At 47.2% G+C, this 127701-nt stretch overlaps 4 protein-coding genes, 2 long non-coding RNA genes and 1 pseudogene across 13 annotated transcripts; 4 read left to right on the top strand and 3 right to left on the bottom strand.

Annotated features, from left to right (window-relative positions):
• Positions 1 to 48090: 48090 nt before the first annotated feature.
• Positions 48091 to 48497, top strand: LOC144294767 (large ribosomal subunit protein eL31 pseudogene; annotated as a pseudogene).
• A 1293-nt stretch (positions 48498 to 49790) lies between these two features.
• SMPD1 (sphingomyelin phosphodiesterase 1) lies at positions 49791 to 54363 on the top strand. The gene is made up of 6 exons (XM_077866697.1): positions 49791 to 50271; positions 51176 to 51948; positions 52494 to 52665; positions 53016 to 53092; positions 53289 to 53434; positions 53599 to 54363. The coding sequence occupies exons 1-6, from the start codon at positions 49978 to 49980 to the stop codon at positions 54006 to 54008; spliced, it is 1872 nt and encodes a 623-aa protein (XP_077722823.1). The 5' UTR covers positions 49791 to 49977; the 3' UTR covers positions 54009 to 54363.
• A 352-nt stretch (positions 54364 to 54715) lies between these two features.
• On the bottom strand, positions 54716 to 77034 carry APBB1 (amyloid beta precursor protein binding family B member 1). Of its 7 annotated transcripts, none has more exons than XM_077866690.1 (14): positions 76876 to 77034; positions 68971 to 69705; positions 63263 to 63441; positions 63109 to 63165; positions 62944 to 63029; positions 62766 to 62829; positions 62174 to 62323; positions 61672 to 61799; positions 61146 to 61260; positions 60921 to 61005; positions 60559 to 60642; positions 55697 to 55812; positions 55375 to 55551; positions 54716 to 55290 (listed from the first exon to the last, which is right to left on the bottom strand). In XM_077866690.1, the coding sequence occupies exons 2-14, from the start codon at positions 69689 to 69691 to the stop codon at positions 55123 to 55125; spliced, it is 2130 nt and encodes a 709-aa protein (XP_077722816.1). In that variant the 5' UTR covers positions 69692 to 69705; positions 76876 to 77034; the 3' UTR covers positions 54716 to 55122. The 7 variants fall into 7 exon arrangements, with proteins under 7 accessions (XP_077722816.1, XP_077722818.1, XP_077722820.1 ...); XM_077866692.1 differs by having other exon boundaries at positions 63263 to 63438; XM_077866694.1 differs by lacking the exon at positions 62174 to 62323.
• LOC144294766 (uncharacterized) lies at positions 64892 to 67289 on the top strand. Its single transcript, XR_013362122.1, has 2 exons — positions 64892 to 65219; positions 67115 to 67289. It is a non-coding gene; the product is annotated as an uncharacterized LOC144294766 (long non-coding RNA).
• Positions 77035 to 77266: 232 nt separating the features above from the next.
• LOC144294765 (uncharacterized) lies at positions 77267 to 81430 on the top strand. Its single transcript, XR_013362121.1, has 3 exons — positions 77267 to 77422; positions 77632 to 77681; positions 80180 to 81430. It is a non-coding gene; the product is annotated as an uncharacterized LOC144294765 (long non-coding RNA).
• Positions 81431 to 85312: 3882 nt separating this feature from the next.
• HPX (hemopexin) lies at positions 85313 to 94519 on the bottom strand. Its single transcript, XM_077866698.1, has 10 exons — positions 94364 to 94519; positions 94153 to 94217; positions 93985 to 94056; positions 93685 to 93806; positions 91876 to 92029; positions 90963 to 91175; positions 90557 to 90688; positions 86041 to 86171; positions 85798 to 85960; positions 85313 to 85660 (listed from the first exon to the last, which is right to left on the bottom strand). Exons 1-10 carry the CDS (start codon positions 94426 to 94428, stop codon positions 85401 to 85403), a joined length of 1377 nt encoding a protein of 458 aa, XP_077722824.1. The 5' UTR covers positions 94429 to 94519; the 3' UTR covers positions 85313 to 85400.
• A 6950-nt stretch (positions 94520 to 101469) lies between these two features.
• Positions 101470 to 126413, bottom strand: TRIM3 (tripartite motif containing 3). Of its 2 annotated transcripts, none has more exons than XM_077866687.1 (12): positions 126282 to 126413; positions 117840 to 118005; positions 111390 to 111621; positions 111014 to 111165; positions 110621 to 110801; positions 109631 to 110363; positions 109393 to 109496; positions 104056 to 104223; positions 103698 to 103866; positions 103356 to 103426; positions 102175 to 102315; positions 101470 to 102046 (listed from the first exon to the last, which is right to left on the bottom strand). In XM_077866687.1, the coding sequence occupies exons 2-12, from the start codon at positions 117968 to 117970 to the stop codon at positions 101894 to 101896; spliced, it is 2235 nt and encodes a 744-aa protein (XP_077722813.1). In that variant the 5' UTR covers positions 117971 to 118005; positions 126282 to 126413; the 3' UTR covers positions 101470 to 101893. The 2 variants fall into 2 exon arrangements, with proteins under 2 accessions (XP_077722813.1, XP_077722814.1); XM_077866688.1 differs by lacking the exon at positions 126282 to 126413 and adding an exon at positions 126071 to 126189.
• Between the last annotated feature and the right edge of the window lie 1288 nt (positions 126414 to 127701).

Here is a 127701-nt window from a genome sequence, read left to right as displayed (position 1 = left end):
CCCTTGTCTTGTCTTTAGCAGTACTTGGTAAACTGATTGTAGGCTCAGGAGTCCAAGCAATCCTTTCATCCTGATCCCTCTCCTCACCCAATCTGTGAGGGCCACTTGATAACTGTGGAAGAAACTGTAACTCACTCTGCAAGTTACATGGGAAGGACCCACAGTCTGACACTTAAGTACCTCAGAGGATGGTAGCTATTGCCAGATTTCTGGGGATGCTAAGTTGATGATTGACTTCTACAAACATGAGGCTATGGAGCCTGAGCCCCCCTAACACAGAAGAAAGACTCCCTTGGGACCCTGTTGGAATCACTGTCTTCCATTGGTCTATTTGCTCAAAGAGACGCATCAGGATGTGCCAGATAAAATGCTTTCAAACCAAGGTAACAGAAAACCCAATTCAGTTCTTAAAACAAGAAATCCGGGATCTCTGGGTGGCGCAGCGGTTTGGCGCCTGCCTTTGGCCCAGGGCGCGATCCTGGAGACCCGGGATCGAATCCCACATCGGGCTCCCGGTGCATGGAGCCTGCTTCTCCCTCTGCCTGTGTGTCTGACCCTCTCTCTCTCTGTGTGTGTGACTATCATAAATTTAAAAAAAAAAAAAAAAACACACGCAAGAAATCCAACCTAAAAAAAGATTAAAAAATAATAATAAAATAAAATAAAGAAATCCAATCTAAAGGTAATTGTAAAAGACTATAGAGTGATGATAAATTGTGGGTCAGTCACAGCATCAAATCTAGTTCTTTATACTGCTCCAATTGTGCAGCTTCATCCCCAGGTGTCAGCTTCATTCCCAAACTAGGCACAAGGTGGCTAAAATACTTTCAGGCCTCATATCAACACACAAGGTCAAGAGGATAAAATGGACCATCTTTTTTTTTTTTTATAAAATTTTTTATTGCTGTTCAATTTGCCAACATACAGAATAACACCCAGTGCTCATCCCATCAGGTGCCCTCCTCAGTGCCCGCCACCCAGTCACCCCCACCCACCTCCCCTTCCACCACCCCTAGTTCATTTCCCAGAGTTAGGAGTCTCTCGTGTTCTGTCTACCTTTCTGATATTTCCCACTCATTTTTTCTCCTTTCCCCATTATTCCCTTTCACTATTGTTTTATATTCCCCAAATGAATGAGACCAAATAATGTTTGTCCTTCTCCGATTGACTTATTTCACTCAGCATAATACCCTCCAGTTCCATCCACATCGAAGCAAATGGTGGGTATTTGTCATTTCTAATGCCTGAGGAATATTCCATTGTATACATAGACCACGTCTTCTTTATCCATTCATCTTTCGATGGACACCGAGGCTCCTTCCACAGTCTGGCTATTGTGGACATTGCTGCTAGAAACATCGGGGTGCAGGTGTCCCGGCGTTTCATTGCATCTGTATCTTTGGGGTAAATCCCCAGCAGTGCAATGGCTGGGTCATAGGGCAGGTCTATTTTTAACTCTTTGAGGAACCTCTACACAGTTTTCCAGAGTGGCTGCACCAGTTCACATTCCCACCAACAGTGTAAGAGGGTTCCCTTTTCTCCACATCCTCTCCAACATTTGTTGTTTCCTGCCTTGTTAATTTTCCCCATTCTCACTGGTGTGAGGTGGTATCTCATTGTGTTTTTTTTTTGTTTTGTCTTGTTTTTTAATTTTTATTTATTTATGATATTCACACACACAGAGAGAGAGAGAGAGAGGCAGAGACATAGGTAGAGGGAGAAGCAGGCTCCATGCATCGGGAGCCCGATGTGGGACTCGATCCCGGGTCTCCAGGATCGCGCCCTGGGCCAAAGGCAGGCACTAAATCGCTGCGCCACCCAGGGATCCCGTGTGGTTTTGATTTGTATTTCCCTGATGGCAAGTGATGCGGAGCATTTTCTCATGTGCCTGTTGGCCATGTCTAGGTCTTCCTCTGTGAGATTTCTCTTCATGTCTTTTGCCCATTTCATGATCGGATTGTTTGTTTCTTTGGTGTTGAGTTTAAGAAGTTCTTTATAGATCTTGGAAACTAGCCCTTTATCTGATAGGTCATTTGCAAATATCTTCTCCCATTCTGTAGGTTGTCTTTGAGTTTTGTTGACTGTATCCTTTGCTGTGCAAAAGCTTCTTATCTTGATGAAGTCCCAATAGTTCATCTTTGCTTTTGTTTCTCTTGCCTTCATGGATGTATCTTGCAAGAAGTTACTGCCTGTGTTCTCCTCTAGGATTTTGATGGAATCTTGTCTCACATTAAGATCTTTCATCCATTTTGAGTTTATCTCAAAATGGTGCAAGAGAGTGGTCTAGTTTCATTCTTCTGCATGTGGATGTCCAATTTTCCCAGCACCATTTATTGAAGAGACTGTCTTTCTTCCAATGAATAGTCTTTCCTCCTTTATCGAATATTAGTTGACCATAAAGTTCAGGATCCACTTCTGGGTTCTCTATTCTGTTCCATTGATCTGTGTCTGTGTTTGTGCCAGTACCACACTGTCTTGATGACCACAGCTTTGTAGTACAACGTGAAATCTGGCATTGTGATGCCCCCAGCTATGGTTTTCTTTTTTAAAATTCCCCTGGCTATTCAGGGTCTTTTCTGATTCCACACAAATCTTAAGATGATTTGTTCCAACTCTCTGAAGAAAGTCCATGGTATTTTGATAGGGATTGCATTAAACATGTAAATTGCTCTGGGTAACATTGACATTTTCACAATATTAATTCTTCCAATCCATGAGCATGGAATAGTTTTCCATCTCTTTGTGTCTTCCTCAATTTCTTTCAGAAGTGTTCTGTAGTTTTTAGGGTATAGATCCTTTACCTCTAAAAGGGACCATCTTAAAATTTAGGACATTTCCCAGAAGCCCCCCAGAATCCACTTGCCTTCCACTGGGTTACATGACCTTTCCAGAACCAAATTCTTGTGCTCACTTCGGCAGCACATATACCAGAACCAAATTCTATGGCTAGAAAAGTGTTATGCATTGATAGGCTTTAGCTTCACCCGTCTGTGACAAGAGAGCTGATAATTACGTTTTGACAAATTAGGGCCACTTCTTAAGCTTCGCCAGAAACATGGATGGTATGGGAGGAAAAGTGAATATCTGTATTAAAAAAAAAAAATCTCAACACTGCTAGAATTAGTCAAAATATCTATTAGAGGAAGTGTATGAAAAAAATGACCAGCTTTGAGGAGTAATGCTAAGGGAGTCCAATGCGGTTGGAAGCAAGATGACATGGGTAGGTTCTCTTACAAGAAGAGAACATAAGGAGAATACCTTATCTCTAATGATAGAGGCAGAGATTGGAGCTAAGGTGCCAGAAGCCAAGGAATGCCTGAAGCACCAGAAGCTGAAAGAGGCATGGAAGGGTTCTTCCCTAGAAGCTTTAGAGGGAGCATGGCCCAGGAACACCTTGATTTCAGACTTCCAGCCTCCAGAACTCTGAGAGAATAAGTTTCTGTTGTTTTAAGCCATAGTTTGTTGGTAATTTACTTTGATAACTCTGGGAAACTAATATATCTATTAATTAATCACCATCATTATCATAGTATCCCTTTACATAGGTTGCCTCCTCAATGACATCACCAGGTAATTCTGTGGAAGTATGAAGTTCTCTGTAGGAAAAATTAATAGAGCTTGAAAACTCCTGGTAGCTCATAAACAATTAAATTAACATTTGCCCAAGTATAATGAATCTTGCAAAAAATAGTGGAATGCTATGGTGATGGAGCCAACACACCCTTTAAAAAACTAAAACAAAGGTATTGCCCACTCTACTTGTCAAGGTTTCCTTTTATACACTGGCCCATCCTCTTCCTAGAATTTCACATACTATGAGGAAAGGCTGGCTTTATTTAAAAGAAAAAAAAATCCACTACACCTTTCAACAGGGTTAAATCTGTGGAATATGTCTGCCTAACAAAAGATATGCTCACGGATGGCCCTCTGTCTCTGTTCCCTTTACTTTCAATGAGGGGAGGGTAAAGGAAACCTCTGAGAGAATAGACCAGGTTACAGTGCCTTAGGTGGTATAATTTGTAACCTTGTTTTCTTCCTTCTTTTCTCAGTGGTCAGGTGCCCCACTATATGATGTTGCAAAGATCCTCTGAAACAAAAGGGGCAGTACCGCTGCAGTTCTTAACAGCACACCTGAGGGGATGAGTATGCGCCATCAGTTCTGGGGACCAGTGACATGAATCCAGCAGACAGGAGTTAAGTAGTAGTGGTACTTAAGCCTGTGACAGGTAGTGAAGCATATGTAATACCTCCCACCAACAAAGAATAGCTGCAAATGGGGGTGTTTGGGTTTTAGAGTTGGCATATGCTCCACCCTGGGATTCTTACACATTCCATCTCTTGGATTATCCAGAAGGCCACATACTTTGAATAGGGTTTAGAGGAACCTCAGTGACTGGCCTTGGCCAGGTTATAAATCACATTCTGGTCAGCTCTACCTCTTGTGCCCTATACATCAGAAAGAAAGATATGCCTTGAGATCTCTGTGATTTCTGCCTCTCTCACAGATGATTTGGTGGGGAGGGGAGGAAGGGAAGGGAGCAGATCCCAGCAGAAGTATTCTGGGTTTTAGATTAGGGCAATACTTCCAGCCTTTGAGAATTATCCTGTTTTTGAAAAAAAAATTGATTGCTAGCTTACCACAAAAGCTAGTGGTGAGATTTCACCAGAGGTTGCAGGGTTGTTTTGCAAATTGGAATGCTCTGTCTCACATAGCAAAACAGACTAACAGTCTTTGATTATTAAATGGCGGGGGGGTGGGGGAGGGGTCCTAAGAAAACATGAGGTATGGCTATATGAGTTAATTGTACAAGAAGCATCCCTGGCCCTGAACCTCACCTTCAGCTGCCCAGACAAACTGGGGCATCCTCCAGGGACTTAACCCTTGAATCAAAAGTAACAATGTGCAACACAAGCAAAACCGTGCATTTAACAGGGAATAAGCCCCAGTGGACAGGCACTACCTTCCACCTTTTGTCATAGACATCCTGTCTACGGAAGGGGTAAGGCCATTCCACACAATGACAGAGCTCTGTGTCACTGGTGATTAAGAGAGCTGTAAATTTGGGGCAACAGGAAATAAGAATCTGAATTGACTCCAGAAATCAAAATCACCAAATGGATAGAAGATCCTGGAATGGTATGCTATAACCAAGAGGCCTGAGGATGCCTTTTTATAAAAATCAGGCATACTATTAAATCAAACCACTATCTTTTTATCTCATATTTTTAGTGAGTTGAATACTGTTCCCCAAAAAAGATATGTCCAAATTCTAACCCCTGATACCTGTGAATGTATCTTATCAGATATAATTAAGGTAGTAGCGTCTTATCAGATGTAATTCTGTTAAGGACAATGAGATGAGATCATCCTAGTTTAAAATGGGTCCTAAATCCAATGAATGGTGCCCATGTAATGGAGAAAACCAAGACACAGAAAAAGGTGATACACAGATTGAGACAGAGATCAGAGAGTAGCCACAAGACCAGTAATACAGAGGATCACCAGCAGCCTCCAGAAGCTAGGAGAGCAGCATGGAATGGATTCTCCTTCTGAATTTTCAATGCAGAAGTGCCTGAGTGGCTCAGTCGGTTAAGCATCTGCCTTTGGCTCAGGTCTTGATCTCAGGGTCCTTGGATTGAGCCCCTGAATTGGGCTTCCTGCTCAATGAGGAGCCTGCTTCTCCCTCTGCTGCTCCCCCTGCTTGTGGCCTCTTGTTTGGACTCTCTCTCAAATAAATAAAATAGTAAAAAACAAAAAAACAAACAAAAACCTTCCAATGGTGGGTGGCCCTACCAACAGTGACTTGTACTTCTGCCCTCCAGAACTGGAAGTGAATAAATCTCTATTGTTTTAAGCCACTAAATCTATGGCAATTTGTTATGGCAGCCCTAGGAAACCATTACACAGAAAGATACCTACCAAAAGGATTAGGGGGAGAAAAAACTATTTTGACAATGAAGTAAATTAATATTCCATGGATGGATGTTTTGGCTGAGGTACATGGGAGCATCATGTACCTGAGATGAGACCAAGGTTGGCAAGAGCCCACAATTTTGGAGCATGTAATTGTCCCTGGAGCTACCAGTCAAGACGTGGGAGCTGAGCTTTTCTTGCAAAAATGTCCTGGGACATTCCAAAAGGCAAAAAGCCTGGAACACTTACTGAATAGACTCTATTGAACCTCCTTCTGTAATCTGAGGAACTCAGTGGACTCTGACATGGAGGGCCTTAGCCTTGCCTGGATTTGAGCTTGCATTCTTGGGCAAATAACCAAGGAGCCACCATCAAAGCCGCTGCAGACCTCTACTGTGTGCTAATATGGCATTTCTCAACTACAGCCTCTGATCCAGGACCATATTTTGCCACCCACATAACAAAGGACAGGGCCAATCATTAGGAAATGGTGTGCCCTACCACTCATAGGGCAGCCCCCTGTACGGAGAGACAGAATGGGGCATGGAAGACAGACTTGACCAGGATGCCATGACTCCAGACCAGTGGTGACTAACGGGAAATTGTATATAGCTAGAGTCCTGCAGCTACATTCATCTTAGTACAAAGAGCCCCCTGTATATCTCAGGCTGGGCCCAAGGAAGGATAAGTCCTTATGAGCCACCCAGTATCTATCACAACTGGGAAATAATGTGACTTATAAGATTTAACACTACATTAGTTGGATGGTATTTAGTTGTAAGATTTTGTTTGAAAAATAACTCATTTGTTTGGTGTCTTAAAAAAAGAGATAGTTGCTAATCAATTCAACTAGAGAAGTGGGGGAAGTAAGCTCTACCCTGGCAGAGAAAAGCTTTGGCTCTGTCATCCCATCCCACTCTCAGGCAATTGGCATGGTTTAGCAATACTGCACAACACAAAGTACCGTATTAAATATTTCTTATTCTATTTGAATTCAGTGGATTTGGGAAGCAAAAGAGAAAGCTCTCAGAATCAGACCATATGAATAATCATTCACTAAGCCCGCCAGGTATGGCAGTTGAAAGGCTTTGAAAATGGTAACAATGTTTTAATAGGTCTGCAAGTTTACCCATTTAATCCAAGATTGAGAATGATCCCTATGACTGATGGAATGGTCCTTGAGGCTGGTACCCCAGCTTTTTAGTATCAGACCCTTTCCCGTCAAATGGGGTGGTATCACATTAATCCACTGAATCTCATGGAAGTAATATACTATAGAAAATCAGTCTACTGCAAGCTAGTTAATTTGCCTGTTTGTGGGAGCTGCAGATTAATCATGACTCCTCCTTATTGTGGGGAGTTGGATGAAGGAAGTATTAATTGAACACTCAAAACATAAGGTTTAAGACACCCTTGCTGTCACCAAGTTGCATCTAAGCCACACAATGATTGGGCCAGAGAGCAATAAACGAGGCACTCCTGCCCCATAGGAGTACACAGGGTTGTTTCCGTGCCTGGACCAAGGAGAAAGACCAGGGGGAGGAGGTGTTGCTGGTCCTGGAGGCATGAGATTCAGCCAAAGGTCAGTTTGCTTGGAAGCTAATGTAGATGGGGGAATGTAGGAGAGAGCTGGAGCCATCCTACTGATGTGGGCTAGAAATTTATGTTAAAAAAAAGAGAGAGAAAGAAGGGAAGAAGGAAGTCCATGGAGGGGAGGACAGGGAGGAAAGAAGGAAGGAAGGAAGGGAGGGAGGGAGGAAGAAAATAAAGAAAAAGGAAAAGATAGATATTTACTGATTTATATTTCCATGACTGGAAAATTTGTGCAATACGTTAAGGAAACCATGTACTTACATGGTTCCAATTAGAATATGAAAGTTTATAAAGATAGAAAATTATAATGTCCAGATGCTGCTGAATTTATAGAGGTTGTAAAATTACAACATAAATCCTCAAAGAATGGAAATTACTCTTTGCAATTAAGCTAGGGTCCTTGGGAAGTCAGATTACAGTGCTACCTGGTAAAGCCTAATACAAGCGGTGTGATCCCAAACCCAATTTCCTAAATTTGTCTGAGGATTTCTCTAGCCTGACACTGTCCAATAATCATAGCTACTAACTTGTGGCTATTTAAATTTAAATTACAATTAAAGGGGGCCCCTGGGCAGCTCAGTTGGTTGATAAGCATCCAACTCTTGATCTCAGCTCAGGTCTTTTTTTTTTTTTTTTCCTAAGATTTTATTTATTTATTTATTCACGAGAGACACAGAGAGGCAGAGATATAGGCAGAAAGCAGGCTCCTCATGGGGAGCCTGATACAGGACTTGATCCCAGGACCCTGGGATCACACCCTGAGCCGAAGGCAAGACACTCAACCACTAAACCACCCAGATGTCCCTCAACTCAGGTCTTGATCTCAGAGTGGTGAGTTCAAGCCCCACTCCCAGAGTGGAGCCTACTTAAAAATATATACAAAATAAATTATAATTACAATGAAATCCTCATTCACACAATCCACATTTCAAAAACTTAACAGTCACGTATGGCAAGTGGCTATCCTACTAACCCACACACCCCTAGTTAATTAACTACTCTAGTTAATACTACAGGGGTGAGCCACCCCAAATGTTAACAATAACACAGGTTTTTCTGAGAAATGAGACAAAGAAATCTTCCATTTCATCTGAAAGCCCATTTTGACAGGAAATGATCAGTATGAATGAAATCACAAGCAATTAATGAAGAAGTGATTTCTTCCATCAAATTTAAAATTTGTAGATAAGGATACAGGAAAATAGTTTCTAAAATGTTTTAGGACCGGGCAGCCTGGGTGGCTCAGCGGTTTGGCGCCTGCCTTCAGCCCAGGGCGCGATCCTGGAGACCCAGGATCAAGTCCCATATCAGGCTCCCTGCGTGGAGCCTGTGTCTCCCTCTGCCTGTGTCTCTGCCTCTCTCTCTCTCTCTCTTCCTTTCTGTGTCTCATGAATAAATAAAAAAAAATCTTTAAAAAAATAATAAAATAAAATGTTTTAGGACCTGGATCAGCACCCTCTAAAAAAATATATACCTTCCAACATGATTTACCTTGATTGTGGGAGTATTATTAGGGTTTTTTTAAGATTTATTTTTTTTTTTAAGATTTTATTTACTTATTCATGAAAGACGCAAAAAGAGGCAGAGACAGGCAGAGGGAGAAGCAGGTTCCCTGCAGGAAGTCTGATGTGGGACTTGATCCCAGGACCCCAGAATCACAACCTGAGCTGAAGGCAGACACTCAACCACTGAGCAACCCAAGTGCCCCCAAGATTGATTGATTGATTGATTGATTGATTGATTGATTTGAGAGAAAGAGAGAAAGAAAGAGCATGAGTGGGAGGGGCAGAGGGAGAGAGAACCTCAAGCTGACTCTAGACCTGAGTGTGGAGCCCAACTCAGGGCTTGATCTCATGACCGTGAGATCACGACCTGAGCTGAAACCAAGACTCGGACTTGTAACTTACTGCACCACTCAGGTACCCCTATTATTGTTGATTTTATCCTTTTGGGGGAAGTAATGAAGAACTGTCTGTTGAAGTTAGCAAGATCTCTTCTGTCTATATAGTAAAAATGATCGAGATGTTCACTGCAAGCCTGCCTCACCCTGAAAGAGGGATGTGAGGGTTATGAGAAGGATGAGCATGTTTAGATTGGAGCATATAGGGGCACCTGGATTCTCAGTGGTTGAGCATCTCCCTTTGGGTCGTGATCCCAGGGTTCTGAGATTGAGTCCCACATCGGGCTCCATGTGGGGAGCCTGCTTCTTCCTCTGCCTATGTTTTGCCTCTCTCTGTGTATTTCTCATGAATAAAGAAATAAAATCTTTAAAAAGAAATAAAATAAAATCTTTAAAAAAAAAGATTGAGCATGCAGTTTTGAGTAAAAAAGTAAGTATAACTTTTAACTTTACACCTACCTACAACAGATATTTTAGTTCTTAGTTTTAATGACAAATGTTAAGTACACAAGAGCCTAGAACATGAGGGCACCCAATACAAATTTGTTAATTGAAAAAACAAAAAATTTGCTTTGCTAAGCAAGGTAGATCATGCTTGCAATGACAGCCTTTGGAGTAAATGTGTTAATAAGAATTAAGCCCCTGCTTCTGATTGGCAACCTTGGGAGAGAGAGATAGCAAGGATGGGAGTAGGGGAAACACCACACATGAGCTGGATTTGGTCACGGGCCAGGACTACAATATTTGGAGTAGTGAACCCTGCTAGTGTCACTGAGGCTCCTTAGCTTTCCCTGAAGCCAGCTCACCTGTCAAAGAGGAGTCACCATTATATTCATTGCCAGATGTCCCCACCCTGAAGGAGATCCTGTAGACTATGGTGATATCTTGGCAACAAAAGTTGAGAAAGGAAAGGAAGGAATACACTGCTTTGCTTTGTGTCTATTCCCTTCCCTTAAATAACCCTCTGCTTAGGCTCTTCACAGGACTTGCTTTGTTTTAGCTACACAAATGAGTGAAGGGGAGGCAAAAATAAGCTTTTGTACAACTGAACAATTTAAGCCCCCCACCCCACCCCATGATCCCAGGCTCGATCTAGGACCTGAGCCTCTATGAGATGCCTCAAGAGGCCAACACATAGTGTATTGGTTGAAACTGAAAGCAATAGCCATAGGGAAACCCTTTGCTTACCTGTGTAGTGCACAAATCTTGTGGGACCTGGATCTTAGGGAAGAGGCTGCAGAAAGACCTGACACAACTCTCAGAAAGTGGCCTGCACTACAGAGTCCTTGACTGAAGCTTGTGTTTGCCAAGTCAAGGACTCTCTCTCTCACATCCTTCCAGTCAATCAGGGACCATTAGAATGAGAGGGCAAAATAAACTGGGAAGACTTTAAATGTCAAATACTATGAGAAAGAGGGAAAGAAAGAGAGAAGATGAAGTTGGTTAAGACTAGAGTTAAAAGTTCAGAAAACAGATTGAGTTAAACATATACAAGGGCACCTGGATGGCTCAGGTAAGCGTTAGACTCTTGGTTTTGGCTCAGGTCATGATCTCAGGGTCCTAGGATCGAGCCCAGCATCAGAAGATCATCAAGGGATATGTGGGTGGCTCAGTGGTTGAGCATCTGCCTTTGGTTCAGGTTGTGATCCCGGGGTCCTGGGTTCGAGTCCTGCATCAGGCTCCCCACAGGGAGCCTGCTTCTCCCTCTGCCCATGTGTCTGCCTTTCTCTGTGTGTCTCTCATGAATAAAAAAATAAAAATCTTTTTTAAAAAAAAGAAGATTATTGAGCCCAGCATCAGGAAATGAGCCGTGCCTCAGTGTCCATGTTCAGCGGGGAGTCTAGTTCCCTCTCTCTCCCTCTCTCTCTGCCCCTCCCCCTCTCATGCACACACACACATACACACACACACACACACTCTCTCTCTAAAATAAAAATTTTTTAAATCTTTAAAAAGTATATATAAAATAAAATAAATATAAGCTAAATATAAATTCAAATTAAAATCCATCCCAATTGGATGATAAACTGATGGTTGAATTTTAGAAGTAAAACTGATCTTTATTTTGTCCATCTTCTTCTACATTGCATCTCATGTTGCCTAGGCTCTTAACCAGTACCTACATTGGCTAGAGTTTCTTTACTAGGTGAATTCACCCAAACCTTCATACCAGAAGAGTCTGAACCCTTAATGAATTAGCCTAGAATTGTGCTAATATTTTAATTTGCTTTTACTACCAGACATGGCAGGATAAGAAGTCATGCTAGGTGTTCCTCACATTCTACCCATATTTCTCGACTTCTGTTGTATTGGATCCTATGCAGGCCTCACTTGTTTTTTTTGTTTGTTTTTTTTTGTTTTTTTTTTTTTTTTTCAATAAACAGAAGCCCACTCAAGCTGGCCAGGCTTCACCAAACTGCTCTTCTCAGGATGAAAGAACCTTTACCACTTGACAACTTGCAGCAATGCTGGAGACAGTATCCACATTGTTTTGAGGCTCTACCACTTGCAAACCTATTTGTCAGAACCCCCTTCTCTGGTTGCAAGGAACAGAAACTATCCTGGTTAATTTAAATGAAGGTGGGTTTATTATTAAAAAAAAAAAAATTGGCAGCTACCCCAGCTCCCAAAGCAGACTATTGAAACAATTTATTGAGTCTGGAGCCCTTCCTGAATTACCAAAAGGGAGGAGCCATTAAAGGATAATATAGCTTATTTATTCTTTCAATAGCTTCCCAGGCAGAGCAGGAAAGAAACCAGACCTCTTTTCTGAACAATAATGGGGCCCACTAACTCTGGGAAAAAGGCGAGATGTCCTTCTAATTGAGGAAATATATCCTTTTTCAATATGAGTCTAGATTGTACTCTCTAAAAATTAATGTCTGTTCCTGGGAGCAGTGGATGAGCTAATATAACAATTCTATTAATCAAATGAACTGACACAATTCCTGCTCACACATGTAGGAATATGGAAAAGGAAATCTGGTCAGGAAGATCTAAATCCACAACTAACTACAGACCCAGAAGCTCTTCTGCTCCCCTCCTTCCCCCCGCCCCCACCACCCTGCCACCTTCTCCTCCCCTATATGCACAAGTTCTGCAAGACCTGGGTGACAGCGCCCATTATTTTGAACTGGCTTAACATCCTAGGGGCTTACCTCAAATTGGCACATTGAGACTTGGGATGTTGGAGGTGGGGAAAGGATGGTGAATTTGGAGAAAGAAAAGATCCAAGAAGCAATTGGATTTTCCTATGATTGGTGTGGAAACTGGTGGGTTTTCAAATGGGACACATTTTAAAAGAAGACCCATGAAGAAGAAAAAGTTGTCCAGCTAAAATCCAGGGAGCCTGAAGGATCTAGATTTGTACATACCATCCCTCTGAGAACTAAAGAAAAAGTTTCATAAAAGGTTCGGAGCACTTTATCCTTCCCCTCTTTAACACTGCCTCTCCCTTCTGAAATTGCTTCAACTCTTCAGTGAAGAAACCTGCATTGAACTACTTATGCTGTTGGTAATTTGGGAGAGACAAGAGGAAGAGACCTGTGAGGGGAAAAATATCTGCCCCAAACACCTCTTCCTTTAATGTACTGGAAAGAGACCTAAAGTGGGCTGTAATGAGGAGCTCCTGGTAGTGACAGGCTATGCTGAGGGCAGGGGGAAATAACCATCATGATAGAATAGCCTGGCAGAAAGGACAAATTTGAGCAGCAATATGACCAAAGCTTTGGGGTCTTTGTGTAGATTAGAGGACTCTGCCCTCTAAAAGAAGTGAAGGAGGCTCACATTCCAAGAGACCCGATATCATCCAGTTACAATTGGTTCTAAACCTTGGTTTCAAGCCCAAAGTTCTATACACTCTGATCCACTTCTACCCCCCCCCCCCCCCCAGAGTCAGGGCTCCTACACTCCCTTGTGCTGCCTTGATTCTTCCAAATGACTCTGGGTGTCAAGTACAGCCTCTTCATCAATTTTCACTATGAACATTGAAAATTCCTATTTCAAAAGATCAGAACTCTGAAGTTTTGGAGGGTTGGTCATGGGAAGTGTCACATCAATGTCACAGACTACCCTCTCCCCCACCACACACATACATATGCACTCTTACTCTTTCCAGAGTAAGCAAATGTTTTTCCTAGCTCCAGCAAATGTTGTCCATACTGAGACTCCTTGCCTTCTGCCTCAAGTGAGTCTGTCCTGACAGTTCTTCCAGAAAACTACAGTGTTGTCTCTTCAGCAAATCCAATGAGTATAATTCCCTCCATCTCATCAACATAGGGTGAAGTGAACATCTCACAGACTCTAAGAAAAAAAAAAAAAAAAAAACTTCAGGACTAGAATCAGGAGGTCAGAGAGCCAGTCTTCTCCCTCTGATTCTCAAAGGTCTCCTGATCTCTTACCTCCAATCCTCTCTGTGTGCCTACTCCATGCTGCTTCCCTGAAGCTGACTCTCTGTGCCTACTCTCAGCAATGCACAGGGCCAGAAAATGGCTCTCCCAATCCAGCTCGAGTGCCTACTATCAAATTATTAAAGTCACTGTGTCTTAGTAGAATTTCCTGAAAGATAAAGAGAATGAGCATCTAACTGGTAGCTTTGGGTCTGATCCAATCAGTTATTGCCCAAGGGTGAGTAAGATGAATACAGTAAATATAGCCAACACTTATAGGACCTATGGGCAAGGCAGGCATAAAGCTTGTCTAACACAGGTAGCTAGTCTGTTTATCCCTGGTAGTGGTTGTAGATTCTAGAGGTTCCAATAAATAATACCCACCCTGTTCTCTGCCCGAGTTCTGAATCAGTTGAGAAATAATCCAAAAGAATAAGGTAAATGAGAGGTCAAAATAACAACACTACTGATAAAGTTGATACTGACAGATGTGGCTTTATCACTTAGTAATTGGGCTTCTTGGTCCTAAACCCCAGGATTAGAGAAACTAGCCCACTCATTCATAGATTGTGCAAGAAAACTATAGCTCTCCCTGCTCCCCACTCCATCCTCCACTCCATCTAAGGAAGACCCCTTTGAATTTCACTTCATGGAAGAGGACAGCAGAATGTATATATCCTGGGGGAGTCTGGCTAAAAAGAGCCAGAGGAGTTGTGTTGAGCATACCCAATTCATTCTTTCCAAATTTACCAGAGAAATGACCACTGTGCCCCAAGGGGTCAAATCAAAAATCAAATCTGAATCTCATCAAGTCTCTAGATCTAACTACTAATTCATCAGCAATACATGAGAGAAACATTGCCAATGATACTTAAGCAATTCATGCATACTGTGAGACATTATGCAGGATAAATGACTCATTCCTCAGCCAATAAATTTCAAAGAAAAGAAAGATGGAAGGTAAATACATAAATGAAAAGAGATCTAAGAAACTTATAAACTAATACTAATGATTGGATCTTATTTGGACTCTGATTCTAAAAAGAAGCTTAAAAAGATTATGACATAATCTGGGAAATTTGAACGCTAAATAAATTTTTTAATGCCGGCCAGCCCAGGTGGCTCAGCGGTTTAGCGCTGCCTTCAGCCAAGGGCGTGATCCTGGAGACCCAGGATAAAGTCCCGCGCCAGGCTCCTTGCATGGAGCCTGCTTCTCCCTCTGCCTGATTCTCTGCCTCTCTCCCTCTCTGTGTCTCTCATGAATAAATAAATAAATAAATAAATAAATAAATAAATAATCTTTAAATAAATAAAATTTTTAATGCTAACTGAACATTAAATAATATTAAAGAAATAAGTTTGAGTGCCATAATGGCATTGTGGTTATGCTGGTTTTTTGTTTCTTTAAAGTGTTTTGAATTCCCATGCATTTGAGGGTACTATAGTCAAAAACTCATGGAGGTGATTTGGAATGTTCTTGGCTACTAATCTCTAGATAAACTGATAAAGTCAATAGAATACTGCCAGCACACAAAAATAGTAAACTACAACTTTATAATTTGTTCAAACTATGATCTCTCTCATTCTGAGAAGATTCCTCTTAATGGTTTCCTAATTTTAGAATCCTTTTGAGGTAGTCCTTCCAGTCAGCTCTGAAATCTAGACTTTTTTCTCTTTCTAGATTTACTTAGGATCTAATCTAATCTAACTTCTGAGCTAATAAAAATTCAGACATCTTGCTCTGTTCTTATACCTTCTTTAATTAGACCTAGATGCATCCTCCTTTTCCCATTTTTATTCATCCATTCTGGTCTTCTCAACATGTGGTAAGAGGAGGTTCATCTCTCCTTGGTTCCCCTTCTTGGGTGAGACAAGTTCAAAACAGCATTGTTTCGGATCAAGTTTGGAACAGTCTGATAAATAACACAACCAGTAAACAATTGTTCTGCACCCTCCCCATGCCTAAAAGGCTCATATACAGAAGGCCTCCCCACAAATGAAGCTTTGCTTCAGCCACTTCTGTTAAAGCACTGCAACCCATGAGCATCTCTGCATGGCCCCTATATGGCCCATGCACAAATGCTAAGTCTAAAAGCTGTGTAGTTGAAGGGTAAACTGCAACCATTATACCCAAGGTTCTCACTTTTACTGTGGCCATGCCTTTTCTGAGAGCAATGTGGCCAGCACATACTTGCTAGATTAGATTCTGTGTAGCAGGCATCTGCTGAGGCTGGTGTCAGCTGAGCCATTCCCACCTGCCCCACTCCCCTAGCACCCTGGCCCAGGGTGGTGTCTGCCTCAATCTTACCCTTACAAATGTTGAGGCCCACCTACATGCACTGAGACAGAGGCATTTTGGCTGAAGGCAGGAAAGGCCTGCCCCTGTCCTAAAGCCAGCCCCCAGCCTTGCATTAATAAAAACAGATCCTCACTTGTGGATAAAGTCCCAAGAGTTGTGAAGATCCACCAAGGAGAAAATCTCCCATACCTAGCACCAAAAACCTGAAGTTGCCTATCCAGTTACAACTGATAAAAACCAATTCCCTCCATAAACAAGCCTGCTGCATGGCTCCATGTAAGCCACCACAAATCACGCAGTCACAAATACAAATACATGCTTACTAAGGTCCATACCTAAAGCTATGGATCCTGGCCTCACCAAAAGCCTCTTCACATGTTAGTTGGATCCCCAAATTCTACTCCCTGTTTTTTTTCTTTAGGCCTCTGATCCAGTGAATTGGATGTTGAGGTTCTGTGGATCCTAAGTAAATAGCCCCCTCTTTCCCTCTCCTCAGTTCAAAACCAGTTAAAAGGTAGAAGTCAATATACTATTTTTATTACAATATAAAGATATTGAAGAAGGTGATTTATATAATTGGATAAACTTTCTAATAGTGAACCCTAGAAATAGAGGCTTACCTACCCAGTGACAGACCATCCTGGAAAACTAAGGTCTCCCTGCTGGGGCAAGTCCCTTGAAAATATCCTACAGAATACACGAGACTGTGGTCAGTCTGATTGTCAAAGAGAAACATGGAGGAGCTGAACCAATGTGCCCAGTTTGTTTTTCTCACATTTTCAGATAAGTTATTGACTTATCTTCTGTGGAGAGAGACCAAGAGTGTTACTCCAAAGGAACTCCTTCCAGATGAAACAAATGCCTGAGAGGGAGGGAAAACCACTTTTTCTCCAATAGGTATGTTAAAAAGAAAACCATAGGCACACACCACTTGCCTGAGGATTTCTACCCCAGTCCACCTGCTCCTTCCACACTTTCATCAATACTTGTATATCGGGGAGTACCCTCTGCTCAGCCTCTAGCTCACCTTTCCTGCTGGCTGACCAACTGAGAATATTCTATATCTTGACATAAGTATAAAAAAAAAAAAGAAGTACAGGTTACATAGGTGTGTGCATTTGTCAGAATGCATTGAACTATACACTTTAGATCATTGTTCATGTGTGGATCCTGTTCAATCACCACTGTGTTGATGTTTACACAATCCTACGGATTTGCTAAAACCTATATAACTGTATACCATAAAGAGTTAATATTACTGTAAATTTGAAGGGAAAAATTAATACCTCAGGTAGTGAAGGGAATACAAATTAAATAAAATACAAACTGTAGCAAATGAACCTACCTGTTTAACAAATGAATATCATAACTACAATGAAAGAGATGTGAAAGAAACTAAATTTACTTTGGAAATCTCTATTTTGAACAGATACTGTAAGACTGAATACAAAAGTACTGTCCATAAATTATTCTATATTTTTTTAAAGATTTTATTTATTTATTTGAGAGAGGAAGAGAGAGCATGGGTGGGGGAAGGGTGGAGGGAGGGGGGAAAAGCAGACTCCCCGCTGAGCAGGGAGCCTGAAAATGACCAACCCTGGGGCTCAATCCGAGGACCCTGGGATCATGACCCAAGCTGGAGGCAGATACTCAACCAACTGAGCCACCCATGGGCCCTATTCTGTATTTCTAAGATGTGTTCCTCATAATGATATTGATTACCAGTTCTGAAATGCTGTGTATATTAAGGTTGATCAATTATGTATCTATAATGTGGATAACGAGAGCAGTTTCTCCTGTCAAAGAAATATGTTACAAACAGGGAAAAAGAGAAGGATGGATAGAATAAACACTGTGGCATTAGACTGGAGAAAAGAAGAGAAAAAAAAGAAAAAAGAAAAAAACCACAGGACCAAAATGGAGTCACTTAAGCCAAGTCACCAAATCAGGTCTTAACAGTAACCTAATTGTGTTAGCCAGGATGCAGTGAGAAGTTACTCAAATAAGAGGGCTGAAAGCTATCAGCAGAAGGGAGGAGGGGAAGGGAAAAAGCAGAGAAAGAACTATTTTGTTTTGCAGAACCTACAGTTTCAGCCAAGGAGATGCCCAACTAGCTGTTTCACCTGATAACCCCTTGCAAGGTGTGTCTCGCCTGGTATCTACTTTCTGAGCCAGTTTGAGCCGGATTGGAGCTGAGGACCTGTACCTGTACCTGTACAGCTGAGGACCCCCTGAGTTGTCCTGAGGTTGACCTCTAGTTCATTATAATACTAGGATCTCTTTCTACAGCAGTTTTCCACCATTTTTAAAATGTATGATGTATGATGTACGCACTAGAATGTTGCCACGCTAGGCATGTCCAATTGAACCAGAAGGGCCTAAGTTCTGTCCTACCCACTAACACGCTGAATAAAAACTTCCTGTGCTAACCCCACAGGGAGACAGTGCTCTAAGAGCTATCTCCCTGTCTCCGTACTTGTAACAAGTAATGAAAAGTTCTTTGCTTACATTTCCTTGGGTTATGTTCAGTTTGATGCCCCCCAACTGGCAAACCCCTGGAATTCAGTTATAATTGCAATTTCAATCTCCCATAGAAATGTAATTTTAACCAGCCAGCCAGAAATTTTCTGGTCAGCACCAAGGAAATATTGGTCACATGGATTCCCTCAATTCCCCCACATACACCCCCCATGCTCCCACACACAGGAAGACAGCTAATCCACAGGGTAAGACCCCCCTGCCATTCCCCCTAAGGGAAGGTGACTCTCCCTAAAACAATCCTTTCTTTTCTTTCTGCTGATAATGTCTTGCCACACCTTCTTTCTTATAAAAATCTTGTATTTTTGTACAACTTCTCAGAGCATCTCTCTAACACTTGCTAGATGGGGTACTATGGGATTCATGAATCACTTAATAAGGCCAATTAGATCTTCAGATTCACTCAGTTGAATTTTTGTTCTTTAATGGTCATCAAGATCAATCATCCTAGACAACACTAGGACGCTTTTTGTTCCCTTTCTGTTGTGTGTCATTAGAAATGTAAAATGACCAATTTCCAGTTTCCAATTTAGTGAAATTATTACTACAATTCCCTGGCGGAAATGTTCCTGACTTGGGTAGTAAAAGAATCTTGGTATCAGGAAGCCAACATTTTGAAAATGGTTATTAAAATATAATTATGAGTAAGGACACTCCCATCTTCCAAAGGACATCTGTGTCTTTTGCAGAGCTTTCTGCAAATCAGGCATTTTTGTTGTCACAAAAAAAGCTGCAATTAATTCCTGTTAGGGCCATCCTGTCAAAGAGCCTGAGGGTCTAGTGGAAGAGACTAATATTATATCAATAGTTATGAAAATAATTACTTAATTATCATTGTGATAAATGTTATGAAATGCTGGGACAGGACATTATGCAAGGTCCTAACCTCATGGGGTTGAGGGTGAGTCACAAAAGGCTAAGAAGTCACTAAGGAAGTGACATTTAAGCTGAGACTTGGAGGATAAGTAGGAGCTGGTCAGGCAACAGGGTAGAGATAGGTACAGATGAGGCAGAGGGTCAGTATACCTTAGGTTTCCATGTGAGGTGTGCACCCCCAACACACCACATATACAAGTGCATATAGGCAAGAGAGGTAGGCCCTTTAGGAAGTTAGTTACCAGCAGCGCAGTCTGCTTGATCCTTAGAATGGGTGTGGGAATGTTGATGGTGGCCGGGACTGGATAGACAAGGACTTTATATACAACTGTGAAGTGCTTTGTCTAATTTATCCTATACACAGTAGAGGGCTACCAGAGGGTTTTCAGGAAGGATTTTCTGAAGCTCTATCTTGTGGCAGTGTGAAGGGTGGTCTGTAGAGGGACAAGGCTGAAGATAGGAAAACCAGGCTGGGGACATAACCAGCTGTGACCTTCGGCAAATCACATAGCCTCACTGAGCTCATTTCTCCATTTGAAAATGCGGATAATTATTCCTACTTTATGAGCATTGTCATGATGGCTGAGATAGTGTTACATGCTCAGTAAATATTCACACTTATTATTTTCCTAATTCCTCATTCTTTCTAACTTTTCACATCTATTTTGGCACAAAATCTTATCCATCCTCCCCCCTAAATACCCTAAATCTGTTTTCTCCTCCCTATCTCCCTTCTTCACTTAACCCTCATAAATTCTAACTTGGTTGCCTACCTGGATTCCTGCACGCAGTCTTTTCCTCCTCTAAGCCACCCCACATCTTGACCACTAGGGAATTAAACAGAAACCTGAAATTCATCTGCCTACTTGAAAACTCTCCTGATTCTTCATGCATTGAACAGCCATAACCCATAACTAAATATAGGTTATAAGGTTCTTAATGATCCCCCCCCCCACCTATGTATCTGTCATCCCTACTATTTACCACCTTCTCTGCCCATCCTCACCCTGTTTTCTCTATTGTAGAAATTTGGAGTGCACTATGATCCTCAACATCCCATGGTCTTTCACACCTCACGTCTTTATTCACATGTTTGCTTCCCCCATTGGTGCCTCACAAACAAAAACACTGATCATACTTTGAGACCCTGGTTTAATGTCATTTCTTTCTTCCCTTACATTCACAAACTCCCCAAATTCTATATTCTTTCCTTCCCTGGACTTTTACAGCATTGGGTACATTCTTATTGCAGTCCTTATTATATGTATTATAATTTGTTTATATTAATGTTTCACCTCCAATATTATGGATTTCTCAACAAGAGTAATCTGCTTTAATCACCCTTGTATCCTCCCTCAGTGCCCAGCACAAACTCTATCAGGTACTAGACCTGCTGAACAAATGAATGTATAAATGAATCAAATGTAAAAAGTCACAGGGCATTTAGTTGGCCTGGTGATTAAGACGACTTGGCCTCTAGGTGGCCTATGTTTAGGGGATTGCTTGGGCCATCATAGCCTGGTTTCTCCCTGCCTCCAGGGAATGTGGTCAGAGGAGCAACTAATTCCCTCTCTCTTGTCTCACCTGCTTGCACCTGGACCCCACCTTGGGACTCCAGCCACAGCCCTGTCCTCGTGTGAAGCTGCAGTGCCATCTACTGGTCACTGGAAGATCTGCAGATCAAGCTGAAGGAGGAAGGGGAGGAGGAATTAAGGGCCACATTGGCTTAATCTGGCCATAGAAGCTGTTATTGGACCCCACACTGGGAAGTTTTCCCCTATACAAGTCCATACTTGATTGAGGCCTTATTTATATTTCCTATTGACCAAAGACACTCAGCTGTATCTCATTAATCAGAGCTCTTTCTTCAAACCTCTCAAAGCCAGGATGCCCAATCCACCATTGCCTCGAAGGCAGAAACCCTAATTTCATGACCCAAACATCCCCCTTGGTCCCCTCAGGGAGTAGAGATTCTCACTTAGGGCCCATGGACCACACTCAGGAATTTGTGACAGAAGACTCTCCTTTAGGCTCTGGTAACTAGATGCCTGCATCAAAAGCTTCAGTAAGCAGGGCTACTGACAGACACCTCAGAGATTAGGAACCTTTCCTCAGGTCTTCACTGACCAAGGCACTTTGTTACACCCCTCACTGACTAAAGCCCACCCCTGGCACTGTCAGGGACTGGGGACCCTCACTCAGGCCTCAGTGGCAACATCCCAGGCCAACCCCATGGGTGGCCAGAACCCTCAGAGACGCTTCACTCAGTCAAGCTTTTCCTTCCATGCCCTTAGCCCCTTGCTCAGCCTCTCAGTGACAGGCCTCTCTCCCTCACATTCCTCATCAGGGGTGATGTTACTGAAGTAGAACCACCAAAACACAGACAGCCTGGGTGGCTCAGCGGTTTAGCACTGCCTTTGGCCCAGGGCCTGATCCTGGAGACCCGGGATCGAGTCCCATGTCAGGATCCCTGCATGGGGCCTGCTTGTGTCTCTGCCTCTCTCTCTCTCATGAATAAATAAATAAAATATTTTTTAAAAAAGAACCACCAAAACAAAACTGAAAAAAGTTTTTAAAAAGAATTTCATATTTGCAGAAAAGCATCAATATGACCATCACAGGATAAACCTGACCTGTATTACTGAACTGAACTTATTTTATGATTTAACTGTATTACTGAACTGAACTTATTTTATGATTTAACTGTTTGAATGACATATGGAGACCAACCACAATCTTTAACGTGTTTAGACCTTTCACAGTCTTGATTCAGCCCCATTCCCTTAGGGGCCTGGTGCCCATCACTCAGGGCTCAGAGATCAAGGGGCCTTAATTAAAGTCTAGTAAGCATAGCAAGAGCTAGGCAGTCCCTTCAGACTGCCCATCTACTTTCCGCTTCCCTCTGGTCCCCAAAGAAGCTCTCAAAGCCCCTCGCCTCTAAGATTTCTGCCTCCTGCTCTGTCCCTGGATCCCTTGTCCAGACAGGGACCACAGCTGGACCAAGGTCTCATGAGGAAGTGTAAGCCTGCTGGGCTAATTGGTAAATCCCAGGTACAATCTCCCCAAAGGCCAACTGTGGCCACCTCTGCCCCAGCCCACATGTATCAGAAGTGATTAGCAATAACCCTCCTTGAAACACTGCCGCCAAACACTAATTCACATGAACAGTGTAACAAATAAACAAACCAACTTCTACTTTTACCCTAGATCTCCTGGGAACATAGTATGTGCTCCAAAGTAAATATGATCATGGAAGACACTGGTGAGATGGATGTAGGAAACTGTGACTCACCAATCCCACTCCCATTCCCAACCCTCCCAGAACCTTTTGTTCCCTCTATTTTGGCCCAAGCAGGCTCCCCAGCACTTGACCAAATTGCCCATGAAGTCACTTTAAGCATTCATCACTGCCCTCCGTCACCAACTGCCCCAAGGCCTGTTTTCCCCTTCCACAAACAGATCCTTCAACAAACATTAAGCCTTCTTTTCAAAGAAACAGAACCATCCCCCCTTTATCAAAGTCATTGTGGGTCAATTCAATTCACTCATTCATTCATTCCTATCATGCATCTTTTTTTTTTAAGATTATATTTATTTATTTGAGGGACACAGGCAGGGAGGAGAGGGAGAAGCAGGCTCCCCACAAGCAGGGAGCCTAGCACAGGTCTCAGTTGTAGGACCCCAGGATCATGACCTGAGTATCATGGCCTGATGTTTAACTGAATGAGCCACCCAGGCACCCCCTCTATCATACATCTTTATTGAACTCTACTATGTACTGGGCCTGTGCTAGATGTTCGGGATACAGCAGTGACTAGAACAGTCAGAATTTCTGTCCTTATGGATTTTACCTCCAAATAGGAGACAGAGATGTTAGATAAACTATACAGTTACTTATTTAATAAGCAGTATGATATATACTGCAAAGGGATGGGCCTAACATATATCTAGGCCTGTGCTACACGCTCTGGGTGATCATAAAAGAATTGGAAAAGGCATAAGTATACGGTCAGTGAGTTAAAATGTAGGTGGAGAGCCAACCTAGAGCTCCTGCTGGGGGAAGGAGAAGGTTAGAGAAATCTTGCACTCTAAATAAAGCCCCTAATAATATCTCCAGGGCTCCTGATGACTGGAAAAGACAAAATATGGGTAAAGGAGCCCAGGAAATAGGGTCAACAACTCAGGGCTGGAATGCAAGACTTGTGCCAACAGGCCAAACAAGAAAGCAAACTAAGTTTAGAAAATGTAGCCCGAGCTGCTGGTAGTACTGGCTGGGTGGGGAGAGAGGAACAAAGGGAAGGCTGGGTTTCTCAGAGTCAGGGCAAGAGGGCTTCACTTATCTGTTTAATCAGTGTGCACCGATCAATGTCTTTGTGCTGGGTACAAGGGATACAACAACTAACAAAAAAGTTTAATGAGGGAAATGCACACACAGTGCAACACAAGAATTGCTATAAAATATATGCATGAGGCTCAGTGGTAACCCACTATTAAGGCTAACCCTATAATAATGTCATCCTCACTAATTTGGGAGAAAAAGAGGTGGTGTCACAGCCAGTACCCAGGAATTTCTTCTCCAGGGCCTGTGCCAGATGCACAGTAGCCAGGAGTGGGCAGATTGCTAACATACCAACAGTCATGCCAATTTCAAGTCATCGTATTGCATTGAGATATAATAGTTATTTTTACCACCAACTTTCATTTCCTGCAAAAAATCCTGTCCAGGTTTCGATAAAATTGGGTTTAACCTTTGAGAGCGTGTATGAATATGGATGCCATCCATCACACGTGGTGGGTGGAGAAAAGATTGAGAATGGCTGATGCACATGGCTAAGAATGAGTCTAGTTCCTTAGACCGGGAAGACAGCTGAGTGGGAGGCCAGAGGGAAAGAGCTGCAAGTATGAATCAGGGTTTTGTGTCCTGGAGGAAACAATGACATCAGGAGACCCCTCCCATGTAAAGGAATGGAGGTGCCCAAAGCTAGGCAGGTCTGGAACTGGGAGGAGAGGAAGCCAGCCCAGGTGCCTGGAAAGCCTCGTGGCAGAGCAGCATCTCCTTACTGCGGGACCAGCATGCTGTCCTTGGAAATCTAACTGGTGGTGAACTATTTCTGTTTTCTATTTTCTCTTCCCCTTTATTCTTCAGAAGAACTCTCAGAAATGCCAGCTATATTTGTACTTTCTCAAATGAATATGTATTGCCTGCATAATTTTTTAAAATATATTTATTAAAAGTCATATAATGAAAAGACTCTAAAATTATAATGCTAGTTGAGCTATACTCAGAGGAATTAAAGAAAGTTTTGCCTACGTTTCCAGAAGAGTTGTAAAAAAACAAAACAAAACCAAAATATCCAAGCCGTTCAACCCCAGTTAGGAGCTGGGGTAGAGGTAAGCAAGCAGCTGGTTTTTAGGTCAGAAAGCTCCAAGACTGTAGAGAGGATAGGACAGGACAGAGTCCTTGGCCAGCTCCCTACCCTCATGGACACAGAATTCTCCTTCTAGAACACCCCTCTGCTAGACCTCCCCGAGGTTCCACCGTGGTCTGTCCCCATGAAGAAAGCTGTTTCCATTACAGATGGGTAATGGTGGCTGGAGAGACGCTAGGGAGATTATCCAGTTCTAGGTCTCAAAAGCCCTGCAAATTAAGAGGGAAGCCAGGATAGTCTAGTGAGCAGGAAATGCCACCCAAATGTGTGGCATCTCTTCCTTCCATCTCTGATAGTCCATATCTGTAAGAATAAACCCACACTCCACCTCACCTGTCAAGTTTTCCCAGACTCTTTTGGCCACTAAGGACCTCTCCTTCCTGGGGTTGGTGATCTTTAACTATGCAGATTAAGCACCACAGAATGGTGCTTAATCTATCTGCTATATACTCTGTTTATTCACTGGGGCCTCAGTATATTCTTATAAAATAAATTTATGGAAGTTCTTGTGGCAGCTGATTGCGAATATTTCCCTAGTTTGCCTTTTTATTTGGGTTGCCTTTTTTTTTTTTTTTAACATGCGAAAGTTTAAAATACTTCTATATCAAGCCAATTAACCTTTCCCTTGCTGTTTGCTTCTTTTGCTTCTAAGATGGAAATTTACTTCCTTCCAGAGATGTGATAAATAGTTTAGTGTTTCTGAGGTTTTTAAAGCTCTTCAGTTCATCTGGAAAGTTTTTGTTATACAATGTGAGGAAAAGGTGATTTTTCTTTGATGGTAGCCGGTTTTCCCAGAGCATGTATAGAATAAATCTGTTCCTTTAACTGTGATTCCTGATTCCACCTTTATCGTATATTGAACTCATATGTATCAGAGCCATCTTTTTTCCAGGCAACCTTTTCAATTCCAAGCAACAATTATTTTGACATTCAACAGTGCATTCTCTATTACTCCCTGTTAATTCCGCTTGAAATTGTTTAAAGAAAGAAATCACATATTTTCCTCACAATTATTCATTCAACAAATACTGGTTAAATGTTGACTATGGGCCAGCATTTGCTGGGTGCTGGAAACAGAGTGGATAAAAAGACAGGCAGGGTTTCTGCCACTGTTGTTCTCACAATCAAATAAGCAATGATGATAAAGTGTGGAAAGTGGTTAGCAGCAACCCGTGTATATTAGAGGTGATGGAGGGAAGGCATAGAGAGGGCACCTGGGGGCTTTCTCCTGACACCTGAGAGATGAGTGGTACTAATGCAAAGAGGAGGAGGTAGGAAGAATCTGGGATGTGATTGGAACTGGGCTAGACCACCCCTACTAGAACTTTGATTCCAACTCCTAGAGGAAAAGGAAAAGGTGAAGATAGGAAACTGATGACTCTAGCTGGCTGTGCTCCAGCTCCATGCAGGTGTCAAGACATTTCCATTTCCTCTAAGAACCATTTCTCATTTCCTTCTCAGAACCCTCCCAGAGGTTGCATTCTTTATTTACCTCACTGCCTATAAGGGGAGACAAACACGCTCAAGTGTTTACACTTGCTGGGGGCCCAGATCACAACATATTCAGGATGAACGGAGGCCCTGAAGCAAGGGGAAAGCCACTTTGTCCTGGTATCTTCCTTCCTCGGGGGAAATGCAGCCATCCCTGGACCTTTGAGCTTCTTGGTCTCCTGTCATATGATCCTACACCTGAGTCTTCCTAACCCTATACAGACTCACCAGAGTCCATAGACTGGCAGGGGCCTGGATCAGACCTTGGAATCCCTGGGACCATACACATCATTGTCTTTTCAAGTCCTACATTCTCTACCCAGACACATTTATAGCTCAGTGAGCTCACACGTAGTCATCAGGACCTGCTGCTTGCTGCAGACATTTACACTGAAGCTTCAGTGCAATGCACAGAAATGCAGAACCACAGCCTTACTGGGTATCTTTTGGGATTTCTTTCCCAAAAGCGTCCCATTCCCACCATCTTGTTCAAAGCAGGCCATGCGCAAGGCTCACCTATATGGCTGCCATCTTCCTTTGTACCCTCTGCTCTAACTTCATGCCAGTTGCCTCCTACCCTTCTCACTCCCCTGCTGTGCCACTGTAAATATAGTAACTATTCTTCATACTAGTGCTGTCAAGTGTGGCCTATGGACCAGTGCCATGCCACAGATTCTTTGTACCAGCCCATGAGGAGATAAGTTCAGAAATTAAGAGTAAGTGCTTAGAAACTTGTATAGCAATTTGACAGAATGATTATTGAATCCAATAATAAAACGTGCACTAAATGTAGTGTAGTAATATTGGCTTGGATCCTGAAACAGAGAAAGCAGGAAAACTGCTAAAATCTGAAGAGTCTATAGTTTAGTTAATTATACTATACTGATGTTAATTTGTTAATTTTGACAAATGTACCTGGGTTATCCAAGATGGTAGTTTAGCGGAAGCTGGGTGAAGGCTACATAGCATCTACACTCTCTTGGCAACTTTCTGCAAAACTAAAATTATTCCAAAATGAAACTTAGATTTTTTTTAAAGTGTGGGCTTACATTTTGTGTTTTTTTTTTCCAATTTCATTTTTTGAGCAATTTAACTCTATTTTACAAAAGTGTCTGTCAGTCCACAATAGATCCAAAGTGGAGATTTTAAAAAACAAAACTGGTCTTTCCCCACAGATAGCTGGAGGAGAACTACTTTATCTGTATCCCCCATAGCAATTGTCACCATGATCGCTATGAACGCTGGTCACGAATACTTGCTGATGATGGCCAAACTCAAAGGTGCAAGTCTGTGGCCTAGTTACCATACACCGTGGCTACGGTCACAGCCCAGGGCTCTGTATCACTCAAATTCAGGCACATTTCAGGGCTCAGTCACATACCCAGTACTGTCACAGCTCAAGGCCAAGCATGGGCTGTGACAGGACTGGCGAAGTGCTGACAGGACAGGCTCTGTGTTGTTAACAAGATCCTAGGATGTGCCCTTATTCAAAGATGACAAGCCCTGCTCTATGACTATATCTGAGATATAACAAAGCCCTGACATGTGACATGGTTCTGGAATGTGACTGGGTCCTGGAATATGCAGTACTGATGAGTTCTGGGCTGTGACAAGTCTGGCTATGGCAAGGAACAGACTCTAATTCTCTCTGGGTTTCACAAGGCACCGGATGTTCTGAGAAACAATAGCGCTAATGTTCAGGGTGGATTCTGGTGTGTCTTAGATCTGTGGACTGGGACAGCTGAGCCAATTCAGAGGTGAAAGTGCATCTGAGTGTGTTAGGCCAGATTTCAGATTTTTGTTCTGTACTCCAGAACTACTAACCAAGCTTGTCCTGGTTTCTGGGGTTTGGAACAGGCACAGCACGGAATTATTTGCCTCCAGGGGATCTGCCTTGGGCCATCACCCCAGGGAGTTTGGTTGGAGTCCACCTAATGCCCCCCGCCCCCAGGTCTTGCAGCTCCCAAAGCTGGTGGAGGCTGCCGCTGAGCCTGTCTCAGCTGAGCTTCACCCCAAGGACTGCTTGCCAGCTGCCCCTCTCCGAGTCCAGGCTGCATGGGGCCACAGTGCCATCTGCTGGCTACTGTGAGTCATGCTCGTCAGACCCAGAACATACAGAGTGCGCTGGGTAGATTGGGGGCATTAGGAAGCCTTCCCCAAGTACCTCAGCTCAAGGTTAATGGAGTGGCCTCCCCCTTAAGAACCCAGCTACCAAAGTCCTCACTAAGACTGCAGTAAGGACCCTTCTCATATCCCTTAATGGCCATGGCACCCCGGTCCCAGGGATCAAGCCCCTCACTCAACCCCTAATTCCAGTCCCCAGTAACCAGGGCCTTTCACTGGCCCCATAATGACCAGAAACCTTCACTTTGGCTTCAATGACCAGAACCTCTTGCTCAAGTCTCACAGTGACCATGGCATCTCACTTAGGTTCCCTCAGTGACCTGGCCTTACATTCAGGCTACTCAATGACCAGAACCTATAGCTTATGACTCCCAGAGACCAGGGCCCCTCAGTGACCCAGAACCCCCCATTCAGGACTCTCTGCATGTCATTATCTAGAGACCCTTACTCAGAGCCCACTGAACATATTGAGTGGCATTTTGGGGAGCTGCTGGCTCCCCAAAAGCCAGGCAGGTCCTATCTGCTTCCCTCATCTATCTTCCTTCCTTCTGCAGTCTCCAAAACAGAGGCTTCTGGTCACCAGGGCTTTCTATCTTTTTTTGCCATTGCTCCTGGCCCCTGCTTCAGATGTGGCCACAGCTATGCCCTGGTCTCATGAGGATATTGGAGGGGTAATGAATCCCATCCCAGACACTCAGGCCTGAGAAGACTAGATTCCATAGCAGGGCAGCCTATCCCTTACCACCTGAAGCTCACTTCTACTGGCCCCTCAACACCAGGCCACATATATATGTGTTGCTTCACACACACACACACACACACACACACACACACACACAGACCCATCATAGACAAGGCCCCTGTCACCTCTGTCACCTCATGGTTCTGCCATAGAGAGGCCAGCATCCCACCAGGCCTGACACCTACCCCAGGCTCTAGCACTGACTCTTCCATCCTCCCTTTCTTCCATTCTCCAACACGAGTCAGGCCCTTCCCTCCTTGGTCTTTATCCCAACTCAAGTTCATCTCTTCATTCAAACAAGCATTAAATGAGCCTCTACATGTGTTGGGAATCACCTAAAGGAGGGGTTGGGAGTTTTCATGCAGGAGACAGCAGCACAGAAGGGGCATTTGGGCTGAGGTGTGAAGGATAAATAGGAGTCTTCCAGAAGGTCAAAGGATAGGAAGGTATTTGAAAAAGGAACTGATGTATACAATGCACAGAGGGCCAGGCTATTGAGAGAACTCCATACCCATCTGGTGGGGCACAACACGAACAGTAGGCAAAGAGAGGGAGAAAATAGACTTGGACAGAGTTGGCTACAGAAAGTAGACTACGGGGTTGGAGGCAAGGGTGGATGAAGGGAAACCAGTTAGGAAAACTTAAAGTCATCTACACAACAGATGATACAGCTTTGGCTAAAACAGTAACTGCAGAGATGATTAGCAGCACAGCAGGATTTAGGATAGATTTTGGAAGAGAAATAGATGTGACTTGGTGACAGATAAAATTTAGAGATAAGAGAGATGAATGTCAAAGATGACTCCAAATCTCTGGTACAAATAATTACATAGATTGGGGCACCTAATCCCAAGTTGGGAAGACTGGAGCAGTACCAAATTCAGGAAGAAAGATCTCAAATTCCATTTTAGAGACAGTTAAGTCAGAGATACCTGTGCTTGGAGGTGAGAACTGGAGATATAAATCTGGAACTCATCCACACATAAGAAGTATGTGAGGCTGTGGGCATAGACAAGATCACCTGCCTCTCAGGAGAGGCAGAGATGCCTGGTTCTGGGTCAAGCTGACTCCCAAAATTCCCAGAATAGCCAGCAGATCTTCCTTATCACTTTGTAGACAGCTAGATTTCCCTTATCTTATTTTTTTCCTCCTTGGCGAGAAGTGAATCTCCACATTCCAGTAAGGCCTTCAGACTTCTATAAGCAAGGTCCCTGCTCTGACCCAACGATTCAGGGGATCAAAGTTTTCTGTGTCCTCTGGTGCCTGGGACTGGCTGGGGCCAGCAGTGCTGCCAGTGGGTCTGTGTCCAGATCCACGTGGCCATGGTTCCTACTTCCTCCCTTCAGAAAAAGAAAGCACAGAATTTTTGCAAAAAGGATCTTGGAGGATGGAAGATCTTTCTAGGTAGGTACCAAAATTCATAACCCATAAAAGAAAAGATCAAAATTTTAACAACAGAAAATTGAGATTCTGCATTTTTAAAAAACTACCAGGAAAGAAAAGACAAACTGGGGGGAAAAAAACATACTCATATTAATGACAAATGCCTAATTTCTCTAATATGTTAAAAAACTCCTAGAAATCTATCATAATAATACCAACAGAATAATAATCCAACAGAAAAATGGGCAAGGGAAAGGGTTCCAATAAAAGTATATATGGATGGCCCTAAATATGAAATGATCAACTTTATAAAAAGAAAAAACACAAACTAAAACAACTCCGAAATATCATTTTTTATCTGATCCTATTAGAAAATATAATGCTTTGCTATGGTAATATTGTTGGGAGACAGGCAATCCAAGTATTTATTTTTATATGCACAAAAGATCTCTGGAGAGACACCAAAGAAACTGGTAATAATGCTTGCCTCTGGGAAGGAGAGCTGATAGGGACAGGAAATAGTGATGGGACACAGATTTGTTTTCATTTTAATGTCCTTTTGAACTTTTTCAATTTTGTACCATGCAAATGTGTTACCTTTTTAAAAATTTAATAAAAATTATTTTAAACAATAAAAGGATATAAATTGAAATAAACGAATATGCTTATTGCCTGAGCCCAGATCTTTGTCTTCAAACTTGCTTAGAATGTACTGCCCCTCTACTCAGCCCATCCAAATCCTATATAAACTGTATGGCCCAGTTCAGGTACTACTTTCCTCTGGAGGCTTTCTTGATCACTTTAGCCCACATTGACCTCTCCCTTCCCTGAACAGTCACCTTCTATAATCTGAGTCAAGTAAATACAAGTGGTAAATAACACCAAACTAAAAATTAGAATCTTTGAATTCTTATCTAAGCTCTAGCACTAAGTCATTCAACAATTCCACATAGTCTCTGAGCTTCTATGGGGAAGACACTGAACAGGTGAAAGCAAGGAGGGAATGTCAAGATAAGTTTAAGCAGCCTGGGCAGCCCTGGTGGCTGAGCAGTTTAGCGCTGCCTCCAGCCCAGAGTGTGATCCTGGAGACCCTGGATCGAGTCCCAGGTCGGGCTCCCTGCATGGAGCCTACTTCTCCCTCTGCCTGTGTCTGTCTTTCTGTCTCTAATAAATAAAATCTTAAAAAAAAAAATAAGCAGCCCTGGCACTGAAGGTTTACATATTGTAACAGAGGCTATAATACTCTGCAAGATCCCTGTTTTCCTCTCCTTCTTTGGTCCACAGACTCCCTGGGCCTCCTCTTTGCCCCACTTTCTGCCAAGGGAATCTAAGCAGTAGCAGCAGGCACTCTTCCAGGCTGGTGCCTCATGAAAACTGCTTCCAAGCCTAGATCATCTGCATGATCATCTCTCTCTTTCTCTTCCTACTCCTACTACCCACATCCCCAGCTGCTGCCTGGATTTCAACATCCAGGCAATTCTAGGAGTCATGAGCTGAAAGTGATAGAAATTCTGTCTACCTATATCCCCCTCACCTCTCTTTCACTGCAGATCCACACTGGACAGTGACAAAAGCCAAAAGTAAATCCATATTGGGTTAAGTCGCTGGTATTTTAAGACTGTTTCTTAAAGCAGCTAATGTTACTTATCCTAATATATAAGTATGGAAATAGAATAATAGTCCTATAAATCCCAAATTGTCCCACATTATTAACTATATTTCTCTAATCGGCTTTTGTGCTGTCCATAGCACAACGTTCTCATTTTCCTCAAATCACCAACTGCCAACCACACTCTTCATGTATGTCTTCATACTACAGTGATAGGGATCTGTCTGAAAAACTGAAACTAAAGTTCCATTTTTAAGCTAAGTTTTCAGACTACCTCCTTAGTCATTTATTACAACTCCAGCTATCTTCTTACCCAGCCAAGGAGTAGAAAAAAGACCTTTTTTGCTTGCTTGTATTAATGTTACTCATTTTGTTCTTGGTAGACATTGGAATACCACATACATTTCCCATCTTTTCAATGATGTCCAGTCCCAGGGCACACTCTCTCAGAGGTTTACGTGGCATCCTGATATCTACAACTATTTTCTAAATGGGAGGAAAGCTTGACATTTTATGGCCTGTCTCTAGCTGGCAAGATTTTCACAATGGAATATGGACACAGAGAGGCATGCATTAGAACTTTGAGAGCATGGCCAGAGTTTGGACAACCTGGAAGCAAGTCCCAAGTTTTGATTCTACTGGTCAGTTTAAATCTCTCCAAGCCTAAGTTTCCTGGAAACTGGGGATGATAACACTACCTGCCTCAGGGTCGTGTTGTGATAATTTGATTAAATTCTCTACTTTGGGGGATCCCTGGGTGGCTCGGTGGTTTAGTGCCTACCTTTGGCCCACGGTGTGATCCTGGAGTCCCAGGATCGAGTCCCACATCAGGCTCCCTGCATGGAACCTGCTTGTGTCTTTGCCTCTCTCTCTCTCTCTCTCTCTCTCTCTCATAAATAAATAAAATCTTTAAAATAAATAAATAAATTCTCTACTTCAAGGCGTCTTCCTTCCATTCTTAGTTGCTAAGATAACTAGAGCTCAGCTCCAGAATCTGATTTTATTCCCCACTCCCTCCAAACTGTGTGCATTAAATTCTGACTGCAGTAAGTGAAAATAAGAATTTGAATATTTTCAATCCAAAGAAATGGCATAAGGGACAAAGAAGATTTCAACATAAAGGATATGACAGGCCTGGCAAATTCTAGACAGTCACCTGCCCTGCCCATACTGCACAGCTGTGCAGGACTTGGAAAGCAACCAACTTTCCAGTGAGGCGGGACATACTGACCTCAGCTCCAGTGATTTCCATGAGTCTTTGAGTAGTTGAAGTATCTACTTTAGCACACAAAAGTTAAAGCAGGAAAGTTAAAGCAGGAGGCTTGCCTTTAGCTGGAGCTCTGCAGCAGATAAAAAGCAAACGAAAGTCCATTACTGGCTACTGTTAACATTGCATACAGTGTCACAAGGAAGGAATAGATAAGAGGTATTAAAAAAAAAAAAAAACACCTTCTTTTAAAAAAGAAGAAAACTGTTGCAGAAAATAATATACTTGTATTGCCTCTTGGTGTAGATTTAAGCAAGACAAGAAAATAGGGGAAATAAGGGTCTGAGCCAGGCAGGCAGGAGGCCCAGTTATGGGATATATCCTTATGTTAGACAATGACTTCACATACTTTTAGGTGATAGAGGCTGAAATTAGCTGCCTTAGTTAAGAGGAAGCTCCCTCTTGCACCCCCACTAAGGGCAAAATGCGAGTATATTACAGGTTGCTTATGTGTTCTAAGGGGAAAGAGCATAAAGCCAGGAAGGCCATCCCAACAAAGGGCAATACTAGGAACTGAGTGTTCAGATAGGATCTAGAGTTTTTGATGCTATTTGAAGCTAAGAGCAGAACCATGATTTTGCTTTTCAGCCCAGATTACTTTCCTTGCATCTTTCCTCTACTGATTGTAGACTGGGTTACCAGGTGGCTTCTACAACCAAGCTTCTTCTATCTCTCAGTAATATCAGATAATGGGTGAAAAGCATATGTCACCACATCACCTCATGTTTGCAGCACCTAGAGGAAGTCAACATTGCAAGGGACTGAGAAGGAACAGAAAGAGGGAGGGGTGGGAAAGACCAGCTAAAACTGAAGTGTCAAAGAAGCAAAGAGAAGGGAATGCATGAAGACAGAGTAATCACGTAAGTCCAGATCGAGAAAAGAAAGACAGAAAAGTGTCCACTAGATCTATTAATGTGGAAGTCATAAGTGCCTTAGTTGTTCTGGTAGATTGGTGGGGTCAAGACGAGCTAGGAATGTTTTGAAGTACAAATAGGTGAGGAAGTGGAGACAGCACATGTGGAGAGCTCTTTTGAGATGCTCCCTGTTTAAGAGAGCAGAGAAATGGGGATAATTGGACATCAGTTTAGGTCCAGACAGGGGATTGCATTTGTTTTCTCTTGCTTATATTTGCTTCACTTTTAAAGAAGGAGTGTCAATTGGACTTTCAAGTTGAACAGGAGAGGTTGAAGATGCCAGAGAGGGAGAGAACACTAAGATTGTTAATGTCCTCAAATAGCCTTTCTCCCATTTTCCGTGCTAGTTGAATCTATGAATTTCAACTAGGTAAATGGCCTCCTGAGGATAGTAGGAGAGGCTGCTCAGCCACTTGATGCTGACCCTGACATAACAGTTCCCCCCCAGTCTTTCTCCTCCAGACTCCCAGTCCATCTTTTACCACCAACTGCTCACTATCAGAAGTCCCAAAGGTCCTTTTCTTGTTTCTCCAGAGCAAGAAGGGGGGAATTAAATTACCTGCCTTGTTCTGTTCTCTATGACTGTAATGACATAAAGTCTATGCCTTGATTTCCTTTTCCATTTTATTCTCAAAAACTTAATTGAAAATAAACATATATACCAGATACAAACATACCACTCTTAACAGCAGCCCTTTACTTCCATTTGCATTCCTACTATTACAACAACCCTAATTTTCCTTGAAATAATATGGCTATTCTCACTGTCTAGCACAGGGCTCAGCAAACATTTCCTGTAAAAGGCAAGATGGCAAATACTTTGGGTTTGAGGGTCATAGGGTTTCTGTTGTGATGACTCAGCTCTACCATTCTGTTGTAACATCAGCCACAGACAATAGATAAATAAGTAAGGGTAGCTGTTTCCCAATGAAACTTTATGGATATTGAAATTTGAATTTCCTATAATTTTCATATGTCCTAATATACCACTCTTCTGTTGGTTTTTCTTTAATCATTTAAAAATGTAAAAAATCATTCTTATCTCATAGTCTGTCCCAATAAAAGGCAACAAGTCAGATTTGCCCACCCCAGTCTAAAGCTGGAACACACAGAAAAGAAAAAAACACATACACAAAAATATTCCAAGATCGGTCACGATAGTGGATACTACACTAACTTTAAGTTTCAAAAGTTGCTTATTACTTCATTCTTTAAGTTTTCATGGAGAGGAAGGATTCTGCTCCATTCTCCAAGATAAAACTCTACCAGAAGAATACTTCTGGTCTCTTTCTCCCCTCACCGAACTCATAACTCAGTTGGTGAGATGTGGTGAAGTGTCTGCCAAACCACAGTCCAGTCTCTTCTCTCCTAGGACTTGCAGGCCCACATGGAGCACACTCTTTCTCCACTTCTGTTTTCAAGTCAGACCTAGATTCCTCTTCTAGGGTAGCAGAGTATACACATCACAGGCAATACTACATAAGCCAATCTATTGAGATAGAAGAATAAGATATTAGAACTGTTATTTATTTTTATTTCATTCTCAGATTTATATCTTAAGTTGTTAAAGAAAAACTGACTGTAAGTTATATGTAATTTGTAAATGAAGGAACATTTGAGGATGAGTAATCAAAAATCATTTATTCATAGGGATTTCTAAATAAAAAGCTTGGGTATTATGATTTTAGAGACAGTAATGAAAATGTGTAGATGGGCCTCATGCCAGGATGTGATCCTGGATGAGGACCCATCCCAGAGTCTAAATCTAACTGAAGGATGGCCAGGGGAGAAGATGCATAGGAAGTCTTGCTGTGGCCTCAGGCCCAAGCATCCTTCTCAGTACAGTACCAAGTTGAAGCAGATGGAGCACCTCAACCCTCATCTGCTTCTGGGCATTTACCCTCCATTCAGAATACAGTGAGAAGCCCATGTGACTCACTGGCTCCCTGGAACTCTCCAGAAGTTAGCTCTCTGCCTGTTGATATGAAAAGATACCTTACTAAGCAAAAGAAACAATGTACTGTTTTCTCCTTTGTGAATTTTGCACTATAGCCTATAAATACAGAAGTAATGGATGATTTACCTAATGAACTGAATTCAGTGGAGCACAAATATGCCTCAGCTTTCTTTCTGAACACAGCCTTCACACATGCTGTACTAAAACCGCTTCTCACACCACCCCTCCCATGATATCTTGAGCTAATCCCACAGACTGACAGTGTACTTTCAGATAGAAAAACACTTTTGAATTGATCATTACAACTAAGCTCACTTCCGTGTATTAAGATGATTCAGTCTTGCCTAAATCAAACAGAAAAACATTTCCAATTCAAAATTTCCCCCTGAGCCTTGCATATGCAGCTCAGGCCAGCACTGTGGCTTGGGAACTTTTAATAATGAAAGGAGGTGTGAACAGTGCTTCCATTTTCCATCCATCCTCCTTCACCTCTGGTAATTGGCTCCTCTGGAGTCCACATGGGGCGTCTGGGTGTGAGTTTATAGGAGTGGTGCTAGCCTGTTGTAACTGAGCTCTATACAGAAGGTATTCTGTATAGAGGTGTCTAAATTTGGCTCTCTCCTGGGGGCATGTGCAGATTGCCTCCAGCTAATCTCCTGAGTCCCCACCTCCCCACTGAAGTACACTCTATACTCTCTTTTTGCCACTACCAAGTACCCCCCCTTGGACAAGTTTCCTTCAGGTTCAGCTCTCTTCCTTGGTACTCACTTGACTCAGACACATCATACTCTGAGCACACAGACTTCTCTCCTTGCTCTAACACTGAAGCTACTCCAGCCAGCCTCCACCTGAAACTTATATAGGTAGAAAGGAGGCAGCAGGTTCCATGTTCCATATGAAGCTTTTCTCAAGAACTCTCTCTATCATACTTTGCTCTGGTAGCTATCCTGGGATTGTGTTGGGTACATGTATCTGCAACTCCCCAAGCCTTTCTCCCCAGGAAAGATACCAGATTCCCAATCACTCTTAGTGGTTTTCTTAGCAGCCTACCCCCTGTCCCCCCAAACATGTACACAAACATACACATACATAGAAAAATCATAGCACTTGCCCCTATTCTTTAAATGCCATAGAAGGGGATCCCTGGGTGGCTCAGCAGTTTAGCCCCTGCCTTTGACCCAGGGCATGATCCTGGAGTCCCGGGATCCAGTCCTGCATCGGGCTCCCCACATGGAGCCTGCTTCTCCCTCTGCCTGTGTCTCTGCCTCTCTTTCTATGTGTCTCTCATGAATAAATAAATAAAATATTTAAAAATAAACAAACAAATAAATAAATAAATGTCATAGAATTTTTAGACTTTTTTTATACAGACCAAAGGTGGATGTTAGGATGAGGGTCAAAGGATCCGTTCAGCCAACCCTTTTTTTTTAAAGTAGGCTCCACACCTATCATGGAGTCCAGTGTGGGGCTTGAACTCACAACCACAACCACGAGTTCAAGCCCTGAGCTAAGATCAAGAGTCAGACACGTAAATGACTGAGCCACCCAGGCACTCCTGTTCAGCCAACTTTTAAGTAATCTTTTGGGTATATATATTGTCTAACCTTAGAGCTTTGGTCAAAATATTAAGGCATCAGAAGTCCCATTCCATGTTCTATTATACACACACACACACACACACACACACACACACTTACTATACTAGAAACATTCTAGAAATATTCTAAAAACACACAAATAAAGAAGCTATGTTTCTCCAGAGAAAGGCTCAGGAGTTTGTAGTAGGAAGAAGCATTCTCTATTTAAAGCATACCTTTTAGGGGCATCTGGGTGGCTCTGTCAGTTGGGCATCTGACTTCTGCTGACTTCGCCTCAGGCCATGATCTCTGTCTGGGTCCTTGGATCCAACCCACATTTGGCTGCCTGCTAAGCAGGGAGCCTGCTTCTCCCTTTTCCTCCACCCCTCCCCCTGCTTGTGCCTTTCCTTTCTCTCTCACAAATAAATAAATAAAATACATACTTTTTAAGCATACCCTTTAAGTACTTGAAAAAAAATTTTAACATGTGCATATAGTACTCTTCTGGTTTTAAGAAAACTGGCTTTTTTTTTTAATTTATTCATGAGAGACACAGAGAGAGGCAGAGACATGGGCAGAGGGAGAAGCAGGCTTTTGCACGGAACCCGATTCAGGACTCGATCCCAGGACCCTGGGAACACACACTGGGGCAAAAGCAGATGCTCAACCACTGAGCCACGCAGGTGCCCCAGAAAATAGGCTTTTAAGATGAAATACCTTACTGGGGTGTGGTTCTCACACTGATGTAATAAAAAAGTGTGGGTGTTATTACTCACAAAGAAGCAAAGTAAGGGCTTTGTTAAAGCAACTTAGACAAGTTGATTTCAAACAAGGGTTAAAGTTTTATTTCAAACTTCCCCGCAAGGAAGCTAAGCTTCCAAGAAAAAATTTCTTTGGGGGAAAGAAGTTTTAAGGGGGGAGAAGGGGTTGTATATATAAAATTATTAGATTAGATACAAGAACACCACTCCTTTCTCTTTGAACAAATAAACAGTGACAGTGTGCCTTTACTATGCCCCAGATACTGTGCCAAGGACTGGGGATGAATGGAGACACTGAAGGTCTTGTCCCCTAGCCCCCAGCCCTATCACTCATAATCTGGTGGGGAAATCACTGAGTAATTGTGTAGTGTTAAATGCCAGATGAGTGTGCTGGGGGTGGAGCATGGGGAGGGCGCCCTGTGTGTGCTAGAGTGGCTGAGCTGAAACCTGATGGACAAGAAGTTAGCCAGATGGAAGAGGAAGCAGGTCATGAGGGCCCACATGACCTCGATTCCTGAAAGATCAACTGTCTTTGAAAACCTGTGGTCTTTTATCCTCCTCCTACCCCAACCCTCAGCCTCAGGGGAAGCTATATTCCTTTTCCTGTGCCAGTCCAGCTTTTAACACGTATGCTCCACTTCCTGTCAACTAAACCAGAGACCTTGGTGTCTTTAATTCAAGTGTTCCTTTTGTTCCTCTATTTACTTAGAGATGTGAGATGGCCACTTGGCAGGTATCAGGGTGGTTCTGTGGACGCTGGTTTTCTTGTATCTCTTCGATCTATTTCCACTGCTGGACACCCATCATCAATCCCACTTTTCAGAATTCATCTCTAACCTCACCTATTACAAGCTGACATCTCTGGCTCTCCTCACTGAAACTCCATAGCTGAGTCAGGACAAACTCCAATAAAATCCTTTAATGACTCAGTTAGCCAGATTTGCAACCAAATTCTTCAAGATCTGAGCCCTGCCTACCTCCCTGCATCTCTCCCCACAACAAGCCTTCATTTAAACTTTTGGAAATTCCCCCTTTTGCATAGTGTTTCATGCCTTTGGCCCTTTGCTTATACTCTCACTTCTAATTTATTCAAGTAGCCCATCTTATGGAGGCACTGGCAGACATTGTAGAGAGTACTGGGGACATGATGGGAACAAAACCAGACATGGTCCCCACCCTCATGAAGTATACAGTCTACTGGACAAGGCAAGCATTAATTAAATAAAGACAGAAACAAATACAAAATTATAACTGCAATGAAAAACTATGGTGGGAGATGAAGAAGAAGGAGGAGGAAGAGGATGGGGAGGAGAGGAGGGAAGAAAGATGAGGAGGTGGAGAAGGAGGGGAAAGAGGAAGAAAAAGAAAAAATAGATCAGGGAAAATGTCTCCAAGGAAATCACAACTGAGCTAAAGAATGAGTAGCAGTTAATTAAGTGCAAGGAGAGGGAAGATCTTTTTAGGCAGAAAGAACAGCAGGTGCATAGGCCCTGAGAAAGCCAGGAGCATGTTGTATAGGCTCTAAAAGAATGTTAGTGCATCTCAAGCATTGAAAATGGAGAAACCCCTTCCCAATCTTGTCTTCCAGGCAAATACTAACTCATATTTCAAGACTGGCCCCCTGGGAAAATTTTTCTTATCGCTACCAACCTCTACTCTCAGGCCAGTAGGAATCAACCACTTCTTTGACCCCTACAGTACCAAATAAACATGTCACCGAAAGCCCTTTCCTGTAGGTCTATGTTTCATGTCTGTTTTTTCCCGCAGGTCCATGAGTTGTCTTAGGGAGGTGCTGGCGCACAGTCATCTCTGTGCATCAGGGTCCCTAGCACAACACTTGGCACAGAATAGACTTCTCAGTGTGTGCCATCTGAATGGGTGGGTGGATGGATGGATAAATGAATAAAATTAATATTAAATGCATCCATTCCTTTGGAGATTAAGACTAAACACTGATATAATCCTCCTACTCTGGCCAGTGCCAGTCTCCAGTCTCAGCCTCATACACCATCCAACTCCTTCCCAGGGATTCAGGGGTCATATCATCTTCTCCCTCAGTCCTCAAACTTGCCAGCCCTTCCCTGCCACAGGATTATGTGTGTAGTGCCCTCTGTGGAGGCATTAATCTCACCCCACCTGGGCATTCTTCAAGCCTGGTACAGACATAACTCACTTCCTGGGGAACCTGTGCTAAGGCCCTCAGCAACAAGTGACATGACTTCTCTCTGCTCCCACAACTGCCCACACATCCCCCGTGGAAGTTCCTACTGGACTGATTAGAACTGCTCAGGTACTAGTATAACAAAATAGGGAAATTTCTAAATTATATTTCTCTTAGATGTAAAATTTCACTCTTTCCCCTCTAAAGGGAATTGTTGTTATTGAAAGAATCCTTTCATAGGGAATTTTGTGTAGGGAGATGAGGCTGCATGAATAACAGTAGATGACTATAAGGCTTTTCTAGGGACACTGAATTCTGTGAGGGTTTTGTTTAGACAAGTCAGTGTGTGTGTGTGTGTGTGTGTGTGTGTGTGTGTGTGTGTGTGTGTTGAGCAAATGAATGTATGAGTACTTGGCAATAAAAGGAGCCAAGTCGCTGTCTACTAAGTCAATTCTCCACATCTTCCATGGGTGATTAAGGGAGGTGGGTCAGGGAAAAAATTTTTCAGTTTCCCCACATTCTCTCCTTTGGCCCTCACCTCACTACAGTGAGTTTCTCTTCCCTGGCAATGGACGCTATGAATGGGGCCTGCGGAGCTGGGAGCCCTGGGAGCTGGACCTCATTAAATCAATGATGGCCAATATAGATGGGTGGTACATCTTAAAAGGATGGCATCAGATACTAAACACTTCCTCCGCACTACATACTGCCCTAAACATTCTGGATCTCACTGAATCCTCACGATAACCTTGTGCCATTGTTATCTCCATGTCATCTAGGAAGAAAATGAAGCTCAGAAAGTGATGTCTTGTCTAGGTCATGCAACTAGTAAGTGGCAGAGCCAGGATTCTAATACAGGAGGCTGAATCTAATGCCCAACCCCTTAGCCACTGTCCCTACCACTGAGGGTTTGGGACACACTGTTGGAATTGCTTCTCAGAAGATTCAATTTTTTCAGGGTCCATGCCCTTAAATTCAGATTCCTAGCTCTGGTACTCCCAAAAAAATCCACAAGAGGGGGACCTCTTCCTATCAGTTCTAGGCTGCTGCGGGGGAATTATGTATTTAGTTTGTGGTTCCACAGGCAGCTGGGGAGTTGGCTCATTACCTGTATAGAATTTGAACAAGTTTCCTGACAACGATGGAGCATAGGTACCCTAAGTGGGTGCCTGATCCAATCAGCCCAAATTAACTAGGAAGTTCTATGTCCCAACCAGGCAGCCCATATCATGGGCTCTGTCGATCACTCTCCAAGCGTGGCACTCAATATTGCTATTGACACAGGAGCTATGTGAGCCTTAGATCTTTAAACCCCAGGCTCCTCTCCCCTTCTCTAAGTTTTACCCATTGTCTAGTAGCCTAGGAGCCTCCAAAATAGGTTTCAGATATTCTAATATCCAGAGAAAATAAAGAATAAAGTTGTCTTTACCACTCTCCCTCCTAGCCCCACAGAGCTCTGCTCATCATAACTCTTAGGTCAGAGCATACCCAAGTTGTGTCTATGCCCTTTCTTAAGGACCCTAGGAATAGGAGTACAGTGGACACTGCTCTGGGTCACCCAGGTTCCCTTTAGGAATAAAAGACTTGGTCCCACAGCTACTAGGGGTGCTTCTGGAAAATAGCCCTTAATGATGAGCCCACATAGGAGCCTCTGCCTAAGAAAGCCACCTCTCCCAGGACCATACCCTCCTTCTCAGGCCTCCTGTGACTGATCAGTTTGGGAGTTAACAAAGGCCCAGTCCCCTTGATTCAGCCTTGAACACTTCTGAAAGGTCATCTCAGCTTCAGAACTCACTGTAGGGTCAGCTGAGGCCTCTGTGGAGACTGCATTAAAGTTCATCCTCTGCCTTTGCCCAATTCTACATGCTTCTTTTCCTTCACAGATAGCGATCCTGAGAGTACTCCCTAATAAACCTCAGACAAGTTCATCTCCATCTGAAGGTCTGCTTTTGGGTAATGCAAACTGCAGAAGTTGGTGCCAGGCTGCTCTAAGAAAGCAGATGGAAGAGGGTTTTAGAGCTGGATCCTGTGCCACCCAGTCGACAAGGACACCAGCACCAGTGAGGTAGAGTTGAGGAGTCCCTGGTGAACCGAGATGGTATGCTGGTGGAAAGAAATGCCCCGGCTGGGTCATTGCATAAGGCTTTTGAGAAACATGACAGAAATTGTAACTATAAGAATAAGGGAATTGAGTGATTGTATGAAGTTCAACTGATGCTCTAGAAAAAAGTAATGAAAATCTTTAAGTAATCAGAAATGAGAAGCATGGAAAAAGTGATGGCCTGCACCAAGTGAGGCAGAAAAGCCATAACTGGCAGGAAGGATAAAAAGGCTCAGAAAGTGGGTATCAAGAATGGATATATTATATAAGGCTAGAAAACTCATGAAATAACTGTGTTCCCTGGGATACACAATTTTCCAAAGCAATAAGGAATGTTTAGTAAGAGGAGCACCAGCAACACCAAGAAATTCCATAATGGCTCTCCTTTACATGCCAAGGTGATGGTAGGAAACACTACTGCTGAGCTGGGCTTACTGATAGTAATAGAAATAATAGGACTTTCCTCCCCAAATAGAGGCTAGGGGGCCAATAGTGTGGGCTCCATCTACCAAAGCTTGTATAGATTTCTGTCAAATATCAAATGTCTAACCTACTAGCAGCAAAAACAGAAGCCAAATCTCCAATATGGCACCACACCTTGATGAGACCAACTAGCCTCTTGATGGCAAGTTGACTACACTGGATTCCTTCCACTCCTAAAAATGAAGCAATTTGTTTTGTCAGGAATAAACACATACTTCAGGCATGGTTTTGCCTTTCCTGCCCACTGGGACTCAACCACCACCACCCTCCAAGAGCTTACTTACAGTGTTTGAACAACAGGCTTGGGATCCCATCACATCAGACCAAGGATCCAGTCCTTAGCAAAGGAGGTGTAAAGTGAGCACATGACTAGTCACTGGTCTAGCCACTGGTCACATTACATATCACATCACCCAGAAACTGCCAGCCTGATACAGTGATGGAATGGGCTGGTAAAGGCACCACTAAAGCATAAACTTGAAAGTGACACCTAGAGAACACAAGGTGCCTTCTTCCATCATGCAATGTCCACTTTAAAATATCAACCTTTATATGGTGCTATGTGCCCAACAGATAGAACTCATGAGTCCAGAAACAAAGGAGGAAGCAGGAATGGTCTTCTTACCATTACTTCTATGATATACCTGGAAAATCTGTGCTTTCTGCCCCTACAACTCTGGGCTCCCCAGGTTTAGAGGTCCTGATTCCTTAAAGGAAAATGTGTCCAACAGAGGACAGAGTATGGCTCCTGCCCAGGAACTTTGGGCTCCTTGTGTGAAAGGACAACTTGGCAAGAAGAGGCATCTTGGTTGGCCACAAAGTGGATCCTGATTACAAGAGCAGAAGAGGCAGGGCAGCTACCACACAAAAGAGATGAAGGGGAAATAGTCTGGCACCAGCTCATCCACTTGAGAGCCTCTTGATACCCTCCTCCTCTATTCCGATGGTAAAATAAAAAATGCAGTAGCAATGGCTTGAGGAAGGCATGGATACCAGGTGCCCCAGGTACCTCTAGAGTAAAAGTCTGGGTCACACCATGAGGTAAACCACTGAAATCAGCACAGGTGCTAGCTGAGCATGAAAGAAATCTAGAATGTGTAGTATAAAAGGAAAGTGATGGGTATCTGTTGCTGATACTGTCCTGATATCAGCTACAGTAACTGTAACTCTTCCCACTAGCTTTCCTTTCCTAAGTTTCCACCATGAAGGGAGACTCACCAGAATGCTGAAGGGGCTGCTCCCAGACCTTATATGAAGAAATGGATCCAAGTGGCACATGAGATAGATGGACTGTGGTGGATGCTGTCCTTGCCACCTGGTCTCCCTTCAGGAATGAAGGACTCATTTTCCCATTGTTAGGAGTGCTCTCAACAGAAAGCCCTCAGCTATCAGCCCCCTACAGTGATTTTCCAAATGAAGCAGGTCCCCTCATACCATTTCAGGACAACTCTAAAGGTCATCCCAGCTTCAGAACTCCCCGAGGGTCCACTGAGGCCTCCACTGAGACAGCATCAAAGCTCAGCTTGTCCCTCTGCCCAATCCTGCTACCTTTCCCTTCCTTCCACAGCTGTAGATTCTAAGATCACTTCCTAAGAAATCTCTTGCATGTTCATCTCTATCTCAGAATCTAATTCCTGGAGAACAACATCATCCACATAAGGGAAAGAGGGGCTTTTGATCACCCACCCAGAAGGATACGTGCGTGTGATATGCAGCATCAATGGTGCCACCAAAAGCAACTATATGGAACACTGTGAGAAAGAGAACTGGGCAAATGAGCAAGGAGGGAATGGCAAGAAAGATGTTGTGAAGGAGATGGGATGCAAGCAAAGGAAAGAACCTCCTGGGATAAGGTCTTGGAGAACAGATAGAATTTGGGCCCTGAGGATCATCAATGTCCTATTATATAGGAAGGACAGAGACAGAGAACAGTAATAGGGAGAAATGGGGCTATTTGAAATGCCCTTCTTAATAACCATCTAAAGATATCCGTCCTGCTGTCCATCAAGATGGATCTTGACTCTCCCCTTTGTGTCTCCCCATTCTTTTATTAATCTAATGTTTTTATTAGCAGCTATAAGGCCCATGAGGGGAAGCTAAGACAACAAATTTGATAAAGCTTCTTGGACTGTTGCTTGATTTTGCAGCAGAAAAAGTGCATGGGGGTGGGGGGTCATGTAAAAGTGGTCTGCTTGACCATAGTGCTTACCATGACTTGGGTAATGGGCATAGTCAGTGGGTGAATATAAAGCCAGGGTCATCATAAAACCAGCCCCACCTGGCTTGCATACGAAGCAGATCAGCTGCCTGATATAGGGCATTTCACTTGGCATTTTTAGGGATTGTATATAGTCTCCCTTGTCAGGGTAAACAGATCTCACAGTGGCTTTTATCCAATCCAGCAAGCTGGCCATTTTCTCAGGAATAATCCTCTGTCTCTCTGGATCATGTATAGCCATCTGTGGTTGTTCCATAGTAAGCTATGGGTCCTGTAACAACCCACGCTGAAGCAGGTAAAAACAAAGACACTGCCCCTAAATTAGTCATGCTCACAGTCCATTTCAGTAATAGTTCTTCAGGAAGTTGATGATACTGATCTACAAAATAAAACAATTCCCTCGCATTATATCTCCTGATTTCAGGAGTCTCTTGGTTTTGTCCTCTCCCCCATGTGTCCTATCTTCTTGTGACCAGAGTCTTAGAAATACTCTCAGTTTTCCCCACAGGGGTAGATTTGAGACTAGTGGCAAAAACTAAGACCAACCAAAATCTGAGCTTGGTCCAGAATCAAGGTCTCCCCCATCACTCTCCCCCCCTTTCGTTTTAGCTATTACAAATAACAATAACTAAAAGGTTATATAGTTTGCTTTTTTCATATTAGTTTCCATTGCCTTAAGCATCCAGTGAATCAATTCCCCAAGAGTTGGATCCACCTCTAAATTCCATTGGTAAATGTTACCTTTAGTAATTGATTATGGCACAACTACTATTCCATACTTTGAGTGACTCTGTGGCCATGGCTACCCTGGAAGCAAAGGTTCCTCATCCTCTCCTCTGCCCTTTCATCCTCTCTTTTCCCAAACTACATGTTTCCATGAGTTAGGGCCTGGCTAGCAAACCCTAATTCTTTTTTTTTTTTTTTAAGCAAATCCTATTTCTGACATGACTTCTGGTGACTTCAGGCAATTCTCCAATTCTCCAAAACAAACTGGCTATACAACAACTCATTTAAATTCTGACACTAGGGGCGCCTGGGTAGCTCAGTGGTTGAGCATCTGCCATTGGCTCAGGTCTTGATCCCGCGGTCCTGGGATCCCACCCCTCACCCCACCTCCACCCCCCCACACAAACACACGCATCCGGCTCCCTGTGGGGAGCTTCTTCCTCTGCCTATGCCTCTGCCTCTCTGTGTCTCTCATGAATAAATAAATGAAAAAATCTTTTTAAAAAATAAAATAAATTCTGACACTACCCGGAGTTAGCATCAGATCCCACAAATTAAAGGACTCAGTCCCACAAGATTGCCCAGCTTCAGATGCCATTTGAAAGCTCCAGGTTGCTTTCTGTGCTTCTGATCAACCAGCTACAAATTCTGGGGTTCCATGACACTCTCCTCAGGTTTGATATTAGAACACAGAACTTAGAAAATACCTTGCTTACATTTACCAGTTTATCATAAAAGGTACAAATCAGGGATCCTTGGGTGGCTCAGAGGTTTAGTGCCTGCCTTTGGCCCAGGGCGTGATCCTGCAGTCCCGGGATCAAGTCCCATGTCGGGCTCCCTGCATGGAGCCTGCTTCTCCCTCTGCCTGTGTCTCTGCCTCTCTCTCCCTCTCTCTGTGTATCTCATGAATGGATAAATAAAATCTTTAAAAAAAAAAAAAAAGGTACAAGACAAGAATAGCCAAATGGAGGAAGTACATGGGACAAGGCATAAAGGGGAGTGATGTCATGGAGCTGCCATGTGCTCTCCAGGTGTGCCACCTATTAGCAACTCAACAAACTCACCAACAGGAAACTCTCAAAGAGATAGAGAGTTCAATCTCTAGTCTTCCTCCCTTCCTTGTAGATTGAGGGTGGAGCTGAAATTTCTCACCCTGTAATCATTTAAGTCACCAGCCCCATCCAGAGGCTATCTTGGGGGCCCAGCAGATACCATCCCTCATTAGCATAAATTTAGGTGTGATTGAAAAGGGCTTGTATAAATAACAAGAAAATTTAAAAGATTTTAGGAGCTTTGTGCTGGGAATAGAAACTGGAGACAGAGGATCCCTGGGTGGCTCAGCGGTTTAGCGCCTGCCTTTGGCCCAGGGCGCCATCCTGGAGTCCTGGGATCAAGTCCTGCATCGGGCTCCCGGCAAGGAGCCTGCCTCTCCCTCCTCCTGTGTCTCTGCCTCTCTCTCTCTCTCTCTCTCTATGTCTATCATAAATAAATCTTTAAAAAAAAAAAGAAACTGGATACAAAGGACAAATATATTTCTTATTATACCACAATTACTCTTGAGGTAATGACCACAGAACCAAGGAAAAAGAGTCACTTGAAATTCTTAAAGAACTGACAAGACAAAAAAAAAAAAAAAGAACTGACAAGACTTCCAACTAGTGCCCGGCAGAATGGCTCCCGCAAAGAAGGGTGAGGAGAAGAAGAAGGGCCGTTCGGCCATCAACGAGGTAGTGACCAGAGAATACACCATCAACATTCACAAACGTATCCATGGAGTGGGTTTCAAGAAGCGTGCCCCTTGGGCACTCAAAGAGATCCGGAAATTTGCCATGAAGGAGATGGGAACTCCAGATGTGCGCATTGACACCAGGCTCAACAAAGCTGTCTGGGCCAAAGGAATAAGGAATGTTCCATACCGTATCCGTGTGCGGTTGTCCAGAAAACATAAAGAGGATGAAGATTCACCAAACAAGCTCTACACGCTGGTTACCTACGTACCTGTCACCACTTTCAAAAATCTAGACTGTTAATGTGGATGAGAACTAATCGCTGATTGTCAAATAAAGGTATACAACTGGAAAAAAAAAAAAAAAAAAGAACTGACAAGACTTAGTAGTTCTGCCCCCCCCCCCCCGCCCCCGGAGAAGCACTCTAGGAATTAAAGAGCTCAGGTTTTGTGTGTGTGTTTTTAAGATTTTATTTATTTATTCATGAGAGACACAGAGAGAGAGGCAGAGACACAGGCAGAGGGAGAAGCAGGCTCCTCATAGGGAGCCGGACGTCGGGTTCGATCCCTGGACCCTGGGATCAGGCCCTGAGTCAAAGGCAGACGCTCAACCGCTGGGCCACCCAGGCTGCCCCAAGGGACCTGGGTTTTTGTTGTTGTTGTTGTTGTTGTTGTTGTTTTATTCATGAGAGACACAGAGGCAGAGACACAGGCAGAGGGAGAAGCAGGCTCCATGCAGGGAGCCCGATGCGGGACTGGATTCCGGGTCTCCAGGATCAGGCCCTGGGCTGAAGGTGGCGCTAAACCGCTGGTCCACCCAGGGATCCCCAAGGACCTGGTTTTAATTGCTATTCTGCCACTTAATTTCCCCATGCTTCATTTTCCCCATCTACAAAATGGACTGTTAGTATTACATACTTCTTAGGGTTGTTCCAACTGAAGATAGTAATACAGTGTCTGGATCCGTGTGGGAACATGAACAGAGCTCAATAAATGTTAGTTTCCAGCATCATGGATCCACGGAGATGAGACACCCAAGTTCTAGTCCATGTTCCCGGCCTTCCTGGCTGTTTGCCTCTACCCCTCCTTAGTCACTTCACCATCTCTGAGCCAGTGTCCTTATCCGTAGAGTGAATGTGTGACTGTCCGCACAAGTTCAGGGTCCCTTCCATTAGGAAGAGTCCGCACCAAATGGGACCCAAAGACTCTCAGTCAGGGCGACTCGAGGGTGCCAGTGCCAGTGGCAGAGCGCGGGAGACGTAGGGGCCCAGGTAACACACGCAGAGACCTGCGGGGCCGTGCCCGCCCCCAGCCAAGTGGAGGGCCAGGTGGGCTTGGCAGTTTAGCTCTTCCAGGAATTGCATCCAGGTGTGGAGAGAGGGGGCGCCTGGGAGCCTCGGCGGGCCTCTCGCCAGCCGCACCAGGGCTGCACCACGACGGAGAGAGGGCGGCGGCAGCACGCGCCCCAGGCTCGCACTGCAGGCAACTTCTCCCCGCCGGGCGGGCGGCGCAGGCGCAGGCGCAGTCGCAGTCGGGGGGCGGGGCCCGGGCGGGGGCGGGGAGGGCCGGGGGCAGGGCCGGGGCGCCCCTCCCACTCCACCTCCCCCGCCCAGACAGGAGGACTCCTGACAGCAGCCGCGGCGATCAGCTGCTGGGGAACGGAGGAAGAGGAAGGGGCGGAGCAGTCAGGCGACGGCCGCGGGGGCTGGCCGGCTGTCCCCGGCGCTGTCCGGTCCCTGAGAGCCAGCTCCGAGACGGCGGGGTCCGGGCAGCCAAGCAGCCTGTCTAGGAGCTCGCGCAATGCCCCGCCACGCAGTATCGCCCGGCCAGGGCCACCCCAGGTCCGGACGGGAGCCGGAATCGGACCGGTCCCGGGGGTCCCCCAGACTGAGGCTCCTGTGGGTAGGCCTGGCGCTGGCCCTGCCGCACGCCCTGGTTCTCTGGGCCCCCGCCGGGGCACACCCGCTCCCCCCGCAAAGCCATCTCGCCAGGTTCGGGCGCTTAGTGCCCCAGCTCCGCAACACCTTTGGGTGGTGGAACCTCACCTGCCCAGTCTGCAAAGGCTTGTTCACCGCCATCGACTTCGGGCTGAAGGTGAGCGCTTACGGGGGCTGCCTTGGAGAAGCCAAGGGGAGCGCTGGCGGGGGCAGGGGCGAGAGAGGGGCTGGGCCTGGAGTCTGGGAGAGCAAACCTGACCGGGAGGCTGGCACCCGCTAGCCTTCACTGGGTTTGCTGTCCTACCTGTAGGGACACCCATGACTACAACTCCACCTCTACCTCCATCGTGACCTTGTGAAGAAAGGAGAGTTCAGATTGTTTGCCGGGCACTGTGCTAGCCATTTTATGCTGGTTAAATCAAACCCATGAGGTGTTTTCATTATGGTTGTTCTCTCCACTTTACGAATGACTAGAGGCTGGGAGAGGTGAAGTCGCTTGCCCAAGGGCAGACAGCTGGCGGCTAGGGGAAGGGCTGGGTCTCCTTTCCTTGTATATCTGACTCTGAACCCCCCTTTGCCTTAAACTTGGCATCTCTAGTCCAGAGCACCAGGCCTTGTACCAGGGACTTGAATTCAGAAGCATCCAAGGGTATGGGACTCGATAGGGGTGCCTTGACCCTGATGGATTATGATGAGTGCTAGTTGGTAGGTGAGATTTGCAGTGCTCTCCAGGGCCTGCCCCTGTGTGTGTCCCCAAACTATGGACAGCCAAACTTCCCAGCCCAAGTTTCAGGGCACTGTGCAGAAGCCAGCTGGACAAGCAAAAGACCTGAAATGCCACTGCCTACTGAGCTGAAGAAGTACTGGCCCGCTGCTGCCTGAGTCACTGGGCAATCTCTGTGGGAGGCAGGGAGTGCAGTGAGGTCTCTTCACCAGGGTGGCACTGAGTCCAGCCTGGCCCCCCAGTTTGGAGATAGAGGCACAAAGGGTGGTAGCCAGGGATTGACTTGGTCTCTGTGGCTATCTCCGACCTCTCTCATCACTGGTTCTTCTCACCACAGAAGGAGCCTAGTGTGGCCTGGGTGGGCTCTATGGCCACCAAGATCTGCAATGTGCTGAAAATAGCACCGCCCACTGTGTGCCAGTCAGCTGTCCAGCTCTTTGAAGGTGACATGGTGGAAGTGTGGACACGCTCGGTGCTGAGGCCATCTGAGGCCTGTGGTCTGCTCCTGGGCTCTACCTGTGGGCACTGGGACATCTTCTCATCTTGGAACATCTCTTTGCCAGCTGTACCAAAACCTTCCCCACAGCCACCCAAGCCCCCAGCCCCAGGTGCCCCCGTTAGTCGCATCCTCTTCCTCACTGACCTGCACTGGGATCATGACTACCTGGAGGGCACAGACCCTAACTGTGAGAACCCACTGTGTTGCCGCCGGGATTCTGGCCTGCCACCTGCCTCCCGCCCAGGTGCTGGATACTGGGGAGAGTACAGCAAGTGTGACCTGCCCCTGCGGACGCTGGAGAGCCTGTTGAGTGGGCTGGGCCCTGCTGGCCCCTTTGATATGGTGTACTGGACAGGAGACATCCCAGCCCACAACGTCTGGCATCAGTCACGTCAGGACCAGCTTCGGGCCCTGACCACCGTCACAGCCCTTGTGAAGAAGTTCTTGGGGCCAGTGCCTGTGTACCCTGCTGTGGGCAACCACGAGACCACCCCTGTCAATGGCTTCCCTCCTCCCTTCATAGAGGGCAATTTCTCTTCCAGATGGCTCTATGAAGCAATGGCCAAGGCATGGGAGTCCTGGCTGCCTGATGAAGCCCTTCACACCCTCAGGTAGTTGAGGTCCCTGGAAACTCAGGAAGAGAAAAGGTGTATGATAGTGAAGGGAGCAGGGGACCTGGGCATTACCTGTGACTGTGTTAGTATGAGTCAGCTCTCCTCACTGGCCCTTCCTGATCGACCCTAACTTCCACCTCTACCCTTATAGCCAGCCACTCTCTCTCACAGGGCTGACAGCATGTCTTCTCCATGCTGGTCTGTGTCTTTGCTCATGTTGGCCCTCTCTAAAATGCACCCCCCACTCTAACATCCCAGCTTTCCCAGACCCAGATCATATTCTTTGTGAAGGGCCTTTGCTTCCTGTTCTAGCTCACTTCTATCTTTCCCCTGAACTCCTAGAGCCCTTAGTCTTCTGAGCCATTCACCTCAGTCACACCGGCCCTATAATTAGTGCTGTTTGGTCTTCAGCTAGAATGTGAGTTCCTTGATAGGAGGATGTCCTGTATGCCTCTGCCTCCACCCAAATGCTTAGCCCAGGACTGGGCATGCAGGACCAGATTATGAATGAGTGGTGACCCTTCATGTTCACTTTGTTTCAGAATTGGGGGGTTCTATGCCCTCTCCCCACGCCCTGGCCTCCGTCTCATCTCTCTCAATATGAATTTTTGTTCTCGTGAGAACTTCTGGCTCTTGATCAACTCTACAGATCCCGCTGGACAGCTCCAGTGGCTAGTGGGGGAGCTTCAGGCTGCTGAGGATCGAGGAGACAAGGTGAGGGAAGGCAGTGAGAACATGATGGAGTATGCACTGACAGAGGTTGGAGGAGAAGCAGGCCTTTCATGACCAGACTCCTATCTGGAGCCAGAGAAACTTGGTCTTCTGGAGTTTCCAACAACAGTGTTCCCTGGTTGTTCGGCTCCTGGTTGTAGGAGATGAGTTCCACCTCTTCCTGGCCAGGCTGTCTGGACCCCTCCTTGTCCTGATACCCTTCCTCTTATTTCTTTTTAAAATTTGAAGCTCTAATTGGCTTTATTGAAAAATTCATGAATCAGGCAGCTTCCCATCTAGCAAATAGAAGGCGTTCTATTCTCCCTGATAACCTTCCTTAACTCTCCCTGCAGGTACATATAATTGGCCACATCCCCCCAGGGCACTGCCTGAAGAGCTGGAGCTGGAATTATTACCGGATTGTAGCCAGGTAGGAGGGAGGTGGGGAGAGGGGTAGATGAAAAGTCTGAAGGTTGGAAATTCCTTTGAGCATCTTATCATCGCTGCCACCCCATTGGGGTAGAGAGGCATTTACTTCAACATGTAGAGAAGGAAAGCATCCCATCTCTCCAGGTTGCCTCTCCCTTCCTAGAACCTTCTGAATAAAATTAGTGTCCTCCAACCAGGTATGAGAACACCTTGGCTGGTCAGTTCTTTGGCCACACCCACGTGGATGAGTTTGAGGTCTTCTATGACGAGGAGACCCTGAGCCGGCCGCTATCTGTAGCCTTCCTGGCGCCCAGTGCCACCACCTACATCGGCCTTAATCCTGGTGAGTGAGGTGGGAAGGAGTCATTGGGATAGAGGAAGCTGGTGGGATAGAGGAAGCAGAAACAGAGTCAGAGCCAAGGCTGGCAAGGGGCAGGTAGGGCATGTGACCCCTCCCTGGAGTTGCCTTGGCTCCTTCCCTCTCCAGTCAGCCCTCCTTTCTTGCAGGCTACCGTGTCTACGAGATAGATGGCAATTACCCGGAGAGCTCTCATGTGGTCCTGGATCATGAGACCTACATCCTGAACCTGACACAGGCTAATGAACCAGGAGCCGTGCCACGTTGGCAGCGTCTCTACAGGGCTCGAGAAACCTACGGACTGCCCAATGCACTGCCTGCCGCCTGGCATGACCTAGTGTACCGCATGCGGGGTGACACACAACTATTCCAGACCTTCTGGTTTCTCTACCATAAGGGCCACCCGCCCTCAGAGCCCTGTGGCATGCCCTGTCGCCTGACTATTCTATGCGCCCAGCTCTCAGCTCGCTCCGACAGCCCTGCTCTATGTCGCCATCTGGTGCCGGATGGAAGCTTCCCTGATGACCAGAGCCTGCAGCCAAGGCCACCTCTCTGCTAGGAGCCCCAGAGCCCACAGTTGGCAAAGTACAAATCTTCAGAAAGGAGCAAAAACCCCAGAGGATAGCTGTGGTAAGAAGAGTGGTGGAAGACCCCACCTCTGGGCCCCAAGAACACCAGGGAAATAGGACCTTCTTTCATGGAGCTCTGTCCGGGGCTCTGCCTCTGCCCAGCATCTAAGCTGCTCTAGGACTACTGTCTTTCATGGCTGTGGAGCAAAGGTCTAAGTTGGTATGCCCCAGCAGACCAGACAGAAGCTGTCACTTCAGGCCTGTGCTGGCCAGCCAGGAACCCTGTACTGCTGCTGTTGCCTGGTTGCCAGGCTGTTAGAATAAAGATAAGAGACTTGGACTCCAGACCCCTCTGTGACTGTCCCACTTTATTAAGCTGGGAGGGTGAGATGCCTGGGTGGCTCAGTTGGTTAAGCCTCTGACTCTTGATTTCAGCTGGAGTCACTGATCTCAGGGTCCTGGGATCAAGCCTCGGGTGGGGCTCTGTGCTCAGCTCAGAGTCTGCTTGAGATTCTCTTTCTGCCTGCCCCTGCTCTCTCTCGCTCTCGCTCTTTATCTCTCAAATAAATTAATAAAATATTTTTAAAATAATAATAAACAAATCAGGGAGGACAAGGTGGCTTTGGGAATATGATCTGAACGAGAGATCGGGGTACTACAGGTGATGGTGTGATGCAGGCACAGGAAGGCACACAGCTTAGCAGGGCAGACAGACTTTATTAGTGATATCAGTACAGCAGAGGTGCCCATGGAACGGGGGGAGGGGACCCATGCCTGAACCAGTCCCCTCCTACTGCCCCTGCCGGACCCTACCAAGATGGGGCCTGGCCTAGACCAGTTCCTCCTGCTCCACCTGAAACATGGGGGTGGAGAGCCCGGGGCTGGCCTTGCTTCTTGCTCCTCTTATCAATCCAGTATTGTCACTTCATTGCAGGGATGAGGTATCTCTCTCCCCAGCCCCTAGGCAGGGAACCCCAGCTACTGGAGTGGGGAAACTTTGGGGGGAACCTGAGGCCTAACGCTAGCCTCTAGGGCCCCTCCCTGCTCCACACCCTTGAGTTCCCTGGGGCTCAATGCAAGCAGGTGGAGGGAGGACTGAGGGCTTCAAGGGGTATGGGCCCCCAGGCGTTTGGGCTTGAGCGAACCCCACAGCGACTGAACGCCCCTGCGGACAGTCCACCCTACACGCCGGGCAACGGACTCAGCAGGGGGTGCTGGGAGGCAGGAGGTGGAGGCCTGGGAACGTGCATCCAGACACTTCTGATAGCGGAGCTGCAAAGAGGCAGGTGGGGCAGTCACTCTCCAGCCTGCCCCATGTGGAGTGGGCGTCATCACTCCACCACCCTACATGCTTACCATGCACGCAGCCTGCACAGCCTCTGAAAGGCTGGCAGCATTGGGCTCGCACCAGAACATGTGGCAGCAGAAGGAGGCTGGGCCGGCAGCCATGATGAATGCAAATGTGTGGACATCTCTGCCCACAGCCAGAAAGGAGAGGAAACGCACCCGACATTCCCCCAGCACTGCTTCCGTCTAGAGGGACAGAACCCAGTTAGGAAGGAACAGCCCAACCCTCTCTTCTACTGGCATATCCACTTACTGGCAGCTCTTCCTCAACCACCCCAGGCTCCCCTCCATGGCAAGGCATAGCCAAGCCTTCTCCCACCCTGGTCTTTACCTGCTGATGCAAGATGGTAAGAGTAGCAGGAGCCACGCTGACGTGACTTGGGGTCCACTGCTCACGGCTACTGGAGGACAGGACTGACTCCAGGGCCCCGTTTATCACATCTACCCCTGGAAGATATGGACACAAACATGACACCACTAGGGATGGGGAGAGGATGCCCCAGGGCCTTTGCTCCATGCCCACCTCACCAGTCAACAGCCCTGGATGATGCTGCACAGATACCCCTTCCTGGGTGCCCTCCTCCTTGGCTTCAGTGATTTAGCACTTTCCTGGTTTCTTCCATATTGAATCCTAGGCTCGGTTTTCCTTATTTGACTCTGCCTCTTCCTTCAGCCTCCAAAATGAACTGATTCCCCAAAGCTCTGACCTCTCCACGTCCTGGCTCTCAGTGTTTGCCCACATTCAGACATTATCCTGCATCATACAACAAGGACTCCCAAATCAGCCCCTATAAGCCACACCTCTCCCACGACCCAATCTTTGTTTTGTTTTCTATCCACTTAAGGTATGTTGACTTTTGTATCCCACTGTGCATGCCAGTCATTACAGTGCACAATTTCATTTACACCTTACAACAATCTCCCAACTGATTCTTTAACCACCATTTTAGATAAGGAAACCGAAGCTTACAGTTCCTCTGCTTCTTCTCTATATTTCTAGTTTTCAGAACTAGAAGGACTGTCAAATCTTAGTTGGGTTCAGTAATTTTGGTAATTTCTATAATGTATTAAGAGGACAAGGAACAGAAGGTTCCTAGCTTTTAGATCAATCAATCAATATCCCCCTGTAACACAGTGGTTCCCTCCACTCAAACTGCTATTAAACAGTTCACTCTTGCATCCCACTTTTGCTTGCACTCAGCAGAGATGCAAGGCAGAGGAAGCACACGGCACAGTGGAGGCATGGGTTCCAGTCCCACGCTTCTCATGAATGGGCTCTGATCTACCATGTCTTCACCTTCACAACTAAGAGGTTAAACAGTGCCAACATGAAAGCATGCAGCTCTGCGGCCCACTCCAGGGCCCTCTTGCCCCTTTCAGTGTCTCTGGGTTCCCACAGGAGCAGACCACATGGACCCTTTGTGGGCAGACAAGGAAGAGGACAAATGTCTTCCTTGAAAGTCTTCCCTCATCTTGGCCTTGTTCATCTTACCTTTGGCTGGATCAAGGCCTAATTCCTCTCCTAATTATGTAAGTCCTCCAAAAACTGGCCTCATCTTAGCTGTCAAGCCTCATATTTTACTACTCCCTGAGCTTCAAATGATTTATGTAGCATTTATTAACATCTAATCTTGGCAAATGCCCTGCTAGGCAGATTGGGAATACAAAGTAAGAGAAGAGGATGCCCTCAAGGGACACAGGATGTAACTGTGGAAAAGCCTCTGTCTAGAGTGCCCTTTCCCTCTTGATTGTTTGTATGAGAAACTCCTGATTCTCATCCTTCAAGGTTCACCCAAGACCCATCCCGGAAGCCTTCCCTGCTGCAGGGCAGAGTGAGGATGCTGCTGGGACAACTACTAGCACATCTTGTAACTCCTGGAAAACCTTTTTCCACCCTGGGCTTTGGCCATCTCAAGGAGGGAAGGCAAGTTTAATTCATCTCTGTGTCCCCAATCCTAGCACAGGGCTTATCTATTATCTACTTAAGGAATTCCAGATGCTTGAGCAAATCACCCTCAAGGCAACATGGGTAAATGCAACCAAACTGGTATAACCAAGTAACCTAGGAGCCCACAGAAGGGTGAAAACACAGGCAGTTCCTGAGTGGGTCAGGTCAATTGACAAGGGCTGTGGTGTTTTTGACGTTTATTCCAGTCTATGGAAAAATCTCGAACACCATGAGTGTGGACAAGATATCAAAGCTCATGGGGCCATGGGGATGGGGCCTGACCTTGGAATGTGGGGAGAATTGGTGTGGAGGTAGGGAAAATTGTGGAGCAATGTGGCCTACAAACAGTCTGCCATATTTGGTAACAACTCAGGATTAAAACCTATTCCCTGACCCCCAGCCCTGCACTCTCAATCCCCTTTATCCTACTGTGCATTTTTCCCCGTATCATGTTGCCTTCCAACATATTACATAATTTCATTATTGTCTGTCTCTCCTGACTAAATTGTCAGCTACCTGAAGGCAAGAATCTGTCAGTTTGGTTCATTAATGTGAACCAAAAACTGAGAATAGTGCCTCACACAGATAGGCATCCTACAGATACTTGTTAAATAAATGAATGATTTATGAATGAATGCTGCAGCTTTAGGAGGAGCCAATGTTAAACTCCTGGAGGTTAAAAAGGGAGCATAAGACAAAGCAGGAAGTGAGTTTAGAGAGTTTAGGGAGCTGACCATTGAAGTGACGGGCAGCAGAGGGGCAGTCAAGGATCGTAGACAGTTGCTTCATCATCGTGAGAACCTAAGTAAGGTGGATAGAGAGGGTGGGGGGTAGGAACTGTAACTGGAAGAAGCAACAAGGGTTTGGAAGTTGAGGGTGAAAAACAGAAAGAAATGAAAGCAAAGATGTAGGAGTCAGCCAAGCTTCCTTCCTGCTCCCCACACATTATTTTCTCACCTCTGGCTCCCTGTCTGTGGCACTGCCACTGAATCCAAGTGGAATACCAACTACCCTCTGTAAAGACAGGCCCCCTTTCAAACCCTAGCTCAATTTCCATTCTTTCTAAGAAGGGTTTCCTTATTGGATCTAAGGTGCTCATCATTAAAGTCAGTATGGTTTGAGGGAAAGAGCAGAAAATTGAAGATGACCAGGTTTGAGCCCTAGGCCTCCCACCTCCTGGCCATGTCATTTGAGGTAAGTCTCATTCATTGTTTCATGTGTTCATTTATCCATTCATCAAACAGTTGAGTTCTTCCTAAGTATCTTTTGATGTGACACTTGACCGCCTCTTGAAGCAGTCTTTTTGCCTCCCACTTCTCTTCTTCTGCTCCCACAATCCTTGTCAATTTCCTCCTCCTCTGTCCATTAAATGCTGAGGGTCTAAAAGCTAGGCCTAGCCTCATTTCTCTTTTCACTGTGGGCTGCTTATTTTCAGGGATCAGTCTCCTCTACACTCATGGCTTTGATTACCTCTATAACCCAATAATGCCACATTTGAATCTGCAACCCAGACCTCTCCTCTGTGAATCCAACTGCCAACCTGAGTTTGTCACTCAGCTTTCCCATCAAATTTGGCATATCTGAAACCGAACTCCAATCTCCATACCAAAACTGGCCTCTTCCAATGTCTACTACCTTTACAGAATGGCATTAGTTTCCAAAGCCAGGAAGCCAGGAGTCAGCCTGAATGCCTCTGTCCCTTGTCCTACATTGTCAATCATCAAGATCTGTTGATTCTAATTGTTTAAACGTCTCTTCAGGGATCCCTGGGTGGCGCAGCGGTTTGGCGCCTGCCTTTGGCCCAGGGCGCGATCCTGGAGACCCGGGATCGAATCCCACATCGGGCTCCCGGTGCATGGAGCCTGCTTCTCCCTCTGCCTGTGTCTCTGCCTCTCTCTCTCTCACTGTGTGCCTATCATAAATAAATAAAAAAAAAATTTAAAAAATAAATAAATAAATAAATAAACGTCTCTTCAATCTGCATACTCTTCTTCAGTTCCACCATAGCCCATGATACTCTTCTTACCAGCCATAACTACTCCAAGATCCTCCTAATTGATTCCTCACATCCACCTCCACCTGCTAAACATTTTATTCCATGGTATAACCAAAGCCAACTTTTACAGAATTCAAATTTGATTATGCAAAGTATTTTCCTGAAAATTCGACTATAGCTCCATACTGATTTTAGGATGAAGAACAAATCATTAATGTGGTCCATAATGTCTGACTTGCGACCCAACTCCCAAGCCTCATCTGGCACCAATGGCCTTCTCTCAATGCCTTTGAAGTACCAAAGTGCCCTCCACTGTGGATCCACTTCTACACTGTTTAACCTGCCTGGAATGATATTCCCCTGCTTTATTCCTAGCTCCATCCCACTTTACCACATTAGCCTCAATTCATTTTTTTGATCTCAGTTTAAGTGTCATTTTCTCAAGGAAGTCTTTTCTGACTAAATGAAGTTCCTCTCTCACATAGTTTTATAGCACCTTGCTACTTTCTTTCAACGAATGACTCAATTTGTAATTACACATTTATTATTAATATGATTATTTGACTACTTTCTGTTTTGTTTTGTTTTTCTCTGCTGCAACCTTCTGTAACCTCCATGAAAGCTATGATCATTGTTCTCCCAGGACCCAGCACATGGTAAGCTTCATAGGTATTTGTTAAATGAATGAAAAATAAATAACAAGTACTGTGAAAGCACTAGAAATATAAGACAGTATCAGATAGTCTCTACTCTCAGTTTCCTTATCTACACAATGGATATTAACATAATCCCAACCTCATAGGAACATCAAAACTTACACGACATATAAGGAAGTACTTCATAAGCAATAAAGCATGTCACAATTATGCTCACTGCTTCCTCTTTGGATGCTCACAGCTCATGGTTAGTGCTGTAATACCCAACCCAGCTCCCAGCTGCTACCTGGTATTTCTAGTCATCTAAGACCCACCTCCTAACCCAATCAAAGCTTCTCTGTGAGATGCAAGAGTGGGTCTCCTATGTGCCTAGTTCAATGGTTCAAACTCAGTGAAGGCAGGCCAACTGCTGGTATAAGGCAGGACACAGAATGCAGATAGGACAGAGGTACAGGAGGTGGGATGCATTTTAAAGAGCAGGGGGACATCAAGCATGAGGAAGGTCTGGTAAAAAAAGGTTTTAGAAGGCAGAGGGTGGGGGCATAGCTTTGGGATCAGGATGGTGGTCCCTGGGTGAAGAAGAACATACATACCAACAGGTTTAGCAACAGGCACATTCCCCAGGTAATAGACTTGGAACTTTTGTACCAACTCATTCTTAGGCGCTGGAAATTCCACTGTGGAAAAGAAAAGGAGGATCAGCCATGGTGGCAGACCTTGCTCACTCCCAGGCCCCACCACCAGGGCATAAGCTGGATATGCACCCATCCAAGGCCCTACCTCCAGCCCTTCCCCACCTCCCTTTAACCAAAGTCCCTCCACTTATTTGATCCAAAGAATTTAGTCTCTATGTGCCCATTTTTTATCATGTCCATGTAGTAGCTTATGCCTCTTCTTGGGTCACCTCACCTTTCTAACAAAGCTGAGCTGGATCTGGCAGGGTTGTGGCACTGACCTTGGAAAGGGACATCCACCAGTTTAGAGTGGTCCAGGGAGAGTCCATTTACCAAGCAGCGGGCATTACGCCTTTCGGCCATGATCTGAAGAGAGGAGGGGAGGAGCGAGAGAGAGTCCATTAGGGCTTCATTGCCCCAGAGTCCCCCACCCCCATTCAATGACCCCACCCACATCCTTGTAGAGCAAAGGTGCCAGCTAGTCCAGGGAGCAGAGGGGGCCGTGCCTTAGAGCAGATCTCATGCAGGCTGGTGGCGATGTTCTTGGCAGGTGCCTCACAGCGAAACACGTGGCACTTGAGCATCTGGGTCAGCTTATCGCGAGCTACGTAGGCAAAGTCCCTGTTGGGGGAGGGGTACCTCAGTGTCTCCCAGTGCCATCCAGTGCGAGGCATCATCCCTACCCCACCCATGCCCTCCCTGTCCATCACAGCTCCTTCAGGGCTTCTGCCCTCAGGATGGTGTCCTGTGGGTGCTGCCTTCTGGCTGGTGGGTAGACAGGCAAGCATGCCGAGGTAGGGGAAAATGGGCGAGCACAGCGGGCAAGAAGGGGCAGGGCGGAATAAGGGAACTTGGGTGCTTTGAGGTATCTGGTCCTAGTGTAGGAGGAGGAATGGTCAGGGTAAATTAGGTATAAGTACCTCTCTCTGGTTCCAGCAGCATAAGAGAGGCAAAGAGTAGAGTCAGGAAGGAGGGCCCCCACTCTGACTGCCAGATGAGCCCCCACCCTAGGGTCCCAGGCACAGCTCCCACCTTCCACTGTCCCGCCCGACGCCCCAAACTCGAATGCTGACGATGGGCTGGGCATGCAGTAGGGCCTGACTCTGCGGCTCCACCAGCTTTAGTGTCTCGTCCTCCAGTTGTAGCAGCAAGTCCTTTCCCTGTGGGCCCAGGAAGCAGGCACTCAGTGGAGCCCCAGCTGGGGAGGTGACTCATCTCTGCCACCTCCAGCTCAGGGGAGGTCAGCCACAGATGTGGGGTCCTGGCCTTGGTGGTGGATCACCCACCTTGCAGGCTTCACTCTAGTAGAGGTCACAACTGTCATCCCTTACGTGACTCCCTTTATCATCTGGTCATTGCTAGAAACCATCTCCCAAGGCCCCAACCTGGGATCACACAACAATCTCACTAGGCTGTCACTTGCAAGGGGTTGACACCTCCCTCCCCCAGCCACTGCTCAGGCAGCCCAGCTCTCCTCTCTCTCACAGCTCCCTTCCCTTCTCCACTGAACCATACCCACCAGCTCAGCCCTCACCTCCCCCCAACCCCCAGACATGGGGTCGTGCAGATTGTTTTTGTGGTAGGAAAGCTGACGGATGCAGTTGTTGACTGCCACACTGCTGCGTCCAGGGGCCAGCTCCTCCTCGGTCATCTCCACCCAGCCTAGGGAGCGCACGGCGAAACACTGCCAGATATAGAAGAGGGGGTGGGAGGTATAGGGTCTGAGCTAGAACCAGAGGACCCATAGGACACTCTCTGCTAAGAGCAGAGGAGTTCCTGACTCAGAACATGGCAGCTGGGAGGATGCTCTGAGCTAAGACTGAAAAGCTCTCCAACAGGATACAGTTGGCGGGAGGGGGATGGTCTCAGAGGAGACCCCTGCCAGCACAAGGAAGCATCTGAGTCAAGCCTGGATGGAGCCCCTGCCAAGCCACTGGGCTGCTTGAGTGAAACACTGATGTGCCTCTGGCTCAGAAACAGGGATCTATGCTAAGACTGGAAAAACTCCTAACTCAGGACCTGGAGAGCTTACTGAGACCAGAGATGCCCCCCAGAACATGACACAGGGGGTCTCCTGCACATAGAGGAGCCCCAGCCTGAGGAATAGGCATTGGTCTTAAACAAACCTTGATCCCTGGGTTGGCATTCCGTGGGGGCAGCTTCTCCTCCTCTTGGGGTAATGGCTCTGGGCTGGAGGAATATGGTAACATTTGGTACAGATGCTCAAACGTGGAGCTGTCCTAATGCCCCTCCCAGAGAGGTCTATCCCCCTGCCAGCCCACTGTATCATGCCTTCCCACTCACCTGAGGCTCTGAGCTGGGAAGGGCAATGCCCCCTCCTCAGTGTCCTTCAGTCCCAAATCCATAGGAGCCTCCTCACTGGGTTCATCCTTGGAAAGGGGAGAGAGGAGTCAGGACCAAAATGATGCCCCTTCTCCAGCTCCCCCATTGTAGAGCAGGTCCCCTCACCTTCCAAAATTCTCCATCCTCAAAGCCTTCTCTATGGGCAAAGCCTGTCCAAGTGAGCTATGAAGAGGGAGGAGCAATAAGTGGGTAGCTTATCTTGTTCTGGCAGCAACACCCCTCCACCCCTGTACAAAAAGCAACAGGCCTGTGAGCTTACCTGAGACTCCTCTTGGGGGCTGCTCCCCTGTGAGGGAGAGGCCCGGCCTGGGGGCTCCCACTGGGTGGTCCCTGTTGGGATGTGCCAGTAGTAGGTCCCTGAGGTATCCTGGACCCTCATCCATCCAGCTGGCAGGTCGGAATCCGTCTCGAAGGCGTTGGGGTTCCAGAAGGAATCTGCTGGGTGGGTTGGGGGGGACTGATGAGGGTCTACCCACCCAACAAGCATACAGTAGGTACTTATGCCAATCCCCTCGTGGAGATCCCATGGTGGACAGGAAGGGATGGGGGAAGGGTTCCAGCACAAAGTTCCTGCTTCCTCCGAGAGCTTGCAGTCGGGAGCCACAACATGGGGGACCACCAGCAGGGGACATGACTCAGGTCTCCTCCTGGACCCTGCTCCTGGCTAATGTGCCCACATAGAGGGAAGGAGGAAGACAGAGAGAGGAGAAGGAGGCTGGGTGACCCTAACTGACCTCCTATCATATATGCCCATATCTCAGGCACACACACACTTGTCAGCTCTTGCACACACACGTGCACTCAAACACACAACACATATAAGCCCTACTACACACCTGTGCAGCCACCACAAACACAAGGGTGTACACACACAGAAAATACCAGCAGAGACGGTGGGTATCACAGGTGCACACACATGTGCAGGGGCAAACACACATACAACCCAACTCCAGCCATACCTTAACGAAGTTACCATACAGAGGTATGCACACACACGGTTATATGTATCAGCTCCTACCACATGTGTGCAGAGACCACACCCACAACAACCCCCAACACATGTGTGGGTACCACACAGTGAATGCACACTCAGTCAACCTCTGCCTCGTGTGTGCAGATACCACACACACTCACACCTTGACCCCTGCCACACACAGATGCAGGCAAACGTCTTATGCACATGCACATATACCTGTGACATACACCCCTCTTCTTCCAGCAGAGCCACACCACTCCAGCCCTGTAACCCAGCTTATGCCTCCTCTGCCTCTCCTCCCTACCCAGCCCCACCTCATATTCTGCCCAGCCTCATGCTACCCCTCACCTGGGCTGCTGTCCTGAAGGATGATGGCCAGGAAAAAGTCCTGGGAGAACATGGCGCTGGTTCCCAGCCCCTCCTGCCTCCACCCTCCCTCCTCACAGCCCCTCCAGCCCAGCCAGCTGGGCTCACAGCCTGGTGCTGGGCTGCAGAGAAAAGCTCATCCCGCCCCCTTCTCACCAGGGCAGAGCGCCTGCCAGGCAAGATCCTCCCCCGCCTGGCGCTCACTAAGGAGGGGCCAGGACCACCATGGGACCTCCGTGGGGGGGGGGGGGAATAGAGGGTCCTCATAAGACCCTAGCCCTTCCTGCCCACATTTCTTCTTTCTAATCCTGACTCCCCTCCCCCAATTCTGAATCTCCATCCCACCCCGTAATGGGCATCAGAGTGCCACAGTCAAACCTAGTCTGGAGGACACCAGGAAACTCAGCCCCTCAGGAATACCTCAGCCACCTGGGGCCCTGCAAAGACTAGCTCTCAGCACAAAAAGGGTGTGGTTTCAGAGCTCCCGGGGATCCCTCCCCTGCCCAGGACCTGCCCTGCAGTTTGAGCCCAAAAGTGGGCCTTGAAGGCTGGGCCCCAGCAAGCTTGAGGCTGGGCTTGGGGCTTCCCTGCACAGCCCCCCTCACCTGCCAGGGCCCAGCTAGGCTGCAGCGTCTCCTCGGCAACCGCAGCACCAGGACGGTTGGGAGCGCCCAGACTGCTGACGTGCTTCCCGTTACCAGGGAAACCAGGAATCCTGACTGGTCCAAGAGGCAGCACTGAGGATACAGGCAGTCCCCAGACCCAGGCTGCTGGGCAACCAGGCACACAGAGGGGCTGGGAGCAGGTGTGGTCACCCAAGGTGGCCGCACACCTGATGCAAGCAAGATTCCTCACCACCCTGTTTGCAAATGAGGTAGGCCCATGGAGGAGGGGCTCTTGCCTGTTCAGCCTTCTAGGTAGCCATTATCACCTCTTCTCTCTCCACCCTGCCTTCATCTCAGACCCCAGGGAATTAAAATGTCTGCTCTTCCCCAGGGACCCTCCAGTGCCTTCCGGGCTCTCCTGTGGAACCTTTCAGGAGCACCAACAGCAAGAGCAACCGTGCCCTCCACAGACATACCCTTCTTCATGAAGGGTCACACACCTCTTGAATCTGGGGACCAATTCACCATCTTCTGACTGAGTCACACACCAATCCATCTGCCATCCCTGTTAGCCTGTACCTTCCTGCTTCAAAGAGCTTCATCCTTCCGATCTGTCCTGGAGGGGCGGGCTGCTCTCCCCCTCTGACCATCTGGGAGGCCCTTCTGGAGCCTGGCACATCTCCCTCCAAGCACAGCCCCACTAAGGCCTTTGCCACGCCACATGCACACATTTATTCAGGAATGTACATCTTCACTCCTGCATCGACTCATTCAGGCACTGACGCACGAATTCAAAGGTTTGTGCATCATTCATTCATCTGTGCATGCCGTCATGGTGAAACAGGTATAGCCATTTGCTCGGGAGTCAGTGAGTCACATAATGCTCTTTCCTCTTCTCCATCCCCATGTCACTACAGTAGTTCAAGCTTCTCCCTTTTATCTGGAATTCTTACCTGGATCACAGCAACAGCCTCACAGGTGGGCTCCCTCCTCCAGCCTAGTCTCCTCCAATGTGGACTGCACGCTACAGCCCACATGATTGTTTCAAAATGCTGAACTATTCTCTACCTTAGTAATCTTAATTATTTTCTCTTGCCCTCAGGATAGAACTCAAACTCCTCCCGGGGTGTGTGTGCTGTTATGAGCCTCTAACCTTCTGCCTTCGAGCCTTATTTCTGATCACCAGCCCCCACGCCCCTTGTCTCTCTCTCGCTGCTCTTCATGCCCCTCATCCTCTACAAGCCCAGCCTCCTTCCCTCAGGTTTCACCTAACTATCACCCACTCCTTCTTCAGGCCTGCATGTAAAGGTCACATATCAAAACTGACCCACCCCCTCACCCCCATGCACACAGGCTGAGTGCCCTCCTGCACATCTTCCATCCCAGTGCTCACCATGCGGATCAGAGCTGCCCGTCTCTCTCTGTACCCCCTAGACTGTGAGCGCCATGAGGACAGGAACCTCTGTCCCTTGTGCTATGCCTTCTCAGCATTTAGGACAAGGTCTGGCACTGAGTATGAACTCAACACAGGTAGTAAAGTTCATTCACTCTTCCATTCATTCATTTATTCAATCAACAACTCTGTGGAGATCCTAGGCTGGGAAGGACAAAATAACTTTTGCCCAATGCTACTCCATTCCTACAGGAACCCAGACCTCCTCCATGGCCTTCATGATCACAGCACCACAATTACAAAAGAGTAAGCAGTGACTCAACCCTTTCCGAGGCTGGCCCCACCCCACTCCCTCCACTTTCCATAGCCTCCACCAGAGCTTGATCCTTGGCTGTCCTCTCTCGCTGAGGTTGATGCCTGTGCCCAGCAGGCCCTTCCCACTTCTTTGGCAGTTCTGGTCTCCTTCTCCCAGACGGCTCACATGTGCAGCTACTACAGCGACCACCCCAGCAGCCCCTGGACCAATCAGGCTCTCCAGTATCTGGCCTCTGTCTCATACCCCACAGCTAGGGCAGAAGTTCCAAACTAGCAACCTACAGACAAATACAAGACTCAGATTTTGTGTGGCCTGCATGGTACTTTGTAAAAAAACAGAACTGGCTGCTAACATTTAGAAATTGGGCTATTTCACATCAATGTCCAGTTTTTGGTTTTCCTTGAAAAGTGGCATGAACTGACTGGATGACATTTCCCCCCCATGCAACCCTATAGATAACCAGCTGGAATGAAGTAGCAGCTGCTCCTTTAAAAGGAGGTCCAAACAATGACCATCGAAGGCTACTAACATCACAGAAAAGAGAAGCAACCAGACTTTGCCTTTGATAAAAGTACTCAATACCACCTATGAAACGTTCTTGCAAAAGCAACACACACACACACACACACACACACACACAAACCTCTCAAATCCAAATCTGATCAAGGCTCTAGAACTCACTACCAAATCTGCAGGAAATCTAGGGGAAGAGAAACCTGCTCAATGCCACCACAGGGAGAGTCTACAAATCCAGACTCTGGAAAACCCAAGATAAATAACACTGTGTCTCTAATTTAAAACAACACTCTGCAAGCAAAAATAAAGAGAGACAGACGGAGGAATGGAAGCATGACATACAGACCCAAAGAAACTTTAAGATACACATCCACCATGGAAAGGTCTCCAACTAACTGGTTATTGATCCAAATAATCAAAACTTTAAATAGCAGGATGTGTGTGTGTGGGGGGGGTGGGCGGTCATTTATTAAACAATTAGGAAATTATAAACATTGACTGGATATTTGATAATATTAAGAAGTTATTGCTGAATTTTTGTACTAATGATAATGGTTTTGTGAAAATTTTTAGAAGAATTTTGTTGTTTAGAAATGCATGAGTAAACAAACACTTATGGATTTGAGTGTCTGCTTTGAAATAGGCTAGGACCCAAGAGTAGTTCAGGGTATAGATGCAGCAAAATTAGTCATGTGTTGGTCACTATTAAAACGGAGTCATGGATAAATTGGGCTCATTATTCTATTCTCTCTACTTTTCTAGATATTTGAAAATATCCATGTTAAGTTTTTGGAAAGGGGATGCTGTACTGCCTTTGGCTCACCTGCATGAACTACATGCTCCCCTGCAAAGGCTCCACAGTTTGGGGTCTGGTATGGTGCCTGCTGCCAGGTGCCCACCCGAGTCTTTCCTAATCTTTACTTGTCTTCCAATCCAGAAAACTCTGGGCTTGTAGCTACAACCCATTATCTCTGTCCTCTGTTGCTCAGCTCTGTCTGCATCTCTATGTGACATCAGGAAATACGGAAATTCAATTTATTTAAATGGGACACATTTAATGATCAGTCCTTGGAGTCCAATACCTATTGTCCCCTCTTGCCCACCCCACAAAGATGGATATATTCATTCTTTCTTCTTTTATTTCCTAACTTTTAGTTAGTATTCTATTCCTGATACAAAGAATACAAAACGGTATCCTTACAAAGCCCAGAGTAGTGCTCTGCACACAACCGACCTCAGTCTTTCCAAGTAGACATCTGTGGGGAGGTGCTGCTGTTGCCTCCAGATCTGGCCTGTTAAAAGCTGACTTAAGTCAGCTCATCTGGCTCATCGTGCTGTGTGCATCAGTGGCAGGATAAGCAAGGACAAGAGCTCAGGTCTAGACTCAGTTCTACTATGATCCCAGACTGTCTGTGGCTTGGAAAAGCTACTTAACCTCTCCAGGCCTACTATGTATGATGTATGGGCATCATAATAGCATCTAACTCACAGTATGACTGTGAGGATGGAATACAATTAATAATAAGCATAGGGCAGTACCTGGTAAGTGCTCCATAAATGCACCTAAGTCCACCGTCCATCAGTGTGTGCATGATGGATGAACCTAGCAACTTGTGCAAACACTCTGAATATCAGGAATGGTTTCATCCAGGAAAACCTGGATATGGCCTGCTGAGGACTATTAGGACACCAGCTCTGTGGCTCATGTCTGGGCTGGCCCTGACATTGATTTGGAGAGGCCTGACCCCTGTCCACTTGCCCTCCCGGATCCCCCATGTCAAGCTCCATAAAGTACCTGTGTCCTCTGGGGAGCCGTAGGAGGGGCTGCCCTGGGATAAGGTAGCCCAGCTGGAGTCCTCGTCACTGGCTGCACTGTTCCGCATGCCAAACAGGAGGCTGGCACTCTTGCTGTGTTCTCGGGGACCGTCTGCAAGGGCCTGGGGTCTGGGGGGCACCTCCACACTCTCCGGGGGCTCGGGCAGCCCTTGGGGAGAAGACAAGTCCTCCTCCTCCTCCTCTTCGTCCTCTTCCTCATCATCCTCCTCAGCCTCCCCTGCCGCCTTCTCCTCTCCTTCATCTGGCCCGTGCTCTTGGGTGCTGATGATCAGGCCAGATCCTCGGAGCCCTCTGTTGGCTGCATTGTGGGCGGAGAGCTCCAGCTCAGAGTACAGGTGCATCAGGCCTTTGGGGCCCAAGGGTGCCATCTCAGGCTCCTGACTGGCCTCCTCTGCCAGGGTCAAGGTCACGTTGCGGTTCTGGTCACGATGGGCTGTGGCAGCCCGCCGGAGCTGGTTCTGGCCCTCTTTTAGCCATTTGGCATTGGCAGGGCCTGGCTCAGGCCCACCACCCTCCCCCATGGCACTGCGCAGGTCCTTGGGTCCCACAGCCGTAGCCTGCAGCTTGGAGTTGAGCAGCTGGTTGTGGGCAGTGTGCAGGGGCAGGGGTAGGCTCAGGGCAGGGCCTCCGTGGCTGTTGGCATTAATGGCCGACTGGCTCAGTGACGATGGAACAGACATGGCCTTGGCAGATCCTGTGGGGTGAGGATAGGAGACTGTGGTTGAGCCTCCAGGTCAAGACAGCAGCACCCCTGCTTCTGCCTGGGGCTGTGCTCCGTACCTCGTCATCTCCCTTATGCTCAGCAGACTAGCACCCACTGCTGTGTCCTGAGAGCTATTTTCCCATGACAATGACTAGGCTCAACTCCTGTCCCCCCACACCACCACCCACTCAACCACCATCTCCACCAAAGGCTAGGGCCAGGCCTACAATCCACCCCAGTCCCAAATCCCCAGCCCTGAGCTTTCTGAGACAGCACAGCCAGCCCCTGCTTTGCCCTCAATCCCAACAGCAGAGCTTCCACACAATGGCTCTCTGTGCATCCCCACCCCCACTTATCTGACCGGGGCTTACTGTGCCAGGGACCCAGCTGGTGTGGGACTGGCTCATGTGTTCTGGGACTGGACACTGACTGCCCTCTTCCTCTTGCCACGTTGCTATCCACAACTTCCTACTGTGAGCTCCCTAGGCAGTGTTCCTATCATCAACCAGCCCCGAAGCCCAGGCCTACTAGGGACTGTGAGAATAGGAGAGAATGAGCTGTAGACCATCAAGGGCGTGGACCTGGGAAGGAAGGTCACAAAGGAAAGACCTTCAGCCTCAATTTGTGAATTGAATTGGCCAGTTGAAGCTACATCTTGATGACTGTTACTATAAAGTATCTTACTTTGGACACCACTCCACCTGCCAGGCCCTATAATGCCTCATGCCTCAATCAACAGGAGCTTTTGACCTGTACTCTCCAGCCCTTTATGTCTTGATCTAAATGTCATCTTCTCAGTGAGGCTTTCCCTGACACCCTTTTAAAACTGCAAGCCACCATGCCCTCTCTCAGCAACACGCAAACCTTCCCTAGTGCCTAGCACCATCTGTCAAGCTATTTATCAATATTATTACCACTATTTGTTTAATCATTGTCTCCCCATGACTGCAATTTCAGTTCCATGGTGGAAGATTTTGTCTTTTTTTTTTCTTTTCAATACAATATGCCTAGACCGTAACAAACCCTGGCACAGAACAGGAATTCAATAAATATTTGTTGAATGAATGTGTAAGTCTGCTCTCCTATCTCCTCCAGGCCCGATTTTAGCATCTCCTCTGCCAGTTGCAGGAAACACATTTTGGTCATGTCACTGTGTCTCAACCACTACTCGTGGTGGCCCAAACAAATCCCATCTGCTGCAGGTGAGGGGATCTCCTGTTCCACAGTGACAGCCCTCCCCAACTTCCTGCCCCTTGGCCCCTCTCTCATTACAACCCCTTTGTGGAACACCTTCACTGCCTAAATATCCTTACCCAGTGATCCCATCAAGGCCTCCTTCCATCCTCACCTTCTACTGCTCTAGTGTCCTCCTTCCCTGACTGTCACTGTAAAGTGCTTACTCCCTGGACCCTCACTGTCACCACCTCACAGGCCATCCTCCCTGACCAAGTCTTCCTCATCCTGGCCCTCTTAGCTCCGTGTCGCCTTCCACTTGTCCCATCCCCTCTCTGAGTCCTCTCTTCCTCCTCAACCCTTCTCTTCAGCACACCACTCTTGTCTCACTGGCTGCCCCTCACTGCATACCTCTCTCTCTGACTCCCACCGTGTGGTTCTTTCTCCCCCATTTCTCACCTGAGCGTTCTCTCTCTCCCCTAGCCCCCACTGAAGAGTTCCATCTCCCCTGACCCCCTGTCCTGGTTCTCCCTGCACCTCGGGGTAGCTCTCAGCTCTGAGCACACATTGCCAGTGAGGTGCTTTAGGCTGTCTGACCAAGGCTCTGCTGTGCCTCAGGTACAGCACATGGTCCTGGGGCAGGAGCCATAGTTTGCTTTTCCATCATGCCTAGCTCCTCAAACCCTAGCACAACACTGTGCACACTTCCGTGACCTGGATGAAAAAATGTTCCTGTGTGTCTGCCTCATGTGGAACTGCAGATCTGCCTGGTGTGGCTCCACCTGGGTAATAAGCAAACTCATGGTCACTGGCATAAACAAGAAAAATAAACAGCTCTGCCACTACCTAGAACCACAGTAATCTTCCAAAAATGGAAACCAGATTGTGTCACTCCCCAGTTGGAAAATTTAGATGGCTCACTGCTACCTTCAGAATAAGATCTGTGCTCACTAGCAGGACACCGAGAGCCTCCTTGAGCCAATCCCTATGACCTCTCAGACCTCCTCCCCCTTCCCTGCCTCTTTCACACTTTACATTCCAGCTTCACAAAATATGGCAGATTCTAGAACATGTCACACCCTGACAGCCCTGGCTCTTTGTTTACAGTGCTCCCCCCGCTTGGAATCCTGTCTCCCTGAGTGAGAACCTCTGCTCATGTTTCAAAACTTGGCTCGGCAGGCACAGCTTCTGAGCAGTGAGGCTTTCCTGTTCCGTTCTCTCTCTTTTTTGCTCAGGGGACCATTCCCTCCTCCATGTCTCATGATACCCAATGCCCCATTCCCTCCAAACACCCGAGACTGTCTTATTCGACTTCACATTCCCATTACCAAGGAGTGTGCGTGGTGTGTGTGCCACACAGTGGAGCCTCGATGTGGACAGAAGGGAAGGATGGAGGGAACAGACAACGTGTGCCCAGAGCTGAGAGCTACCCTGAGGTGCTCTCAGGGGGTAAGAGGGATTTGGAGGCTGAGACTAGTGGGAGCAGACACTGAGACAAACCTGTGCGGCCCCATGGGCTGCAAGTGGGCAATAGGAGTATTAGAGAGGCTGCTGGAGAATGATGAAGGGTACCTGAGAAGGCAGGAGGTCCCAGAGCAGTAAGGACCAAGATCTGGGACAAAGGGAGGGAGGGAATTAGTGTACACTGACGTCTTGACTTGAAGGCTGTTCCACAGTGGCATCCCCATTGAGTTTCAGGATGTGAAGACCCTGTGACTATGGCAAGCTGAGAGGATCACAGAGACGATGAGTCCTTCTCTGAAGCAGCAGTGTATGGAGCCAGGTTTTTAAGAGGTCAGGATGGTATTGACCTCCTTAGCACTTGGAGGTGTGATCTGGGAAAGGCACATACACTGTGAGGCTGGGACAGTGAAGAGCCAGATCAACTCCAAGGCAGCCCTGTCCCTCTGGTCACCAGGGCAGAAAGTACTGGGGGAGAAATGCAGAAGCTCTGTTGTGAACAAGCACTGAAACCTAAGTTCCTGGTTCAAGGCATTGTATGGCACCATCACCTAACTTTTTGAGGTCAAAGGATAACCAGCGGCCCAGGATCCTCAAGAAGGGGCACTCATTTTGGGGTTAGGTGTACCTGAAGCCTCTCAAAGGACGGAAAGAGCCACATGGATTCTGGCTCAAGGCAAGGAGCTAAGAGTGGCCACTAAGTGTGAAGGGGCTCAGATTGACTGCAGGGATGGGGGTACATCCTACTCAAGATCAAGAGTCCTCTAACCTGACAGCTTACTATTTGCAAGGCACTGTGCTAGGCATGGGGAAGAGTGATGAATTATGAAGAAATGGTCCCTCCCGGAATATAAATAATAGTGAAAGGGAATATAGGGGAAGGGAGAAGAAATGTGTGGGAAATATCAGAAAGGGAGACAGAACATAAAGACTCCTAACTCTGGGAAACGAACTGGGGGTGGTGGAAGGGGAGGAGGGCAGGGGGTGGGGGTGAGTGGGTGATGGGCACTGAGGGGGGCACTTGACGGGATGAGCACTGGGTGTTACTCTGTATGTTGGTAAACTGAACACCAATAAAAATTATTTTATTAAAAATAAATAAATAAATAAATAAATAAAATCTCTAAATCTTGAGAAAAAAAAAAAGAAATGGTCCCTCCCCAGTGGAGTACACAGTATAGCAGGGAAACCACCCCTTACAATGCAGTGTAGTGCCAGGGTCTGGACGGTCCCTGGCACCGATAAGCACTCCCTATTTGTTGAATAAATGATGGAGTATGATGGGGGGAGGAACAGGGGGCACTACAGGAGTCTGAGTTGTACTCTAGCCCAGACATCAGCAAGGAGCTGCTCAAGGAAAGACTTTTAAGTTGAGACAAGAGCACAACTCTCCTTGGACCACCTGGTGCACCACCCCTCCCTCCCAGAGGAAGACCTCCCCCTCCTCCTTCCCAGAGGAAATGGAATGGATTGGGGAATGTCCACAAACACTAATTTGCTGACCTCGGCACCTATCCTTTTATCCTTCTTCCTAAGACCAACTGCTTCATCTCTTAATTGGTTCCTTCCTTTCATGCCTTTCCAGGAATTTTATACCACTGTTCACCCATTTTCTCTTCTAAATAATCAACCTCTCCTTCTCAATGGGATCTACTATCTACCAACTTAAAAGCAGAATGTGTCTTGACCAATGGTCCTCCAGTGCCACTAGCTGCTCTTTCTCTCTCCCCATCCAGCTCAAGCAAACCTCTTGAAAGAGCTGTCTCTACTCACTGTTATCATTTCCTCACCTCGCACTCAATGCTCAACCTCTCCAATCAATCCTGCTTTCACTCCCAGAATGTCTCAGCAACAGCTCTTGCCAAGGTCAGCAGGACCCTGTGTCATCTAATCCAACCCGCACATCATCTTGGTTCTACTCTCAGCACTACTTGAACCCTGCCTCCCATCCAACTTTCACTTGTGGCTTCCCTGTACTACATCTCCCGGTTTTCTTCCTACATACTCTAGTTCCAGTCCAGTGTCTTCTTAGACCCTTATGCTGGCTCACCTTCCTCTATCAGCTGTTACATGCTGATATTTCTCATGGCTTGTTCTTAGGCCCTTTTCTCTTTCTCATTGAATATTCAAGATAAATATTTATTTGTGCCCACAGCTTCCGGTGCATATTTCAAAATTTACATCTCCATTTCAGACCCCTCGTCCAAGCTCCAGACGTGTACATTCAACTTCCTATTCAGCATCTCCACCTGGATGTCTCAAAGGACTCTCAAACAAACATGCCTGCTTATGTTTCTCTCTGCCATACATTTACTGGTCCTCTTTCAGGATCCTGGTTTATGGAGTAATATAACCACCCATCCCGTTGTGCAAAACAGAAGCAGGGGGTAGCATCCTTAACGCTACTGCCTCCCTGCCTCCCTCACTCCCCACATTTAACCCCAGATACTGAAAATTTCCTCTCTGAGGAAAACGTCTGAACTTCATCTATTCTCCACATCCACTACCATCACAATCTTCACCAAGGACAAAGATCTTAAGATCAAAATTATTAACATGGCCTAAACTGTCATGCTCAGTGTGGCCTCTGCCAGCTTCAGCACTCTGCTCTCCAGCCTTACTGGCCTTCTGATTCCTAGAAGACATCATGCTCTCTCCTACCACAAGGCGTTTTGCAGGTGATTCTTTTCCCTTCTGCTAACCTGCAGCCTAAATAACTCGAACTTACCCTTTACATCTTCGTTCAAATGTCAGGTTCTCAGAGAAGCCTTCCTTGGCCCTCTCTCTCTACACCTCCCAGACCAATTTAGCTTGTGCTCTTATGTAGTCTCAAGGCACTATCCACCATCCGCTTCATGGTATTTATTACACTTGTCATTTTATTCTTATCTGATTCCCTCCTGGATTATAGGACAAGATCTCAGTCTATTTTGTTCATAGTTATATCTTCAGTGCCTAACACAGTATCTAATATATGAAAGGTGCTCAAAGTATATTTGTTGAATGAATAAATGATCAGATAGATGCATTGAAAAAAAAAAGATCACATTGTGTTGAGAGTATTTAAGGGGAGGTAGACAAGAGAGTATGATGTTAGAGCAATGAGGGAAAAAAAGAGTTTTGGCTTAGGTTAAATTTGATAGCAGTCAGGATGGAGCACAACGAATGGATTTGAAAAATATTTAGGTAGCGGATGTGACAAAATTTGGTGACATGAGATGGAGAGTGTGAGGGAGAGAGGTTAATCTAAAATGTTGCCCAGGATTCCAGCTTGGATAACTGATTGGAAAGTAGCCATTTCCGAGAGCTGAAGGAAGAACAGATTTGGAAGAAGGGTGGAGAGGGAACGCAGGGAAGGTAATTCAGCTTGGGATCTGTAGGTATGGAATTTCTGTCGAACTTCAATGGAGATGTCATGAGGGCAGCTGAATCTGGAGTTCAGAAAAGAGGTCTGAGCCAGATATATACATATATATATATATATATGTATGTGTATATATATATATATATATCTCTGAGAATCACTAACAGATATATATGAAATTTGAAGGCTTGGGAGTGAATAAAATACCAGAGGAGAAAGTACAGAACGAAAGAGCACAGCTCAGGATGGAAACAAGAGCTTTACCAACATCTAAAGGGAGGGGAAGGAGGTAGCAAATGAGACCACGAAGGAGCAGACAATGCCAATGCCGGACAAGAGAAACCAGAAAAAATGCTTCCAGGAGCGTTAACACACACCACTGAATACTACTAAAAGGAAAGGGGGATAACAGGAAGGTGTCCATTGGAGTCGGACACATGGAGGTCTCCGGTGACCTTGGCTCCAGCAGTGTCAGTGGGTGTCAGGGACAGAGACCAAATGAAGTGGTTTTAAGAATGAATGGGAAGTGAGGACATGACAGCAAGTGCAGGCAAGGTTTGGGCTTTGAAAGAGTAGAGGGAGATGGGACTATGCTGGAGAGGCTGGGAATGCGAGAAATGCACAGGCAGAGGCAAAACGGGATTCGGAATAACCTCTGAATTGGCGGTTGGAAAACTGCTCTCCGTGAGTGCTTCTGCTGGCGCGAGGCCTCCTGGCTAAGCCGGGGACGCGGTGGGCCCCAGGGCACACCCCTCGGTCGCCGAGGGCAACTGAATGCGGCTTGACAGACTCCAGGCCCGGGACCCTGCAGAAATCCGCGAGGGCCCTGCCTTCCTCGCCCCACGTCCCACGCCAGCCCCTTCCCCTCCCCCATCGCCCCTCGCTGCGTGGCCCCCAGACTCGCCCCCCTCCAGCCCCGAGGGGCAAGAGGTAAATAAAGGTCGGGGAGGGGGTCTTGTGAGGACCGAGGTGGCGCCTGCAAGGTGGGGGTGGGGGACTGGACGACGGTCCGAACGCGCGCGGCGGGGGTACCGCCCGCGGGGATGTGGCCTGACCAGGGCCCCCCAGGCCGCCGCGGGGAAGGGGCTGCGGGGTCCGCTGCCCGCAGAGGGGGGTCGGGATCCGGCGTCCGGGGCTAGGCCCGGGGCTGGGGCAGCTCCTACCTGCGCGGGGAGGCCCCAGGCCCAGGTGGCGGAGGTGGCTCAGGCTGCGGGGCTCCGGCTCCGCGGCGCCTTCTCCATCACAACATCCCCCGCCCTGGAGCGCGCGGGCCGCGGGGCCGCGCCCCGAGCAGCGGAGGCGCGCGCCGGGCGGCGTGGGGGGGAGGGGGGAGGGGGCGGGGGGCCGCCATCTTGGGCCGCGCGCGGGCGCGAGCGCGCGAGCCCGTCGCAGAGGGCGCTCGCCGCAGCTCCCCCGAGGGCCCCACCCTGCGGACCCCGGCCCTCAGCCCCCGGGGCCCAGAGCGCTGCCGCCGCCCGGCCCGGCCCCGCCCTCCGCCGCGAGGCCGCGGACTCAGCGAGCGCGCCCCGCAGGGCCCTGGGCCCGCACCCCGGCGCGCGCCGCAGCGGCGGGGCTGGAGGGAGCGCGAGCGGCTGTGGCGGTGGCCGGGCCGCGGCCGCGTGAGGAGGGGCTCTGAGGCGGCGGCCTGCTCCGGCCGGGCGGCCGCAGTCCCCGGGGGCCTGCTGGAGAGGCGAGGACGCAGCGAGGCTGGTAATAGTAGAGCTGTGCCCGGCTCCGTGTTAGACCGTTTGCAGGCACCGTCCTGCATCAGCCGTGTGGAGACACCACCGTTCCCTTTATTTATTTATTCATTCATTTATTTATTTATTATTTATTTATTTATTATTTATTTATTTATTATTTATTTATTCATTCATTCATTCATTCATTCATTTTTTCGTTCCCCTTATTTTTTTCAGAGACAGATGCTGAGATTCTGAAAGGTAAAGCGACTTGCCTGCAGTCACAAGTAAGTGGTGAAAGCAGAACCGAGACCCCGAGGTTTCGTAACCCTCCACCCCTGCCGCTGGAGGTAAAGCTGTGTGACTCCAGGGCCTCTCCTCCGTGCCTAGAATAAATCCTCCCCTGGTAGAAATCCACAAGACGGGAGGAAAAAGGGAAAGTGTGGAGGAAGAGTGTGAAGGAGGGAATGGAGGGGCGCCATGCTGCGCAGACCACTCCCCGGATGGTGTGTTAATTCCCAGGGGTCAGCTCAGTGGATGAGAGGCCATCAAGGATAGGACGGGAAATGTGTTCCCATCCAGAAACCTTCGAGTGGTTCACTCCTCTAAGACAGAGGTTTCAATTTATTGTAAATGCTAACCGTGGAGCAACTGACTGGAGAAGCCCTCAAAGTACCCAAAACTAAAGGTGTCCAAATCTAAATTCCTTATTTCATCTGTTTTATTTGGCCTCCTAAGGAGTTTCACTGGGATGAAAAAGAATCCTCCCAACACACACACACACACACACACACACACACACACACTACGCTGGATGCAAGTCCACTTTGTCCATGGCACTATCACCTACTGGATTACCCAAGCCAGAAGCCTCAAGCTCATCCTTGACTACACTTTCACTTAACTTGAGGTGAATATAAATGTTTTAAGTTTATTTATTATGGAAAACTTCAAATATATATAAAAGGACACTGACAGTATAATGAACCTTCATATACCCATCATTCATTTTCAATAATTATCAACTCCTGGCCAAGATTTTATTAGGATTTGACAAACATCTATGATGTGGGAACCATGTATGAGGTCCCAACCTAGAATCGAAGGAATCAAAGATAAATCAGATTTAACTGTAACCCAACCTGAAGGATATAACATCTGACCTTCATTCTTAAAAGATGAGTAATTACCCAAAAGTGGAAAGGTATCTTCATTCATCCATTTATTTTCTTTCAACAAATTGTTACTAAGTGTGAGGCACTGTCCTTGGTACTAGGAACAGGTAAAGAAACAAGATACAGTCCCTATCTTCATGAAACTTGAATAACAGGGGAGAGATATTAAACATGTGGTTAGAAATGTGGTGAGTATCTTGAGAGATGCTATGGGTGGACTAAAATTGACCTGGGAGGTTTGGAAAGGCTTTCATAAGGAAATGGCACTTATGTGAGGGGAAGGGGTACAGGAGGTGGAGGTCAGCCAGAAGAAGAGATTATTCCAACTCCAAGGAGAAGTACAAGAAGGCCGGTATGGATGTGATTATGGCAAATTATTCTTATTTGAAGTATTTTCATCATATTAGATGAGCTGGAAAGGTGGGTAAGTACCAAAACAAAGAGGGCCTTATGTATTACATTATTTTAAGGGGAATGGAAAATCACCAAAGTGTTTGAGGCAGAAGAGTGGCATGGTCCCCCTTGAGTTTTAGATCACTTCCAGCTGCTAATGGAGAATGGATAAGAGAAGAGCAAAATTGGTAGTGTGGGGGCCAGTTAGGAGGTAATTGATGTAGTCTAGGTAGCAGATGATTATAGTGGTAGGAGTAGGAATGGAGAAAATTGCATAGGTTTAATAAATATTCAATAGGTAGAATTCACAAAAAAAATAGTGATCATTTGATTGATTGGCTGTGGAAGTATGAATAAAGAGATGACTTCCAGATTTCTGCAGGAGCAAATGAAAAATAAATCCAGAAATATCACCTATTTACAAAGCAGATACTTGTCTTCTCAACCCCATTGAGTAGGGTGTCTTCAATATTCAGGGAAATCTCTTCTGATAATCAAAAGCACACAGATTGGGGGAGGGGGTGAGGAAAGAAGTCTAATTAGCTAAGATGTAAGAAGGAAATTGTGCAGTTCACATGTGGTGCAGTTTGACCCACATGCAGTCTTCTTGAATCCCTGACCTCTTCCTAGGTCTGCAAAGCTTCCTGATCAAGGGGAGTCAACCTGTGCCCTTCATCCATCCTCTCTCTAGTGTATCTCTTTCCCCTTTCTGATGTTCTCCATGGCCTAGGAGCAACAAATAATCTAAGAACTGCCTCAGATGTTCAATGTGTGGTTCTGACCAATGTAGGTCCCTCTGAGGCAACAATCTTTTAAAATTATTACCTTGAACCTATTTAGGAAAAACCTGAATTGGAATCAAATCTATCCAGAATCATTTACCAAGAGTACTGGCTTTACACTATTCAGATTAATAGATTGGCCATTTAGCATTACCGGGCAGTTGGCACCATATATGGGAGAATAGATCTTTCATCTCTATTAGCAACGAAGACAGTAAAGCAAAGCAGCCTTTTCTACCACTATCTTGATATTGCAGTCTTTCTTGTAGTCAGTCCAACAAATCTCCTTCCTTCTGGGTGTTATCATTTGAAAATCTGTAAGGAGTAAAATCTTTCCAAATATTATATGGAGTAGAATTCCTAAGTCCCATGGTAGACCTGGCAAGGGCTTGCTCAACACCCTTCTTCAACAGGGCTATTCTAATACATTCCCAGGATGAGCATATAGGATGAGAAGAGAAAAAGACCGAGGCCTGAATCTACTACCAGCATTTCGGATGCCAGCAAAGAGGAAGACAGCTAAGAAGAAAATTGAGAAGAAACAGTAAGAGAAGAATCAGCAGAGAGTAATGTCATGGAAGAAATCCAGGGGAGGAAAGACTTTCAAGGAGGAAGAAGTGGTCAACAGCACCAAATGCAGCAAAGATTTCCAATAAGTTCAAGGCAAAAAAAAAGTATCCTTTGAGTTTGGCAACATTGAATGCCTAGATCCCCATGATATGGTCTGTGTCAGCAGAAAACAAGGGCAGATGCCACAATGCAGTGAATTGAACAAATGAAAATGAAGAAGTAGAATGAAAAAGTGCAGACCCCCTCTTTTGAAAAATTTGGAGGGAGGAATAGACTATAGCTGAAGAGTGATAGTAAGTTAAAGATTCTAATTTTGTCTTTTTAAAGGTGATAGAGACTTAAACATAGGTATAAACTACAAAAAGATACCTGTAGAGAAGATGAATTTAAAAGTAAAGAAAAAAGGTGATGAGAGATGGAGAGAGATCTGGGAGGCAACAAGTGGAAGTAGGACCAAGGACTCATGGAGAAGAATCAGACCCCTTAACTCTATAGGCTGAAGGGATAGGGGTGAGGGCAAGGATATAGGTAGGGTAATTAATAAAGTGGAATGGGCAAGAGCTTGTGGGATTTCATGCCTAGTAATAGCAACATCGTCAATCTTTAGCTGAGGAAGAGAAGAAGTTTGGAGGGAGAACAACAAAAACATGCAAGGGATTATCTTGTTATGAATATATAATTGCCTTTGTTATCTGCACAACATGCACCCACCCCCTTCTTATTGGTAACAGCACATCAGTGTTCTTTGAAGTTCCAGCCCACCCCATTCTAAATCTATGAGCTTCAGACAGGAATCATCCTAGTCCCATACCCACATCAGTGCTGGGTTCCTAACCCACAATCAGGTCAAAGTGACAAATTCAGAAATGGGAACATGTTGAAATTCGATCCAGGAATTTTCCTGCAACTGTTGAGCAAGAGGTGCTCATAGAAGGCAAACCTGGTGGACATCTTGCCACCGGGAAGAATGAGCCTGCCTGAGAACAAAGCTAACTCAAAGAAAGCAGAGCTCAGGGTTGGAGAGAGACTGATCCCTGGTAACATCAATTTAACATGTATATTTACCTCTGCCTGAAGTCAAATATGTCAGTAAACTTCCTTTGTGCTTAACACTAATTTGAGTTGAGTTTTATTACTTGCAACCAAGAGTTATGATGAATCTGTGTTGGAGATATTGCCTGCTGGAACTCATCCCCACACCCATTCTTCCATAATCTCCCCTATACCAACAGGACTAGAAGTCTGAAAACCACATTTCTCAGATGCCTTTGTCACTTAATTCCAGTTAGGTTCCACCAGTGGGAACCCTCACATGAGGAAGGTGAGAGGAAGGCAGACATCCTCCTGCTCTTGTCAGTGCTTCTGGCAACATCAGCAGCAGTGGTTCCTGCCTAGCAAAAGTGGAAGTAGTTCCAGTAGCATCAGCAATATAAACTCCAGGTGCATCAACAGCTAGTGCAGATTTGTAGATTCCAGCTCCTTGATCTTTGGGCAGTAATTTTTCTCTGTTTTGCTCCTCTAAACCAAGATTGGTGGTAGTTTCCTGGTCTCTGGGTAACTGCTTTTGTTTTTATGCTTCTCCAGGCTTCCCTTACAACTTTGTTGTTGTTGTTGTTGTTGTTGTTGTTGTTGTTGTTGTTGTTGTTGTTGTTTTTAAGTAAACTCTGTGCCCAACACGAGGCTTAACCTCACAACCCTGACATCAAGAGTTGCATTCTCTACCGACTAAACCAGCCAGACACTCCCCTCCATTACAACTTTGTAGCAAATTCTTTGCATTAAACTCTTCTCTGCTTGGAATATCTGGAGTGAATTCTGTATGCTTACTGAACAGTCATTGATACAATACACATTCCTATTTTGATTACATGCGTGAATGTACACATACCTACACCACCACAAGGCTCAGAGAGGCTAAATTTCTCAAACATACTAAATTAGTAAGTGACCTAGCTGGGATTGGAATTCAAACATGTCTGATTCTAAAGTTCCCACTCTTTCTCTACCTAACAATGGTTTTTGTATTTCTTTTTTTTTTTTTAAAGATTTTATTTATTCACGACAGAGAGAGAGGCAGAGACACAGGCAGAGGGAGAAGCAGGCTCCATGCAAAGAGCCGGATGTGGAACTCATTACCCTGAGCTGAAGGCAGATGTTCAACCATTGAGCCACCCAGGCATCCCTGTATTTCTTTTCTTTCTTTATGGCTTGATTAAATAGAAGTTAAAGGAGACAAAGACATAAAAGTATTGTTAAGGAAGTTGTTCAGGTGATTGACCTTGATGTTTAATTTGGATAGGAAGAGAATGGCTTTGAGGGAATGGAGGACTGGGAGATAATATAGGGATCAGGCATTGCTAAACCCAAGGAGCAAAAGAAGATTGAAGTTGTGCAAGAAGCAGAAGGATAAGAAGTTGTCACAAATGGGATGGTGGAACTTAAGGAAATTTTTCAAAGATGGAGCAATTGTGAATAATGGCTAGGGTCAGAGTTTAGCCATACTAATTGGATGGCTTTACCAATTGAGAGGACATAGGCAGGAGGTTGGTAGTCAATGGCCATAAGAATGGTATGGCTCTGGATGCCTGGGTGGCTCAGTGGTTGAATGTCTGCCTTTGGCTCAGGTCGTGATCCCGGAGTCCTGAGATTGAGTCCAGTATCAGGCTCCTTGCGGGGAGGCCTGCTTCTCCCTCTGCCTGTGTCTCTGCCTCTCTTTCTGTGTGTGTCTCTCATGAATAAATAGGTAAATAATCTTTTTTAAAAAATGGTATGGCTCACTTGCATGATGCCAAAGAAGGAGAAATTTAATCTGCATAGAAAGAGGAAGAGAAATGGTACAGATGTGTATGGGAGTCATCCTAATGCTAATACTGTTGCTCATCTATTGGGACAGCTATAGGGAAAGGAGAAGGGACCATAGGGGTAGAGCCTGATTTTAGTTAAAGCTGAAGATAAAGAGATAGAGATGTGTACTAACTATGGAGTGTGTAAAGAATATAGAGAAACGTATTAACCATGGAGTGAATTACAAGAGGGTGCCATGGAAAATTCCCAAAATTTCCAAACAAATGTGCAATTATGAATAGGGAAAAGGGGCAATGGAGCAGTTTGGAGGAGATATCTCACTTTCCCCCACCCCTCTATCCAATCTATCAGCAAGTTTTATAGACTGTCTTCTATATATTTTTAATCTGCCTATTTCTCTTTATCTCCATTGCCATCCAGTTTCCAGGCTGATGTGGTTTCCCACCTAGGCCACAGCATCAACCTCCTCAGTGGTCTCCTCACATCCACTGTGACCTCCTTTTACTCAGTATCCTCTCTCTCACAGAGTGATCTCTCTAAAATGCAAACCTCAGCAAGCCATGCCCATGTCTAAAATCCCTTAGTAGGTCTTCATTGCCCCAAAGACAGACAAAATCCATGTTTCTTAGTCTGACATGAGCTGACAAGCCCCTGCCTCCTTCTCCAACCTCACCTCCCACCAGCCCCTCATTCAGCCCTCCTGAGTAGCTGTGGTTCCCAATCCTGGCTATTTCTTCTACTCTGGCTTTTCTTTGCTCATGTTGCCTCCTCTACCTATAATGTTCCTGGCATAATAGTACATAGTAGGTAGTGTGAATAAAGGACTTCCATACATTCTACTCATCCATTAAAATTCAGATTAGGGAAACCTGGGTGGCTCAGTGGCTGAGCGTCTGCCTTTGGCTCAGCGCATGATCCCGGAGTCCTGGAATCAAGTCCCACATCTGGCTTCCTGCATGGAGCCTGCTTCCCCCTCTGCCTATGTCTCTCTCTCTCTCTGTCTTTCATAAATAAATAAATAAAATATTGAAAAAATTTCAGATTAAGTGTTACATATGAAGCCTTTCCTAACCCCTCCAACCTCCATTCTCCTTTGTATATAGGCTCTTCCATCTTAATATCTATCTCACTTTACTGCATTTATCTAATGCCTTGTCTGGGGTCCCCTGTTGTTGTTGTTTTTTAAGATTTTATTTATTTATTTATTTATTTATTTATTTATTTATTTATTCATGAGAGACACACCCCAAGTGCCCCTAGGGTTCCCTCTTGATTGTAATATAGAGTTGGAGATTCTTGAGGGCAGAGATTGTGTGATTCACTGAGTGACACATTGTTCTACACATTATGAGGTGCTAAGTGAATGGATGAAAGAAGCATGAGTGGGACCTTTTCTGGGAGTTCCTTGAAGACTCTATGTCAGAGCAGGTGGGAGAAGAGAAGACAAATTTCCTCCTTCGATAGAGAGGAAGAGATTAATCTTGAGTGCCAGAGTTGCTGGATTACTGTATAGACACCTTCAAGCTCTCTGGCATGATACATTGATGGCTCCAGATGTAGCACATCAACTATATAAGGCCCAGATCTGGGACTCTGGCCTTATACCCACCTCTCAGACTGAAGGAGAGGCTTCCAGCCCTATGTGAATCATCCAGACACATTAAAAAAAACAATCATCCAGACACCATCCAGAATGAAGGGGAAAGCTCAGGATACTTCTTGAGAGTAGACGCCACAGCTCTGGTGCCTCACCCCTAACCTCGGTTCCCAGCCCCAGCCAATCTCAACCCCTGGGTACATCCTGATCTAAGAAGCCGAGATTCATCTCCTGCCCTCCTTCCCAGCCAGTGAGATGGGTGAAGGAATCTTAGGCAGTTCTCCTGGTCCAGTGGAACCGGGAGCCTGTCAGGAACCACTCTATGGCCTGGCCTTCCATTACAAAGCCCTGTGTAGCAGTTGGAGCTTGTCAGTCTACTCTTCTACCCATCAAATTCCCACAAAGCAAGGTGCCAACACGTCAGGAGGAGTTGGCCTTAAACTAGATGAGGCCATGGTGCAGAGTATGGGTCTACAGGGAAATTTTCCCTCAGCCCTCCCCTCCCTTGCTTCTTGCAGCCTCATCTGAACTTGACACCCTCCAAAGAGGCTCTCAATTCAAAGAAAGAAATGAGACTCTTCCACAACCAGGGCACCTTAAGTCCAGCAAAGTAGCACTGTGGTTTTTATTGTGAGGAAAACAGAGAGAAGGGGCCGGGCCAGAATAATCTCAAGAGCCCTCCTCTCAATGATTGCAGCCCAGGAGGCTCTTCACTCTCTGGGGCTGTGGAAGGGACTTGGCTGTGCTCAGTTTCTCCACATCACTGTAGCAGTACAAATCGGAGCCATGGATGAGATATAAGCCAGGACCATTGGCAGAACATGAGTTGGGGCCGAGGGACTTTTCTATACACAGGGCCCCGTCAACCTTCTCATGTGGCCAAGGAACCTCCGTCCATGTGGCTTGAGCTCCTAACTTCAGGTCCAGCCACCACAGATGTCGTCCTGGGAAGAAGGTACCAAACAAAACATGGCTTCTACATCATGGGATCCTGGCCTTGCCCTTCTCAAACCCTGATGGGAATCTATGCCATGGAGAAGTAGCAGAACAAGCCACCCTTTAGTACCCAGATGCCCCTCACCTGCTGCAATGTGGAGACGAGAAGTCCCAGGACAAGTAAAGGCTGCATCCACAGTCTCAAGGTTGATCCCATGAGGGCTCCCAAATTCCTTCTCCAGCCTCTTCGGATAACCATCTACTAGAGTATAGCCTCCCTTTGTCAGGAAGATATATACCTGAGTGCCCTGGAGAACAAAAGACATTAATCAGCATAGAGTTGGATATTCTCCTAGTTTCCATTTCAAGCCTCTCTTCCAACACATACTTGGATTAGGTAGACTTTATTGTCCCAGGAAAAGGCAGCATCCACTGTTGAAGGACCCTGGGGCCACTGATGGACAATGGGCCAGCTGTGCCACCCATCCTGACTGGTGTCCAGACGCCAGTAGTGGGACCCTGTGGGATATGAGATAACTCTAGTGCTGGTGGAAAAGGCCAGACAATGAAGAGGAAAGGAACATGTGCAGGGATAGGTCTTGAGAGGGAGAGGAGAATACATCCAGAGGCCAAGAGGGAAGAGACCAGGTGAGAGGAGATAGGGCAGGACTTGATCAGTGGTGACCTGGTCATGGTAACCTGCTTATAGAGCTGGAGTTACAGGGCCCTGACAGAAGGGCAGGCATGGAGAACAGTGGCTAACGTGCCAAGGGAGGCTAATGTCATGGGGTTTGGCAGGGGCTCCCTATGCATCTCAGACATCCATATGCAGAGATACCAAAGATAATGAGAGATAGTGACCAGAAGTTAAAAGGGAAGCACCACAGCATGCTCCCACCAAGTGTTCTCACCTAGCTGTGTTCTCTAATCCCTGGAAGTGGCAGGAGAATGAGAGAGTAGCCAGACAAGCCCTGACCTTCTTCTCCCCTTCTCATAACAATTTATTAAAGGAATTGTCTATGTTCCCACTTACCTTTCCTTCCCCAACCCATTCCACTTATACTTGTTTCCCTCCCATTGAAACTGTCCTTTTCAAGGTCATCAGTGTCCTCCAACTTGCCAGATCTAATCATCAATTCTCTCCATCCTGCTCCACCTCTCAGCTGCATTGGATTGCTCACAACTCTCTTCTTGAAATATCTGCTTTTTGGATCTTGGCTCCTGTGATACCAGCCTCTTCCAGTGTTCCTCTTATTTTTAAATTTTTATTTATTTTTTTACTACTCTTCTCTTCAGCCTGATTTCTTATATTAAAATCATCTAGTTTGGACCTCTTCACTACCTATACTCACTCTCTTGATGATTTCACCTAGTCTGGGGCTTTAAATATCATTTACATGCTAATGACTTTATATCTGTTCTCTTCAGCTTTCATGGACCTCTCCTTTGAGTATCAGGCTCAAAGGTGAGGCTTAATTGCCTACCCAACATGTTCATTTGGGGCCATTAGGCACCAAAGCTTACAGTGTCCAAGCTGATTTCTGCCCCTTGCCATACACAGACACACACAAACACACCCCTACTCTTTCCCTAGTCTTTCCTGATTTTAGAAAAAAGAACCACCAATCACCCAGTTGCCTAGTCCCCAAAAGCTAAGTCATTCTTAAAAACCTTTCTTTTCCCTTCCCCACTCCAACCAGTATTCAATCTACTGGTTAATGCTGTCACTTTGACCTCCAAAATGTATCAAGATGACTCCTCACCACTTCTGCTGCTATTATCTTAGTCTAAGCTATCATTGTCTCTAATCCAGACAACTGCAAGAACTACTAGCTGGATTCCTTGCTTACACAATTGTGTTTCCTATAGTTAGGAATCTCTTATGGTTTGTCTCCCTCTCTGATTTCATCCTATTTTTTTTATTTCATCTTATTTTTTTACCTAATGCCTTTTTATTATTAAAATCTCAGCTCAAAAAGCATCTCTTCAAAGATGCTTTTTTTTAGAGCAACAGAAGATCTTTTATTAATCATGTGAGCAAAAATACAGAATATATTTATTAATTAATTTTTCCCTAAAGAGAATATACTTCATATTTAGAGAAGTAAAAGATTAGTTGTCAGGGTTTGCTTTTGGAGAATAATCAATCAGCACCTTATCAACAGCTGGATACTGATAGCAGGCACCATCACCTCTCGCACAGCTCATTTTCCTCACCTCTATCTCATTATCCTGTCTTAACTTTGTCACAGCTTTTTTGGACAGCTAACATTTTTATTTTATATTTTAAAACATGAATAATTTTTAAATTCATTTATACTACCTCCAAATGGTGTTTGAGGATAAGAAACATTCTGATATTCCCAGAACACTTCACAATGACCTAAAAGTACTCTCTTCTTTCTCTTGATTACAGTCCTCTTTCCCTCTGTCAGGCTTAATGAGGGCATGTGTCTCATCTGCCACATTGGCTACTGTATCCCAGTGCCTAGAACTATGTCCATTGTTTCTCAGATGCTCAATAAATATGTGTTACATAAACAGCCAATGTTCTCACTATAGCCACAAATTCTATAGTTGTTCACTGGGCATGTCATAGTGACTACATATAGACCTTCACCTCTTGCTGAAATTGCCCTGCTATGACCCCTGTTTTAAGAATGAGCTGTGGTGGGGATCCCTGGGTGCCTCAGCGGTTTGGCGCCTGCCTTTGGCCCAGGGCGTGATCCTGGGGTCCTGGGATCAAGTCCCACGTCAGGCTCCTGGCATGGAGCCTGCTTCTCCCTCTGCCTGTGTCTCTGCCTCTCTCCCTCTCTATGTCTATCGTGAATAAATAAATAAAATCTTTAAAAAAAAAAAAAAGAATGAGCTGTGGTTCTCTTTGTGCAAAGGAAATAAGTGATGGGTCCCTAATGCATCACTAGGAAATGCACAGAGTGCAGAGTGCACTTTAATGTGGTCTAGACGGGATCCCTGGGTGGCGCAGCGGGTTAGCGCCTGCCTTTGGCCCAGGTCCTGATCCTGGAGACCCGGGATCGAATCCCACATCGGGCTCTCAGTGCATGGAGCCTGCTTCTCCCTCTGCCTGTGTCTCTGCCTCTCTCTCTCTCTGTGACTATCATAAATAAAAATTAAAAAAATAAATAAATAATGTGGTCTAGAATACAAATATGAGCTGTGTCCGTCAGATTTCCTCTCTGGCAACCCCAGTTGGAAAAAGAGAGCAACTGAGGCAGTCTCCCGTTGGAACTGAGGCTGAAAGATCATGAATATGGAGAAGGGCCAGGGCACGATGGGCCTTGTGCAAGCCAACATTGTGAAAAAGCAGAAAGAATGGGTAAGAAATTAGGAGGCAGAGAAAAAAGAAAGATCTACCAGAAAGAGTAGAGGACCAGCCTTATGCTGAGGACCTGGGTCACACTAGTGTTTTCATCAAGAGACTGAGCTCTCACCTCAGCTGGAGAATTTTAACAAAACAGTGTTCCTCCATATCTGAGTGTTCTTTCATCAGCTAAGGAATGTAGCTAACATTTTTTATTTAGGAGTTCAGTTGCATTCTATTCATGGCCATGTTGCCTGCAAGTTCTGTGATCTCTCCATGGCTGGGTATTCTCTCTACATCTCTATGTGGGCCCTTTGACCCTGTTTTCTCAATATCTCTACCTATCTACATACCTACCTCTATCTCTGTCTCACCTTTTCTGTCTGTCCTCCTGATGGTCTCATGCACTCACCATAGCTGCATGTTCTGGTAATTATGTGTTCTTACTATGACATATATTCTCAGTACAAGTCTATATTTGCACTACAAGTGTGTGTGTTTCATCATGGATGAATGTTCTCCTTACAGCATGCATTCTTGTTGTGTAAATAAATATACTCTCCTCATGACTGTGTCTTTTTCATTATAGTTTGATAGTCATATCTGATCAGATTTGTCCAGGGGTTAGGAGCAAAAAAAGATTTTCACTGTTCTACATTCTCACTCCTATTTTACATTTGTATCATCTGATCATATGTATGTCTTAAACTGAGTATTGTTTACTCCTTCTCTTGGAGTTATTCTCAAGTGTGGATCAAGACTCATCACTGTCTGCCTGACTAATGCCAGAACATCCCGAGGTATCATTACATGACTTTTACCTATTAATGCCACAGGTCTGGAGAAAAGTATCTCTCTGGTCACTAAAAGAAGAAACCTCCTCAAACCAGCAAAGCTATCTCCTAAAGTTCTAAGGGACCCAAAATTTATTGGCTTATTCTCAGCAATAGGAACATCTTATCCCCAGGTAATTCTTTTTTTTTTTTAAGATTTTTAAAAATTTTATTCGTTGAGAGACACACAGAGAGAGGCAGAGACACAGGCAGAGGGAGAGAAGCAGGCTCCCTGTGAAGAGCCTGATGTAGGACTCAATCCCAGGACTCTGGGATCACGCCCTGAGCCTAAGGCAGACACTCAATCATCGAGCCACCCAGGTATCCCTTCCCAGGTAATTCTGTATCCAAAGCCTGAAATAAGAACCAGGCACTTGGAAAAAAGATGGAGCTCCTGAGAATATGCTTAAGGGGAGCTAGAGGACCTGGCAAGACATGCAAGAGCAAAAGGAATAAGAGGAGTCATAGAGATCCAAAGAGGGCACAGACCTGAGAGTAGATGGTATTATAGGGCAGACAGATAAATGAAGTTAGAGGCCTGGGGAATGAGAGACAAGGTTGAACAATATGAATCAGAGGAGATGAGAGATAAAAAACCACATGCCAACGATGCTAAGGATGGGGCCCAAGGGGACAAAAGAAGGGATGCAGTGATGAAAATAGAGGAAGTATATCAGAGATGGGAGACACATGAAAGAGATGGGAGGTATGAAGGGCAGAGATGGGGGAGTCAGGGAGGCATCTCTCACCACTGAAGGCATATGTGGCACCATGGTTGTCAGTCAGCAGTGCAGACAAGACTAGAAATGCACTACAGCGCATATCCTCACGGCCATGATGGGTATCATTCCCATGGCCTGTCCCATTCCTGTGTCCATGACCTGGGAAGAGAAATAGGTGAGGGGGAACACAGAGGGAAGCAGAATGAAGTCTTATTGGAATGAAGTCTGAGGTGGAAGAGATGGCTATGGTTAGTGGGGATGTGGACTTCTCCCTTAGGATGACAACTGGGAAGGTCCAGAATGGAGATGGGGCTAGGGCAAGGGCCAAGGTGCTATACCACAGAATTAAGGTAGGAGCTGAGGTATGTGGGGTCTGCAAACTCAGGGAAGGTAGATGAATTCTAGTAGATTTCAGGGGCTCAGACTTTCTCACCTCTGCCAGGGCAAGGTATGAAGTAGTCTCGAACATCCAGAGGGTACTTTGGAAGCACCTCTCCCGTGACAGGGTTGAACCGCAGGAATTGGTTACCCCGGAAGCAGTAGTAACGGCTGAGCCATCGTAAGGCAGAGGAGCAGTGCCCAACAGCTGGCCAGGAACGTTCCTTTTTGGTTCCCGTTGTCAAGTCCCAGAACCATGTTTGGTTACCTTTGTCCAGTCAATCAACAAGCATTCAGTGAGGCCAGGCTTGCCCTCTCTTTTGCTAGCACTGGACCCCCCCCCCCAGGATGGGCCAGGTATGATCCTGGCCACATGGAGCTCACACCCAGCAGGGACACAGGTGAAGAGAGTGATCATATAATAAAATTCAGCAGCAAAACACACATGATTGGCTCAGCAAGTGCAGTGAGGAAAGACAGGGAAAGGTTTCCAAAGAAGGTAATATTTAAACTAATACCTGAAGCAGGAATTTCAAGGCAGAAAAGAGGAGGAGATGGAACTTAAAAGAAAGGAAAGTCTGAAGCATGAAGCAAATGGGGTGTACAAGGAACATCATAGAGTTTTAGGAGCTTCATATTCAAGGTAAAGGCATGATGAATGTTGAGGCTGGAGGGTCAGTAGGAATTTGGTGATGGAAAACTTTGTATATAAGACTAAGGGACATAGATTTATCCTAAAGATCATGGGGAGCAGTGAAGAACTTTTAGCAGAATTACACCCAGTTACCTCACCCAGGATGACTTCCTCTCCTTACCCTATTTGACCTCTAGACCATAACTGACTTCTCTATTTCTTCCCTTCCTTGGGAAGCCACATGGTGTTCCCTCACCACCATCATCCTTGCCACAACCTCAATCACCACCAACCCATCATGACTCCAGGCTCTCTTATTCCAGCCTGGGCTGACCTTTGAAGAAGAGGACACCTTCATCTTGGCATTCCCCACGGTGACATTCTACAGCTGCATCCACAGGGGATGGGATCCCAGGAAACTCTTCTTGGAGCAACTTTGGATATCCTTGTTCTTTCTTCTCAGGAGGATACACCCAGACTTTGTCTCCCTGCATACAAATCACTCAATTTTTTTAACTGTTTACCCACATACTGCCACCTGCATTCACACACGACATCTTTGATCTATTGCATGTATACAGTATTCCCCCTGTGGCCCTACACACTTTTGATCTACCTTTGGACAGCAATGTGTTACCCCTTGCACAAGTACATACCTTAGTTTGTGCAAATCCCACCACCGTTACTATAACATATGCACACATCTGACTATGTACAACCAGACACTCTTATGACACACTTATCTATAACACTATTAGTCTTGGCAAACATATCCACAAATAAAATAGTCATCCTGCAATCATCCATCCATTCATATATTCATTTGGTCATCTATCTATTTATTGATTCATCTATTCACTCGAGAAATAGTTGCTGACTACTATATACCAGATATTGTGAAAAGCACTGAGGATAAAGGGATGATAAGAGTGTCTCTGCCTTCAAGAAGTTCAGTGTAGAAAAGCAGAAAATCCTACAGTCCTAGCCATGCAACCACCAAAGTGGAAACACGTGGAGTGCATTGGAATAGAGGGGAAATGCTTAAGCCTACCTAGAGAATTCCTGAAAGGCTTCACAGAGGAGGAAGCATTGGGGCCAAGAGTTGAAAACTGAGTAGGAATTCAGTAGGACAATTGTGGAAAGGGTGTTACCAGCAGAGGGAGCAACAGATACAGAGCATGCTCAGAGTACTATATTTGGTCTCATGTAACTGACACACAGTGAGTGTGATGGGGGAGAAGATAAGCTCAGAAAGATCACCAAAGGCCAAATCTTGAAATTCATGTGTACCTGTCTTGCAGGAAATGGGACAGGGTGGTGCCACTTAATGAAATAGGGGACACAACAGGAAGGGTGGGTTGGGTTTGTGAGAAAGATACTAAGCTCAGTTTGAGGGATACTGGATTTGAGGTGCTCACAAAACATCTAAGCCAAAGATGTCTGCCAGGAAATGGGAAAGAGATGTCTGGAGCTCTGGGAGAGATCCAGATCTGGTGTCCACAATAGAGTCCTCAGAGCCAACCACTGGTTAAGATCACCCAGGGAAGGTGTATTGAAATGGCTGGAGCAGCTCTCCAAGGAACATTCAGGGACTGGCTGAGGATGGGAAGCTGGAAACGAGCAGGAAAGAGGCAAAAAGGGAAATAAAGCTGGCAGTGAGGGCCACCCCCAGGACACATGGCCTTGTGCAAGTTAGAAGATTCCCTTCCTCCAAGTGGACACAGCCTTGGCCAGAGCATGGGACTCAGTGAGCACAGCAGGCTGGATTTCATCTTCCCCTCACCCCTCAGCCAGGTGCCATTGTTATGAACAGCCTGGCCACCATATGAAAAGTACATGATGCAGAGTCTTGGAGACCAAGGGAAGAGATTACCAAGAAGGAAAGGATGGCCAATGGCATGAGAAGTAGCAGAGAGGTCTGGACAAAGATTGGGCCTGAAGAATAGCCACTGGATGCTGGGCCTGCTAGGCCCACATGCACATACACTCCCTTAGCATAAGCTTTTTCAGGAAAGGAAGGCACAGGGGAAGGAAACCTGGAACCTACTATAAGGGGTCCACCATGCTAAGGCCACCCAAGGGAGTGTCTAACGTGCCCATTCCAGCACTGCCTGGCCCAGCCCTGACCTTGACCAAGCAGTACCTTGAGCAGGAAGACACTGTTGTGACCACGGCGGAAGGCCGCATCCACGGGGCTGGTTAAATTCCTCCACCTCTCTGAGATTAGCTCCCGGACCCATCTGTGACTCTTCCACACAAACTCCCCTGAAAAACACACACTCACTGAGGGACCCAGAACAAACTTTTGGCCTACTGAGATAGTTACAGAGAAACTGTGGGTGGTGCCCTCAGATAATTCCTAAGATCCCCCACAGATAGATACACCCTCGGAGAATGGGACCAAGTCTGAAGTCCCAAACGGCCCAACACCAGCACCTCCTACCTTTAAAAAACAGCATGGCCCCATGTTCATCCAGGGTGGTAGCATCAAAGCTCCAGCCATCCAAGCAGAGTTCTGGGGTGGAGGTGGGGGATGCAAGTAAAAGACCAGTCAGGTAATACAGTGCAGAGACACAGCCAGACAGACAGACTCAGGAAGTCAGGGCCTCACCGGTCACATCTGGCTTCACTCTGGCCCCACTCCCACCTTCAGTTCCATTCCCATGGGTACCGTCCCTAGAGAGAAGACAGACAGTTGCTGGATCCACTGGGCCCACTGCCTCTCCATTAGCTCCTATCTTCAAACTTGCCCAGGCCTAAAAAATGTCCCTAGCCCACTCTAGCCCACTCCCTAGTCCTTCCCCAGCTCCAGTTTTACTCACGGAGAAAGAGGGTGGGCAACAGCCAGAGACCAGCACAGGCCCAACAACCCCAGTGCCCAAGCCATGCTGAGATGCCACAGGAGAGCTCTGGATGCCTGGCTGAGTTCCCTATATAGAGATGGCAGCAGCAGCACCACCCCCACCACGAGGCTGCTGAACCTCCAAGTCCTGTCTCTCAGAACTATGCCAATATTTGCTGATTACATCACTGCAAATAAGGTCAGGGTCTGGACAGAAATCTGAGTCCAAGACTAACTCTTCCCGGCAAGAGGTCCCATCCCCCTTCGATGACTTTTGAGCAGTAACTAGCCCAATGCCATTGATGCTCAGTTCATCAACTTGGTGATGCATCCAGGTGCCCATAAGGTCAAGGAAGGATGTAGATTGATTGAGGATCACCTTTTGTGGTTGGATTTATCTCTACAATGGGAGGAAAAAGGTACAGGAAACTATCATTTTTGTGTACCGACTTTCAAGCCCTGCTCTAAGACAGCTAAAGACACCAATACTCCTATCTATTTAGCAAACACACTTAGAACTACTCAGAGAAAAGCTCTTTCCAAGCTTCTTCAAGGGTCTTCCTGGGGCATTCCCAAACCCGTTCAGCTTTGCCCTTGATGGGTCAATAATATATCACTGTCACCAAACGTCAAAGTCCCACCCGTGACAAGACTCCTGCTGGCAAAGTGCTTAGATAAATCACCTGGGAGGGAAGGGCTGAATGGGCCAGAAAGAGGTGTCTCTCTCGCAGGTTTCATTTCCAGTAATTAATCTTTCTTGGTACTTTCCACCTTAAGGGAAGAGTGCTTTATTTACCCATCACAGGATAAACAGAACTGTAACTGGGGTTTCACAATATTTACTGCTGAGTCTTGCCTAAATGCTAACTTCCCAATCAAGCCTTTCTTGACCACCTTATCTAGCCATTTCAGACACTTTCGTATTTCCTTCCTGTCACTTATCAGAACATGAAATCATTTCATCTATCTGTTTATTTGTTGCTTTTTTTCTTTGTTTTGCCCATCTGTTTACCATTACATTCTCTCCACCTAAAATAGTACCTCACACATAACAGGTGCTCAATAACAGTTTGTTGAATGAAAAAAAAGTGGATTTCAACTACTGACTGGTGTTGCTAATGTTGCAGTTGAATTCCTTACAACCTTCTTTCCCTCTGGGGTGAGGGGAATATTAGGAATTGGGGGTGTGTCAATGATGGGAGACATATTGTGATCCAGGGGTCACTGGTCCCCTTGTCACTGCCCTTCATCTGATGGTCTTGTTTTTCTCTCCAGTGTCCCACCTGCACGTCCCTCTCTTCCTCCAGCCCTGGGATCTTACCTGCTATCGCTAGTATCTGCTATCTTCAGTACTCCCCAAATCTGCCTCATCTCCATCTCAGAAGACAGATGTGGGCAGTCAGCAATGGGCCAGGTTGAGATTCTAGGACACTTAATCCCCAGCCTAGCCCTAAAGGGCCCTGATCCCTCTCAGATGGCTCCATGGCCCTGGCATTCCCCTATACAACCTTAGCAAGAGTCTCAGATTTGTTTTCTATTCTGCAAAGTTTCCTTCCAACAGGAAAACAAAGATTTGTGGGACCTCTGCAACATGTCACTGGGCCTCTGCCATCAAGACCAATGTTCTTCCTTGATTTACAAATAAAAATGTGCCTCTTTAATATCTTTCCTCCCAGTTGGTTAGTGGGCAAAGCTGGACTCCCTAAGCCCTTGGCAGCATGGGCAAATGCCAGGGCTCCTGTGGCAGATACCTGACACCCACTTTCTTCCCACCACAGGGCATCCCTGACTGACCTTGCCCCACTCCAGTTTCTGGGCACCAGGAGCACCACCCTCAGACTCACTCTCACCTGCTTTTTTGCCTCTCAGTCTCTAAACCCTGATATAACCTTCCTGGGGTTCTTCCTATTGAGCACATAGTAACTACCTCAACCACTGTCTCTAGCTCCAGACCTGCACTAAGCCTGCCGGGGGAGATGCAGATTTTCACACTGAGTCACAAACACCGCTCAAGAAATCCACAGTGAGCATCTTCGACAGCTGTAGTATCAGGAGGCTGCATGGCTCTGCTGGTCCAGGGAAGCAGCCTCCTCTGGCCTAGCAGGACTCCAAGCACATATACTGGTGGTCATTTTTCAGCTTAGCCTCTTTTTTCTCCACATAGCACTGGTTCCCTCCACTGCACCCCTGAGTCTATCTATCCTAGAAGAGTGATTTGTGCCATGTTTTCACTATTGTTTCCTAATTCTCTTTTCTACCCTAAGGGAACTTAAATAGCATGATAGGAGACTTCCCCTTCCCTCCCTGCTCCCCAACCTCCCCATCAGGCCCTCCATCCCTACCCCCGCCCCCGCCCCCATCTCCCCTGCCCTACTTTCCCAAGGAGTGGACTAGCAGTCATCTGCATGGTAGTGCTGTTGAAGCTCAAGTTCTGAGCAAGAGCTAAGAGGTAGAGGACTACGTCCATTTGGCAACCCAGGCTGTGGATATGTTGGCCATTCTGGTGCTGGTGACAGCACAAGGCATCTCTTCTCAGGGGACCCAATAAGGCTGGCCTTTCCTCTCTGCTTCCTTGAGGTGGCCATTTCTGCTTCTCCAGAGTCCTCCCACCCCGCTGGCCAAGGCTGAGAAAGTTCTTGTCCATTCTTGATCCTGAGCGCCCCCTGGAGGCCACAGGGCTCAGTGCGCACCCACCTTTCAACCAGAGGCCAGATATTTTCCTCCTGGAAACTGGCTCTCCATAGCCTTTCCTCACTCCTCTCAGCCTGGCTATGGGCTTTAGTGGTGCCCCTTCCTCTGCAAACCTCTACTGTCCAGAGCAGGTTTGGGGATCTCAGTCTCTTGCCTGATTTCCTGAGGAATTCAACCCCAGAAAAAGCCAACTATCCCTTTTCCTGTGGTCTTCTCTCAATCCTATCCAGCAACTTTCCACCCTCCTCCCAAGGGGGTCTGAATGTCTTCATGGACAGAGCTTCCTCTTGCATTGCTATGGGCTACATTTAAACGACACTGATCCACTGTCCCTTGGAATGGCTGTGTACAGCTCCCCTGACACTCACCCCCCATCCCTGGTCTGAGTTCTCTGATCTCAGTCATTTCTCCTGGGGCCCACTGAGTGCTGGGTGTGCTGGGCTTGCAGCCTGTAGCTATGAACTTCCAGGAGCAGAGCCTGGGTTCCTTTTCTGTGACTTAGAAGGCTTGGGGTAAAGCTCCAGGCACCAAAAAGAGCTAGCTGCTCCCAATTGACTCCTCCAACATTCACATTTGCTTTTGTTCTGCCTATAATGGGCCTTCCTGCATAGTCCATGCTTGCTTCTCTATGAATAAATATACTAATAATTTGCTCATATCTATTGTGCACTTGTATATGCCTGGCACTATGCTTAATATGGATTATCTTACTAATTCATAAATAAATATTATGTGTGTATATATGTATATGTGTGTATATATATATTATCTATATTATTAGTCCCATTTTACAAATGAGGAAACTGATATTAGGTATCGTAACCAAATTCCATGTTAGCAAGGGGTAGAACTATGATTAAGTTCTGGCTATCTGACTTCTAGGGGTGTGCTCATTACCCTATCAAAGGGTACATTTTTAACAGCCAGCACTCCAGAAGGGAAAAAGCCCCAATTTGTAGCATTTGCTAATTTCTGTGGTGTAAATCTTCTACTATGACCAGTATCAAGCTACAAACAACACATCATCAAAGTGGAACCAGGAAGAAATATACAGTAATGTACTACTTACTATATGGTATTTCTACCACGCAGAACACAGGTAATAGTAAAATGCAGTAAAAGAATTAAGAAGTGATGAGTTTTGAGTATTTACTATATTTGATTTTAATAAAATGTACTTAACTTCAAATTTACATAACTTATTTTTTAATAAAGGCTAAATTTCAAGAACCAGCTATCAAAAATCCTGAAAACTTAACCGTGAGCCCTTGTGAGCCAGTATGAACCAGCTCCTGCACCCCATTGCCCACCAGACTGCCTCAGTGAATGGAACAAGGATATCATCTGCTTTATTCACCACTATCTCTTCAGTTCTTCAAGCAGTGCCTGAAATGTTGTGTGTTAATATTGACCTCTTTTGTTCCTACTTTCTAGTTAGACCTAAAATTTATCCACTTTTCTCTGCCTCCTGCAAAATGCAAACCCATCATCTCCTTTGGCCACTGAAATAGGCTCTCCTTCCCTGCTTCTCCTCCCCCTCTGCAATACATTCTTTATAGCAAGTCCAGTTTTCGAAAATGTGTCTGAAACCACTGTAAGCTCCTGCTTAAAAGTTTTTTTTTCCTTTAAAGACAAAAATCAACTTTAATTCTACTAACCAGAGAGCACCACTATTAACATTTTATCTATTCCAGCCTTTTTCTATTCTTCCAACATCCCTTCTGAAACAGAGGGAATTTTATAAAAACTTTTCCTTCCTTAGTGTATCTCAGATATTGGCATTTTAAAAGGATGCCTATAATTCTATTAAACATTTAAGCAAAACTTTATAGAGCTATTCTCTGCTGAGGGATACTTTGGGTTTTCTAGGATTTTTTCCTATTATGAATAAAGCTGTGAGAAACATTGGTGCTTACACCTCTTTGTGCCTTTGCCCAGTTTTTTCTTAGAAAACATCCCTAGAACTGAAAGACTAGATGATTTTAAGATGTCTATGGTCTTCAAGGAGAGCAGTTTAGAGATGTTGGATTTTCTTTTTATTCTCACTTTTCTTTTCACCCTACAGAATCACTGTCCAGCTGCCAGTTCATCCCATAAAGCATCCTCTCTGGCACTTCAACCTTTCTGTGGTTTACTAGGAGAGTTCAGATCAAATCCAAACTCTGATTTAAATGATCCAATGCAGGCCTGACTTTCCAAACTTGTTTCTTTCCTCTCTGCCTTCCTTCCTCCCCATCACCCAGGCCTTCTTTCAGGTTTTCCAATACACTGAGATCTTGACCCCTCAGGACATTTGTACCTGCTCTTCCTTTGTCTGGAAATCTCTAACTCCTCTGCTTAACACAAATGGTTCCCCACTCGCTTCCCCATCCCAGCCTGCAGGTCACTGCTCAAGAGGCCTTCCTTGCCCACCCTATTTAACATTGTATTCTTCTATTTATTGCTTTCTATTCATTTCCATCAGCTTTAACACAAACTGTCATTACACACTTACGTCCTTGTGTTTACTTGTTTGCCTGCCTTCCACAATAAACTATAAGCTCCATAAGGGCAAAGAACATTTCTGTCTGTATTCCCAGGGCCCACCATTCTGACCAAAAGTGTGCAGAAGTACTTGTCGAATGAATAAATGAGCCAGCTGGCCATATATGGCCACAGGGCTGTTCTGATCACCTGAATGCCCTATATAAACCAGGTGTGAGCCCTTGTGGGACCACAAAATAACTTTCCAACCTGCCCCAGCAGGGGTCCTGCTGTAATCTCCAAGTCTGTAAAGATTAGTTAAGATTGATGCCAACTAAGTCAAGGCATAGCCTCTACTGCCAGGTACCACTTCCACCTACTTCTGGGCCTGAGGCCTGAATTGGAGGAAAAAGGCCCACTGTGATCAGGTCAAGAGGAAGTGAATAACCCCACCTTGAGACACCTTCTGCATGACTTAGGCAGACAACCTAAACTGGTATCTATGGAAATCAGCCCAGCAACCTGTTCTCCATCTGGTAGGAAAGCCATCTGGGGCTTCCCACCCAAGGAAGTTTATTTTTATTGCCATTTTATTCCCCTGCTACTTTTAGATGTCAAGAACGTGAGTGTGTGAGAAGCTGAGGGCTGGGAACTTTGAGCTTGCATCCTCAGAGCCACTGTTTGTGCTCTGTCACAAAGGGAGTACATATCCCTTAAATTAATTTAACATTATGTGTCAGCCATACTTCAATAAAAAACTAAATATAAAGAAGGGAGTGCAGGGAAGGAATAGACTATCCACCTGTGAGCTCCCAAGGATAATTGAGCATACCCATCTCTGGTGCCCAGGGCATGGGTTTAGGCAATCCTACTCATAATTGGAGCCTATAAAGAACACCTGCCCTAGAATTTCAGGGAATTCATCTGTCCCTACATCTGCCTACCAGATCCCAAACAGTGGAAACAGAGGATCAGGGAGGTGAATATTACCAAGACTTCCAGGGGTCCACATGGTGCCTCCTTGATTTCTGCACGGTCCTCCATAGGTCTGTGGACAGGCCCTCCCATCCTAGCTCCAGGAATCATGCCACACGAGGACAATGTCTTGAGCTTTCCCATGACCTCTCATAACTAACTTTGCCAGATCCATCATTCCCCAGATCTTGTTGAGTGCCTTCTCTGCCAGTTACCATGCCAGGTGCAAGAGGTATAATGAGTAAGGTGCAACAACTTTCAGATTAGGAGTATGACAGCTATAGATTCAAGTCCAGGCTCTGCTTTTTATCAGTCATATGCCCTATTCATCTGAGCCTCAGCCTTTTGTAGAGGGAGAAGTCATAGACCCTGCCTTCCAAATCACTGAGTGCTGGTTGTAATTATCTCTGGAATTGGCAGCCAAACCCTGACCCACTAGAACTCAGGAGGGATGCTAGGACCCCCATTCCACTGTGGAGAATGGGCAACTGTAGAATGGAAAACAGGAAGATTAAGTGGGGCTCCAGAGCTTCAGCACTGAGCTTTAAAATTGGCTACAGAGTCTCTCACATGTGGCTTCCATCTGGGCTTAGCCCCAAGGTCCCTTACCTGGGCTTCAAGGATTGCTATCATATCCTCAAACTGTTCTCCCTGCAGCTACTGGTTGTATTCTGGGCAAGGGTCATTTTTTCCCAGGCTCCTTCTTAGCTGTAGGGCAATCTGCCAAAGGACTTACTATTTCTGCAGGAAATGAGGGCCTAGGGACAGGGATCTGGCAGGTGGCTAAGAGTCCCAGGGGTTCACCCTTTTTTGCACTCCACTCCTGAAACTTTAACGTATCAGGGCTCTTTGGGAATCTGGATTCTCTGCCTACCTCCTTGCTCATCTTTTAGTTCAGAATGAGTCCCAAACTCTGGTACCCTCACAGCCCCTCCCCACAAGAAAGCAACAAAACCATCTTGGTGAACACATTTACTTAATATGGGGGGTGGGGTATTGCTGTCTCTGTCACTGTGTATAGGGTGGTAGGGAGACAACCAGAGGGACTTCTGCCCTGGAGTAAGAGGCTGTTCTGGCCCCAGGATGGGGGGTGGGGAGCAGACTGAGGGGACCGGGCAGGTGTGTATGGGGTGGGGGGTAGGGTGAAGCTCTGCACACATCCTTGGGACCACAGTCCAGGCCCACCCAGTCACCAAAGCAAGAACCGAATAAATAAAGTGCAACCGTGGGGTTGGGAGAGGGGGAGAGGGAGGGCACCGGGCACACCCATGCCCACGGCCCACATTCAGTGCTGCCAGGTCTGGCCTGCCTCCTGGCCAGACCCTCTTGTCCAATCCCCCCATGTCTGTCCCTCCATGAGCCAGGCAGGGCCCCTATGCAGCTACTGGAGGTAGCGATAAGCTTTAAAGCAGTGGTTGCCAGCATCGGCCACCACCACGTGTCCATCTGAGGTCAGTGCCAGGCCCTGGGGGCCATACAGTGGCTCTGCAGACGTGTTGATGTAGGACAGGAAGGAGCCAGAGCTGTCGAATACCTGGGGAATGAGTGGACAATGGAGGGAGAGGTGAGACCGGGCAGATGGCAGGCATTTTCAGGGGGGAAGGGGAAGGGTGCATGGAGCACAGCAAGCAGCCTCACCCCCATGCCATCCCTGGGCCTCACCTGGATGCGGCTGTTGCCCCAGTCAGCCACGATGATGTTCCCATTGGAGTCCACTGCTACTCCCGTGGGGGCGTTGAACTGCCCATTGCCCTCGCCGTGGGAGCCAAACTTGAAGAGGAACTCTCCGTCGGCACTGTACACCTGGCAGGGGAAAGGGCTGGGGGCTGGGGACCCGGCCTCAGGCACAGGGCAGGGCCTTAGAGGAGGCGGGGTAAAGCCCCAGGGCTGAGGACCCCCAGATCTGCAGCTCCAGCCCCCTTCTTCCCAGGCTTCACATCCATGCTTCCCACTGCCTACAGAACATCTCCAGCTGATGTCCCCTGGGCTTATCAAGCCTAACAGCTCTACTTCCCCCAAGCTCTCTTTCTCCGTGAATGGCAACACCCATTTGGCCCAGGAGGCATTCTCAACTCCACCTCCTCCTCTGCATGACAACCAGCAAATTCACACAACCAGCTGATTCTATCTCAAATCTGCACCCTCCTGTATGTATGGCCACTGTAGTGGTCCTCAACATTTCTCATCTAGATTACTACAAAAAACTGATCTTCCTGACACTAGTCTCGCCCCAGCCAGAGTGATCTTTCCAAGACACAGGACTGCACTGCCCTGCTCCTTGCAACCCTTCGGTGATTCCCCACGGCTCTCAGGAAGAAAGCAAGTCCCCTAACAGGGCACCAAGGCTCATCAGTACTGGAACCACTCCCCTCTTCAAACACAGTCAGAACTACTTGTGGTTTCTTGAGCATGCTGAAGGGTTTCTGCCTCCAGTTCTTCGCTGCTCTGGTCCCCCTTGCCTCAAATCCTTTCCTTCTCTCCCTCCTAGTTAATTCCCCTGCTCCTTTAGGTGGTTCTCCTCTCACCTGAATCAAATGTTTCAGCTATGCCCTCACACAGTTCCCTGCACTTCCCTACCACATAACTGTAACATAATAATACACTGTAATATGCTGCTTTACCTCTTCCCTACTAGACTATTAGCAAAAAGATAGTGTATTTGCCTTATTCATCACTGTATCCCCAGCTTCTAGCATAGTGCCCAGGACAAAGTAGACATGCCATAAATGTTTATTATTCCAATGAATGACCTCAAGGAGGGGAAAAAGGTGAGAGAGAGAGGAGTCTTGTGAAAGAGGAAAGGATGTTGGGACAGCTGTCATGGAGGAAAGGAAGACACTGACCTTCACTGAATGGTTATGGAAATCCGTCACTACAATCTCGTTCTTGTTGTTCACAGCCACAAAATGAGGCCCTGAAAATACAAAGTGGTCTCTAGGGCAGTGAGCTGGGACACTGACTGGGATGGAGAAGAGTGTCTGGATTGACAGAGCTGGGGTGTTAGAAAAGAAGTGGGGTCTCAGAGGCTGACAGGTTATCTCTGGGATAATGGTCCTAAGGTATAGTGAAGGCAGGGCGTCCTTTAAGGCCCAGACCTAGGAGGAGGGGTGGTTAAGTCTGGGGTGTCCAAGGTAGTTCTCTGGGGCTGGGATGTCAGAATAGATCTCTGAATTGTTCCGCAATACCTGCAAAGTGGCGGTCAGTGGCCCCACGGCCCCCAAAACGGCCAACCAGCTTGCCATTGGGCTGGAAGGTAAAGACGCAGCAAGACTTGTTGTCTACCACAATGATATGTCCGTTCCGGTCTACGGCTACTCCTTTGGGGCCCATGAGGCGGCCAGCTCCAATCTTGGTCTGGAGGAAGAGGATATCATTAGGGGCTTTCTCCTGCCTTATGGGGAGAATAGTCCCAGCCTGCCACTAAAGGAGAACATGGGGCTAGGGATGGACCATTCTGGGCCCTGACCACCAGGAGGCGCTAAAATGGTCACCTCGGCAGGCCATCTGAAGTGCAGAGCACAGTGACAGCAGTAGGCCTCTTACCTTGAATTTGCCCTCAGGGGAGAAGATGCTGACCCAACGGTTGTCATAGTCTGCCACAATAATGTCTCCATTGGTGTCCACTGCCACACCTGTGGGACGCTGCAGCTGCCCTGGTGAGCGCCCTCGGACCCCAAAGCGGAATTTGAACTGGCCTTCATTGGAGAAAACCTGGAGCAGAGGAGCAAGGGAAGGAGCGGGAAGGAGGGGAGAGACTGTGGGCACAGAGGGAAGGGAGCAAGATCCTGAGGGAGGAAACCCCCCCCCCATTCATTCAGTCATTCAGTGAGCACTTACTGACACCATGCTGGGGGGCACAGGGAAGAATCAGACACGGCTGCAGACCTGAGGTCACATGCAGCACAGATATGAAGGAGAGAGACTGTAGGAAGAGGACAGGGGTGAGGGGGAATGGCCAGGGAAGGTTCCAAGAGAGGTATGTCTGAGTTAACAGCCTAATAAGGAGGCCAAGAGACAAAGCAACACTGGCCAGTAAAGGAGGAGGAAAGGCATTTGAGCAGAGTGAACAGTAGGTAAAAGGCACAGGGTGCAGTATGGGCACTGCTCATCCAGGGTGGCTGGACTGCAGGGAGCACTCCCATGAACAGAAGGAACAAGGTTTTCTCCTGGGTGTAATGAGGATTCACGGAAAATTTCTGGAGAAAGTGAGAGGAGAGTGACAAGATGAGATCTGCTTTTGTGGTATAACAAGAAATATACTTGGTCTTTGTCCCCAGTGCCTGACACAGAGCTCCTCAAAGCCTTGGAATTTCCTGATTAATAGGAGTGTCTTTTGCCATTCACAAGGAGCCCCTTTTGAGCTCATGATAATGAGGTGACTCAGGATGGGGCTCCTACACAGCTTCAGGATGGGGCTGGTTACCAGAAAGAACAAATCATTAAAGAGTTGGAACTTTCAGCCCCACCCACTCATCTCTGGGAAGAAGAGAGGAATGGTACAGATTTGATGTGCTTCCAGGTTGGTGCTAGGAGGGCGGTGTGCCCCAGTTCTACAGGGACCAAGTTCCTACATTAGAGATTCTTCTAGACCTCACCCTATGTACTTCTCCATCTGGCTGTTCATCTGTATCCTTTATAGTAAACTGGTAAACATAATTAAATGTTCCTCTGAATTCTATGAGTCACTGTAGCAAATTAACCAAACCTGAGGAGGGGGTCGTATGATCCTCCAATTTATAGCTGGTCAGTCAGAAGCACAAGGAACAACCTGGACTTGTGACTGGCATCTGAGGCGGGGACAGTTTTATGGGAAGTGATGCTATCTCTAGTAGACAGTGTCAAAATTCAGTTAAATCTGCAGGGCACCTGGTTAGTGTCCACTGATAGTTGCTTGGTACTGTTGGAAAAAACACATGGGAGCTTTTAGGAAAGAATACTTGGGCTGCAGGGAGGAGTCTAAACTGGACACTAGCTGGGCAGTTAGAGGTGATGTATTAGTCCAGGTGAGAAGTGATGATGGCTTGTTCCAGGGTAGTTGCTGGTGCAAAGATAGACTCAGGAGACATAGGAGGAAGACAAGAATACTTGGCAGTAGACAAGAAAAGGTGGGGTGGTGGACTAGGGTGAGTATGTCCAGGCTAAGAGGCTGACGAGGAGCCTTCTTCCCAGACAGAGCAATCCTTCCAAACTTTTCCCCTCTCCTACCTCCTCCTTTAGTAGGTGTCCAACATGCTCAGGTCTCCCCATCCTAAAAGCACCTCCTTTAATGCTCCTTCCCTCTATAGCCAAGCCTTCTTATTTCTCCTTCACAGCCAAAACATCACTCACTATACAAGTCTCACATACTCGGCTTTGTTACAGGCTCTAGGGACAGAAGATGAGCCAGGAGCAGCCTTGGGGAGCTCAAGTTCTGGGTCTTGGCTTTGCTCCTTCTTTAGTGGCCTAGGCCCCCTGCCCCTGCCCCATCCCCATCTCTTAGGCCTGCAGGGCTGTTTGAACTGGACCCACCAGCAGACCTCAATCCCTCCTGACGTGGACTTCCAGCATGCCCTCAGCTGGCTGGCCAGCCCAGCGGCTGGGGTCTGCCCTGGTCTCTTGTGGCAGGCCAGCATTAGCCAGCATGACAGGGAGGCACCTCGAGTGGAAGAGCTGATGTCAGAGGGGCTAAAAGGTCCTGCTAGATCAGCAGCAAGGCTGCAATTCTTCCCCCTCTGGTCTAGGCAGCTTGGTCCAACTCAACACTGAGGCTTGGTGGAGGTGGTGGTGTCTAGCTCTTCCCTTCCTATCCTATCTACCTCTGACACCTGGCCAACTCCTACTCATCTTTTGATTCTCAGACATTTCCAGGTCACTTCTTCAGAGAAATTTCCCATGACCAACTCCAGCCCTTGAGTCAATATACACACATAAAGGTAGGCCTATGCCATATGCTTCACAGTTCTATTAACAACTGTCACTCCTGCAAACTAACTGCTAAATACTCTTGTCTCCCAAGGAGGTAAGCGTCAGGTGGGACAGAGACCGTCTGCCTGGCTTGCTGCTGCATTTGCACTGCTGGCACAGCAACGGGCACACAGCAGTCAGTCAACAAATGTACAAATTCCTTGGCTCAGCCTCACACAGAACTGGGCATCTCCAGTCCTGCTGCACAGCCGCTCAACATGTACAGAAGGGGGGGGCGGGAAGAAGGGAAATCACCAATTGATACCCAGGCCTGCTCCTGAATGGCAGCACCAGCTACATAGGGCACCAAGTCCTGCTATTCTTGATCTCTTCTCCCTTGACATCTGATGGCTCATCAAAACCTGCCATATTTGCTTTCTTTCTTTTTTAAGATTTTATTTATTTGAGAGAGAGAGAGAGAGAGAGAATGAGCACAAGCATGAGGAGGAGGAGCAGCAGCAGGCAGAGGGAGAGAGAGAGAAGTAAGGTCCCCTCTGAGCAAGAAACCCAACATGGGGCTTGACCCTAGGACCCTGGGATCATGACCTGAGCTGAAAGCAGACACTTAACCAACTGAGCCATGCAGGTGCCTCCATATTTGCCCTCTTAACGTCTCTAGAATCTTCTGGTGCCTTAGTTTGGTCCTTAACACCTCTCTCCTACACGATAGTAGCACTAAGTAACTTCAGGATCTGAGTCTAGAGGCAAGGTGCGGGTGGGGCAGAGAGACTAAAAAGAAACAACAGGACAAACCAATGATTCTAATAAAGAATGAAAAGTGCTGTAGCAAAGGCCGAGGGAACTCAGAGAAGAATGTGATTAATCTTCTGCCTGAAGGAAATGAGCAAGTTTTCACAGAAAAGCTGATAAAATTTCTGGACTAAAACTATTACACAGGAATATAATATATACAAATCAAATTCTTCATTCAAAAATCACAAAATGTTTTTTCTCTTTTGTCAGCTGATGCTGATTAGGCACTACGAGGGGATTTGCCTCAGCTGTCACCATAGACAAGCCAAAGGAGGAAAAGTTCACAAGGTCACCAAACGTCATGAACAGGGTGGGGAGGCAACATCTATATGGGAGCCTGGCCCATATGAAGCTGGAGGACCCCAAAATAAAGGAAAACCCAGTAACTCAGCTCTGGAATCTGAGAGCCCAGGTCCTAGCAGTTATAAAATTGGGGTACAGGTGGAGTAGGAGCAAGGAGGCCTGCTGTAGGAGTAGCAGGTGTCTGGAGAGGAAAGGGGGCTGCCCCAGGCCCTCTCTCTCAACTCCCCAGTCCTTCATTAGGGAGACAAAGTAGCAAACATCTTTGTGTGCATGTGAACGTCCATGTGTGTGCACACCAGGGACAGTTTCCCAAATTTCAGCTTTTGGGGCCAGAAGGCATCTCTGGCATAAGGAGGAGAAAAGGAGTTGGAAGGTGGAGGGTGGGACTGAGTAGGGCCTTGGCACCACCTCCACCCCCCATCCGCTCACTATCTTGGCTGGACCAGAAAGCTTCCATGTGCTGCCCTGCACCTCTCCATTCCTCTCCCCTCAGGAATAAGGCAGGAATAAAAGCAAGCTGGACAGGACTGGGACAATGGTTGTTGAAGAGTTCCTGGCACCTTCAGCCTGCTAACCTGGAAGGCAGGGAGTGGGAGGAGCTGACACTGAGGTGACAGACCTGTGGCACGGGTATTCAGGCAGGGTGAGGAAGAGCTTTAAGTTTATAGATGTTGTGAAGCAAGGATCTTCAAGAAAGGTTTAGCCACCTGATAAAATGTTTCCAAGAACTGAAGTGCCTGGTAGTTAGAAACAATCCTGCACAGGATAAAATAAAAATTCCACAGCATCCTCTCCAAAACTGTTTACAATATAACCTCAGCTACTCGGCTCCTAATAGTAATCCACCTCCAGCTGGCTAGGATTCTTCCAGTTCCCTGAACAACCCCCCTCCGGCACTTTCCTACCTCCTGGCTTTTGTTTACAGTCTCCACCTGGACAATGATATTTTTAACAATACCTAACATTAGAAGGTTCACCAGGTGTCAGGTAACGTGCATTATGTCATTTTAATGCTCCCAGCAACTCCACAAGGTATTCTTTTCCCAATTTTAACATGAGCTAACTGAAGCTCAGAGAGGTCACATGACTTGTCAGTAAGTGGCAGACTAGGATTCAAGCCCAGGTGTCTGGTTTCAGAGCCTAAGCTTTTAACTGCTATCTGCTCTATCAAGCTGGTGCCTGTCACTAGGCTCTGGGCTCACTACAAGGAATACAGAGAGAAAATCATGCTTCCTGGCTTTAAGGAGCTCAAAGTGCAGAGTGAGGCCACGCCCATTGGTGGAGCAGATGTTTTCATCAGGCATGTGAGGGGCTGGGAGCGCTGGGTGCAGGACCACGTTTGAGGCTGCACTACAGTTTAGCCTCTGGAAGACACCTCTCTTCATCAGTCGCTCCCACTTGACTAGCCAACCAGATGTTTGCAGAGACCAGCATGGACAAGAGACACTCTAGGGCCAGGCTGGTATGATGAAAGAAAGCAGGAGAGGGCAATGCCTGCATCCCGACCACGTGGGGACAGGGGAGAAAGTAAGCCAGTCAGGTGGATGCTCCAATGGAGACAGAGGGGTATGCAGAATCAACCAGATCTTTGGAGTCCAGGTGCTCACGTGGACAGAGGCTCAGCCTGGGAGGTAGAGGCTGCAAGCACAGGAAAACGCTGGCACCTAACTGCGAAGGTGCTGGATAGGGTTGTGGCCACTGGAAGTGGATGGCAAGTGGGTGGGTGAGGGATGGTGCTGCGATTCATTGCTCTTTAAGGACTGGTACTATCTTCAAGGATTGGTTCATCTTTCAAGAGGTGACTGGTACGCTCTGTTTTTTTCAGGAGGTCTAGTTTGAGAACCTTCACCGGTGTCAGGGGAGAACTGGCAAGGCGCTTACCTGGATACATTGGTTGTTGCTGTCTGCTACCACTATGCGGCCGCTGCTAGCTGCCGACACTCCCTGTAAATTGGTGAATTCGCCCTTCTCCCTTCCTCGACTGCCTGTGGGGAGGGCAGGGGAGGAAAACAGAACAATTGGCTGAGGTCATCTTGAGTGGTGCTCGAGAACCGCCGGCCCACTGGCCGAGCCGCCCCCCCCCGCCCGGCTGGGCCCTCCGCCCTCCACCCCCGCGTACCAACGCGGAAGACAAGCTCGTCCTCGATGGGGTTGTCCTTCCGTTTGCCTCCGGTGCTGTACATGGAGCTGGGCCTCCGCACCGCCTTCTGGCGCACGTGGCTGCCGGGGCCGCCGGGGGACTTGACGCGGCGCTTGACGTCGTCGGGGGAAGGGGGCAGGTCCCCGGGGCGCAGGGCCCGCACGCGGAAGGGGCTGCCGCGCACCGGCTGTCCGTAGAGCAGCACCGAGAGGAGCAGCTCGCCCTCCGCGCGTGCCGTATACACGAGCTCGTACGTGCCGTTCTTGTGGTCCACCACCGGCACCGGGAGGCGCGCGCCGTCGGGGCCCGTGATCTCGGCGCGCAGCTCGGCGCTGCCCGTGCGCACCAGCCTCCCGTCCTTGTCTTTGGTAGTGACGGTGAGCGAGGCGGGCTGGCCCACAAGAGCCTGGCGCAGGCCCTCGCCCGTGGCCACGGTCTCGTGGGCCGTGGCGCTCGTGGTGAGCAGCGCGCCGAGATTGAGCACCGAGCGCCGCAGCCCGTCGACCTCGAGGACCAGTTCCAGCTGCGCGTTCTCGTGCGGCCGCTCGGGGAAGGCCTGCGCCGCCAACGCCGCCAGCCGCTCTCGCATGTGCTTGCGCACCAACAGCACCTCCGGGGCCGAGCCCAGGCGCAGCGCCTGCTCCGCGAAGCTGCAGCTGCTGCCGATGTGCTCCTGACCCTGGCGCAGTGCGTCTAACTGGGTCTGCAACACCTGAGGAGGGGTGAGGGGAGGGTTGGGTGCGCAGACTGGCACGGAAGGGGTCTGTGTGATTCCTTACGAACTTAGAGTACTACAGCACGAAAGAAATGCAAGAGGCTGGGTATGGACAAGGGACACGGGTATTGCCCTCCCTACGGGGCCAGGTCAGAAGGCAGAACGGGGTGCCCAGACGTGGAAAGCAGGGAAGGCACGGTGGTAACAAGGCCATCTCACAAGGGGCAGTGGTAGGGAAGGGTGAACAGACGCACCTTCTGCTTGGCCCCACAAATGGCCTCCAGGTCGCTGACCAGAGCCTGCTTGCGCTGCTGCAGCGCTTGCTCCAGGTCCTCGAAGACTGCGCTGATCTGGGCCAGGGCCTCTGCTTTGCGCTCCTGCAGCTGCTGGCTGATGCCCCCCACTAAGGCGATAGCTGCAGACAGCTGTGGCAGTCTAGGGAGGGGAAACATCTCATACCGCGGTTGCTTGAGGATGCTTTCACCAAACCATTCCTTCTCAGGGGGTCTCCACTGTGCCCTCGAGGAGATCCCCTACCTGAGACCTCCCCGCCCTCCCTAAGAGTTTTATTTCTAAGCCTCCCCGGGGTCCCTCCCCTGCCCCACCAGCCCAGGCCCCGCCAGCCCCGGTTCCCACCAGGCTCCTACCGGCCGCGCACCGCCTCGAGCTGGCGCTGCAGGGCCGCCTTGTGCTGCTCCACCACGTCGCGCAGCAGCACGGTGCCGTGCTCGCGGTGCTCCCCGGCGCGGCACTCGCCGCACATGGCGGTCTCACAGGCCTCACAGTAAAACTCCATCGTCTGGCGGCATAAGCACTCCAGTCAGGCAATGGCTAGACACCAGGCTTCTTTGTCTCCTCCCCGCCCGCTCTGCCCTCCTCGCCCCTCACCTTCCAAGTGCATCCCCCTACCTGGACCACTTATCCAACAAAACGCCCTCTCACCCTCAGCCCCTCAGCCCCTCTCCCAGCCTCTCCTTGCCCTCCACCCCAAGTCCTGGCCTCACTGGGCCTGCTTGGGCCCACCTTGCCTTCATGGTTGGGGCAGGAGAGGGGGCGGCCAGCCACTGCGCTGAGGGGGTGGGGGTCCTCGGGGTCGTGGGCCCCATCAGGTGCCTGCTGCATCGCCTCCATGAGGCTGCTGATGAAGAAGTTGTTCTGCAGTGCAGAGACGCCCTGCTCCGGGAGGATGGACGTCTGCCGACATACTGGACATGACAGCGTCAGGCTCTGGGCAGGGATGTAGTTCTGGAGGCATCTGGCCAGGGAGGAGGGGGAGTCAAAAGGATGAGGGGTGGGCAAAATCAGTGCACCCCTCCTCACGCCTTCCAGGGATGCCAATCCTTCTCCTCACAGGTGTACACTTCATTTTGAAATCTCTCTGGTTGGCACACAAATCTTGTCCTGCCAGCAGGTGTAAAAGGCCTCACCTTTCACAAGTGAGTAAAACACATCCCTGATCTCTCAGAAAAGCAGACAGATCTGCATTCTTCACAGTGTGTACAAACACAGGCTCACCTTTCAAGGTGTTTACAAACCGTTCTCATAGAAAACGTGCAAATAGCCCCATTAACTCATTAAACATTTACCGACTGCCTACTCTTGCCAAATTTGTGCCAAGCTCTTGGGATAAACAGATAAAGCGCAGTACCCATCACTAAAATACTTCCAAGTCTACAGAGGAAAAAAGTCAGAGTTTATAGAAGTAAATAGTATAATGATAAGGGCATGGGTCTGGAGTTAGGCTGCCTGGGTTCAATTTCTAGGTCAGTCATCTATTATACTATGTGACCCCTGATAAGTTACTTAACTTTTATGAGCCAAGTATCCTTCCTGTGTAAAATGGAGACAGCACAGACTTCACAGGGTTTTGGAGGGAGGATTAAATGTAAAGTGCTATGGGGAGCCCTGGGTGGTTCAGCAGTTTAGCGCCTGCCTTTGGCCCAGGGCATTACCCTGGAGTTCTGGGATCAAGTCCCACATCCGGCTCCCTGCATTGAGCCTGCTTCTTCCTCTGCCTGTGCCTCTGCCTCTCTCTCTCTCTCTCTGCCTCTCATGAATAAATAAATAAAATCTTAAAAAAAAAATAAAGAGCTTACATGCCAACTCAGAGCAAGCATTATATATTGTAGGGTATTAGTATTATTTATTACTAGCAAAAGACTACTATACATACAGTGATAAGGAAATGCATAGAAAGGGCATCTGGCCCCAGGTACAAGTGGAGAGAAAAGCCAGGAAAAGCTTCAGAGGGTGTAGGCTAAATCTTCCTGGATAAATCATTGTTAGCCTAACCAAAGAAAAGTGCAGGGAGAAGAGGAAGGGTGTTCCAGACATAGAAGGTAGCCAGAAACAGCATCATGTAAGCAGGGAAGCAGTTTGGGGTGGGTGGAAATCAAGTCCAAGGCAAGAAATGGTAAGAGAAGTCTAAGAGAGAGACAGGGGCCAGTTATGCAAGGTAACATAGCCCATACTAGGAGCTTTGAAATGATCCCAGGGGTGCCTGGGTGGCTCAGTTGGTTAAGTGTCTACCTTGAGCTCAGGTCATGGTCTCAGGGCCCTAGGATTGGCCCCTGCTTCAGGCTCCCTGCTCAGCAGGAAGTCTGCTTCTCCTTCTACCTCTGCCCCTCCCCCACCTCTGCTTGCTCTTTCTCTTACTTGCTCTTTCTTTCCCAAATAAATTAATGAAAATCTAAAAAAGAAAGAAAGAAGAAAGAGAAAGAAAGAAAGAATGAAGAAAGAAAGAAAGAAAGAAAGAAAGAAAGAAAGAAAGAAAAAGAAAGAAGAAAGAAAGAAAGAAAGAAGAAAGAAAGAAAGAAAGAAAGAAAGAAAGAAAGAAAGAAAGAAAGAAAGAAAAAGAAAGAAATTATCCCGATAGCAACAGGGAACACCGGGAGCATGGTATAGCCACTTTTACATTTTATCCTCTTCATTGCCTCTGTGTGGAACATGAATTTGAATGTGATGAGACAGCAGATAGCAGCAGCAGCAGCATCCAGCTACTGTTTATTAAGTACTATGTGCCAGGTGCCTTGCTCTGTGCCTTATGTTTATGTTAATGGACTCAGAAAGGGTAAGTCATCCAAGGTAACAGGCTAGTGAGCACTGGAGCCTGGACTCAAATCCAAGGCAAAACATGTGCTTAGCCAAGATGCTCTCACAATAGTCTTGTAAGAGATCTTGCAGTGGATGAGAAGAACCTGGAATTAGGCAGTAGCAATGTAGACTAGGAGCTGGAAAACAAATTTGAGAAGCATTTAAGAAGTACAGCAGTGGGAGGTGTTAGGTCTGAGTAGATATGGGGAGTGAGAGATGAGTCTTGGTTGACTCCCAGATTCCTAGCTTAGAAGATGGATTGGATGGTGGTGACAGTCACTAAGATGAGAAACACAGACAGAGGAGTGGTTTATAAAGGAGTTCAGCTTTGACCTGGCTGAGTTTACTGGAACAGCAGGACATCTGGGTAGTAGGACAGGTGGGGAAAAGGCAGAGAGAGATGGGGTACCATCAACATTGAGGTAGCCTCTGTAGCCACAGGGGAGGATGAGATCAACCCAAAAGGCATAGTCAGTGACAAGAGCAGGGCAGAACAAATACTGAATGAGGAGAGCAAAGAGGAACCAGCAGAGAAGTAGGAGGAGAGGCACTGATAAGGCATCAAAGTAAGTAGTGCATTTCCAGAAGGAGGTGAAGGATCCTGATCAGTGTGAAAGTGCCTGAGGAGTCAGGGGAGGTAAGGACTGGGGAAAGGCCCCCTGAACTTGCCCAGTGTGAGAGTAGTTTTGTCTGTAAAGAAAATTGGGGGGGGGGGGGGGGGCGGTGCCAGAGGAAAGAAAGCTTGACTGCTGCTGGTTAAGAGTGAATGGAGGTTGGGGGTTTGAGGAAGAAGGGGCTTGGCATGAGGGACTGCATGGCAGCTTGCAGGAGATGAAGGGACACAGGAGAGTTCCTATCTGTTTGTAATGGGAGCCTGAACATGTTTATAAATTGAGGAGCCAGCAGAGACAAGAAGAAACACGGACAGGACTCTGGGAGGGGGTAATGGCTCCAGGTGGCCTGAGGAGGAGGAGTGGACCCCATTCTCTGCGTGGGGGAAGGGGGAAAGAGAGATGGATGTACCTGAGCGCAGGGGTGAAGTTAGAGAGGATGCCTTGCTTCCCTCAGGCAAGATGGGCTGCCAAGAGCAAAGGAGGGGTTCCGGAGACTGGTAAAGGCTGGGATTAGTCACTGAAGGGAGGAGGAGATGAAGCTTTCTAGAAACACAGCCCCTGGCTGTGTTTGGAGACCATGAATCTATAGAGGGGAGATCTATCTGCATGGTGTATACTTTCCCATATCCTCAATTTCTTCTCTTAATGTTCTCTACACCTCTGGATCTGCATTAATTAATTTTTATTTATTCAATAAACACTGTGTGCCAGGCACGATTCTAAGTGCTTCACAAATATTAACTAATTTGTGACCTAGTTTTGCCAGCAGTCGTGTCAAGTAGAGAGTGGTTTTGTCTCACACTCCACATTCCTTAGGGCCAGAAGGTGGGGTTGAACTCTCCTCGCTCGCAGCTGGAACATTTCTGTTCTTCTACAGCTCCTTGGAAGCTCATGTGTTCTGTCTATACCACCCTCCTGTTATTATCTCCAGTGGCCTCATGGTGGCTTGCCCAATGACTCTTCTGGCTCACTCTCTTCTTCTGTTACTGCCACCCCCAAGACTGCCCCCACCAGCACTACCCCACCCCACCCCACCCCCTATGTGTGCGCCCACGTGCACACACACACACATACACACAAACTCCTGTCATCACTCTCAAGGGCTCTGACATCCGCAAGGTGACCCCTCCACCATCAGAATCTCAATTCTTTGACCTTCGCACAACCAGTGATCTTTTCTTCCACTTCACCTCAGTTGTCCTCTCCCATGCTACCCCTACCTCCCGTTTCTCATTGCCAATCTCTGCATCAACCCTACTATCTGAATTTCAGCCATTAAAATCTGTCTCCCTGCAGCTCTCTGCCCAGCTCACTGAATTTGGGGTTTCCTCAGCAAAATATTTGCAAACTCATCAAGATCTCCTTCCTATGTGTTGAGCATACCTGGCTTATACTACCTTCCTAACCGGTTTCCTCTTTCCATTCTTGCACCTCTGTAATCCATTCTCCACATAGCAGCCAGAGGGAGCTTTAAAATCTAATTTATGTCACGTTATTTCCTTGCCTAAACAAAAAACAAAAACAAAAACCCTCCTCCAATGGTTTCCCGTTGTGTTTAGAATAAAATCTAAACACTCTCCTAAAACCACCAAGTTCCTCCACAAACTATCCTGATGCTTTTGGACCTCACTTCATCCTCCTCATTCAGCTATACTCACTTCTTTTGAGTATAGCCCAGATCTCTACCCCTTCCCAAAGGCCTTGGCACTGGCTTTTCCCACTACATGGGCCAATCTGCAAGTGAATCTCCTCATCCTCAGGCCTCAGGTCAAATGTCACCTCCTCAGGGAAGCCTTCCCTGATGATTCTATGTAGAGTAGCCCCTGGCCCAACCATCCCCACTCAATCCCTCTTTATTTCCTGCAAAGAACTTTGCTGCACCTCTCCTGTTTGATTATTTGCTTGCTTACTGTCAGTCACCACCCACTAGAGTAAAGCTCTTTGACAGCAGGGACTGAGGGATAAATGAATGAGTAGTAGTTAAGAGTGAAGGCCCTGAAGTCAAACCTGGATTCAGACATTCAGACCTCAGCTATTTACTTACTGTGGAACCTCAGAAACATTTCTTAATTACTCAGTGACTCTTAACCCTAGTTTATTCCCCTCTAAAATGAGGATAACAAAGTATCTATTGTGAGGATTAAGCAGTTCAATACATGTATTTCACTTAGCCAGTCCCTGGCAGATACTAAGCAATTGATATATTGTAGTTACTGTTATAATTTCTCAGGCACTTATTTTCTCCATGAGAGCTCAGTGAACTGGGCCTAGGAGGAGGTACAGAGATGTCCAATTACAGTTCTGATCCAGGGTTGAGCATCAGCTGCGGCTGCGTGGGTTCAGAAAAGAACAAAGACCTGAGGAAATTATGGCAGCCAGTCAGGTGGTCAGCCACAGGGCCTGGCATGGGTAAGAAAGGATGGAGCTGGTGGCTGGGAGAGGGAGCAGTTGAGGGGGCTGGGCGTCTATACCCAGTCAAAGCTGCTAGAGTGGGAATGGGGTAATGGGAGCAGGAAGGGGATACCAGAGTTTATGACCACAGAGGTGATATTATTCTGGGTAATGGCAAGTTCCAGACACAGTTGGGAGAGTGTAGACTGAGGTGGTCTGGAGGATGTCCCTGGAGAAACAGTCGAGAACCAAGAGGCCCAAGTGAGTAGTGAAGTCATCAGGTTGATGGAAGAGCTTGGAATAGACCAGAAGGCTGAGACTGTTTCCAGTTGATGATGGGGTGAGAGAGTAGAGCTGAAATCTTAAAGAGCGGTGAGGTTGGAAGAAAAGCGTGTCCCTGTGACAGAGGCAGCTTTCAGTGAAGGCAGGAGGCAGTGGGAAGGCTTGGGTGGAGGCAATGGCAAGAAGACCCAGGGGCCAAAGGCTTCATGGGGACCTCAGGGTAAAGGCAAAATTCTCTAACATGTCTACCAAGCCTCCTGTGGTGAGAGTCCCACCTGCCTCTCTAGCTTCACCCCTACCACCTCAATCACATAGCTCTGCTCCAGCCTCAGCAGACTTCCTCCAGGCCCTCTTACCTGACACACTCCCTCATTCCACATGCCTTTTCCCATTTCTGCCTCAAATGCTTGTACCACTTGTTAACTTGCTAACATCACTTAGTGCATCCTCCAGGTCGCACAGGGAAGCCTTCCCTCATTCTCTAAACCATAAACTCTCGTAGCTTACCACTTTATTTGCAGCCTTATGAAGGGGCAATATTTATCTGCAGTCTGGCTGTAGGACAGTTTGATGACTCTCTTTCTCCTTAACTACACTGTAAGCTGTCTAAGAGCAAGTATTACATCAGTTTGCTTAACATACCCAATGCCTGGGACAGTCTGGGACATAGTAGATGCTCAATAAATAAATAGCTGTAGAATGAATAAATAACGGATAAAAGCCTAAAGGTGGGGAGTGATGCCTTTCATTCAGGGCCTCAGAACAACCATGAAGACAAGCGGGGAAGGAAAGACCCTCATCTGTCCTCCCACGGGTGCTGCAGCTCGTGGAGAGTCTCCGCTCTGTCTGATTTCTCTGGCAGTGTTGAAAGCTGCCTTGAGGTGTGGCAAAGGGCAGGTACTATGACCCAGGGTCAGCAGCTTCTGGCCTCTCACACGTTCTTGCACCAAAACCTCATCTCTTGCAGGTTAGGGTCCATCTGCTCCCCTCCATGTGTATGCACTTCCCTTATCTCCTATAGGTTTACACATGCCACCCCTCTTAGGGGGGCCTGCAAGGTCCTCATCCCTCCCTGGTACACACACCCCCTCACCTCTCACAAAAGGTATGCAGGCAAGGCAGAACCTTGGGGCACCGGTACCGATCCAGACAGATGCTGCACACCAGGAACTGCTTGTCCATCGGCTGGACCTCTGGGCCAGGGCTGTCCTCCCTCTTCGCCATGGTGCCCACGGAGGGTTCCTGCCACTCACACCAGCCTGCGTACAGAGAGACGGTCAGCCCCAGGGAAGCCCACGCTCCCTCTCCCCACCCAATCCCCACCACTCAAATTCCCCTGCAGAGAACTAACCCCGTTTCTTCCCTGCCAGAGGCAGGACAGGCAGAGATCAGGAGGGAACAGGGTGAAGTAGGTGGGCCCAGTGACCTCCGAGCATGGCGCTCTGGTTAAAACCAGACTTAGGGTTAGATTGGGTTTCAAAGCCTCTTACCAGGTATGTAACCTCAGACAATTCATATAACCTCTCTGAGCCTCAGTTTCCTAATTTGCAATTGTGGGAATAGTGCATACCTCAAACGGATGTTTTGAGAATTTGCAATAGTGCACGCTGACTGCACAGTACAGGGATGCCCACTTTCAAGGACACCCACCCTTCACTTCCTCTGCCTTCCCCAAATCTTCCTCCAGGGGGCTTTCTTCATGGAGGGTCTCTCCCACAGCTCTTCTTCCTAAGCTCTGACCCAGCCCTCAGCACGACTGCCTGGGATCACATTCAATATCAGTATCCACATCCAGTCAGTATCAGGTCTTGTGGAGTCTGCCTCCCGAATATCTTATGTCCTTTTTTCCAACCACACATCTACTGCCCTCAGTTCAGGTTGCCACCAAATCTGTCCTGTGATATAGTGACAGCCTTCTAACTGGTACCCTTGTTTCTTCACTTGTGCCTCTTATCCATCTAATATCCATCTCCCTCGCAACTAAACTGAGGCTCCTAAGACACAGGTTCCACCTTGTCACCTCCTCCCTATTAAGATCCTTCAATGGTTCTTTCTATTGTCCAGGGGACAATGTCCAAACTCGTTGGAGCGGCCAACAAGGCTTAGCTGTGTCTGGCCCATACCTCCCTCTACTACCTCATGTCTCATGATTCTATAATCAGTCACACTGGTGTCTCTTCAGTTCCCGGAAAACTCCTTGTTCTCTTTTGCTTCTGGGCAGTCACACCTTCTGTTCTCTTTGCCTGAGATCCTCTTCCAAGCTCCCCTTTGCCTAGCTGGCTCCCACTTACCTTTCAGGTCTCCACATAAATGTCACTTCCTCCAGAAGGCCCTCCCTGATTTCCTGAAGTCTGGGTTAGCTATCCTACCTTTAGGTCCCTCCGCACCCTGTACTCCTCCATTCTAGCCTGGATATGCTCTACTGCAATTTCCTTGTTACTTCTCTGTTTCCTCCACTACATGCAGAGTTCTTGAAGGCAGACAGTATATCTTATTATTTTATTCTTAACACTTAGTACAGAGCCCAACATAAGGATTGATCAATATTTACTGAATTAATTCCATAATTCAACAAATATTTGTTAAGTGCCTACTTTGTGCAGGCGCTGGGGAAAGAGTGATAAACAAAATAGATATGGTCACTGTCCTTGCGGTGGGGAGGTGGTGACATTTATTTTATTGTTTATTTATTTGTTAAACGTTTATTTATCTTAGAGAGAGAGCGACAGCATGCACTAGCAGGAGAGACAGAGGGAGAGGGAAAGAGAAAATCCCAAGCAGACTCCATGCTGAGCAAGAAGCCCAACATGGGGCTTGATCTCACCACTATGAGACCACAATCTGAGCTGAAACCAACTGTTGGATGTTTAACTGAATGCACCACATAGATGCCCTGACATATATTTTAAAAGTAAAATTTAAAACTACATATTTACAAATTGTAGGGGAGGAGAGTGCTATAAAGAAGAAAGGATCCTATGAGGAAGAATATTTTTTTTGTTTGGGTGATCAGAGAGGGCCTCTCCCAGCAAGGTAACTTTTAAGCTGAGCTCTGAAGAATGGAAGGAAAATGGTAGGGATGAGGATGGGGCATCAAAGATTGATGGAGGGGAATCATTCTGGGCTGAAGGAATGGCAGGAATGAAAGTTCTTAGGTAGAAGGTTCACTGGGAACCCAAAAGGACTATGTGGTCAGTGCAAAGTGAATAAAAGGCAAGAGGTGAATTAGGGAAGGTAGGATAAAATGAGTGCACCAAGAACCTTGACTTTAAAATTTTGGACTTTACCCTAGGGGAGGAAGGGGGATGTTGTAATTTACAAAAAAAATAAAAATAAATTTAAAAGCTCCTCTGGTAGCTAAGAGGATTGAGGAGGAGCCAGAGTGGAAGCAGGGAGACTAGTGAGGAAGCTACCTCAGTTCTTCCTGTCAGATGATGTTTGGTATTAGCAGAGATATAGGCAAAAAGGTAGACTAATTTGAGAAATACTCATGAGGCTGAATCAAAAAGACATCATGAAGGGGCGCCTGGGCGGCTCAGTTGTTGAGTATCTCTTTGGCTCAGGGCATGACCCCAGGGTACTGGGATAGAGTTCTGCATTGGGCTCCCCACCAGGAGCCTGCTTCTCCCTCTGCCTATGTCTCTGCCTCTCTCTCTCTCATGAATAAATAAATAAAATATTTTTTAAAAAAGACATCACAATGGATTGGGTGTGAGAGGGAAAAGAGAATGCCAATAATGACTCCCTTGAGCAAATGATAGGCCATGCTCAGAGACAGTGAAAGCTGAGGAACTGCTGTGGAGCACTCTCCTTTCAGCATGTGAAGTTTGACTTTCTATATGATGTCCAGGTAGAGATGTCAAGAAAGGAATAGAATATAAGCTGAGTAGAATAGAATCTGGCTGGTTACCATTTGAGAAGGATTGGCATATTAATGACACTTAAAACGATGAGAATGGATGAGGCCACCTAGGGACAGAGAGTAGAGTGGAGAGTGAAGAACCCAAAGGGGTGGAAGAAAACCAAGAGACTGTGGAACCAAATAAATCCAAGGAAGAGAGTGATTCAAGAATGAAGGGATGATGAAGGCAGATGAAGACTGGGATGCCCACCAGTTTGGCTACGTGGCACAGTAGGGGAAGCAATGGCATTAGAGTAGCTGAGTGATGAGTAAAGATGAAGACTTGAACAATAGTGGCTGTAGACAATTCTCGAGAGAAATGTGGCCATGAAGGGAGGCAGAACTGGACTACTTCAAAACACGCAGTGGCTACGATCGTAACAACTATCTGTGCCCAGCTAGATGCATCATGGGCTTCTGTAAGGACAAGTGAGGGAGTGAATGAATGAATGAATGAATGCATGTCTGTCTGCTGTGGGGGCCAGTCCAGAACCCTCTTCAGGTTTGGGGAGGAGCAGAAGAAGGGCTGAACTGCATATGTCTTATATTTGTATAAGGGTGGGCATGAGTAGGATTGGGATAGGAAGGGCATCTCTGAGAGCATCCTCTCCTGATGCTCACTGGGATTCTGAGGTTCTCTCTCCAGAGAGACCTAACACCAGGACAACAGAGCAGGAGGAGGACAGGCTGAGGGTTGGTGGAAGGTTAGGAGGTGGGAGCCAAGCTGAAGCTTCTGTCTGGTGAAGGGGAGGGCTAGGAGAAAAAGTAGGAGTGGCTGGGAGGAAGAGTAGGAGTAGCCTACTGGGTACTGCTGGGGCAGCTGGACATCAGGCTCCACCTCTCTCCAATCCCAAAGGGCTCTCTCAGCCTGTCACACAGGGGCGGGGACTGGGCTACATCCAAGGACAGGCAGCTCCTCCCTCCCTTCCCCTTCCTGCTTCAGTTCCCCACCCAGACTTGCTGGGCATGCAACCGCTAAGGCCATACCCCAGCCTGAATCACTAAGATTCCCTTCTTGTCTTGGGTTCCCACTCCCACCTCTCCCATCCCACCATGTCTTAGAGATCTGCCCCCAAGGTCCTTCATGTAATGGTTTAGGTGGACTGTTTTCCACAGTGGAAAGTTGGAAGATCTTGAACTCAGAGCTGAGGGTTCACACTCCTTCCTCGGGCTGCCCACTGCCATCCCTGCATCCCTTACCCCACCCATCTTTTATGGCTCAGTTCTAAAGGCACCTCATTTCCTCATTCAGCATTCACTCAACAACTCTGCTAGGACTGGGAATACAAAGATAAATAGTCACAGTGCAGCCTTCATGGATTCTGCAATCTAATAAATAGATTACTGCAATGCAACATAGAAGACTATGTGGGAAAGCAGTTTGCTACAGGAGCACAGAACTCACCTAATCTAGAGCTGGGGCAGGGGAAGGGGGTTTCTGGAGGTTGGGGGTCAAGAGAGTTCTCCTAAAGAAAGTGACACTCACACTGAGAGCTCCAGGATGAGTAACTTACAGAGGATGGTGCCTTCTACATCAGGAGACTGAGTCACATACTGTAACAGAGGAGGGCTAACAAATGAGGTAGAGGGCACCTGGGTGGGTCAGTCAGTTAAGCATCTACCTTCAGCTCAGGTCATGATCCTGGGGTCCTGGGATCGAGTCCCACATTAGGCTCCCTCTTTGGTGTAGAGCCTACTTCTCCCTCTTCCTCTGCCTGCTGTTCCCCCTGCTTGTGCTCTCCCTCTCTCTCAAATTAATAAATGAAATCTTAAAAAAAAAAAAAAAAAGAAATGAGGTGGAGTGGTAGGCAGGGGCTAGATCACACAATGCTTGGTTGGCCTTACTAAGGAGTTTAGACTTTATTCTTCCCTGCTTGGGAATTAAGGTTTTATCCAAAGAGCAAAGGAAACGTTGGGTTACGTGGGTTGGGAAAGATGGGTAGAGAGGGTTTACATATAAAGTGATAGAGGCACAAGAGTCACTTTTTTTTACTTCTGTGTGAAAATTAGTTTAGGGGCGTCACCAGGACAAAGGTGAGACTGCATGATATTCCACAGGAGAGCTGATGGTGGCCTTGACTAGGGGAGTAGCCAAGGGGAGATGCAGAGAAGTTGATTTCATAGGGAAGAATCAACAGAACTTGATGACTGATTGGTGTCATGTGAAGAGTAGACGGACAAGAAAGAATTAGAGATGATTCCTTGTTTTCTGGCTTGGAAAATCTGGAAGAGGAGCCGCTGAATGAAAGGATGATAAGTTCAGTGTTTCCCTAAGACAAATCTGAGGTGCCTATGGGACATTTGAATGGAGAAGTCCAGTTGGAGGTGGGAAAGCCTAGGAAAGAGATCGGCCCGGGGATAGAGATTCTGGAGTCATTGGTGTAGAGATGGTGCCTAAAGCCATGGAATTGGCTGACATCACTCAGAGTATAAGGAGAGAAAGGAGAGCCTGGGACCGTGCCCCGAGGAACCTCAACATTTAAGGGATAGGCCCAGAAAACAAAGCTTGTTTGTAAAGAAACTGAAAAGGTGTGGCCAGAGAAACTAGGAGAAACAGGAAGGAGAGATATCATGAAGATCAAAGGAGAAGAAGCTTCATGGATAAGGCAACAGTGAAATGCTGCAGAGAGGCCCTAGGATCTAAAGCCAAAAAGAAACTGTCATTAGCTTTAAGGAGTATGGTTTCCAGAGGCTGGAGGAGAGGAAGCCAGATCCAGAGGGCTGAGAAGGAAGTTAACTGTGAGTAAATGAAGAAAGCCATTGCTGACTCCATCAGATCCTCGGCATCTGCAAAGGATACGTTTCAAGGCTTTTCAGTTTCTCCAAATTCTCAAACAGCATCCCATTTTCCCGATGACTTTCTCCTACAACCTCACGAGAGTCCCGGTACACATGATTTACACAGCTGTGGCTAGAGGTAGGTGACCAAGGCATTGTTAAAAAAAAAAATGATGCAAGAGGTCAGCGAGGCTCACTTTGTTCTTAAAATGACTCACTCCTGTACACTAGCCCCCAAGTGTATTTGATCATTTGAGACCTCAACAAAATGACAATGACTGCAGGTTACAGTTTTGGGGGTTTCTCAGGAACACATAAAGCTCTGGAGGAAGTAAAGTCCTGAAAACCAAGGAATCCTTTCAGTAAGATTGGCAGGGATGGAAAGTGATGAAATCCACAGGGCCATCACCCCCGCAACTGCCAGACTGAGCAGGTGGGTGAACGGTCCAATCAGCTGATCAACCTATCAAAGAATCAGACTGCCCTGGGCATACTCTGGACCAGGCTCCTAAACAGGAAACTGGAGACACAAAACTGAAACAGATGCACTCCTTGTCCCTCACAAGTCTCAGACTGGTGTGGGAAAGAGACACGGAAATACATGACTATAATGTGGTGTCATGATACTGACATATTCAAACTGTTATGGCCAGAAAAAGGAGGAAGTATCTAACTCTGAAAGTGGTGAAGGAGAATAAAAAAGGCTTCCAGAGGAAGGGATATATGAACAGACTCTTGTAGCAGCTTGATAGGTACACTGGGAAAACAGTGAGTAAAGGTACAGAAACATGAAAAATTAAGAAACATGGACCAGTTGGGGCAAGATAGCAAGACTCAAAAGGGCAGAGGTTATACTAGATGTTTTCATGATCCACTTGATACAGGTTCTCCAACTGCCTCTCCAGCTGTGCCTTCACTGCCCATTCCTTAAATGTCTAACTCCTCAGGGCTTTGATCCAGGACCTCTTCTCTTAGTTTCATACTCTGCCTGGGAAATATCACCTCCCATGGTTTCAGCTACTATCCTCTTGACTCCCAAAACTTTATCTCCTGTGGAGAAAACTGTCTTGAACACCAGGCCCATGTATCAACCATAGATAGCTTGGACATCTCTACATAGATGGGAATCTTCTCCATTCTCCCCGTTCTTTTACCTTTCAGATACCAGCTATGACTATATCCTTGATTCTGCCTCTAAAATGTATCTCAGTTAAAAGGTCAGGAGATTTAGGAGCTAGTCTTGACTCTGTTACTAATGTCACTAATGCAAGGTTAGACTCTGGGCAAGTTTCTATTCCATCTCCTTACTTGTAAATTGGGATGGGGGGGGGGCGATGTCTTTTTGTTTCCCAAATCTGCGATTCCCAAGGTTCTCTTTCTAGCCAAAGGTCCCTACAGACTATAATATGTGCCATGATTAAATCCCATCTTCAGGATTTGATTGCTGATTCCTACAGTACGGTTAGCTGTGTTGGAGGGTGATTGCAGTTGCCCCCACCTCCCTTCCAAAACAAATGTTTGCTAAGTTTAGGGCACCCATAACACTCCCCCTGGGCACCCTATACCCTAGCCATATGGTTTTGCTCTGTTTTTCTGAACCCAGGCTGTGTTCACAACTATGGGCCTTTACTCAAGCTCTTCTCTCAGCAAGAATGTCATTGTCCCCTAAGTGGCTGAGGCAGCACCTGGCACACAGAGGGTGCTCAGTATATGTTGGTGACAGGAGAGCCATGTTTAAATCACTGCAGTTCCCTCTCACCAGACAGAGAGGCAAAAGCACAGGCAATAACAAGACAAGTAAACAAAGTTCCAGGGAAAAAGACCTCTACTTAACATAAAAAAGCTCTTCCACAGCAGAAGGTAGTTAAGTGCTCTGTCACTGGAGGCATGCAAGCCAAGAGAGGCAGGGCACCTGTCAGGCCTGCAGCTCTGACTCCAATTCTGCAGCAAACCAGAGCCCTACTTAGGGGATGAATGGGCCGTGGCGAGCTGGACAGACAAGCAGGGAAAGACCTGTGAAAAAGACCTCTGCACCCACTCCAGCCTCCCAGATCTCACCTTCCTGCTGGTGCTAGTCCTGGGTTTATGCTGTCCACATCAGAGACCCCCACACCAGGAACAAGCCCAGGACCTGCCCGCAGTCAGACCGACCTCCCTGGGGTGTAGCCTGCCCCTCCAACCTGCAACCATCTGTCCCTGCAGGTTTGCAGCCCAAGATCTGAAGCCAAGTCCAGAAGGGAGGAGGCTAGGACCAGGGAGGGGCCTGGGGTCCTCCAAGCGGGGCCCAGGCTGAAGGGGAACCAGAGGGGTCCTTTCCTACAACAAGCAGCCTCCGGATGAGGCTTCCCGTCCAGGGACCAGTGCTAGAGGAGGAAGAGGGTCCTCCACCCCGGCTGGTGGGCTTCTTGGTGCCGAGGAGGATGGAGCGGGGAGCCAGGGGCGGAGGTGTCTGCACCAGGGAGAAAGGAACCCTTCCGACGAGCTGGGCCACAAGATTCCAGAGTCCCATTCAGCAACCCCACCCGCCACCCCGCCGCCACCCTCGGCCGCAGCCTCCGACACCTCCGCCAACACACACAAGCTCCCAGACCCCGCGCCCCAAGCAACCATCACCCATCCACCCGCGCCTCCCCCCTAGCACGGACCTCACGTGAGCAGCCACAGCCCGAGGAATCCCCCCACTGCTCGCACGGACACGGACACGCCTCACGTGGACCGAGACAGACACAGCTTTTGAAAAGCATCTGTGCCCCCACCCGCAGACGCTCGGACAGACACACCGCCGCTCGGGCTCGGACCCGGGGCCGGGCAGACAGGGACACAAATGCACCCCCGGGGGCCGCCCGTCGCACTCACCGCGGCGGAGCAGGAAGGGAGGACCGAGGCCCAGGCTGCGGCCACTCGGAGCGGCCCGCGGCGCTGCCCCCGCTGCCAGCGCCCGACCGCCCGGCCCTGCCCGCGGCGCCGCCCCACGCCCCGCGCCTCCGCCTGTCCCCGCGCCGGCGCCGCCGCCGGACCCGCCGCACAGGCCGGAGGGAGGGGCCGGGGCGGGGCTGCGGACCCGCCGGGGGAGGGGGCGGCTCGCGCGCCGAGGCCCCACCCCCGCCCCGCCCGCCGCCGCCGAGGCCCCGCCCGCCCCGGCCCCCCCGCCCCCCCCCCCCCCCGCCCCGGGGCGCCTGCGGGAGCTGCCGCGGCCGGCCGGCTGGGGAGCGCGAGCCGGATCCCGGATCCCCGGCCCCGGATCCCCGGCCAGCGGCTCCTCGTTCCCGGCCGCTCCGGGCCAGGGCGGCGTAGTAGGTCTCGGGGCTGGGCTGAGGCTCGGCCAAGGCGCCGCCGCCGCCGGACGGCAGAGATTGGGACTCGGGGAGCCGGTGCGGGCCCTCCCGGGGGCGCACTTCCCGGCCTTCCCGGGGGGCTCCTTCGGAATCTGCAGTGTGCTCCCAGCTGCGCGGGGCGGCGGGGGCACGGGCCCTCGCGGCCAGCGGCCCCCCAGGTGGAAGGGCAGTACCCGAGCGCTAGAGGGGGCGGGCGGGGCGAAGGGGGGAGGAGGACTTGATTGGGCTCTGTGCGCCCGACTCTCCCTCAGGAGCCCCCTCGCGAGGAGATTATGGCTCGGACCATCCAGCAATTCCCTTCCACACTCCCAAAACCAGAGCAATTCAGGATCATCACATTGTGGAAAAGCAGCCCCAGTGGAAAATTATAATAACAGTTAACGGGGACTGAGTGCTTATTATGTGCCAGAAACATAACGAATCACTTTACATATATTGTCTCCTTTAATACTCATGATCTTAATAGGTATCTTCTTTTATTAGCTGTTTTACAGGGGAAGCACTGAGGGCCCCTGGCTTCCCAGACATGAGCCCTGATCAGCTAACTCGGCTAGGAAGTGGTGTAACCAGGGTTTGAGCTCTGCTTCAGAGCCTGCCTCGTCACCTGGAGATTCAGTACCTTTCTGGTTGAAAGTCCCCTGGGTGGGGGGAATCTATCTGTATGTGAACCACCCAATCTAATAATCAAGCTCCAGTCAGACGGCTGCAGGCTGACCGAAACCCAGAAAGCCTGCCTGGGAGCTGCAGTATCTGTGACAAAGAGCAAAATCAGGCTGCAGGGATCTCAGTGCTAGGAGAACCTGCTGGCTGGGTTGTCCTCTTCCTCCAGTCCTCCAGAGAGGTAGCAGAGAATTTTGAAAAATTCTGGAACTCTCCTCTGCCAGGGAGCACAGAAGTGACAGTACCTGGGCGTGGACTGAACCAAAGTGCTGTTAGGGAGC

Source organism: Canis aureus, chromosome 23, assembly GCF_053574225.1.
Source record: "Canis aureus isolate CA01 chromosome 23, VMU_Caureus_v.1.0, whole genome shotgun sequence".
Classification (NCBI taxonomy): Eukaryota; Metazoa; Chordata; class Mammalia; order Carnivora; family Canidae; genus Canis; species Canis aureus.
Note: the sequence above shows the minus strand (reverse complement) of the source record. Positions and strands in the feature narration are given on the sequence as shown.

Coding starts and splice junctions, on each gene's coding strand:
- SMPD1 (XM_077866697.1), top strand. CDS start 49,978: ATGCCCCGCCACGCAGTATCGCCCGGCCAGGGCCACCCCAGGTCCGGA. Junction 51,949..52,493: donor GAAGCCCTTCACACCCTCAG/GTAGTTGAGGTC, acceptor ACTTTGTTTCAG/AATTGGGGGGTTCTATGCCC. Junction 53,093..53,288: donor TATTACCGGATTGTAGCCAG/GTAGGAGGGAGG, acceptor TCCTCCAACCAG/GTATGAGAACACCTTGGCTG.
- APBB1 (XM_077866690.1), bottom strand. CDS start 69,691: ATGTCTGTTCCATCGTCACTGAGCCAGTCGGCCATTAATGCCAACAGC. Junction 63,030..63,108: donor AGGATGGAGAATTTTGGAAG/GTGAGGGGACCT, acceptor CCCCTTTCCAAG/GATGAACCCAGTGAGGAGGC. Junction 61,006..61,145: donor TGCATGAGATCTGCTCTAAG/GCACGGCCCCCT, acceptor TCCTCTCTTCAG/ATCATGGCCGAAAGGCGTAA.
- HPX (XM_077866698.1), bottom strand. CDS start 94,428: ATGGCTTGGGCACTGGGGTTGTTGGGCCTGTGCTGGTCTCTGGCTGTT. Junction 90,689..90,962: donor CATACCTTGCCCTGGCAGAG/GTGAGAAAGTCT, acceptor TTCTCTTCCCAG/GTCATGGACACAGGAATGGG. Junction 85,661..85,797: donor TCGTCTCCACATTGCAGCAG/GTGAGGGGCATC, acceptor CCTTCTTCCCAG/GACGACATCTGTGGTGGCTG.
- TRIM3 (XM_077866687.1), bottom strand. CDS start 117,970: ATGGCGAAGAGGGAGGACAGCCCTGGCCCAGAGGTCCAGCCGATGGAC. Junction 103,867..104,055: donor CCCCTGAGGGCAAATTCAAG/GTAAGAGGCCTA, acceptor CTCTTCCTCCAG/ACCAAGATTGGAGCTGGCCG. Junction 102,047..102,174: donor GGGGCAACAGCCGCATCCAG/GTGAGGCCCAGG, acceptor CTCATTCCCCAG/GTATTCGACAGCTCTGGCTC.